Source organism: Diadema antillarum, unplaced genomic scaffold (genome assembly GCF_040938485.1).
Source record: "Diadema antillarum isolate AM-2024a unplaced genomic scaffold, OU_Dant_1.0 scf00000103, whole genome shotgun sequence".
Taxonomy (NCBI): domain Eukaryota; kingdom Metazoa; phylum Echinodermata; class Echinoidea; order Diadematoida; family Diadematidae; genus Diadema; species Diadema antillarum.
Genome location: NW_027270992.1, coordinates 1,796,182 through 1,902,270, shown reverse-complemented (window position 1 = coordinate 1,902,270; position 106,089 = coordinate 1,796,182). Strand labels below are relative to the sequence as shown.

The 106,089-nt window shown below is 38.4% G+C and overlaps 2 protein-coding genes across 2 annotated transcripts; one reads left to right on the top strand and one right to left on the bottom strand.

Moving 5' to 3' along the window:
• Window positions 1–13,066: 13,066 nt before the first annotated feature.
• LOC139719059 (ankyrin repeat domain-containing protein 13C-B-like) lies at window positions 13,067–66,716 on the bottom strand. Its single transcript, XM_071630502.1, has 11 exons — window positions 66,474–66,716; window positions 60,460–60,501; window positions 58,821–58,925; window positions 37,599–37,730; window positions 22,696–22,907; window positions 21,146–21,345; window positions 19,428–19,518; window positions 18,423–18,502; window positions 16,829–16,901; window positions 15,379–15,508; window positions 13,067–14,347 (listed from the first exon to the last, which is right to left on the bottom strand). Exons 1-11 carry the CDS (start codon window positions 66,586–66,588, stop codon window positions 14,214–14,216), a joined length of 1,314 nt encoding a protein of 437 aa, XP_071486603.1. The 5' UTR covers window positions 66,589–66,716; the 3' UTR covers window positions 13,067–14,213.
• Window positions 66,717–68,983: 2,267 nt separating this feature from the next.
• On the top strand, window positions 68,984–88,082 carry LOC139719007 (FGGY carbohydrate kinase domain-containing protein-like). The gene is made up of 13 exons (XM_071630448.1): window positions 68,984–69,148; window positions 70,142–70,250; window positions 70,954–71,105; window positions 71,825–71,913; window positions 73,629–73,756; window positions 74,401–74,529; window positions 78,682–78,785; window positions 79,469–79,638; window positions 80,143–80,299; window positions 80,918–80,992; window positions 81,902–82,022; window positions 86,653–86,744; window positions 87,930–88,082. The coding sequence occupies exons 3-13, from the start codon at window positions 70,977–70,979 to the stop codon at window positions 88,080–88,082; spliced, it is 1,347 nt and encodes a 448-aa protein (XP_071486549.1). The 5' UTR covers window positions 68,984–69,148; window positions 70,142–70,250; window positions 70,954–70,976.
• The last annotated feature ends 18,007 nt before the right edge of the window (window positions 88,083–106,089 follow it).

The window sequence follows — 106,089 nt, the reverse complement described above, 5'->3', positions numbered from 1 at the left end:
CTTTCCAGAGATGACTTTGCTGTTTGCCGGAAACTGTGGGGACGATGTCACTCAGTTGAGGTTCCTTGCGTATACGTCTTTACCTGTGTTTAGTCTTGTGTAGATATGAAGTATGTTTTTTGTTTATTGTATTAGATGTCCTTCTACCTGTAGGTCCAGTTTTGCTAGCAAATGTGGTAGATGTTTTCTGAACCTCTTCCTTTGCTTGTCGTCTGGCTACATGCACCTCCGCTTTGTTCATCATTACACTTTCCTATGTATTGTCCATTTGACATGTACAAGTGTATGGACACTTGTCATAGATGTGCCAAAAAAGACAACAATTGTAGGAAATATGTAGAAGTAAGCACTTGCCTTTCCAACCCCATTATCACTTGTAGTACTTTTTTCAGTTTTGAGTGATCTCAAATAATCAGGTGGCAGGCTAAATAGTACTTGGAACTTCTTTGGATGTATTATGAAAGCCTAGCTGCTTTTAACGTGGTCACTTTACTCGTAGTATAGCTTTACTCATACACTGTAGCTTGGAAAATTGCCATCTTTCAATATAAACACTGTTCTAGTACCGTCTCACGTAGCATTGACGTGAAGAGTCATGCCGCGTGGAAAGAGTAAATAGAGTTTGCAAACAAACATGATACGGAGGCCGTTCTTTTGTAAAAAACTCAATGTTACGAAATTTCTCAGTGAGAGGTTAGTATGATTACTGTCCCACAAATTCAGAAATCTCTTTTCATCAATCTCAATGTATTTACTTTGTTTGTGATGCCTTTTTGACAACAGATAAATAACAGAAATATTTAGATTAATTGTGTACAAATGTTTTTAGCTGTACATAGCCAATGCACTTTGTCTTTTTTCTGTTTTTGGAGATCTCTTTCATTAACAGTTCAAGTTTTTTTGAAACAAATTTAGGGCAGATCTATCTAGTTTGAGCAATTAGTTGTGATTGCTAGACAGTAGACAAAATGTGCACATGTTATTCAGTGAAATATCATTTATAGTTGAAATTTGCACATTTTTCCCCCCACTCACTAAGCTTTGCACTCTTGGTACAATGTTGATGTATGTTATACCTGTACTGCTAAACTCATACACTGGTGTTATGCTAATCAGAAGTAATGTAAATTATGTAAATTCTGTGATCGAAAAGTGGAATAGAATCAAACTTACCTCGGTGTCGTGTCATGGTTATTCCAAAGTGGGGAGTTGGCAGCGCGTAAATGGTTATGTGCCAGGCACAAATGCACAGGAAGAGGTGTGTGCGTCCCCCACTGACTTTTCATGCTGAAGTTGTTGCATTTTCACTTGTAATTTGTGTGTGTTTGTTTGTTTGTTTGTTTGTGTGTGTGTGTGTGTGTGTGTGTGTGTGTGTGTACGTGAGTGATATGTGTCTGTGTCTGTGTGTCTGAATACAAACATATGTATCTGTATGCTTGTATAATTCATTAACTGGGATGGTACATGTATTCTCTAGCACTGCATCATATTTGCCTGTTTAGGCCTTTCTTTTCTCAAGGTATTTGCAAGCTACAATGTAAGCACCAACACCAGCATAATATGTTTTCCACTGAAGGTTGATGAGGATGTTCACCCCCACCCCCCCTTACCCAGTCTGTCCGCCTGTCTGTCTGTCTGTCTGTCTGTCTGTCTCAGTTTCAAATGTCTGCATAGAAAGTTAAGTGTTTGTAAATGAATAACAACAGGAAGCCATTAGGTGAACCATTACCCAACCAGAAAATGGCCCAGTCTTTATCATGAAGCTATATTATCTCATAGTCAATAGAACACCAGTTATGTTGATTTGCAGATTTACAGTACTTAAAACAAAGAATTGTAGCTGTGTATACTACCAAGTCGACATGCTCATTAAGGATTCAATGTGGTCCTGCAATTCTATCATACTTTTGAGCCAAGTCAAGTTGCAAACTACCATCCCACTAGTATGGCACACATTCTTCACTTTAATAAATCCATCGAAACCTTTTTTCCTGGCAACCTGCCCATGTCAGCTACTTGCTGACCCCATAAATGCAGACAAATAAATATGTTTGCATAATAACCTGTTTGTGCTGGCCACCTGTTCAGTGGTCACACAGATAGCTTTGACTATCTTAATTATGACTCTCTAGATTACTCACTCCAAATTGTCAAATGTGGCGTATTAGAGCTATTTCCAAGGCTTGACTAATGTTGAAAAGAAAAGAAAAATTCAATAGACGGCTGCGCGTCCCACTTCTGCATATGTTTCTCTTTCGAGAGGATATGTTTATTAAACTCTCATCTTTGCATCTACAACTTTGTAGATATGTTGACAGATTATATGACAGTGTGATACCAAATTTCTTGCACTTATATGCATTTCATCTCAATCCCGCAGAAAGATTTCTTTGAGAAGCTTCCATTGCTACCACTCGCAAGGGGCACAGACGAATTGTAGGAAGCTGAATATGTTTTGATGATGAGTAAATCACTTTCGACTTTCGAGTTTAATACGATAGTAGATGTGTGATATGAAAATGTTATGTGTGGCTTGTTTTGTTTTTGTTTTTTGTTTTTGTTCTTATGACAACTTTCTTCTGATTGCTGTGCCATACCTGCACCAGTAGTTATACTACACCCACACTGATCCTCAAGACTTTTGTACTTCATACAAATATTAAATGGTTATGAGTGCAATGGTACAAGATTTTGCACGAGGTAAAAGATAAGAGGCGCTCTATTCAACGTGGCAAAGCCGAGTTGAATAGTGCGGCTCATCTTTCACCGAGTGCGAAATCTTGTTCCATTGCACGAGTAAAGACCATGCACTATTTGTTTTATACAACATTGAATGTCAACAGATGTGGTCCCCACTGATTCTTGAATTTAGCACAGAAATGGCAACCATTTTTCGTGAAAGACAAATGAGTAGCCGCACAGTCACAGTCACCATGTAGGTACAATGTATGTACGCGAGGCTGATTGGTTGAAGTTGTTTACAAAAATGAGTGACAAAAGTATACGCTTGTAAGCACGCTTGTAATTTTTGAGTGCGCGCGGCAAATGTTTATTGTGACATCAGAGCCGTGCGATGGTACAAAAATTTCAAGCCAGTCGTGAGTTTAACACAGGAGTCAGTGGAAATGGGTGACGTCAGCCTTGCGCTGTCCATTTTTGCTCAAATAAAATTGCACAGCTGAGAGCCACAGCGTGCGATGGAACTTTTCACTAAATGTCACGTGACAGATGGGCAATCAACCAATCAGATAGCTACGTTCTTTTTAGGTGTTGTATAATGGTTGATGTTCTTCTTCGTGTACCTCATCTTACTACCTCTTTCTAAAGCAAGAACACTAACAACAAAAATATTGTTACCAATTTGCACATTCTCCGATGTAAACTTTTTTGCCAAACTATAGCTCGCATATTCTGACATCTTAAAGTTGTGCAATTTTTGCGATGTTACACCTTTACTCTTTGAGCATTTCCCTTGTGCTTTAATGTTATAATGTTGAGATTTTCTCTCTTTTTTTTTGGGGGGGGGGGACTTGGAGTATTTGTGAGAAATTTAAGATATTGGTGTTACCATGGAGATTGTGATTAGCTGTTTTCTCAGCTGTTCTTGTGGATGTTTTTGTTGGATTATAGTGTAGAGAACAGCTGTCTCGGTGTTAACGATCGGCTGCTAATGAAGTCAGTGTACATACATGCATCTACGTATGAGCTGCTTGGTATGTCTTAACCTCCACTCTTAGCCAGGGACTGCCAGATGCGGCCATTTCTTACATGATTTGGGCATGGCATATTCGGCATTAAACCAGCTGTTGAGATGCTGTATTAAAATGCCATTTGATGAAATTTAAATCAAAAGGGCCCATTGATGTGGTTGAAGTTGAAGACCTTGTGAAAAATTTCTGTCTAATGATTTCCTAACTTAAAACTTTTTCAGCGAAGCTACCAAATGTAGTTACGTACATGCACATGAAGTCAGAATCGTGTGTAATTTCACAGTATTACTTGGAAGCAATCCTAGAATTGCACCAATCTAAATATTCCATGTTTTTTGCGAGCATTTCTCAGAGATTAAGTACTGTTAGTGAACATTGCGTGATTTTAGAATTTTATGTCATGTTATGTTAGATATGTCAATGTGGTGTGATGGACAGCCTTGGGCAGCAGAATTGTAACAGTATCGTCTGTTGTTGGGAAATTGCTTGTCTTTTATGGAGCGACGGATGACTCCACCTTGGAGTGGCGTGTTGTCATGGAGATGAACTGCATTTTTTTTTTTTTGTGGCAGCTGTGTGAAAGTGAAAGTGCCTTAAGATGGTAATGGTAGGGAGGAGTAAAGTCTTGAATTGGACGGAAATTAGCATTTGCTTTCTTTCAATTTTTCCTTCTTTTCTTCTATTTTAGATTTTTAGGAGTCTGTGAGAGTGAGATTGGAAGAATGTGAGAGAGAATGAAAGAAAATGGCAAAAAAAATATATATTTTGTTACGAACAAGAAAGGAATGGATTCTATGTGAAAAGCATGCATGATTCATATTTTGATATTGGTTGGTTGTTTACTCACAGTTAGCTTTGTAAAACAGTTAATGCAATGTGTACTCGATTCTAGGTACTAAATTTTAACACTCACACAAAAAAAAAGGAATGTAAATACATGTAGATGCATTTTGTAGTCATGATTTTTCTTTCTTTTTTCATTGTAGATTATCCCCCCATGAATTTGTTTACTCGTGAGGGGCTAAAATGTACTATTCCTAATGATCGTGTTCCTCATGTCTTTATGCCCCATCCCAAGGGGTGCCAGAGGCATTATTTCAATTGTTTAACACTCAGCTGTTCTGCACCTGGCCAGCAACTAAAGTCATTGAATTCCAGAGTCAAGCATTCCTGTGTGTATGTTAGTTGATGATAATAAGTGTCATGAATTGAAAAAAAAAAATGGAAAAAATAACAACAAACAAGTAATTTAAATTAAGAATTGATATTTGAATGGTTCATTGGACTTTTTAATAGTGACCAGTACATGTTTTGAATGTAGTGAATGACTTTTACATTATTTCTCTTTATCATTCACCAGGTAATATCTAAGGAGGATCTGTAACACATGTATTCGTTTGGCAGAATAGAAGCATTTTGTTGTATCGTCGCTGTATTCTGAGGTGTTTAAAAACAATGTGTCGCAGAGCGATTTGAACGGATGAATTGTGGAATATACATCTACGCTGTACGACCCTATGGCGAAGGGCAACTTGACCAAGTATTACTGATAAATTTGCCAAATTTTTACCCATTTTCCTGTTGGTATTCCATGTAGAGTAGAAGTTCTTTTTTTTTTTTTTTTTTGATTCCTTGAAGATTCATGCAAACGATGTTCCCAATGTGTCGAAATTGAAAATTGCATTAAAGAAATAAAAAGAAAAAAAAAAACAGTGTAGTACAATGTATTCAGTCATTATTAGTAGAGCGGTGTGGTCTTTGCGTCCTTTTTGTCTTAACACAGTATCATGAAATGCCATAGCATCAAGTACAATGCCCTCCCGTTGCAACAAGCACGTTTAAAACAAAATTCTCAAAGCATCAAAGTAAAATTCAGGTCCCAAATTTGTCTATACACTGTATATCTTTATATATACTTTACTGTTCAGCTTACAAAGAAATTTAAATATATGAGAGAAATCTTCCGGTTTCGAGGAATTTGTTATACTGTAACAGGACTTGCCTGTTTAAACATTGCAACAATATAGCAGTGAAATGAGCTACATGATTCACAGGTGGCTGTCAAGTTTCCCTGTTTCTTTCAAGTACAGTGCTCTCCGCATAATCGGGTAGGCTCAGGCAGAGCGTTTCTTACCCAGCTAAGCGGAGTACCCGATTAACAGAAGAACACGTCTCATTCACAATTGACACACACAATGTGTATGTACATGCATTTACACTGCACCAAACACCTACACTGTATGCTTAACATGAGTGCTTGCACGGCACATTTTACATACTTTACACTTGCTCAGTCACGAGCAATAATTTACACTCTTTTTATGGACAAATATGTCTTCAGAAAACTTTGTCGTTTGACTATAGACTCCTAGCCAACACGCAGGCGTTTTCCGAAATGGACACGTCTCTTTGCATGCACTAGTCATGTAGAACGTCGGGTTACTTTTCGAGAAGTGACTGGGGAAAAGCAAAATTATGGAGCTGGTGCATGGCCTGATTTTCGTTGCAAACTTCTCGTATTGTGAATGTTGTTGCCGAGCAAGGGTGGAGCGCAAGTGTGTTCAACTCCTATCTGTCTATGCAGTTGTGAGTGCCAGCTACATGTGTAATGTTCGTTTACGTGTGTCAAGTCGGTACTGGTACATGTGTTTTCATGTTTAATCACTCCCCAAATGATCAGTCTTCTTTGCAAAATTAAGCAGAGAATGCGATTAGCAGTGGAAAATTTGACATTCATGATTTCTTAGTGTTATATCTGCGATAAAATGTGGGTAGATATTAGATAAGGAGAAAATTATTTACCCATTTATGCGGAGAGGCAACCCGATTATCAGGTAATTTCAATGTGCATTGGAACTGATTTTGACATTACTACCCAATTAAACGGAGTATCCGTTTAAGCGATACCCGATTACGCGGATAGTACTGTATCAAAATATCTCTTCAGGTCTTGACAAGAGACTATGAAAGTATCGCTGATATTAAAAGGAATTATTTTTATTCTATTTGATTTTTTTTTTCCATGTAACACACAAGCATCTCCCTTGAATATTGCTCTTTGAAAACTCCCTGGTTTTGATTAAGGAAATGTTTGCAAACTGACATATAGACTTAGAGGCAATTAATAGGACATTGTGTCGATAAATGAAAAGTGACATGAATTCAGCCATGGAATAAAAAAGTTTTTTTTTGACAGTTTTCAGTTACAGTACAATCTTTGAACATGAATGCCAATTAAAACTTGTTTTTAATGTTTTTATAAACATTTCTTTTACAATTCAAAGTCAGGTAAAACAACCACAACAACAGTGCTCTTCGTAGAATTTTGCATTTTATTCCATTTTGGAAAATGATCTGTTTTTTACAATCCATCAGAGGTTTGGGTACTTTGTACAAGCAAGAAAAGAGACTAATTGTTATAAAAGTAAGCTCAATGCCTAGTTTACAAACTTACACTTGTACAGTAAAAACATTCTTATTTTCATACACTTTCATCTTTTAATATTTATATGCATAATATACACACTCATAAAATTCCCACTATACAATATATATGCTTAACTGCAAAAATTGCAAATCTACATGAATGTAACCAGTGTGTAAACTACATTTCAACCTAAATTCCTGTGACTTCTTTTGAGTCGCATTTCAACAGAATATTTGCCGAGATGAACTTTGAATTGGTGTCCCATACAACTGCTGTTCACTCTCCTTTGCTTGTTAAGAAACCACTCAAACAGACGCAAATTCCCACACATGAAATCAGGAGAGTAATTTAACTAGAATGTGTCGGTAGTTGATCGCGTAGTGCATGTACATCTGCGCAAAATTAATCTAAAGAGCCAAGTGGCTTGCTCCACTTCTCTGAATTATCTAGCATATCAAAGAGCTTCAGATAAAGTTGTTCAGTCATAATCGCCAATATTAGTGGGCCATTGTAAAAGAGTATCATATGGGGGGTTTTCCCCGCAAATGCCACTTTCTACATCTTTGTAGGATTAAAGAGATAGAAGGATGTGCATTATCTGTTTATTGTACATGATAAAAACTAAATTTCACCTCATTATCCATTAATGAGACGAGAACAAGGAAATTGATCTCTTTAAAAATGTCATAACAAGCTGACAATAAGAAGGGTGGGGGGGGGGGGGGGGGGGGGGGGGGGAGCGCGCACCCCAGTACTGGCTGGGAATCAAACTAGTTTGAAGTTGGCATTTTTGCTATCAAAATGCAGTGCATGGCTTCACACAACAGCACCAGGAATTTCCAATCCCATGAGGCAATGAAAAGGGACAGCTTTGGGCCACACTATTTTTTTTTCCCCCGATGATGTCTTCTATTCTCATCCTACAACCAAGCCTCTGACTTGGCAACATTTTGACTGGATTACACACTATGTTACCAGGGTTACCGGTTTGAATCAAATGCACCTGTTTAGTCAGTACAAACACAATTAGTTAAACCTTCGACTCACATAACTACTGTAAAACACGATATTTTCGTGGCATGAAATTTTCGCGAATTGGAGCCGCCGGCCTTTTCTCGCAGCATGAAATTTTCGCAAGTTGCTTCTAACATTTCTTGCGTATAGTGTAGACACGAACTTTCACATGCATTTTAATTTAGCGAATCTTGGCTTTCGCGAAATTCGCGAACTTAAAATTCACACGAACATTCCTCGTTTCACAGTATACACTGGCTGAGTGAGCTGCTAGCACCTACAACCAGGAAATGATATCAATACTAACCAGGGCAATATGGTGTTGTAAACTGCCTTGAGTGTTGCGCTGTTTGGTATAAAGTATGATATAAGATTTTATGAAATAAAAAAAAGATGTCTTAGTATCAGATAACAGATGAGACTGTGCACATACTTATTACTTGACTACACTGCAAGTTACATGTATCACAGAAGGTGTACATTGCAAGTTTTGTGGCTAATATTATAAATGGTATACAAATCCAACTGTAAATCGTAATGCAAGTATATTTACTGACATGATATGCGATTCAAAATTGGAGAACATAATAAGGGTAAACTGTCATCGTGAGAGCCAGCGCGTCATATGTCACATCTTTAAAATTTGATCACTTATTGTTCTACAGTGATACATGATACAGACACATCTCCCAATGAGGCAGGTATATTTCCCTTTTTGGGGGAACACAATGTGATTGGATATTTTCATTCTCTTTATCAAGCTGCAGAAATCATGTCACATGACTGTGTGTGACTAATAAATGTCATCAGGCATATTCTACTTAAAGTAACAAGTCATACACTTCAAAATTTCCAAATGATAATGATTATAATTTTTTTTTAAACAAGAACCATTTTGAACTCTCAAGTGCTCAGCATAGGACTGGAAGTATTGTCAGCAACGGACTAGCATATTGTGCACAGATTATGTGAATGAGTTAGACGATATACAGCAAACCAGGTATTAATCATTGTTAAACAAGAAAATGAGAGAAAAAATGAATAAACAACCCCTCACAACCCCATCACACACATATTCCTCAGAAGAAAATAAAAAATACCTTCAGTTCACATGAAATATTCATGTTTTGCGAGAAAACGTGACTGACACTTCTCTCCTTCAGCGACAAATGCCTCTTTTGATCCGTTGGCTCTTTGTTTCCACTATCTACAGCATTATAAATATGAGGTATTTTGGTAATATTGGCTCCTTTTTTCTTTTTTTTTGCCCAGACAACACCCCTGTCTGGGGCTCCATAGCTACATGTACAGTGTAGTTGAACAATGTACCCATAATGCACTACAGACACTCCTGTAAACAGAACACAAACCATAAATGGGGAAGAGTATAAACATACATGAAAAAAAAAACAGAAAAAAAAAACCTACTGTTATGCTGTGCTAGCATAACTGCTGGAAATCTGAATGGAACGGTATGTAATGTTTTATGGAAGCCAAATAAAAACGTGTCGACGAGAACCAGTTTCTGTCAGAATTCACTGCATACACACTGAACGAGCATAAAAAGAAAAATATATACAGTCACCCTTGCCCAAGTCGAATCCAACATGAGCAGAGAAAATCCTTTAACTTACATAAGCTTTGACTTACCAAAGTACACAATAGAACATACGGACGTTTATATCCATCGGAGTAATAGACAATTTTTTTGACTTGCGCAAGGTCGACTTAAGCAAGGTTGACAGTGCATGAAATAAATGAAGAAACTGAGTTAGGTCTGAGAGCAAAATTCATCTGAAATGTGTCACATCCACATAGACACATGTACAAAAGCCATAGCATTATTTCCAGGCCTGTTGAACAACCATGGTAAGGACAAGTTTCATCACTTTCATTGCTGCGAACTATTCTCTGTTTCTCCTTTGTAAACTGAACAGTGCAGAGAGTGTCAAACAAATGAAAAATTAGCAAACCAAAAGTTGAATATCAAAATAGCACCAAACAAGAAACAACGTTTTAAAAAAAAGAAGAAGTAGAACTACAAACCAAATCTGCACATACTGACCACTCTGATGATAGCATATTAGCATGTTGCACAGAATGAATTTTTGCTACTATAAATGGCCATGAACATTATACACACTTGTATATTATCATATATAAAGCAGAGTATTAGAACAGTGACATAGCATTTACATTCATGGGATAGCAGATTTTTTTTTTCTTTAATCACTAGAGTGAACCACGACAACATTTTAGATCATTAGTAACTTATCTGTCAAATTTGTCACACTTTTGTCTCATTCTGAGAAAGAAGAAACATTTGCTCCGTAGGCACAGATTTTAGTCTCTAGAGGGAGACATCCAAGCTATGACTACGTATTTAAACCAGGAAGTTTTTAATCAATTAACAGCAAGTACTGCATACACACCCCTCAAAAACTAACCAATCAAAACAGAGTGCTACATCCATGCTTTCCACAGCTGGCCAATCAGTACAAGGTACTGTGTACATACCCACTGCAACTTATACTCATCACAAACTCTTTTAATAGTCAAAGAACCTAATATTCAAGAAAATAACATGCCAGGGTGGGTTCTTCTTACCAGTCCTAAAAGATCGCAACCACACACATATACTACTGGAAAAGAGGATATTTTCATGGTGTGGATGTTAATGTGCATTTTGCAGGACCAGAAACTAATGTGAAAACACAAGCACACCAGTATTTTTGCTTGTTGTATGAAATACTATCCAATGTTTCGATTTTGCAAAATTAAAAACAAGTGAAATTTATCTTACCTGGCCGAGCACGAAAAATTACTCGCGCAAAAAATTTCCACTTTTACAGTATTTCAAAATGATTACCCAATAATCTGGCACAACAATATTCACTTGAGAAGAAAACATATACAAACAACATAGACTGGAAGCTAACTGAGTCAAAAAAAAAGAAAAGAGCACACACACACACACACACACACACACACCAACAAATGCAAAATACATGTATGGTAATGATTGATCATAGTGTTGTCCACAGATTTTTATCATGGGAACAGGTTTGTGCTTAGTAAACTTGGTGCCTCATAAATTGCAGTTTAGTCCAAGTTGGACATACAATATACCAGCTGGGGGGCCTGAAACAAAAGTGACAACTCTCTCTTCTCTCTCTCTCTCTCTCTCTCTCTCTCTCTCTCTGGGTCTCTCTTTCACACACAGATACACACAAACACATATGGTAAACATGTTCACAAGCCCTCATTTAACTACCAGTGATCCATATGAAATAGGAAATAAAGGTTACAATAAGTACTACTAGTAGCGGAAGCAGAAGTGTCCAATTGTATTTCATTATTTTTAGGCATCATTTACATTTAAATACAAAGAAAGCAGATTTCAAAGCAGTTCATCTCTAATATCCCAATCGTGGAAGAAGAAAATAAAAACATGATTGACAAATGATGTTGGCTTTTCAAATGCATCTTGTTCAGAGGCTTACATATTGGGGCAGAAAATACACCACCACCACCACAAATTTCCTCGCAAATCTCATATAAGAAAGTGTCAAGGCGTAGCGCCGGCTAGACATGATTTTTATATTCTCGCAGTCATGTCTGCCACCAAGAGAGTCCATAACTTGGAGTTTAAGTACCCGAGAGATGTGATACATTTCCTCAACACCAGTGGTAAGATCATATGGTCCTTACTCGTCTTTCACTCTAGTGTCTCGTTCTAGTCTTGAACGTCTTCCAGACTCCAAGAAGTGAAAGTAACAGGGACGACAGACAACACAATGACCCCACACACTTCAGTTAAGAGCACAATACAACAATAAGCAGCTATGCATCAACCACACTGCAGCATTTTAAAAGATGGTTCTTAGTCTGGCTTCAAGGCTGAATGACTTTTCTACACACATGTGCATCCTCCATTTCATTCTTGTTATAAGTGACTATCTACTTGATAGTCCCTTCTAATCGTAGAAATATAACATATCTTCTTTCCTTCAAAATCAGCACAAAAGCATGCGCAACTTGGAAATCAGACTATCGAAGTCTAAATGCAGCCCTCTTTCAGTTTAATTTCATAGAGCAGCATCTTTATTTGTTTAGAGCCATCTGACAAATCTGCTTTAAGCCTTATCAGAGCTAGTTTACGACTACCATGTCAAACCAAACCTGATGAGCCTTGAAGGGAGGCTGTCATTCAGCAAAGTTTGACTCTACCACCCTATGAACCAAATTAATGACCTTACACCAGTCCTTGAACATTGTTGAACAAAAACTTCTGAATACTAAGCATCAAAGCTCTTAAGTATTTTGAGAAGGAAGAAGATGGCTCCTCTTGGGGGAAAAAAAGGGATAAACAAAACCTGTAGCATTCTGCCTGCACAATAGAATGATGTTTATGCATTACTGTTTGCTTCGAGCTCTCTTTCAAAATCTAGGATTTCACAGTAAGAGGAGTAACAAAATGAAATCATCAATACAGTAAGGGAAGACTTCCGACCTCTTCTCTCATGGAATCCCCACCATCAAGCCTCTTTGTCTTGCAGCAGACGGTTTTTCGCTGTCCTGAAGTCCTGAAGATGATCGATTGTCTGATTCGAGGAGAGTGTCCTCACCTTTGCATAGCACTGAAGGGGAATCCAAGAATAGGTCTACCCTAGCTCATAATGCAGTCTCATTCAGCAAAAAGAGGAAGGTACACATCACTGCTCGGTATGCTGCTAAAAAAGACAAATCTAACATGAACTTATAAGGAAATACTTCAGGTGACAAAAACAAACCACATGATGGAAAAAAAAGAGCAAAAAACAAAAGACGCTGAAAATATTTGATCGCGAGTCATATCACAACAGGGTACGCTATACAGTGCACTCCCGTTATAACGAACACGGTTATAACGAAATTCCGGTTACAACGAAGTAAACATTCAGGCCGTAACATAATCCGCTCTATGTGTTTTTATTGTTTTTCTGTTCGGTTATAACGAAATTTCGATACAACGAAGGAAAACTGCCGGTCCCGAGGACTTCGTTATAACGGGAGTCCACTGTACATGTACGGCTGTCCTTCACTGCCGAAGATGACTGTCTTGTGCTTGATTTGAGGTCTATCTCAAACAGACTATCATATGGGCACTGTACACTTCACATCACATATCAATATTGAATCAAGACTTTTCTATAGTGATTAATTTGCGACTGAAAAATCATGGCAATGGAATGAAAAAATATGTTTTACACTTTTCAAGAAACAGAGTCAGAAATTTCCCTCTTGGCCATGATCTATGTTGTCAAATGTATCGTGCAGACAGTGATTTGAATTAGAATCTCTCTCAAAACAAAATGGAGTCCAACTGCATGAAAATTTTGGAGAACTTGCAAAAGCTGTTGAACACCTTTAAACACCAGATATATTGAGTGTCCTTGGAAAAAACTCCTGTCTTAATGAATTTCCACCAGTCATATGCAGCTTTTACAGCCAATATCAGCATATGAATTCAGTGACACTTATCTTACCTATTTATAAACTGAGAGACCTTGTACTTTACTAGTCTTTATACAGCATCCCCATCCTTTCCCTTCTCTATCAGTAAAGACTCTCACAATGTCTTTTGCCAAATGTCCATTCTTAGAAGGAAGCAACTGAAGGTGTAGTGTTAAATGCAGAAAGATTTCTAAAGATTTTACTTTCCATGATCTTGTGTCCACATACTCACAAAGTACTGTTCGAGTACCAACTGTATTCTGATACTACGGAGTCATCATTACGATTTATCTGTCCAACACACATGAGCACAAAACAAGGAAGAAAAGACGTATTAAAAGGAGAAGTCACACTCAAATTGCTCAACAGTACGTGAGCTTTCATAAAGACTAAAACTTCGTAGAGAAATAAAACTGGACTGCCTTGTTAACAAAAGCACAAAATAATGACATAACTGCAACTTCGGAGAAAGACTCAGTTGACTTCCGTGAGTGTTGGCCTGCCCCATACCATGTCCTCGTCAGCAAGCCAGGAAATTCAGGAGGTCGTTTTCGATAATGACGGCGCTAAAGGTCGCGAAATCTGCTGGAGTTCTGGCGATAGTCCGAGGGAATGGTGAAGAGGGTGGGGCTGAGGTTGTCGCGGTACTGGAACGCCTGGAACGTGACGCGAGCCGTGATGGTCGGAAGGACGGGAACGTCTGCGGGGGGAAAGGAGGGAAGGGACAACAGTGAGCTTTTGATTCTCGCAACTAACATAATCTTAACCCGTTGAGGACAAGTCCTGAGTATACTCGGGCATGTGTCTATGGGAAATGTGTGTTGTAGCAAAATCAGTCCGTCCTCAACAGGTTAATCAACATTGAGACGTAGTGCATGTTAATCTAGCCAAGAGTCACATAAGTGCCTCAATCTCGCGACCTCAAGTATATTCGAGATGATTTGGTGTTGAGATGAAACAGGGAATGTCCAACTTGATGTGCACCTTTTACATGCCATAACTTTACATCATTGCACATAAATGTATAAACCTTGTTGAAATAGCTAGAACGAGCCAGTAGCAAGCAGTGTGTGGCCATCACAGCTAGTATTATGGCGACGAACTACTTGTACTACACCAGCATGAACTTTTTATGACCGAGATAACATCACTATTCACAGATCATAAAATCTGCATCCTTCAACCTCAAAGTCCCTCTTCTGTGGCTAAGAATACAATGGACCGACATTCCATACTTCACACATGTATGAAGTCTTCTGTAATGAAACAAACATCATTATGCTACTGTAAAAGTGGACATTTTAGCGTGAGTAATTATTTGCACTCGGCCTGGTAAGATTAATTTTGCGCGGTTTGAATTCCGCAGAATGAAAAATCCAAAGTGGTATAATACATATGTGTACATAGCAAGCAAAAATTTGCAAGCTTTTTCATGTCGCGTAAATGCGCAAACATTTCCACATTGCGAAAAAATTCCACTTTTCCACTACATCTGCTCAAGTTTAGATATCTACACTAGATTGCAAATTTACAAAGACAATTATTTTCCTTTCCAGACACAATAAAAAAATCATAAGTTTCTTTTATTGTCCCAAAAAAATGAAGTATAAACATATTGTATGTACATGTACAGCATGGAAAAAGAAATAATAGCATTTGAATCTACAAAAAAACATTTAGCACTGACAGCTCTGGATTAATATTGTGCATTGACTTCCTTTATAAACTCACCAATTTTAATTGGAAATCCTGGTGGGAGCTTCAGCTCGACGAATTCTCTTAACTTGCTGAAGTGCTTCATGGAGGTCAGTACTTCTAACATGTTGAGGAGGTCTGTCACTTCCATGGGGAAATCTTCACTCTGTGATACAAAGATCAGCATCAAGAATTTAAAGGGATGGGTCAGTTTCGGTTCAGATGGGGATTGCAGTTTCCAACGTGTTTTGATGATCTTTTGAGATAATGAAAAACTTGTTATGAAATATGAAAGAACATATAATTCTAAGAGGAATTAAGAGTTTATTTGATGAAAATTGGTTTTGAAATGGCTGAGATGTCCAAAACAAAGCAATCTTAATAAAAGGTGGGACCCATCTTTTATCAGGATTACTTTATTTTACTTTATTTTTGGATATCTCAGCCACTTCAAAATCAATCTTCATCAAATAAGCTTTTAATACCTCTTAGAATCGTACATTTGTATGTTTTTCAACATTACATGAAGCGGTTTTCAAGTATCTTGCAAAAAGTTTAGAGCTGAATTTTCACCTCAACCAATACTATACCATCCCTTTAAGTCAAAACAATATCTACGTATTATTGAAACAAAATATGTCTCCACAAGGGACTGGAGCATGAGGAGACTCAATGAGTATTGTGAAGGTTGGCCCATCTCGGATATATCTGGCAATTCCCATAACAAATAATGTACAGATTTATACCAAGAAGCACATACACAGCTGAAGAATATCGAATGAAGTTGAAACAGTGGCGGATGCAGGGGGGGGGGGGGGGGAGCGCACCGGGTACGCGACCCCCTTTAATTTTGTTAACACAAAAAAAAATAAAAAGGAAAAAATGGAGAGGGTTACCTCTTAATTTTGTAAAGGCCACCCCCCCCCCCCCCCCCCCCTTATGGAATTCCTGGATCCTCCCCTGTGAAAGTAACCAATGAGCATATGCATCAGTGCCTATATTCCTGACAGGAAATTCTATTCTAGCAGGCCTGTGCTAGTTTTTAAAGTAACCCGGTGGGTAGCAAATGAAGCTCAATCCATTTGGGCTGACCTTCCCGTTACATAGTCTCCCCACTCTTTAGACCCTTTACAAATAGTAAACATTTATTTTTGTTTCTCACTCACTCTGGTATCACCACTGTCACTACAGAGATAACACTTAAACTCTACAATTTTCTTTCTTAGCTGGCATCAGTAACTGTCCGTGGCCCCTTTTTGATTTTGTGCTACAATAATATCATGAAGCAATATTCTTCCTTTTCACATGAGATGATGTAATTGAAACTAGAAATAAGAATGTTTTAATGTTCTAGCTAACTTTTATGACTGCAGTGATGGTGTCACACAAATTCTTGGCACGACTTCTAAACATCTGCGTCACATTACTGACTACAATTGTGCAATGTAGGATGAGCCATCAGATTAGTTTCCATAGTTACACTCACCATGGCAACCGTTGCTTTAAACATCTTCCTCATCTCCTTACTCACTCGCGGTCTTCCCAGTAGCGTTAAGGCTCTGAAATTAGATGAGATGACAATGTACAATGTACACAGTGGTTTATGGATCAATATTTCTCACAGATTTCCTCTAAATCAGGGAATCCCATTATGAATGTATGGGGATCAATCGTATTCATGACTATTAGCATTTCACTTTCAGTAACATGTTTTCAAGAATTGCATGTTACCTTGACGTGTTTGACAACAGTAATAATGGATGATATGAAAGACGTGAATCATATGGGCATCTTTTATGATCTTATTCCGGCCACAGCAATAAACCCATACTATTTCTAACCTTTCGAAATAAAGGGAGGCAATGTGCTCTTACATATTCACTTTCACAATGGCATTTCTGACTTTGGTGATCTAATTACAGGTTTCTTTTTTTAATGAGCACTGACATCACAGTCACTTTCCAAAGCCGATGTTTCAAGGTCTCTATAGAATGCCTCAATAGATGATAAAGTGATATTCATATCACTGTACCTTTCTTTCATGACGCTTGTGCAATCTTGCTCCAGCTCTGAGCCATTTCTTTGATTTGATTGACGTTAGTGAGAAATCCTGTCCTCATTTGAGGGAATATTTCCTTGATGAGTGCTATCCCATAAGGACTTGCAGCAGTATTAACAAACTAATCCAAACGTAACAATCACTAAATTTAATTAAAAAATCTACTGACAAGCAATCATTCACTCTACATTGATAATTCTTCTGTGTTCCATGCTACCTACAAACTGCATTCAAGGACCCAATAACGCTTTATAGATATCGACTTCTGAGGACAGACTAACTTTTATACAGCACATTGTATCTAAATCTTACCTACAAGGACCCACTAATACTTTGACATCAACTTCTGAGGACAGCCTAACTGATATACATAATGCTACCTACATCTTGTATGAGAACCCACTAATTCTTTGACATTAACTTCTGAGGACAGCCTAACTGATATGTATAAATGCTACCTACATTTTGTATGAGAACCCACTAATACTTTGACATCAACTTGTGAGGGCAGCCTAACTGATACAAAATTGTATCTAAATGCTATCTATGAGTACACAATTAATGTTTTGACATCAACTTCTGAGGACAAACTTGACTGATATCTAAATGTTACCAATGAGTATACAATTAATGCTTAGACATCAACTTGACTGAGAACAGACGGACCGATATCTAAATGCTACCCAAAAGGACACACTAATGATCTGACATCAAATTCTGGGGACAAACTGAGTGATATATAAATGATAATTATGAGGACACACTAATGCTTAGACATCAACTTCAGAGGACAGACTGATTGATACCTACAGCTGTAAATGCTTCCGATGAGGACCCACTAATGCTCTAATAGACATCGACTTCTGAGGACAGCCCAACTTATATCTAAATGCTTCCTATGAGTACACACTAATGCCTTGATATCAGCTACCGGGAAAAGACTGACTGATATCTAAATGCTACCTATGAGTAAACACCAATGCTTTGACATCAACTTCTGAGGACAAACTAAAAATCTCACCTCCCCCTCTCAGCTGTGACATACTCCTCCCACGTCATCTGAGACTCGGGAGGCGGAGGTAAGGATGGTCTTCTTTGTGTCTGTCATTATGAGGAGAGAATGGGAGAGATGAAGATTGCATTATGACAAAGATAATAATGATGACATCATATGCTGATAAACATCCAAACACATTTTATTCTTCCCAAGTATTACTACTACTTATTACTAAGTAGTGAAATGTACACTAAAAAAAAAAAAAATAACAGAGCAGCACAACTCGTTAATTAATTTGAATAGATGATTTCATACATGTATACATGTAATACCCCATTTTTACACAAGTTGGGTCCAGGAGTGCTTCTGAAGTGGTTCAACTTATGCCCTTCTGAGTCTGTTCTTTAAAGAGAATCAACGCTCGCTGAGACCACACATGAAGTGGCCAAGAAGGGCATAACTGTCATGATGACCTTTGAGTGCACAGGAACTTCTTACATACAGACTGTACGCACAGTACGGACCACATTTCACTTACAGAATGCTCTAAACATTGGTGACCGTTTATACAGAGTTTAGAACACTTCCAGAGTGCTCCTGAGCCTAGCCTCAAGAGGGGCATAACTTTAGAGCGCTCCACGGCCTGATTGTCTGTTCATACAGAGTTCACAGGGATTCAGGAGTGCTTCTGGAGCTTTCCTGGAGTGCTCTTAATGATGTGTATAAGATGGGGTATATGGGTAAGTATTTTTGAGTGTATGTGTGTGTGTGTGTTAAAGCATCTTCATATTTCATAATCTTACCTCTAGGAATAGTATTATTGATGCATAAACATGGGCACAGGACTGTGCATCTGCTTTCCAAATATTATCATCAACATTTTCATTTTGATAACACATATAACGTCATACATTTATATGTCAAAACATGGGGAAAGTTTTGCACTGAAAGACCCAGAGTCCACATGATCCAGTTTCACACAATCCTCCAGAAATCTTTGTCCAGATATTAGTGACAGGTGTCCGATACCTGAAAGGTGTCCTCCACTGGGGATCCTTTGCTTATACTCTCAACAGCTGCCTTGTTCCTCTGCACGTCTTCATCTGATAAGTGTTCTCTCCTATAAGACCAGGAGAGAAAGATAAAATGCACAAATATAATATTCTCAGTTGTGGAGTAGATGCAAGATGAGAGGGTTATCCCATCATACATACATGTATATTCACAGGTGCAGTTACAAGAGTTGGGAATTATCCACATATCATTCATTCTTGTGCTCATTTCCACTTGACAGATATTCTCTCCCATGAGAGAGAGAGGGAGGGAGAGAGAGAAATACTAGCATATATTCACAGCTGTACATGTGTGTAGCAGGGAGGTGCTAGAGAAGGAGAGACAACTACTGCTCTCCTTTGAAGTCATGCGCGGCACCGCCGAGAAGTTATGCGTTCAACTACAGGTGTCACCCATGTGCTTTGACAAAAGAGAGCATCAATAATCAGGACTAGCGCTCTCACATCTAGAAATACTTGCCCCTACTGTAATTCGCTCTCTCTTTCAATGTGATGACAGCAATGAATTTGTGTACCTTGAATTGGAGCAGCGAATCAAAATGCAGTGTAAAACTGACAATTTTAACAGCAAATAGTTTAAAAGCACGCTGGAACTGAGTACTTTATTTGAAAGATCAGAATATCCCAGATTAAAAAATAGAAAACTAACATGCCGAAATGTGCGCATTATAGAAAACTATTAGTTTTTTAAGAGGGCCTAATTTTCATTTCATTTCGATTTGCGCATTACGAAGAAACTAGAAATACATGTTTATACTATTTAATTCTTTCCTAAACTATTTTAAATCAATTCGAGTATTTCATTTAAAATATTACGGTGAAATAAAGCTTGTTATTCAACAAAAGGTGAAATGCGTTCTTCGTCTCCAAACTTTGTCTTGCAACTAGAGCGGTGCCGAGCATGACTTCAAAGCGTAGTGGAAATCTAGACATCCCATTGTAAGGCCTTGAACCCAAACATGTGTTTGCATGAATTACGAAGAGTTGCCACTCCATCTCTGTAACACCTCCCTGTGTGTAGTTACAAGATTTGGGAATTATCCACATATTATTCTTTCTTCTGCACTTTTCCACTTCATAAATTCTCTCCTCTGAGAGAATAGGGAAGAGAAAGACTAGGAACTCACATCTGTCTGACGCCATACAATTCCATGAATGGAGAAGGAATCCAATGATGCAAGTGTCAAAAATTCAGAATAATTATAATTTCTTTTTTTGATAATTCTTGGTATAGCCATTGCGCAAAAAACTTCTACGCACGCTGTGAGCCCTGTCACAGATGCACTGTGGGATTCCTTGGGAGCATTGCCACTTCTGGTTGGTTTGCGTGTGTCTCAGTTCCCATGCGAATCAATGCAATTTTTGTCTGCTTTTCTTTCTTTGGTCAGAATTAAGCTAAAAAAGAGTTTAAAACTTCTAAATTTTACCGATTTCTTGTCACTAGAGTCATGGTTTACTACTGCGAGGCTTGATGGTCACATGATGGGAAGTGAAGAAATCTTCAACAACAACAAAAAATACCCCTGGATTAAGATGGATTGTGACCTGAATGCATTTGCAGCCAAAATCGGATGCAACTTTGTCCCCTGAGCTATCCGACAATGTATCTAAAATGCTGCTCACCACATGGCACCTAGGTACTGGCGATACCAAGAATTATTTGACAGCACTTGCCTCTTTCTTGACTCGATGGCAACCCCACTGACGTCGTAGAAGTCGGCGAAGAAGCTGCCGACGAGCTCCCGCTTGTCTTCCCGGAAGAGCCAGCCACTCTGGGAACGGTTGAAGGTGATGGGCTTGGTGGAGATGTTGACGGTGACGACGTCGCTGCTCATGAGGATGTCGACCTCCTCCTCCAGCTCAGCCTCGGATTGCTATACATGTATGAGGTTTGTGGGAGGAAGCAGCCACAATAGTTAAAAACAAACAAACAAGAAAAACAAGAAAGCAATTGTCTTTGGTATCAAACTATCCTCAGTTTTCCTAAACTTCTCCTCCAACTCCAAACCCCATAATAATAATGATGATGAATATCATTGTCATCATCATAGTTATCATCATCATCATTATCATCATCATAATTATCATTATTAGCACTATTATTATCATCAATTCTAATGAAAAAGGCAAATCTTTTCATATTTTTACTGTGCAGCATTAAATCTTGATGTACTCAGTATCATAAGCTGCAAATGATTTACTGAACAAATATGCTTGTAATTTTGATATGAAAGTGTTTAAATGACACAGAGTTTCTAATTTGTTAACCACAGTTTCAGCACTACACACGTAGATGCACTTTGTCCAAATGTTCTCTTTGTCTTCATGATGGGGTTTGTGAGAGCAATGTATCTTGGGATCTACAAAGTTTATGGCAATATTTCCAAGAGTGATACCCCTTTTATACTGTGGGTTAGCTCGCTTCAGGCGAGGACCTGAAGCAAGCTAACTTTCAGTATAAAAGGTCGAAAAATATTTAGCCTGAGCTAAAGTTACCCCACTCTTGGGAGGAAGATCAGGTCAGCTTCAGGTCCGAGCTTACATCAGTATAAAAGGTATCTTGAGTTTATAAATTAGCTCGAGCTGAATTCACTGATCTGTGACCAGAAAGTGTGTATGGCATTTCTGGGTTGGCAACATGTACATTTACTGCTGTACTGTTGCCATCGGCGTGCTGTGTATTATGTACTGCATGCACTATAGTGTATTCTTAATCTCATGCTGTCACTTCCCTGTTCGGTAATATAACTCTGTGAACTTTTTGATCTAGCAATTAGTCATGATGAAATCGATTTAACACGTAACATATTCCTAACAGAACTGAACTCGTATTCGTAAGTAAGCATGCAGAAGTGTCACTGAATTTTTGCTCTTGTGGGAAACACAGCAGGCTGATTGGGGGGGGGGGGGGGGGGGCGGGGCAGCGATAGGTCTGGTCTTGCATGTAACCTTGGTTGGTCGAGAATGGCAGTATAAAACGACTTAGCCCGAGCTAAAGTTACCTCACTTTAGAAAGCGAGCTGAAGTCGTGGGCAGTATAAAAGGAGTATTAATGTTTAGCTGCTCATAAATCTAGCTTGGGAGCTTGACCTCGACGTGCTTTGTAGGTGACCACGCTGTGAGCTAGGGAGAAACTTTCATTGAGACAAGATTCGGAAGAGTTTGGCGGTGGGGGATAGCTCAACAAAACAAGAATGATGGAACACGAATCGTTTGCGGCTCACCTCGTAGGATAATCTTTGGTAGATTTTGTTCTCGTTGTCGAGGAACACTAGGGACCTCTCTGGGGTGACGGTGCCGTCAAAGAGGAACGTCAGGTCCCCCTTCTGCCACTTCATCTCCGAGAAGTCCACCAGGGTGGTGTCCACCCGGATCTGCGCCCCTTTCTTGTATATCCGGCAGGTGTCGGAGGGCAGGATGCGGGATACCAGGGGGACTGTGGCATGGTGGAGAAGAATGAAGATGGAGTACATTTTAAATATTTTTCATTTGGTTGTATGCTGTGAGGACATTTAATGCCAAGCACAGCTAAAGGTTATCCGTTTTTTTTTTTTTGCTTTTTTTTTTGCTTTTTCTTTTTTTGGCTTTCTTTGAGGTCTATGTCAACTTGCACTGTATCTGTAGCCAGCCACTTGAGGTTACGGGTGGGATCCATCATATCAATCTCTTCACGGTACATCACCTACGCACATTAAGGAACTCATCCACCCGTACCAACCTACCGGAGTGCGTCGTCTCCATGGACACTGGTTTCTCATCCATATCACACAGGAAACATTTAACCCTCACTTACCCTTACACTTATTACCCCAAAGCATTGTAGACACTGTCTAAAGTCCCTGGTACAGGGAGGGTTAACCGTTTGTGTTCTTTGAGTGCTGATTAGCACAGAAAACCCCATAGCATTGTACACACTGTCTTAAAGTCCCTGGCAACAAAAGACTTAAGGGAGTTTACTAAGTGATCTTTTACCACATGAGGGTCGTCTCTCTGGATCAGGGTACTAGAAGCCAACATGCCCACCGGCTACTGGCTACTAATGCTCTCTGTTGGGCTAGTAAATTGAAAGGGCACTTGCCTATAAAAACAAAAGTTAGAGAGTTCTTGCGCTAATACACATTTGTGCAAGAGGAATATCTATTGCAATGCCCTTTGGACTAACCTCCCTTTCAGTCTTCCGTCACCCACATCCCTCTACTTCTCCACCCCCCCCCCCCCCCCTCCCAAAAACAAAAACAAAATTATCACAATTCTAAGGATTTGGTTGAATACTTCCCTGTTATTGTTGTAATACAAAGGATGGAAAAGCTGGATGGCTATTGAATTTTATCACGATGCTATTACACATCATGGAAAATCACAGAGCAAGCGCATTATTGATAAAGTACATCAAGAGAACAAAGTAGCAACTGCATGTTTGAAATATTTGACCACTAACTCGACCACTCTCTTGCCAAGTCCACATCGAGATGAGAATGTAATCTATTCCAGTAGTTACTGTAAAATATTCTCATGTGAGCAATTTTTCGTGCTCGGCCAGGAAAGAAATTTTTTAAAAATGTTTTTATTCCACAGAATCAAGATCTCACCTACTGGAACATATGGCAAGCAAAGATATTTGCATGCTTTTGTTTTCGCGCAGGTTTTTGGTCACATGAAACGGCTGAAAATTTCAACACCACAAAAATGTCTACTTTTTACATTGTGCTCTTCATGGTAAGATATTGAATAAGGCTGAATAAAACAATAACGCTGAACTTCTATGCTTGAACAGTTGCTCCCTTTAAATTTATTCTATGGGACAGTTTGACCCAGTAAGTCAGATATCCCCTGACTCCCATTCATCATCAATATCCCATCTATCACAAACGGAGAAACTCGGCCTTATAAAAACCATATGAAATGCTCACAATTACTCTCCATGGGGGGAAAAACCCATCTTTTGATGATCTTTTCCATGAAAATCATGCTTGCCAAATTCCAGGCAGACCCCAGTTGCATCTAATATGAGAAATAGGATCATATCCGAAAGTTTGATCTTGTGTGCTATAAGTGCTTGTGATCACTTCAAAGTACAAGGAGGAAAAACAATTAATTTTCATCTAAAAACCACATTTATAAGCATTTATGGCTTTATAAAACCAGCAGGTAGTAGGTCTTGTCAACTGCTGGAATGAAATGAAATGCAATCTCTCACAAACATATTTAATTTGTCTGAAAAAAAAAGAATAAATATGACCCACTTTCATTTTAGTTCACCCCCAGAGTTGCCTCAAACCATGGTCATTGTTGTCTAAACAATACATTGTATTCCACCTGTTGTGTTTAGACTTTGTCCTACACTTATGGCACTTGGCTAAATTAATGAACTGAATTTGAATGGAATGCCGGTGCGAGAAAGAGATGTTTAGCACTTCTGTATTCTCCTCAAAGGTGCCCACAGGTTTGTGTGAAAACAAAAAACAAAGAGGGAACAACAACCTCTTGGTGGGGTAAGACGGTGAACAAAAACAACAAACTGTGCCTTGAAATGATGGTTTATATTAAGGTAAAACAAAGTTAAAGATGGGCAAATATTTCTATGGTAGCTGAAAAACAGCATCAGGTCCTACAAGGAAAAAACACCCATTTTCAAGGAATATAGAGATATATAATCACAAGAAATATTATGACAGAAACTGACTCCTCTGTACCCCATAAATTTAAAACAAGATAATAATCAATGAAAAAAAAACCTCTGTCATCTCTGTCACTTTTTTTTCTTAGCATATATGTCCATAAATCATAAATTTTGGGTGCAGTGGGTCACATCTTCCATTTTAGCACACTTTGTAGATATGCTACAGTCAACCTCGCACAAGTCGAATCTATTTGGACTGAAGAAATAGCTTCGACTTAGACGAAATTCGACATATGAGGGATTAGATTCAATAGCATATGAAGAGGAGAGACTTGAAAAGACCTTAGACTTAGGCGATTATTCGACTTATGCGAGGTCAACTTAAGCAAGGTTGACTGTATTTGCTCCCTTAATCAGCAGAGCATGGTACAACTATGTGTGGGAATACATGCATGACATCTTGCCAAGGATCACCTGGCTTCACAGTGGCATAACTTTGTCTTTCTTCTACCACCTGTCCAAGCTAGGAGAACACAATTGGAATAAAACAAGACCTTAAAATACAATTTAGCAAAAACCAAAAACAACTCACTCATACAGCTGGTGGTTGGACAGGCTTATCAATATCTCTTGTGTCCATAGTGAGCTGTTTACAGACAGCGGGCATTGTTTACTCACAGAGGCTAATTAGGCGACACAGTGTTTACAAATACTTGAAGTGCACCAGAAATAGAAGGATGATAACAAAGATAGCCATAATGAGTCCTGTAATGCAAATTTGCACAATGGATGATATAATGTACAAACACTGTTTGGTTTAAAAAAAAAAACAAAAGAAAAGAAATAATGATCTTGAAGTCTGATATACTGATAGCATTGTATAGGATCTGCCCCAGTGTCTTCTGAACCGTTTGATAGGCAATACAGTGTTAAAGGTTTGCATTGGCTAGGAATGCACTACTAATTTTTGTTTTTCTTGTTTGTTTTCTGTGTGTGTCATGACCTGATGAAGAGGTGCTATTTACACAAATGGGTATAATTTTTGGAAAATACACTAACAATGCCTATACAGTAAAGTATCACTATTATTACTAATGCTATTTACAAAAATACCATCATCATTGTGCTGAAACAGATTGTGATAGTGTAACATGGGTGAAATGGTATAGGGTAACATTTGATAACAATCTGTCACAGCACATATTCCCCCCTCTGCATTAACCCGTCGAGGACAGGCTGATTTTGCTACAACATGCATTTCCCATCTACATTTGCCCAAGTATACTCGGGACTCGTCTTCAACAGCTTAATAATCCCTTGCTTTCACCATTCAACACAAGAGCAAGATTGATGGCAAGATTGATAGAGAACATTAATGTTCATATGGTATAACTGGAGTGTATGGAATAAATGAGATGAACCTCTAGAAGGGCTTGAATTACTGTCATACATTGGGATTCAGCAGTCACAAAATAAAGTTAATATGGACCTCTGACCTCTGTGAAATAACATTTTAAATCCTGAAGTTAAAGTATTTTGTATATATATATGTATTCATGAACTAGCAAAGCTAGCAAAGCATTTGAGAGATCACAGACCTCCACCAAACAGCTCATTTCTACCCATATACACATAATTATGCTAAAGATGGCCCTATATCCCAATGATGGAGAATCCTTTCTTGCATCTGGACCATTAGCTCCCTGCTACTGCACCTCGAATGCACTCAGTGCGAATACGCACACTTCAAATACACACAACTTGAATTCGCTGGTTTGTTTGGCCCTATTCGTCAATGATATTAAAAGAATTCTTAATTTTGTTTGTTTGTGGGTTTTTTTGTGGGTTTTTTTTCTTACAAATCCTGGATCCAGATTGTGATCAGGATCACTACCAAAATTTAATCATCTGTTCCTTATGTCATTATCGACTTTTCCTGAAAATTTCATCCAAATCCCTCTACAACTTTTTTGAGTTCTTTTGCAAACAGACAGACAAACTAATGCCCGCCAAAACATAACCCTCCTTGGGAGGGGGTAATGATCCACTAATAGCATTGGGTGATAATATCACGTCATAGAATAATACAGAACAGTGATTATCAGATTATATGACAATGATGCCAGTCATCTAACACACAGCTCTAGACATGTTTTTTTGGGGTTTTTTTCTGTGCACTTTGCCCCCATACAGATTCTCACATTTTTGCTCTATTCTGATCTTATCTCATTTCATTTAGGCAGTACTCTGCTGTTTCATACCCCCATTCCACAGAAATCTTTTATCATCGGTCACTCATCGGAAGCAAAGTTTGTTGGTTCTGGCTACCCACCGAAGTATATCGACCGCAGTCTGATGAATCCGACTCGGTAGGTCGACTATCAGGTGAGTGTCAGACATGTTGCACATGATCCTCATCGGACAATCTCTTGCCTCATCAGATCACCGTCCGACATGTCTGACACTTACCTGATAGTGGACCAGCACAAGTCGGATTCATGGAACTGCAATCCCATAGGCTTCGGTTGGTGTCCGGAAGCGATAAACTTTGCTTCCGATGAGTGATCGACGAGAGATCGACGAGAGAAAATCTCTGTGGATTGGGGGTATATGTGAACATGAATTCAAAAGACATTCTATCCTAGACTCTTTATAATTGTATTTGAACATACTACGGAAACTTACTTTGTGGGTTCACTGAGACCATTAAGATGGGACTACCACTTCTTATCCAACACCTTAAAGTAGTGGTCAGATGACCTTCACAAGGCCCATTCACACACATTAAAAAAATGCTAATTGAGCTGCGATTACAACAGTATTTGTTTTTTGTTTTGTTTTCTCTGGTTTACACATACACAGACATGAAAAGTTCGCAATCCACATTGCATCAGTTCATGAAGATAAATTGTGACTCAAATCACAGTGGTTTGAGCGGGGTCAACCTGAGCATGTGTAACTCTTGGAGTTTGACCCAACTTTGACCAGAGTGTCCCGAGCGCCTTGCATTATGGGATACAAAAAACTGCCGTGATTTCATACAGCTTTCATTCACACTTAGCACAGCAAAAAAATTTGACTACTCCGGAAAAAGTGCAATCATTTCAGAAACACTGCACTTCTAGTAGTGCACAGATCATGATTTGAATCTCATTAATAAAAAAGTCACAATTATTACATCTGTATGTCCACACACATTTTGACAAAAAGTGTTTTTTTTTACGCAATTCAAATTTTGACCTTCATAATTATGACTGTTGGTGGCTGTGTGAATGGGCCCATGGTGTAACACTACCACTGCATATTCTTTTCCCCCTTCATTTTCCCTTCACTCCCTTCATGCACACTGCCATAATATACTGATTTATATTGGAATGAATACAAAATGAGCAACGTACAATGAGTCCCTAAACATTTCGATTAGTACAAAGGCTAAGCTCACTAAGTTGATAATACAGCAAGTATGATGTAGTGTGCCCTTTTATTTGATCAAAATCACCTTGTTTACGATCAAATTAAGTGGAGGTATTTGATAGGTGCCTGCAAAATGTTCCCTGATTGCTTCAGCCTTGCAGCCATCGTGTGCGGGCGAAGCTTTGATTCCGTCAATCGTTCCACCCGTCTGGGCGGGCCGGCGAAATGCATAACTCAGTTAAATGATACTTTAATTTGCAACTAAAGCGACACAGTGGGAGTCATTTGCATAATTGCTCCCAGTGAAAACAACGGCTCAATATTTCACGATGAATTCGACTCGTCCTATTAAATGAGATTGGTGCGAGTGAAAACGTCCTTGGTGCCAATTGTCAGCCACAGCAAAAAGGAGTCTGCTACGAGGCGCACGGGGATCGATGTGTTATTGTACTTAATCGGTCCCCTATCACCAAAATACGTGTTGTAAATAACATCAAATGACATACCATACAATGTACATGGGCATTTTTAAAAAAAGAAAGAAGACGAAATGTGCACCTAAATGGGTCCTTTTTAAAAACATTTTACGGGTACAGTGCCTCTAGATTGGAAGAAAATTGTCTCAGAATTAGTGCTGTATTTATAAGATATATGACATATTACAACCTTCAAACATTTAATCTACTACAAAAAATACATGAAATAATTTTATGAGTCTGTTTATAAACTGGTTGAAAGCTGAGGATGGGTCATTTGTCATGGGATAAGTCGAATGTGACTCGTTAATGTTGCACTGGAATGTCAATGGTCTTTGCTGATGAATCTTTCATGGTATAGTGGTCTTCTCTTTTCATTTGCACAATTTGCCATTTAACCAGCTCAACCAGGATTTAAGAGGATGATGTATGGAGGACTGCTTTTGAATGTTAAATTATTTGATAGGGGTTAGAGCTGGGGTCAGGGTGAGGGATTTGGGTTAGCTTGAAGGTACTGTGAAGGGATAGCATGACACAATTATAGAATGAACACAAATCCAAATATACAGACATTTAATCCATGGATCTATCTCATATAGTACATTTATCTTTCTACCTACTTTAATATCAACTTTCCAATATCTGCAGATATGTATACTACATAATGTACCTACATGTTGTATAACTCATCAATAATTACATGGATCATGGCATGCACATATTATGTACAACATGTACTGTAAAAGAAGATACATGTACAGTCAAGCTTGTCTATAGCGGCCACCCAAGGGGGACGGAAAAGTGACCGTTGTGGACAGGTGGCCGCTATGGACAGGGTCTTTAACATGACTATCCTATTGGGGGGAATTGAGTTTAGTGGTCATATATATGGCAGGTGGCCACTATAGACAGGTGGTCGCTATGGCAGGTTTGACTGTATTTTGGTGGCGTGAAATTTTTGCCAATTAGAGCCAATGGCCTTTTTCATGGGAGGAATTTTTTTGTGTATTGTCACTGGCATTCAATACACATAGTGTAGACAAGAACTTTGGCTTGCATTTTAAATTTGCATGAGTAAAATGCTGCGAACACTTCTCATTTTTACAGTATGTTGTGTGTGTGTGTGTGTGTGTGTGTGTGTGTGTGTGTGTGTAACAGTATATAGACAAAATTATATGTGAAGTACAATCAATCTAGGGGTCTATATGCAATGCAATGAATGTTCTGTTCACATTGAACTCAGCAACAGAGACAGATGCCAGTAGAGAAGGAAATTAGAGACTGAACGAAAGTGAAAGAGAACAGGGCATTTTAAACAAGGTGTACAGTGTACACACACACACATATAAACATTCAACAGAGTGGAATCAAATCAAAGGGTAAGAAACCACAGATACACATGAAGTACATATTGTAACTGCTTGTATCATGACATCATTGTGTGCTTACATCAAAAATCTACTGGTATTTACACAAAGATGGTTTGTTTTTGCTGAAGCATGTACAATGAAAGTACAGTAGCATCAAAGTGTGAGTATGTTCAGGTATTGCCTTGTGGATTCATGAGCCATTTCTGGAAGTAGAAAGTAGATGGGGGGGGGGGGGGGGGTTGTCACTATTTTCATGATCTTAATAAGCATCCAGTATAGGACAAAATATATAAATTTGCTCTACAAGGTAATTAGAGGTGAATCTGTTTTCTTCCTAAAAATGGGCACCATCTGATGAAATTAAAGCCCAGAGTAATTACTTGGTCTGCTCGGGTGCACCTGTTACTTAATTGAAGTACAAAGTCTGGCACTGTTAGTGACAGTCAATTACAAGTACCCTAAAATGACAAATTCAGTCTCTTTTTAACGCTGCAAATGACTCTGACCTTTACAGCTACATCTCAGTGACAAGAATAGATGTTCAAAAATGATAGATGATTACATTCACTGCGCGTAAACTGTCAACGCAGAAGACGGCTTTTCTCTTTCGTTAATGAAAATACCGACAGACTCGGCTCTGGAATACAGTAGGATGATGTATCGGCACATCATAATAGCTCCAAAAATATACCAAACATTATCACCATGTGAAGAGTTATCACAGCTCTGTTTAAGCTTACACATGCCATCATATATGGCCTGGCAGAGAAAATTAATTTTGGTAGAAATTGGCTCAGTCTCATTTTAATGTACTTTTTTTTTGCATTAAATTTAATGACCTTTTGGCAGCCAACTGATGATGTTATACACTCTGTATGTCAGCTCCTACCTGGCATTCTAAACTCATGACACACAGCCTAATGACGTGGTTGGCTAACAAAAAAGTTGACATATTGTAAGGCATTTCTTGGTACTTTGCCTAATGTGCATAATGCACTTAAGATTGCCTATTAATAACTCATAAATGAGCACTTAGCAAAGGTTATGGACAGACAACAAAACAAAGCATAAAGTGAACATTTAGGAGAAAGTCATAGTGTTATTGTGTATGGTGATACTACAGGACTCAATGCTGTCAGCTCATAAAAGAGATATAGCACATCACATTGCTGCATGTCTGTTTATAGAGTCATCCTCCCTCAAATTAGAGTTTTAAAATATGCTGGCTTTTAACTTGTGAGTTTCACACTAACTGCAAAGTTGCATTCCCTCCCACAGAGCACTAGTTGTGCATCATACCTTTATATTTTTCAAATCATTCATTTATCGCTCAGTGTATGGTTGGTCTACACCACACCATCTCACAACATAATGCAATCGAAGCACTCTGCGCTCACCAACAATTTAATAAGAGATGTTTATAGAGTTGAGTGCTTGGAATGACAGAGGTGGTAGAAGTGGTGAATAGGGGTGGGGGTTGGTTCAGTTGATGAATTTGAGTTCATCAATCGGGCAGTAGAGCTTCCACACAGTCGATCTGGTCCATGAAGCTAAAGCGGGAGTGCAAGCCCCCTCCAAGAGATTATTTCTATTCTAGCTGTCATTGAACCTGGCATGAACTGGGACACCAAGTCTAACTCCCATTCCAGAGCAGATAATATGCCATTTACCATGGATGCCCCCCCCCCCCATGTGTCGCTGGTCATGCAGTTTAAGACATAAATGACAGTGGCATGACAATGGACCTGAAAGGTCAATGCCAGCTTTTGATACTAGGGAGAGCTAGAGATCTTTTCAGTTTGTGTTGCGCCTCCTTGGACTCCTTCCAAGTCTGTCTCATCCCACTTCAAGGGACTTAGGAGCAGTTAGGAATAGGATTAGGATGTGAGATTACAGTGAGGAAAGGGAATAAGGGATTAAGGTCTATGCAGGATTCAAAACAAGATTAAGGGGAGGGTATAGTTTTGGCTGAGATGGGGATTACGGTTTTGACTCTTTGCAAGATAATAAGAAACCACTTTTAAAGGAAATATTAAAGAACATACAATGCTAAAACGAATTACTGAGTTTATTTGATGAAATTTGGTTTTGAAACAGCTGAGATATCCAAAAACAAAGCAAAATGAAGTGGTCCTAATAAAAGGTGAGTCCCACCTTTTAAAGAAGTTTCCAGTTGTATCATTATGAGGATTACCTACCTCTACAACGTACAAATGTACCAGCTAACAAAAGGAATCTTATTCGGGGGGGGGGGGGGTGCAAAAGAGGCACAAAGACTCTTTAAAGGGATGGTATGATTTTGGTTGAGATGGAGATTCAGATTTTAAATTTTTGCAAGATACTTAGAAACCACTCCTATGAAATATTAGAGCATACAATTCTAAGAGGAATTCAAAGTTAATTTGATGAAAATTGGTTTTGAAATGGCTGATATATCCAAGAACAAAGAGGCCCTAATAAAAGGTGGAACCCACCTTTTAATAGGACCACTTTGTTTTACTTTATTTTGGGATATCTCAGCCATTTCAAAACCAATTTTGATCAAATAAAATTTCAATTCCTCTTAGAATTGTATGCTCTTTAATATTTCATATAAATGGTTTCTAATCATCTCGCAAAAATGGAACGTCTGAATCCCATCTCAACCAAAACTATACCATCCCTTTAAGCAAGGCACTATTTGTATCTGCCATATATGATGTCTGAATCTTCAGTCTCTCATTACCGTGAAATGAACTCCTGGAATGCTCTGCTATTAAAACGTCTCAATAGATGCATTGGTCAATTGTCAACGGATGTGTGTCAAGAAATAAGCTCAGTCAATTTCAAGGTCAGAATGCAGGGCGGGAGACCTCTTTTATTTGTTAGTGGTCTCTTCAGCATCTGAACAATTCTGCTAAAGAAAGAAAGGTGGTGACATGCTGTGATGATGAGAAAAAGAATGACATCATGGATGATAGACTTTCTTTGGATAGACTCTCATTCCTTCAGAGATTCTTTTTTTTTTCACAATAGAGGACAGTTACACAAGTAATACATGACTGTCACATGAATGCCTTTAAATAGCATTTTGTCTGTGAACATATCAAATGAGAATTTAAACTATACAGCCATGTGCATAAACACATGAGTCTCAAAACAACAAAGAAAGTGTGCAACACAGCTTTTATTTATTCATCTCATTATCAATCTATAGATTAATTTCTATTATAGATTATCTATTCATCTTTTTATTCATTTTATCTGTGCCTTCATCTCAAGTTTTCTCTAGCAAAATCACTTAATACCAAGATTTGCACAGAATGGTAGTTATATTATAAAGTTTTCTTTTTGAAGGGTTCATACTTTTATACCATGCTCCCAACCACAAATTTTGTCTCAACCTTATCTCTAAGCAAGTTCGTGTGTACAGCATGAAGTAGAAATGAAATGTTATCAGTAAAGTGCATTCGCCAATGGAATAAACTTTCCACATCTGCCCGCTCGCATAGAGACCATGCAAAAAATGATTACATCCCACGCTTTAGCAAGAACATCACTTCCCGCTCTGCCCCGACTTGATATCAACAAGATATCAGCGAGATCGCCAAAATGCGATCAATGTCTGCCACGAATCCCTCCCGCTGAGAAATGAAATGAAATGAGATGAGATGAGATGAAATGAAATAGAATAAAATGAGCTGTTTGAGCTTTGCTGTTGCAAAGCTGCTATGTTTGTGCAGGAGTGATAATGAATGGAATATGCGCGTCGAGAGAATGTGAAATTCAAACATGGTCGAAAAGGAATGTTGTTCATGAACCACTTTAGAGAGATATACAGCAAAAGAGAGAGAGGGAGGTGGAGAGGGAGAGATATGAAGAAAAATCAAAAAGTGAGAAGGCCACAGTCTATAGCACAATGTATTACAGAGTATAGATACATGTACAAGGCATTGCTGCAGTCAAGGGGGAATCAATATTATGGCATTCAAGCAGGGCTCTGTGATTTTTTTTTGTCTCCATTTGCTTGCCTTTCCACAATTTCTACCAATCTTTTCTTCTTTGATCTCATAGCCTCATCTAGAAACATTGCTCTTGGAAATATCCTTCCCTCCTGTACGGGGCACTGTGTGCTGAAAAAATATGCAATACTTGAAACAGTATATTTCCATACAGAAAACACACCAAACATTCCTTACATTCTTTTTTTCTTAATCAGGCCTGATTAATAAGATAATGCTTTATGGGTTTATTACACGATGAACAGCAATAGCTTCAACGACTGCAATAAGTAATCAGAAGTAGAAGCATTATTTGGTTTTATACAAAGATAGGCTCTGAGTTCAGGTCTTTTTTTCCTGTTTTTTTGACAGCCATGGCAAAAACCAACATGAATACGCCGTAAAAGTTGCAGAAATACACAAGAGCCACTACATTTTTACATGTTGCAGTGAAAAGGTGAGCCAAATTAAAAGAAAGAAAGAAAGAGATACATGCAATCAAAAGCTCATTTCAGAAAGAGGGCACATGATTGTGTTTGTGTAATTTTCGCTTCCACCCAATGTCCGTATATTCCCCGCCAACAACTAGGCCGTACCCGACCTTCTGCTCTTGACACGGCGGCCTAGTTGCGCCGAAAATTGATTTCTGCACCCGAGAGTTAATGAGAGCGTCCATGGAGCGTAATCGCTCGAAATGTGATCTCGAATGCTGGTTGGCTGGGATGAAATTCGAGGCATGTTATCCGTGCGGTGACATCAGTATTTTGTCGCACCTACGCAGAGATCTGATACTTTGGAAAGATATTTGCGGGACAAGCACCCAAAATACTAGGTATCCATTTCACAAGGCTCTGTCATCGGCCATTACTGGCAAGTACACGTGTATGAAAAAAAAAAAAAAACCTGCATGTATTTCTTTTAAAGTCATCATACGGCTATAGATTTACCGAAAGAACACAAGAAATACAAATCAAAAAAAGGTGACAGTTCTATCTCAACTATCTTTCGTGTATTCTTTGTATTTTATCTCTTTTTTTTTGGGGGGGGGGGGAGCCTATTTAGACAGGTGGGAGTAATGTTTGAAACTACTAATAGGTCTGAAATATTTGGCCTATTGTGAAGAATACAAACTGAAGGACCTATCTCACTGGGAGAGATATTTGCGCGACTGCCAGCGACTGATCAGTTAATACATTTTACTCATTTGTATTACTAATATGGATAATAACAATGATATAGACGAGTTACTTATAGGATACAACATCACTACCCTCTTTAGAATCAGCATTGGTAAAAGAATGCAATTCTACCTCAGGAAATAAATCATGTATCTCCCTCAAGGTTAGTCCATTTTATGTTGTTATTTCCCTTTTCACAATGTCTATATTTTTGTATTTACCAGTACTGTGTAAACCTTTCATATGCCATATGTTCTTTAAAACCAGGTTTTTTTTTCCCCCTGTGTTTAAATAAATACAAATACAAATACAAGATTAGCAAGGCAGTTAGCTGAAATGTGTGTATTTTAACATGGGTAAAATCAAGCATTGAGCCGCGAGTTAGTCTCCCCTTTTCTGGACTTTTCTCTTCAAAAGAGAATGGAGGCCCAACATCTATTCTGGTAGCCCCAGGCCATCGGGCCACCTCTAATGCCAAGCCTTGTACATAGAATACAAAATCATAAAACAATAATAAAAATCAGACTTTTAGAAGAAAGTCAACAAATTCTAGGGAGTAATATTTCATAACAGTGATACACGCGTACATGCGTGTACCCTTCAATTTTGTCCACAGGTTTTTAACATAATTATACAGACAGTAAACTTAAACATCAAGCGGCATTTCGCAGCATCTCTTTATGAGTTACCAGACATTTGCTATAGATCTGCAAACACACAGGTGACATGAAGTGTGGTATAAATTTGCTGTATAAAATGAAGAAACCAGCTTGGCAGCACTCTACTGACTACAAGATATCTAATATGGTCCATTTGACATTTACAGGATCTATTATTTATACATGAGGAGTGACTATAAAGTGATCAGTCTTTGCAAAAAGGTGTCAAAATGAACAAACAGCAACTCAAATGCTATTTGACACAAATCTCACACGTGAGGTCTGCTGAAAATGTCACATAAGATGTGACACTTTCTGCTGCAGAGGTGTCCATGATGCCAACAAAAATAAAAGCCATCTTCGTTTTTAGATGAGATTCTAGATTCAGACTTTGTGCACAAGCTGCAGATTTTTAGAGGGCATGCCATTCATAATGCAACACGCCAATCCTGAACTTCACAAGGGTGTCTAGAAATGCATGATGCTGATACCTACTGTGTGCATGCATTGATTAAAATGCAACATAATCTTATTTCTAATCTTATTTCTCACTCGATTGCTATGCATGCATCTCAGAGTTAACCTTTTGTCTCGACAATTTTCTTGAGTTTGAATGTTTGTCATGTAGCACATGTACAGTTTCTCTTCTTTTATTTGCCTTATTATTTCATATATTCAGGTATGTTCTACATCGCAATTCACTTATTTTTAGCCAGTAGAAGCTAATTTTCTAGGTATTTTTGTCACGGACAAAGAAATAAAACGAAATGAACAGTTGAGGTAGTATTCCGCTGCCCCTTCCCCCCCACCCCCCACAAAAAAAATAATAACTCAATGTGTCTGAAAGCACCACCTGTGTGTAGAAGTATGTTAATACTTGCTGAGTACTTTGTACTTTAATGCATGAGTCTGAGTTTGACCTATCAATGCTATGTATCATGTTTATCATCATAATTATCAATATTACTGCTATCATTTTAATTTTATCATTTTGCATCATCATCGTCATTTTAGACATTCTTAGCTGTGCATTAAAATAGGCAATATTCTCACTTGCCCAATAGGGTATGAAAGGGCCCGTCTGACAGGCAAGATGGTGATTACTATCACTCGTCTAACAGTGAGTTTTACAGGTTGTAGTTGCCCAGGGCTAGAGGGCAAATGAGTTTAGAGCACCATGATTATCTTTTTATCATCATTATCAGCAACAACAGAAGTAGGAGTAGTAGTGGGACTATTGGTGGTAGAAGTATAGCAGTTTTATAGTTGTCATGGTCACCATTACCACATATCACATTAAACTTTGTATCACTCTGGAATGATTGACAAAACAAAAGTAACATACACATAAAAATATTAGGAGAGGTTCTATACACACACTGACTACCGGTAAACTCTACACGTTTTGCTGGTTTCGTCTCTCCTCTTACCCCAGCTCTGGAAGTCCCAGTGTACCTCCATGTAGAAGTCCCCTAGATCCTGCAAGAGTTGTAGGAGCTGAGGCCTCCTCTCCTCCAGGAGATCCCGTGACTGCTGCTTCAGTTTCCGTAGCAACAGAGATACTGCAGGAGGTGAGATGGAGGTGAGACAGGTACACATAACTTTTTCATACATACAATGTACATGTATATCAAGTAAATGTTATAAAATGGGCTTTAGAATCTCTGTTCAATATCTGATTGGTCAATTGTCATGCATTGATCTTTACTGATCAACACTGAGCTGTGCATCCAGTAAAATCTGAATGCATGGCCATGCATCCGCTAAAATCTGAACGCATGGCTCAAGTCTTGTATAGTGTTGTAGGTGAAACGGATGCATGATGGAGAAAAGGTTGTATTTCATGAATTTATGGGCCCATATTATAGCACAATGATGCAAAGGCCTATTTTGTGGATTCGTGAAAATTGGAAGCTCTTGTTTAACTTTGGAACAGTCTAAAACCCACACGCTGCACTCGTGGGTTTAAACAGTTCCAAAGTTAAACATGCGCATCCAATTCTCACCAATCCATTCTGTCCTGTGCATCATTTGTATGCTGTTACACAGTTTGCATCTATGGCAAGCCAAAAGAAAATGTATCCTGCAAATTTGCTGTGTGTTGGTAATTGTTGGAAAAAACTATTAAACAATGGATTTCTGGCAAAAATTTGTCCACCATGTTATAACAAATGATGCACATATCTTTTCATGCAACAGAAGGGATAGCATGCATGCGGTAACTACGGAATCTAGTCAAACCCACTCAGCTGTGCCTTATGGGTTGAACAATTCCAAGGTGCCTTTCAAATGCAAACAATTCCGACTGACGCAAACAGACACGTGCATTTGTATAATAATAGGTAAGCAGAACAATTGCTTTACTGAGGAACACTTGTTTCAGGGTATATGTTTCTATTCATCTTCTGCACATAGTAAACCTACTGTACAGTTTTGTTTGAATGACTTTTTTACCAGGGAGGTGCCCTGCTTTTACTAATAAAACTGCAAACTACAGTGCATTAGATGTCAACAGACTTGAAATATTGTGATCCCCAACAGATTTAAAGGCACTTGACAATATACAGACCTTCGATGACTCGTGTTTCGAAAATATTGTTGGGTCCTGCCCTTCTAAAAATAGGTCTGTAATGAAATATCATTCTCTTGAGTCATTTTAACCATGGCCTCTAGAGGCAGTCAATATAAGTATAGCATGTGTCATACTTGTTTTAAACTTTCATCCTGTGTTCTTTATCTTTCAACCATGGCTTACTCTATACATTATACATACAGGTATGTACACGAACATAAACACTTATCTCATAGCTGTCTATTGACATCCACTCGTTTTCATGAAGGTGATTTTATAAATTACAACCATAGTTTAAATCTAGTCCATGGGGTAAGATAAGCGTGAAATAAGCCTACTTTTCACATGTGCGTATCAATGCATGGTTATTATCGGATGTCTGTTGGCGTATGTAATCTGTCACGCGAATTTACGCAGAAGAAATTTGCATAAAACCACGGACTTAATCACCTTCGTGAATATGGGCCATAATTATGTCTGCTTTAATAGATACTGCAGTGTGAAGGAGGTGGTGAAGCTGATCTCCTTGGAGTTTGAAAGTATTGAGTTATGACTGCTCTTTGCCGAGTATATCTAAAAAATTCATTCCTGCGGTAACACACACATAGAGAAACTATATAACATAGAGGGAGCACTAACATAAGTGTTATTATCCACATTAATAATGCATCGTTATAGGTACAAAACACTGCAAATATATTATGCAAAATCTGTGGAATACAAATGATTTGGCACTATAATTGTCTGTTTAAAGATTCCATTGAGCCAGGTAATCCATCAGCAGATTCCCTCTTTCTCTTGAATTGCTTTTTTTTTTGAGACATATGAAATAAATTTTACAAGTATATCATGTTACATTGTGCACTTACATTATGCACTGTACTTTCAAAAGCCTAGATGTTCCTCCATATTAAAGGGAACTGTTCCCTAAACATGATGTACAGTATGCGGACTCAGCAAATGCAGAAAGATCTCAGTAAAACTTGATAAAAATAGCCCATTAAAAAGTTTTGAGCACTTAAAGTTTCGATTAATTTCATGTATATACTGTAAAAGTGGTTTCTTTCGCGAACAGAAACTTTTGCGGTTTCCATCGGTGCCGACTTTGTCGCGTGTTTAAATTCGCGGATGGTAATGATAGCGTTGTAACAAGCAACGAGTTCCAAACATTTTCGCGTGATTTTAAATTCGCGGTTCAACCTCACAGCGCGAAAAGCGCGAAAATAAAACCACCGCGAAAGAAACCACTTTTACAGTACCTTGCTCTCTAGTTTGTAGCTGCACAATACTTTGTGGTGCCCCAGTAGCAGAATGATTATGACAGAAACAATACAAAAATTCCCTTTTCTGTGGCATCTTGATCATAATAGCACTTGACCCATTTCTATACTAGAATCCATGGAAAATGGTTATGCATTCAAAGGAAATTTATCTCATCTACAAGTTGTACGAGGATTCAATGCATGTGGCATTAATAGTAGAACACATCTGATAAGTTTGACATACATTTGATGATCCATTCAGTAGTTACAGATTTTTTAAATTTTGGTGCAACCATCTGTGGATAAGAAGCCAACAAAAGTTTGTAATAGTAGTCATAGTAATGGAACAACATAGAGAATATGCACAGAGAATTCAACATATCTATAGCATAATGAAAAAGCACTTGACTGGCTCACTCTAGAAAGCATGGGGATTATATGACCCTTTGTATATAAGTAATAAGTCCAGGAAATCTGTACTTTTCATTTTAGATTGAACTCTAATTTCTGTGGAATTGTTTTTTATCATTCCACTACTATAATACCAGAAATTGTTGTAACCTTCTTATCCAGAATGGAGACTCCACTTGAATTTAATCCCACATCTGAACATTTTGAACGGATGGCCAGATTATTTTGGTATGACTCAACCCTCTGAGCATGCACAGCATATCACACACAAATAAATTCCCAAACATGCAAACAAAATTTCCCCCATCCTCACAGACAAACAAACATTCATCATGCATTATATAAATTTGACTACGAACAAACATTCATCATGCATTTATACATAAACTTGACTATGAATACCACCACTGTCCTCTTTTATTCATTTTTTTTTCAAATGATGCAGGCTGAAATCACTCTCAGTGGTCTATTTACAATCAGCACACAACACAACGGCCACTACCCGCACAAGACGAGTGCCCTTGTGTTTGTACGTACACGACAAGTACCGGTATCTAGGCCTTAGGTTTCTCTTACTCTGTTCTCTATATTGCATCTCTTGCATGTACATGTACCTGATGGAATCAAGCTTTGAGAGATTTTCAAACAACTGCAGGTAGCCTCAGGTGTCCCAGAATAAATAGGGGAGTGTGAAAGGGTGGCTAGTAAAAAGACTCTGAGGCCAAATCATTTCACAATATCAAACACAAAACACTGCAGATAGCAGTGAAACCATGATTTTTTTTCCACACTCATTTCACACAAACGGGACACTTTAAAAGGTATCCAGCAAAATTTCATAATGAAACTTAATATTACAGAAACCATAAACTCCTACAATTATTCAACTTCACATTTCATTTGAAACATAATACAAGAAAACTAAGCTATTAAAGGCAAAACCAGGAATATTATCAACATTATTTTAATACATCACACATGTTTGTAACCTGCTTCAGTTTCTCAACGTTTCACAGCAGGTGCACAGACAGTCCTACAAACAAAACTTATATTTTCTTTGAAATCAGCAGATAAAATTATGCACACCATACTTTCACTGTGATACAAGTGAGTCAGTTAGAACTGGGAATATATAGTATCTTAAAAAGATCTTTACATTTGAAGAATCATGTTGTCTCTTCTTTTATGGATATCAAGCAGGGAATAATTTTCCTGGTATCGCATAGCAATTTGCTATGCATTTTGGTATGACTGCTATACAAAATGTAATTTGCATAGCAGTTTCATTACATAGACGTGTACACCATTTTGTTGAAAATGTATGTTCATCGACAAAAATTGCTTTTCAATTTCGAGATGGAAAATAATTCCCTGTCAAGATTTGTTTCCTGAATACTTGGCACAATCTAACTTTTGTCACCAATTCAGCTTAATACTGTTGTGCTGTTAAAGCCGAAACTTACAATGTAGCTCTGAGAAGCACTAAAAATTCATTTTCCACCATTTGGAATTTGCTTGCAATATATCTGAAGACTCTACCATGAAACCTGTCAGACTGATGTGATTTGCCAGGATAATAAGTTGTTTCTGAGTATTTTGAGATCAAAAGTGTGAAATAATATTAAAGAGTCGATATATACCCAACTTTCATTCCTGATGCACCCTCGCTGTTCAGTAGTGGATAAGTACAAGTTGCAGAACACTTCCAGTCCGTAATGACTGAATCGTGCTCTAGCAGTAGCATTGAATCACATGCAGCACTGTGCTACTATACAAGCTGCATGGAATTCACTCTCAAGCGATGCATACTGCTATGGCCTGATATATTGTAATCGATGTAATCAAATAAACATCACATCGCAACAACGATCATGTACAAGTATGCTGCGAGATTACATTACTTCCGGCATACCTAGTGGGTAGTATTTTAGATTTTCATTGTTACCCAGCTATTGTGTTATCGCTGTATTTTTTCACACATTTCTTATGTATTTGTCTCCATTTTAGAGCAAAATCGACAGTTTCTGCAATTATATGGAAGCTACATGTATGTTTTACCTTTGATCTTGAAAGGCATGATACAGCATTAATGCCCTACTGGCTGTGAGATCAAAATCATGTTGTTATACTAATGATGCACAGGATAGAGTGTGTTAGTGAAGGTGCGGCGCGCTCGAGAGTATTGACAATGGTGCGACATGCACGAGGCGCAGCCGAGTGCATGTTTGCAACCGTTGTCAATACTCGAGAGTGAGCCGCACCTTCACTAACGCCACGAAATAATCCTGTGCATCATTAGTTTTATAAAATGGGTCGAAAACTAACAGCATTATTCACGTACCTTTGTGGGTCAATTACCAGTCAGCTACATGTAGCACTCGCTCAACAGTCAAGATGTCCGAAGATGTTCGTCCCAAACATTTACGCACGTCGCACTCGGAAATCCCGCACACTCACCTAGTACTGTACGTACGTATAAGAGTATACGTACGCCACGTACTGTTATGCACAAGAAAGGCCGCCGGCTGTGTTGTGGCAGCCCGCGGCCCGAACTAGAAGTTGTTTACAGGATTGACAGCGCGTATAGTAGCGCGTGACGCACTTGTAACAACTGATTGAGTGCGCACTGCTAGTGTAAAACATTGTGACGTACGTCAGGCCAGGGAGGTGGAAGAGAGACTCTTCTTAGTGCTTACCTGAAGAAAATAATGCACGCACACGTGACTCATTTCAGCGCTTCCAATTGGCTACATTCTTGAACCCATTTTATAAAATGTATTACACAACCAACTTGCACCAAATTAGGAACATGGTTTTTGTTGTTACATGGCGAACAGAACCACATGATATAGTGCATGGCATTACAAAACAATGCAAGAATATTCCTGCCTTCCATTCTAGGAAAGCACTGTGGGCAAGACAGCAAATTAAGCACGTGGGCAAATAAGCCAGCGTCCCATCGACCTGACAAGGCAGCAGCTGGGTGGTTTGCAGCACCTTGCTATATACGGATCCATTGTAGGTTGACTTTCATTAAGGTATGCTTTCAAACCAATTTCAATTGTAGAAAGAAAATTATTGGCATTTGTCTCTCGTTTTAAAGTCTGAACCAATGCACTGCTGACTCCACCCTTTAAACGAACGCCAACCAGTATTGTCACATTGAATACCCAGGCAGGGCCTGGCAGAGAGAAAACACACTTTGTATTGCCTTTGCATATGTATACGCCAGTGAAAACAAGGCAACACTGCTGTAGTACCACTTTTATCTGACAGCAGTTCAATCATCCTCCATATGTACAAATGCATACTGATCCAAAGCCTGTAGTCACCACCCCTCCCCATTTACTCTTACCATTCTAACAGTACAATAATATTATTATGTATGTACCTACAACGTATTTATCATCTACTTGTAATATCTTTCCTATCACTGATCTTTTGTTACCCAAAGATACAATTTTTTTCTCTCTCATTTTCATTTCTAATTCACTCTGTCCCTCCCTGTCTTTCTACCAATTTCTTTGTCAGTTGCTCTTTTCACATAATGTTAAACTCAACTCATCCACACATCAGTTAATACATGTAGCAATGGCCTGTTTACACAACAGGTACAAACGTGTATGTTGATTTTGATGCACAGTTCTCATGCTTGTATAGCATGTAGGAGATATATAGCCTGTTGTAACGAGCAGGCCTACAAAAGAAGAAAAAAATGTCAATATTGGTTGTTTTTATCTCCCTAAAGTACATGTAAATACATGTATGGCCCTCCATTCCCTTTTTGTTTAGTCAATGTGAATTGTGTTTACATGCTACAAATATTCCATCAAGTTACATTAAATTCATCAACCGCAAACTAATTTGTACATACCAACTGTAGTCACTGTAATAAATCCAAAATTACTGTGTTTACAATTACATCAAGTTTTCAATGTGCTTCATGCTTTTCTTCTCTGTGTGAACGTATCTTCGAGTCCCTGGAAATACGATTATTAGTTGCCGGTTGCCAACAATCTGAAATGGGTATGAACACACCCCGCTCATCTCCGAACAATTACTCCTAATGTAATGATTGATGATCAGCTGGAGCATGCCTGGAAGGGTCTGGGGTAACCTCATGAATCACGGAGGCATTTATGAGGAGATGCAGCCTTTAAACATTCCCTGATCCCTTACCTCATCATTCGGCGGGATCGTGATCAATTATCATCTGTGTGAACGCATCCTTTTGGAAAATTTCGGAGGAGGAGCTTGATGATTGTAAACACTGATTTTCTCGTTAGAGCTCCAACACACGAGTCTATAATCGATGAACCCCAGATAGTTTATAAGACCAGGAGGATGTTAAAGGGATCGTATAGTTTTGGTTGAGACCTAACTTTAGGTTTCTAACATTTTTTGGTGAGAGAATGAAAAACATCTCATGAAATGTGATACAGCATGTAATTTCAAGAGGGATTTAACATTTATTTGTTAAAAAAATTGGTTCTGAAATGGCTGAGATATCCACAACAGAGCAACCCTAATAAAAGATGGGACCCACCTTTTATTAGGATCGCTTTGTTTTACTTTGTTTTTGGATGTCTCAGCCATTCCACTGCCGATTTTCATCTAATAAACTTTGAATTCCTCTTAGAATGGTATGCTCTGTATCATTTCATAAGTGGTTTCTTGGTATCTCGCAAAAAGTTAAAAGCCCAATCCTCACCTCCACCAATACTGTACCATCGCTTTAAAACCGAGAATATTGTCAGCATGGGAAAGTTGAGAAGGAATGTGTTTTCCTAACAGTCACTGGAAGATGAAACCGACAATCAGAATGTGGGGTTATCACACAAGTGAACCAACTTCATGCAAAAGGTCATTTCACATTCTACCTATATCTCTCCTTTATTGACAGGCTCATCGTGTCCAGCCTGATACAGTATAAAATTGCTTTCGTCCAATAATTCATAAGCCATCTTGCGATCCAAGAATATTCTGTACGCTCAGAGCCACGCACTGCAATACAACTGAACCTTCTGCGGTGTGTGGATGGCACATTGAGGTGGACAGTGACACCTTCAATCATCATTAGAGCCCACGCATACTTTCGGTAACATATCGTGAATTAAAATCTTTTAATTTGATTTATGTGGCTGCTAAAGGAAGCAATGGATGCTTGGAAGAAGCCACCATGGACAGACAGCTTTTTAGTTCATTCTGAAGGATAGTGGCAACAAGAGTAAAGTGCCATGCCTAGGGGTACAAGAGCTGCTACCAGGGGACTTGAACCAGAGACCTTGTGATTGAGGGTCTGTGGTCTATTCAGTGAAGCATATTAGGGACTTTTCGGTTGTGTGGATGTGGACGCCTTTCTTGTACAAGAGCGGTTCCAAATTACTGCAGTCCACGCGTTACATCCGCGGTGTTATTGACCATTTCGATTTTCAGCGCACACCGTTCACAACGTACTGTTATGACGTCACAGCCCCGTCCCCTCCAGCGGGCCGACAATTGGTGCGTCAAGCGGTGAACGTCACTCGTGTTCTTAATCTAGGGGGACGTGAAATCCTTGGAAGATGCGTTTGCGAGGATTCTGGCGTTGGATGTGCTGGAGAACCTAAAGCATGCGCAGTTCCTTGAAATGACATCATTACCTCGACATCCACGTCCAGGAGGTGAAATCAAAAAGTCCCTATTAGCTCCTCAAGTGCACTTGTGAGGGCAACAATCCACAAACTTTTGCCCTGAATGACTAACTACATAGATACACCTCCATCCAGTATACGAGCTTTCATTGCATGCACATATTTTTACATGCTGCTGACATATATAGTCCTACTTTGACATGTATGATAATGATGAATATAATGATAATGATGAGGATGATAACTGATGATAATGAAAATAATGAAGATTATAATGATGACTGATGATGATGATGATGATATTAATGCAGAAGTATGATAATGGTGAAGTTCATGACACCAGGGTCCCATTTCATAAAACTTGTTATCAGTAAACAACTGCCACATTTCTATGACAAATTTGCTCTTAGCCAATTAGATGCAAAGATTTCAGTAGCATATTATTTTAACAACTATCGTAACTTTATATTGATAACAAGTTTTAGGAACTGGGGCCCCAGGCCCATTTCATAAAACTTGTTATCAATAACAAGTTAATATAGTTGTTACAAGCTACTAAAATCCTTACATCTAATTTGCTGAGAGCAAATTTGTCATAGAAATGTGGCAGTTGTTACTGATAACAAATTTTACGAAACGGGACTCAGGTGTAGAACAGAATTTAAGTCTATTCATTTAAAGTCGTTTACAATGCTTCCATCTCATATTGTATGTGCGTGCATTTCACTATTATCCTTGCAGTGTAGGTGAATCCTGAATTGTTAAAACATAATTTGGGACAAATATATGGCATACTGTATTATTCGACAATCAAACATGATGGGGGAAAAAAATGTTGTATCATAAACTGTTCTCTTAGATTTTGTCAGACTTCAGTCACATGTTTTATTCTAAACTATTGTGCTTTACTAGCTTTTTGAAAGAAGAATTAACCCAAAAGGGAAAGTAGTTCACAGGAGATGTACTTAAGAAGACTCTAATGATAGCCAGTAAACAATGAGTGAATATAATGATAGATTTTCAGATAAGCTGCATGGACTATGGGCATATTGTCTGATGTTGGTGATTCAGTTTTAATCATCTCATGGTCTCCCAGGGGCATCGCTCTCTAAACTCTCAAAATAACACTCTCCATGGAATTTTAAAGCCTTCTCCTAACACTTAATACTGTACGCATTGGATGAAGAATTTCATTTGAACAGCTCAACTCACATACACCCATACCGTTATTTATGAGCACCCACCCCTGGTATAATAAGATGCAGTGAGCATCTTTGCAACTCTTTAAAAAATTAGTAAATTGACTCTTAACTCACATTACAACATTCTCACATTTCACAGATACAATAGCTCAAAAAAAAAATAACACACTTTCATAACCAAGACTACACCTTGAGGCTTTAATGTATTTGCTCCTTGAATTTCCATATTTTACAGTTACCGCAGTGCATCAAATTGTCAAAACAATCTCTAAGATGAGCGTAAAGGGAAGAACGTTCCTGGGGTAATCTGATGACTTGTCGGTGCTGCTGAGGAAAAAAGCTCCACACTCGAAGACCTCTGCAGCATTAGGTTAAAGGTACCATTTACCTTTGGGAGCAGTGAATTAAAGAAATGTTAGAGATATTACATTTGATGCATACGTCAGTTGTATCATAAAACATCCTACCATATAACATTTTTGCAATAAAGCCTAGAATATAAGGAGATATCACTGTTTTTCTCAATAAACCATAACTGTAGACAGTTTCTTCTAGAAACAATTCTATTTTAACTATTGTTTACATTTTGTATATTTAACAATACTTACACTGATTATACTGAGCACCATTTCTACATTGGTTGTTTCTATCCCTGACTCACATTTTAGAGCTATTTTGGTTTTTGTTTCATCTCCAAACGGTAAACAATGCCTTAAAAGCCATTTTCTGAGGCACGGTTTCTATGGACAATTTAGTCTCTCTCATAAAAACTGAAGAGATGATTTCGGGCTCTTTGATAGAGGTTTCAGAAATGTGGTTACAGATCACAAAATGTCCCATGCAGAATCATTTTGATGAAAAAAAAAACATAATTTCACTTCTTCTTTTTTTCATTTGCACATACCGTGCAATGTAATGTATTAATAGCCAAGTAATGATCATTCTTTGAGATTTCCAAAATAAGCATATCAAATTGATTCAATGCTGCTCACGAGTGCTTGAAGGAAGACAAGAGTGAATATCTTTTATCATTTCTGAATTTCACTTGGTGTGGTGCGTACACACTACCATACAACTGTATCTTCTCTGTGGTGCCAAAACACGACTAGGGTGATATTGGCAAGCATGTCACATAAGTCACAATCTAAAAGTTTACATTAATAAATTCTGACATTGTGGTCCTTAAAAAAAAAGATTGCCAATACAGAAAGAAGAAAAAGAAAATGAAAACAAAAACAAAAACATTTTGAGTTGTGCTTGCTCCACAACAAAACAAAAGGAATTTCATCCACATTTAAATCTTATAAATGGATGTACTTTGTGTACATAAAAAATAATGGTCATCCTTGACCTACTGCTGATTAAATTTTGCAGAAATCAAAAGCATGTACATCCATTAAGTAAAAAAGTTTGAACAAATGCATCTCGCTCTGGACTGAAAATACATTTTGGTTTGTTTGGGTAAAATCTGCGCATACAATATCATCATGGCCTTTCTGAAAGAAAAATGAAGAAATGTACATAAAAGTATATCATCGTGATGTTTTACAACCTCAAATGAAATAGTAGTATACACTGTACAAATAGCTTAGTGAATTCTTAATTGCATTTTGATTAGTTGGATACTACAAGATGTACATATTTACCTTTACAATAAAGAACAGATCTGTATCCAGTATATTGTTTCGAAGTCTAGACACTTTCTGTATATGAATGCTTGAATAATTCACTTAATCTATCATCTCTTTTTCTTTTCTTTTCTTTTTTTTTTGGGGGGGGGGGTTTGATATTTCAACCGATGCAGTGCATCTTAAATGCCTAGGACAATGTGTCTTTGAAAAACCCATGATTGTTGACTTTGTAATTGTGAAAATTTTGACAGAGGGGACATGCTTGTTTCAAGTTCAACTGGTTTGAACAGTAAAGACTGCCAATGCTCGACTGAACAAAGCGAGCCCTGAAAAGCTATGAGGGATTTAGCTGAGGGAACAGGCAGCCATACATCTAGAATAAGCCGCGCATGAGCGATTAGATGTAGCGTGTTAAAGCTCACAAAGCGGACGCTTCATAGCCTCTGAATGCAAATTGAAGGGCTTACACCACGAGCCGACGCGGTAAATTAAATTCATGTTGGAACCCGAGGCAAGAAGCGTGATACTGCATGGAGCATGCATACTGTGATGTGCTTTTTTGCTTTGTGCAGATATCTTGTCATGTACAGTGTAGCATGAGAGCTTTGAAGATGATGGGGTTTTTGTTCTTACAATACTATATGTTTTGTTTTGTTTTTTACTTTCTGGTCTTTTTTGTAGGTTTCAGAAAGTATTCTTTCTTTGATGGACAATACTGATTCTTCAAATTGTCATTCCGATCAGAAGATGTCCTTGCCACCGAAAGAATGCCACACTTGCTCATACGATTCTAAACGAGATGTGTGCATTTATCGAATTAGACTTTCCTTCAAAATGGTTCAGTTTTGGAGTCAGGATGATTTTTCTACCTGAGGTGTTGGGATTTGATGAATTTATGAGATGCAACCAGGAGTTGGTCAAATGAGGCCAATTTGCTGCAATTAAGACACTGAAATACTGTAAAAGTGGAAATTTTCATGCATTTCGCGCAACCAGAAACTAGCGCGAAAATAAAAGCACGCAAATATTTTTGCTTGCCATATGTTCCTGTGCGTGATGTCTTGATTCCGCGGAATTAAAAACACGCGAAACTCTTCTTACCCGGCCAAGCGCAAAAAATTAGTGGCGCAAAAATATCCACTTTTACAGTACATGTACCTCAGTATCATTATTCACCATTCATTAATTCTAACATGCACAATTGTACATAACATATTTTGACTGAAAGGTACTGATTACCATTGGGAGCAGTGAATTAAAAAAACGTTTGAGTTATCATATTTGATGCATGTGTGTAGGTAGTTGTATCACAAAACATCCTACCATATTAAAAAAAGAAAATGAAATAAAGCTTAAAATATTAATAAGGAGATATCACTATATTTCTCAATAAACCATAACTGTATTAACAGTTTATTCTATAAACAATTTTATTATAAGTATTGTTCATATTTTGTATATTCAACAATACTTTATAACTTTGATTATACTGATCAGCATGTTTACATTGGTTGTTTCTATCCCTAACTCACATTTTAGAACTATTTTGAAGCACTAAAGCTGGGTTTTTGTTTCATCTGCGAATGGTATAATGCCTTTAAATTCTTTCAAAAGGCAAGGAGAAATTATGTCCAGAACAGTCTTTGTGTCTGAGAGCCAAACAGTTAATGTTTGTATTGGCAATGTGTACTTCTAGATGTCATTGCATACTCAACCCTTGCTATTCTGTGTAAAGATGGAACCTATGAACTGTTTCGCATTTGCAACTAAGACAGACTCTTTCACCCACCAGCTGCTGCAAAATAATTCCAATCATCAAGATACCATATTTTCTTCTACCTTTCTGTTTTTTTTTCCTGCCACTGTGTTACAAAAGCAAGGATTGAATTCATGGTTGGTGTGCAGTATTGTGGTTCATTTCAGGACATAATCTGATTTCCACCTTGGTACATTTCCCCTGATTGTGTAAGATAAGTGCAGCATTATACAGAAAGACTTTTACGTTACAGATAATTCCATGAACTACAACATGCATTATATGCATCACTCCCTCCCATAGTCCTTCACATGTCAACTCTACCAGCTTCATTTTTGAACATTAAACTGACTTTTTTCTCTCTCCAACTGTCTGCTACAAAAGAGAGAATAAAAGACATTTAAAACCAAATTTATGGGAATGTGCGATGATGCAGTGCATGGACCAGTGTGATGGTTGGTTTCAATGTGCTGTCGGCATTCTGTATTACCAGTACCTTCCCCTCAATGGTACAGGGCGAGCGAGCTTTCACATTCGCTGTCTGACACTGGCTTAAGGTGTTCATTGTTTCAGACACAATGTCGGCACCAATACGCGCAATTTGCTCGTAATGCTTCCAGCCGGCAGTACGGCAGTGGTATCGTATAACAAATGACGTCGCAGACTTGTGACACATTTGTGGCGCTTCCAGAAATAATATTTGAAAACAGCGCTGCGTGAGTCACTGGTTAAGTGGTGAAATTGACACACTGCCCATAGTAGGTATGCATACTGAGTAATGATATGGAATGTTGCCCAAATTTCATGACAAATATGGTGTAGTGTACTAGATGCCCTTGTAGTTGTATAGCAGCAAAATGTGATTCACTACCATATGTACAGCACTATGCATACAAGATAAGATGCCTACATGTACATCCAAGACCTCATTGCATAATATGGCATATAATTCACCTTTCAATAATACACATTTTGTAGATTATCTGTAGAGAGGAGGTGTAAACAGGAAAATTTTAAAGTCATTGTTCCATACATTATAAGTCGATAAAAACTTCTGCCTAAAATCATTTAAAACAATCAAAATAGTTCTTGAAAGAGTGTTTGCATGTTTGCTTTTTTGTGTGTGTTTGATGTGGACTAAACTTTAATTAATACATAGTACATTACCATAGAGCCTTCATTTTAATACACTGTATCATCAAAGACTAAACACATGCTTCAAGGTAACCTCTGGGCTGCTACTTTTAGTCAATAAACCACATCAATTCAATTCAATCCACAATAATGTGCCTTGGAAATGTTTCCATAATTTTGCCCTCTTTATAAACTACTTTAAAACATGATATATTCGCGGCATGAATTTTTCGCAAATTGGAGCCGACGGCCTTTTTCGCCACATGAAATTTTCGCTAATGCATACAGTGTAGACAAGAACTTTCGCGTGCATTTTAATTTCGTGAATCTTGGCGCTCGCAAAATTCGTGAAATTAAAATGCATGCAAACATTCCTTGTTTTACAGTATGCATTGTTTCCATTTATCTGAGTCTCAATTAGACAATGGAGACTGTAGTAGGATTGTTCAGAAGAGGCCTCTTTAGTCCTAGGAAAAGATTGTATTATATGTGGGTTGACTTGCAAAAGAAAATAAAATGAATGAAAGTAGATCATATGCTCCCATTGAAGAAGAACTGAAGAGGTCTGGGAAACCTGGCTTAAAATCTCTCAGCTAAACTTGATAGCATAGCATCATAGCTCTAGCTACAATGATTACCCGGCTTAATTGCAGTGTAGCAGCAGGCATTCTTGAATTCTAATTGGACCAGTACCAATCAGGCAAATTCCAGTGCCCCTTCGCAATGTCTAAACCTTTAAAAGAACAAAGCACACAAGAAATATCAAAAACAGTGTTGTTGTTTTTAGTAAGTACCATATTACAGTACCTGGAAAAGTAAACTGTCTGTTGAGTACGCCATACTCTGTATCGATACGCCATACTTTTTAAATAGCCAGTCTAATTTTAAGTTAATCAGGACTTCCCTACAAGTTTACGAGTGGTTAAATTTGCGTACATGGAGTACAGCAATGAATTGTGGAATGTACACATGTACGGCAAATTTATGCTAGTAAGGAACAGAGTTTTGAATGCTGTGAAAGTCATGAATAGCATGTGACTTGCAAAATTCATGAAAGTAAAAAGCATGTGAAACATATGGCATATATATGGTAATATGAGACTACATTGTATTAGCCAGCTCAGTATGACCCTGCCATTATCTTGAAGCACCTTCTACAATTGTCTTGACCCCTTCAAGTCTAAGAGGTCTAAGTTTGGTACCGTATCTTTAAATTCATACTTTCTACTGTTCATATTGTGTCTCATGAGATAGACTAAAATACATTTAGTATATTCTCTTCGATTTGAATATTTGTTGTTCATATCGTCGCTGGAGTGACAAGACCTTGTATCTGAAATTTTGGTTAAAATGACTTTTTTGGATCAATGGTCAAATAATGGGTTAAGTGATGTCCTGTCCAAATCCCAACTATCTTACTCCAAAAATGAAGCCACTATGGCATGTCAAGGGAATGGCTTTCCCATTCGCTCTGATATCGCTTTGGCTGCCACGTTTTTTGGCTCTCCTGAACATTTGACATTTTGTAGATACGAGGTCTTCTCGCCCCAGTGACGATATAATTGTTTGGTTACAGAATTTTTAAAAGCCTCTTAATGTCTACTTATATTTTAATAATTCTTAAATTGGCAACACATTTGACAAGATTAAAGTTCCTGTTTCTCTCTGCAGATTAATGAATTCAACCAGTTTCATCGGATCTTTCTCCCATACAAGACTTGCAGTGATATTCAGCGTTGCCAATTTCATGACTGAGATGAGAATTTCTGCAGCAAAATTCCCCAGAGAATAGATGATTTAAAGGACAAGTTCACCTTCATAAACATAAGGATTGAGAGAATGTAGCAATATTAGTAGAACACATCATTGAAAGTTTGAGGAAAATCAGACAATCCGTTCAAAAGTTATGAATTTTTGAAGTTTTTGTGCAGTACCCGCTGGATGAGAAGACTACTGCAGTGTATGAATAACTTAGATGTCACATGCGTACAACAATATAAGGAAAATATAAAGAGAATTTCACAAAATTCCATCTTTTGAAAAAAGTACACATTCCCCTGACTCGTTACTGACAGATGTTATGGGTAATATTATTCCCCCTGCCTTTAGAAAGAGGCAAGTCAAGTGCACTTTTATTATGCCAAAAAAGTGAAAATATGTTGAATTTTCTTTTACATTTTCTTTATACTGTTGTACGCATATGACTCACAAGCTGTAGTAGTCTCCTCATCCAGCGGTTCCAACACAAAAATTTTAAAAATTCATAACTTTTGCATCGATTGTGCAATTTTCCTCAAACTTTCACTGATGTGTTCTACTAATATTGTTGCATTTTCTCAATCCTTATGTTTATGAAGGTGAACTTGTCCTTTAAAGAGACCGGAAATATTTAACATGCGACTTGTAGTCCTTATGTCAGGGTAGTGTCACCTTCTATATTAATGCTGTGCAGAACCTGCAATTCCTTCCTATCCACAAGGCCATGGTACTTAAAGAGACTGGAGAGTTCGTCTTTTGTGTTGTACTTCCAGTTTCATTTCAGCCGTCCTTTGTTGTCAATTTGCCAGCCTGCTTTATTATAGGAGCTGTTGCAGATGAACATGTTGTCAGAATGATGTAGAGAACCGGGCTCTTCATTTCCAGCGAGTACTTTTGGAGTTTCTCTTGAGGGATCCAGGAATAGTTTCGATTGAGAAACTACAGGAAGTTGAATTTTATATATTGTGCTTTGCATACTGCAACAGTGCATCGATGGTGGGAATCAATGTGTGGATAATGTAAACATCCATCTATATAGGAAAAACAGCCTAGATACCTTTATGAAGCAGTCATTGTGTTAGTTATTTTTACAGACTAGATAATTACTTTTTTCAGGAAATTCTAACCCCTTCTTGCCATTTTCATACAATTATGAACATATTGTCGTATGCATTTTTTAAATTTTTTTTATGATGCATGGACTTGTGGAAGAACAGCCTGTGGCTGAAACAAGTGACCGTGTGGAAATGAAATAAATGAATGAATGAATGAATGAATGCATGGCATGCACAATGTAAATGTGACATATCCACTACAGACAAGTGGCATTGGTAAGGGGTTCTTATAAAAGAGAGACAGGTATACATACATGTGTAACACAGACCTGAAAAAATACTGAACTGTATACAGTTAACTCTGATATGGACAAAGGTAATCCACTACTGTCTAGATTATGTTGTACGTACATGTAGGCCCTCATCACACACAGGCTATTGGTATGGCCAAAAATGGAGAGCTTTGTTTGTCGAATGTTATTCCTTTTCATGGAGACAAAAATCTACAAACTCAAAACTTTTATACTGGTAAAGCACATCCTGATCAAATTACTGGTTGACAGCGTATGTGTGACCAGGCATTTATATTGCCTAACACATAATTTTGCTTATGACCAGTCATTAACAAAGTATAATGACCGGTCATTAGGATTTTTTTATGTTGCGATGGTGACCAGGTAAGATATAATCTTAATCACGAGTGATGAGGGTGACACGTCAAATGAAAAGGATCTTCTTCATCATTTTATTAAACAAACATGGATCACTTTGTTCAGGCATTTAATAGTATAATTACCCACATTTGGTACCTTCGAAACAGTCCAAACGCCCTTGGTTACTGCCTCAGGCATATAGACTGTTCCAAAGATATTGTATCTTGTGTGGGTAATTCTAACTAAAGCAATCACTCATGTGTTATTATTCATATATATAGCTATGGAGCCACTTTCCAATATATATCAATTATATATCAATACATTGTTTCATCCACCAATCTATCTGTATCATCCCTTCCTAGGTTTATATTCCATCATTTTTCTTCTATCAACAAACCTCTCCACTGCCCTTCTTTCTCTTTCATACACAGCCTGATTCTGGCTATCACTACCTGGTCTGTCTCCCACATTTCTCTTTGATTGTTGCTGTAAAGCCGGGATGCTTCCACGATAAACTTCTCCATCAAATGTTGCAGACAAATGTCAGCAGTTGCAGGCAGAAAACCAAGTCTCCCCCCCCCCTCCCACACCAAATCCATCATTCACCATGTCCCCTTCTTTCTCTTTCTCTCCCCCCTTCATTAGCGGTACACATAAACAAGACAATAATCAATTTGATGAGTTCGTGGGATGGGGACTTTCCAGAAAATCTACGACAACAGCGGTTGCGCATCACCTCCGGGATTTATGCATCCTACCGCTCATGTCGCCGCCCCATAAACCCGGGCATTACGAGCTAAGGATAAAAAAAAGGATAGAAAAAAGGACTTGTCCTGATGCATTATGGGTGATAAATGTCTTCTCGCAGAGAAACTGCCAGCTTGACATTTGAGCGGGATGGTAGGAACTGGAAACTAGCATTTCTGTTCCTGTCTGATATTTCTTCCGTTGTCTTGGTAATATGAGAGAGTACTGTCACAACAAATGGTCAATACACTTTCAATACCTGGGATATAGTCTCCTGTATTCAGATTTCATAATCTCATTCGAAGGCAATTGATTTTGTGCACAAATGAATGCTGTGGTACTGCAAAAGTGGATATTTTCGTGCGACTAATTTTTCGCGCTCAGCGGGGTAAGAAGAGTTTCGCGTGTTTTTAATTCCACAGAATCAAGTCATCAACTGCTGGAACATATGGCAAACAAAAATATTTGCGTGCTTTTATTTTCGCGCTTGTTTTGGGTTGCGCGAAATGTGCGAAAATTTTCACTTTTACAGTATCAACAACAGTACTCTCGGATTTAAACTTTTCACTACCCTTCTTCATGCATGAAATTCAATACAAAGCCAGTATACTTCGTAACCCACTTTGTGGGCATACAAATAATGTAGAAGGTCCATTCTGTTGGGAACTACCACAGTATCAAATCTCATTGCATTTGGTCATTTAGCTAATGCTATTATACACAAAAGAAAATCCCAACAATTTGGCAATTAAGAATTATGGTGATTTTTTGCCACCACGATATACACTGGATGTGCATCTGATTAGGTAATCTGCAGCATGTAAATCATGAAAGACTTATACCTCTGCCACTACTAAAACTCTACAAGTACAAATGAAAGCACATAGAATATGGACTGCTTGCAAGTCAGTGTTTTAAGTGGTATTGTCTATAAATGTTTAAACGAATCAATAAATATTTACTCATGACAGAATACGGAAGCGACAGTCTTATTATAACAAAGCAATCACTTGACAGATATGATCAAACTGGCTACTATATTTGGGCATCTCTCTTTCTAAATAACAGCTGTGTTACCATCACATGTCAGTTACCTTTGATGATTCACTTGTTTTCATATTCCAACCTCAATAACAATGAGAGTTCAAATAGTGTTTGCATTCTGCACGCTGCATCAAAATCACTGGAAAAATATGGTAAGAAAAGACATTAAACGAACAAAATAAAGCTGCCAGAATTTCTTACAAATATCACTTCTGTACTCTAGTGATGCTGAATTTTTAGAAAGCTGTAACCTTCTTTAATACTCCTTGCCAAAGTTTGCTCAAAACTACAATAAATCATTAATAGATTATCTTAAACTTGTATACGACATGTGGGATACTGGTTTCCTTCCACAAAGGCAAGTGCATATCCTGGGACATCGGGCACTATGAGACACACAGAGCTTGAGTTTTTGTTGGTGGATGGGAAACTTGGCACAGTATCAGCAAACGAAACAAGACATGCCAAATCATGCATTGCATCATAGTGCAGAAGTTGATCACACAAAGCCTCTAGAGGTAACATCAAATATGTTGGCACAATGCAATGGTCAGATAATCAATGACGATGATCCCATTTCATACTACTTAATATCAGCGACAACTGCCACATTTTCGTGACAAATTTGCTCTCAGCCAATCAGACGCAAGGATTTCAGTAGCTTGTAACAACTATTGCAACTTGTCACTGATAACAAGTTTTATGATTCAAGGCCCACATCTAGAAAGCTCAGAACATAATAAAGCTTACTGGTCTCATCATTTGAAGCTTTCCCGTATGTACCAAGGTATATAATAACAAATATGTGTACCGTGCTATATTTCCCCAAGAAAAAAAAAATTAACTTAAGATAAAATAAAGCAAAACAAAAGCAAAACTACAGTGCTCACACAGGAACACGTATATCTTTGGTGGGTCTGCATTAAAAGCGATTGCTCAATGCAATCACATGTCCTTTTTTGACATAACTGTGACAGTTGAATCCATTTCATATTTTGAGTACTATACCCCTGTGTCATAATTATCAAACAAGCACAACATTGAAAAAAAAAATGCCACACAACAGTCCAGAAATTCTACCATGGCACATACAGCAGTGACCATCACATCACAGGGAAGATATCAACTTTGCATCATTCCATTTTGACTGCGACACAGACAGAAATGACCACTCCAGCTCACAACAGAGCTCAAGTTATGAAGTCCAAGTCTGAGAAATCTTCATTCCGCAGCTGACCATTAAATGATACAAATGATGCACAGGACAGAGTGGATCGGTGAGAATTGGATTTTCACTGATTCACGAAATGCGCATCATTTGTTTTATAAAATGGGCCCGTAAATTCGTGAAATTCAACCTTTTTCCCCACCATGGGTCTGGTACACCTACATTACTGTACAAGGCTTGAGTCATGCGTTCGGATTTTATGAGATGCATGGCTCATGTGGATCAGTGAAAATCAATGCATGATAATTGACCAATCAGACTGCACAGATTCTAAAGCCCATTCTGCAATACAGTATGTTACATACAGTAAAGACTTAAAAAAAAAAACACCCAAAACAATATTGTATATAACCATCTCCTCTGCAAGTGAAGGAAAACCTAGGTCTATAAAATGGTGGATTACGGACGAACTGTATCCGTAACAGCAACAGCATTGCTTCGACTGGAACCTGCCAGAAAAACGCTGAATTCTACAAGACTCTGTACAGTCTCAGCAACAACAAATGCCTATTACAAAATTGTATATCGAATACCAAATCCATGCTCCCATTTCATGCTCTTACTTGTTTGTCTGTCTCCATAGCTGATGGCTTCAGCCAGGGGGTTCCATCCGTGCACATTTTTCGACTTGACAGGTGCCCCATGGGCTAGCAGTAGGTGCATACATTCTGATTTCAAAAGAAAAGTAAACGATAAGAGCATCAATGACATTAACAGGAAATGTAGTAGCAGTATTTATTTCAGGTATGACTGATCAATAAAAACAAGAATAATGATATGTCATCATCATCATTATCATATCATCATCATCATAATCATAATATTTTACTAAGAATAATGATAGTAATATTGCTAATTGGACAACAAAAAAAAAAAAATGCATTAACTTATATATCAGGTGAAATAAGCAGATGCAACTGTGTTTTAAATTGATTAAAACAAATCAATTCACTGTGAATATGAATCCTACTTAGGGGTAAGAGCCATTTTTAAACACTATTAAAGCTGTTGACAGTAATAGTAATGTACAATGTATGACTTCAACATTTAAGAAAAAAAAAAGATATATGATATGTGGTGGCCCGACATTAATTTTTAGTGGCACCGAGCAACTGGGCCACCCCTAATGTCTAGCCCTGTGGAGGGCTGTGCAGTACTGTGACAAAATAAGAAAGGATAGTCAATTTAATATACTTAGATTAAGTCATGCAAACAAATTTTCATGACTATCACAACTCTCTGTCTCATTTTCAGCGAAGATCTGCTGCCATAAATTGCATATTTATATATGCAATTTATGGATATATATGCATATATTGCAATATATGCATATATTGCAATACCGACGTGTTGGCTCAGTGAGTAGAGCGGTTGCCCTCACAATCGGGAGGTCGTGGGTTCAAACCCCGGCCGCATCATACCAAAAGACGTTAAAAGATGGGAGTTGCTGCTACCTTGTTTGCCGTTCAACAGTTGAAAAGGTTAGAGCAACGTTGATCTGGCGCTGCTCAGTGGCTGCCGGCCCACGATCAATTGGGCAAAATGAATTTCCAGTCTTGGACAATAAAATTTGGAGTTTATATCCAAAACAATTATTATTATTATTATTATATTTTTATGTACAATGTAATAACTAGCACAGACATTCAGATATTCATTCCAAATTATATGCAGTCCCTCTTGCACATTAAATGTCACTGATCAGAATATTAAGGGTTACAGTCTAGGAAAATACGGTTCACACTGCTGTAGAATTTAAATCCCCAGGGAAATCAGGGATTATTTTCACCGGTGTGTTAATCAAAATCTCCTTTCTCAGAAAACACATGTAACAAACTGCATATTTCAAACGTAGTACCTACATTAGAGCACTTGCAACATAAAGTTGATCTATCAACCTCCTTTTTAACCCCTACAGGACATACTCATTTTGCTATAACAAACATGCATTTTCCCATTGACACTTGCCTGAGTGTTCTCCGGACTCGTCTTCAATGGGTTAAAAATCTGGGATGTGACCAAGAAGATTGAGGGGCCAATATCTTTATTTTTGTACATTAAGCATGTACAAATACATGTACACTGTAGGTGTTGTAATACTGTAGTTTGTAAGGATATAGATTCAATATAGTCATATTAACACATCAATTTAATTTCAAAACAGAGTGTACTGTGAGTGCAAGTATGTGTTTTCTCACTTACCCTTATGTCCAAGTATAACAGCAAGATGAAGTGGAGTATTTCCTGCACATAAAAGAGAACATTTTAAACACAACCTCAGTTTGTTTTTGCGGGAGGTTTCTCAACTGTGGTCAAAATATCCAACACGGGCACAATTTCGCCACAAGTGCACCTTTGACTACTACGTACATCTTCCCCCTTCTACATTAATTCATACAGACACAAAAAGCATAACTTGATTTTTAACAAATATTCACACAATCAAATTTTTCATATTGAAGACAGGACACATCTCCTTTTTTTCTCTCTTTCTATTTTGTGCAAAATGTCGAGAAATATCTTTACTTAGAAGTAGGTCTCGTAAACTTTACTTTACTTTAATCCATCGATGCTAGTAGGGCTGGGCCTGTTCATCGATCGATCGGTGGTCATTTGAATCAATTTTTCAATTTCTATGGCAAAGATGGTTAAGTTTAGCCAAAGAAGAAGAAAAATAGCATTAGCAATAGAATTCTCTATCATTCTAATACTCATGCACATGATTATAAATACAGCATAATCCATCACTGTGGAGTGTTATACATGTAGGCCTACATGTACCAGTCTCTTTGTTCATAACCGGCATCACTGATACCAGGGTAGATAATAATTGATTTCTGATGTTGAATTTTGCCATGATTTTAAATGTTAGAGGTGGTTGTGTTGTCAGAGAGAGTGACATGTGTGAATTTGTAGGTCTGGAAATCTGTTAAATTCAGCCTTTTTTTGGAAGCATCATATTTTTCATGATGAAAATCCTGCCTTTTTAATGTGCAAAGGTTTATATAGGTGGATTATTTTTACATCTGGACCCACATGAACTGTGATATTTTAAGGTGAATTTTTTGGTATGTGCTGTGAGGGAATACAAATCTTCACAGAGGTCCCACCTACTTCATCCTGCGTATGGAACTGCATGTCTTCATAGTATGCTGAGCTGCCAACCCAGAGTGAACAAGTGGATCTACACATCAAGTTTAAGTTCCTACCAGCAAGCATCAAGAACAAGATATCATCCCCCATGGCTCTCAGATGTGTTCAAGCAATGTTGATTTTCTTCTCCTGTACCCGGTGGTGATGTATTTTTGCTGCTTCTACCATTCTTTCTTATTATTACTCCAGTGGTGAACCAGATATTGCATAATTTGTACAACATGGAGGTAAAGAGGTCACATCCCCTCTTTTTTGCATTGTTCAGTGCATTTTATGTGCTCCATATGGTGAGCAATGGCTGTTGTAACACCTGTATGCAAGCAACTTCATTCAGAATGTCAAATATTGACAGCTCTTCAGCTATCTACATGACTGTGCACCAAAGACCAAAGATTCTTCATACAAACCTGAGCTTTCTTGCTTTCCGCTCAACATCAATGAGTCATCTTGCCATTCTTCTACTTCTTGGTGGCCAAGTGGAAACAAATCCTGGCCCTTCTACAGTGCAAGAGTATCCATGTACTGTTTGTGGTAACGAGGTATGTGAAACTGATCAAGCAATTCTATGTGATGTCTGTGACCAATGGTGTCACATTACTTGTGTTGGGATCTCTTCACACTCCTATCAACGCCTTGTAAATCAGTCAAAAAGTTTTGCATGGAGCTGTTTCCAGTGTGGCTCCATGAACGTCACGCCATGTATATCATTACAAGGATTTGATCTCTCCGATGAAAATGTGTTCTCCCCCCTGCGTGATCTGGATCAAGATGCAGCTGATGTTTCCAACACCCAGTCTAACTTCCCATTGACTTCCACGCCCAAAGGTAGTCCAAACAGGAAAACCTCCACCCCTAAGCCATGCTTTTCATCCCCAAGACCTTCACGTCCTGCCAAAATCAAGAGAAAGGTCTTGAAAGCGATGGCGTTGAACTGTAACGGTCTTAAGGGGAGCTCAAAAAGAGCTAACTTTCTAGCAGCCATTACACACCATGCACCTGATATCATCTTGGGATGTGAATCTAAGATTAATGAAGATATTTCTTCTTACTCAATCTTCCCCGATGACTACATAGTTTTCCGAAAGGACAGAAACCAGCATGGTGGTGGTGTTTTCATTGCTATCAAAAACTCAATTACAGCCAGTGGATGTCCTCAATTTACTACTAACTGTGAATCCCAATGGTGTTCTATAGAGATGGAAGGTTCAAAACCACTCATCTTTGGTTGCTATTACTGCCCACCAAACAATCGTCCGGCTAGTGTTGATGGCCTTGCTGAGTCCCTGTCCTTACTGATGAGCAGTTGTCGTAAACACCCAAATGTCATCATAGCTGGGGATTTCAACCATCCAGACATAAACTGGGACACGCAGTCTACAACAAATCCTGCTACTGCTGCTACGCATCAGAAGTTATTGGATGTACTACTGAGTAATTCCTTGTTTCAGATGGTGAAAGATGTTACTCGCCCTTCTTCAGGGAACACCCTCGATCTGATAGTCACGTCTAACCCCGCTCTTATTGATGATGTTAAAGTACACCCTGGCATCTCGGACCATCACATCCTGACATTCAACATCTCATCTAGGCCAAAGTACCAATCAAAACCTCCAAGAAAAATCCACCTTTTCAACAAAGTTGACCTTGACGAACTCAAGCAAGCTGCTGCAGAATTTTCAACTCACTTCCTTCAGTCTGACCCTGAAAACAGAGATGTGGAAACAAACTGGACAATCATCGCAAACTTCCTGACGAGATGTCTGACGGAACTCGTGCCATCGAAGATGACCAAAGGTAAGCGACATCTACCATGGATCACCCCAGCAATTAAACGGCAGATGAGAAAGAGGGACCGCCTCTTCAAGAGTGCCCTTCGTCAGAATAGTACAGCCACATGGGGGAAGTTCCGAGAGTTTAGAAATCAAGTGGCAAAAACTGTGCACAAGGCCCACCGTGACTATGTAAATGACATAATCGGGACCAGTCTGGCAGACAACCCCAAAGCTTTTTGGTCATACGTCAAAAGCTGCAGATCTGAGCACATCGGAATACCATCTCTTCGTACTACATCCAAGTTGTGTGCCACAGCTACTGAAAAAGCAGAGGCTTTGAACGATTATTTTCATGAGATGTTTTCAAGTGAAAATACTGAACAGAACCCATCTAAAGGCCACTCTGATTATGCATCGATAGGTCACCTGCACTTTCACAGGACTGGAGTGGAGAAGCAACTAAAGCAATTAAACCCCTCCAAGGCCAGCGGGCCAGACGAGATCCCACCCAGACTCCTGCAGCTTATTGCACATGAGATAGCCCCAGCTCTGTCATTCCTATACCAACAGAGCTACAATGATGGTATAGTTCCATCACAATGGAGACAGGCCCTCGTAGCTCCTGTACACAAGTCTGGTGACAAGAGCGAGACCTCAAACTACCGGCCTATTTCACTAACCTGCATTTGTTGCAAGGTAATGGAACATATTGTCCTTAGCCAAGTTTCAAAGCATCTTGCATCCTGTAACATCCTCTCAGATGCACAGCATGGCTTCCGCCGAGGACTCTCCACCACCACTCAGCTCACATCTACACTACATGACTGGTCCTCCACCATCCAGAAGCGTAGCCAGGTTGATGCTGTTTTCTTGGATTTCCAGAAGGCCTTCGATCGGGTGCCCCATCAACGTCTGTGTACCAAGCTTCGCTATTATGGCATAACGGGGGACACACTAAACTGGATTATGTCATTTCTCACCAACAGACAGCAAGCTGTGGTTGTTGATGGTTCCAAGTCCACATGGAAGAATGTTACGTCTGGAGTGCCCCAAGGCTCAGTACTAGGACCAACTCTTTTTCTCCTCTTCATAAATGACATACAAGATAATATCCAGTCTAATATCCGCCTCTTTGCTGATGACTGTGTCATTTACAGAGAAATAAATGCAATCTCAGACCATCACATACTACAACAAGACCTCCTGCAATTATCCACGTGGTCTTCAACTTGGCTTATGAGCTTCAATGTGAAGAAATGTGCCGTCCTATCTATCACCCGGAAACGTAATCCCTCCGTTTTCCAGCATCATCTCCACAATGTCCATATACCTAAGGCACAGGAATACAAGTACCTGGGAGTGACAATCACTCATGACTTGAGCTGGAACAAACATTGCCAGAACATCAGACACAGAGCAAGCAAGACATTAGGGCTTCTCCGCAGAACATTATCCCCATGCACGAAGGAAGTAAAGGCCAGAGCCTATACCGCACTTGTCCGGCCCCAACTAGAATATGCATCAGAGGCCTGGAACCCACACACAGCTACAATGGTAAACTCTCTTGAGCAGGTGCAGAAAACTGCTGCTCGGTTTGTACATGGAGACTACAGGTATTCAACATCTTCCTCAACGCTGGTCTCGGCTCTTGGTTGGGATAGTCTCCACACACGACGCCTCCTTGCACAGTGCACCCTCTTTCATAAGATACACTACTGTCAACTTCTACGTTTACCACATGTGATTTTCCCAGCTACCTACATAGGAAGGCATGATCATAAGCTCAAGTACATAATCCCAATCGCGACCATAGATGTGTTTAAATTTTCCTTTTTTCCCCGAGCTGTTAGAACCTGGAACCATCTGCCAGGACCTGTGGTCACAATTACCAACCCATTAACATTCAGAGAGGCTGCCCTTCCAGTCATCCGAGTGATGCAGCCTCCTGTTGGGTCACACATGCTCTAAGAAAAGATGCATGTTTTTTTTACTAGCACTATGCACCGTCACTTTTATTGTACATTAGTGACATTTAAAATCATCCTGTTCACCATGTCACCTCTCACTGACGCACGACACTTCTACCATCCCGGGATAGTTTCAAGGAACTGCTGAAAGGGATTACTACTTCAAGGTTCAAGGTACTTTGATTTCGATTTAGTGTCAAGAGATTTTTATGGTTTTCGTTGCCTTTGGTAGCCTCAGTTGTGTCGATGATTCCCTTGTTTCTACCTAAATCCCGCACCAAGGTTAGACCTCCATGCCAACATTTTACCACGCGCAAAAGCATAGGTTTCTACATGTAGCTGGTGGTAGAATTTTGGACAGGGTTCTGGTACAATTATGGGCTGCTTGTTTTAATAACTTTTAATTTGAATTTCTTCCATCATCATTTCATATCATTTGGACAGTTTCTATATGTAGTCATCATCCCACAGCATGCAGACAGATTCTTTTAAGTCTGGAGGTAGATCCTTTTCATGCTCAGTCAAAATCTCTCAGTCTTTACTCTTACACTAACTGCATGAAATTGAATTATCAAAATGACAGCTACATCATTTACACATTTAGGATTTGATTTGAAATGCAGATCTTGAATGAGTGCTCATCACATGCCAGTTCATCAATGCTTTGACCAATGACAGCAAATTCCATGGTCTGATCAGTGATGTTTGTATAAGCTGTTCTTTTTGCGAGGGTTTAATTTTCGCGAATTTCGCAAATCACATTTGGATCGCGAATTTAACAACACGCGAAAATGTCTCAATTCGCTTTGTTAATAATAATAGTGCACTAACGTAAGCATCGGCGTCGATTCGCGAAAACAACATCTCACGAAAATATCTATGACCTCGTCATTTGCGAAAATATTTGTACGCGAAAATAACAGCGTATACAGGAGTGTTAGATATTACTGTCATGTTTGAAATTGGAGTGGAAAGTTATCTCTCCGGTGAGTTGTGGAATAATCAGGCCAGGGATTACAGAACTTCTGAAGACTAACATAGCAGGTCTAGTCTTTAGGACTTTGTATTTGTAATAAAGCCTAATCAGCTGATTGGGATTACAAAATTGCAATTGTGAAACATAAGCTAGTCACATTACAGTGAGCGAGCTGTAGTTGAATTGGGGCATCCCGTCAGAGTTCAGCGGTGCTGCTGAAAATTTCCCCGTATACCTCATGCACACACACACAAGCCTTCACTCGCTCTGAATCTACAGCCAGTCAAGCAGTCAAGTCGAGCCAGTCGAGAGCCGTACAGTGCAATGGAATACCCACGGTTCACTTACCGTGGACGTCTTTCTGTGCGATATCGTATTTGTGAGACCGGAGCACAGCGGAAAGTTGCTTCAAGTCATCGTGAAAGACGCATTTGTGGAGCGGGAACGAGGTGTTGGTGGTCATGGTAGATGGAATACGATCATACTATTCCTTGAAGACGTTGATAAATATTTCAGTCGATATCTACATCCATTTACTTGCGGGAAAAATCTCTCACAACATGAAACCTTATTACGACAACCCCTGTGTTGCTGCCGTTCATGCATCGGATTCTAACCATAGCATTTCGCTGTATACATATGTACTGTATACGTACAGTGCAGTACCTGAGTGTGTATTGCCAATATCGTATTTACATTTGCACCGCGCCTGCGCGTAAACTTAAAAGTGCAGTGAACTCCAGACCTTTAAACCCGTTTTAGGGAAAATCCCACAACACGCACTGACAAGATCACCTCTCATTAATATAAATATCAATGGAATTTAAAAAAAGCCACTGAAAATTTTTGTCTTCCTGGGTTAATTCGGTAGACAAGGCAACCTTTCCATACAAGTTTACGTTAGTCAATCAAGGCTTCAGGGATGTGCTTTTAGGATACTCTTAATTACCTTTTAGAAGATTGATATCCAGGCGGGAGCTTTCTATTAAAGTAATCGTTATATTACCTTCAGTGACGTCATGTGGGGGCAATATGATTCTAGAATTTGACTAGCTGCAGACAGGGCTAGATTGAATTGATGTGTATTATGTAGACCATAATGACATAACAAATATTGTCTCTTGAGTCGTAATAATCGTATGAGTTGACAGTCTTTTGGGATTTATTTTCCCCTCCTCAATATCAGTATCTTCCCTCGCTGCAGGCCTCGGGAAAATGTTATCTGTCGGGAAAAATATAACTCCAGCAGGAATGTTAGGTGTTATAATTACACATCTAAAAATCCTGTTTTTGTATGATACACAAAAGAAAAAATATCAATCAATAAGACCGTGTTGCAATGTTTGAATGTCATGTATATACCTGTAAGGCCCATCAAAATCAGCTCTACCCACATGTTATGTGGGAACAATACCAAATTATCATGGATGATACATGATAATAGTAGAAGTAACAGTAGTAATGATAATGATAACAATAAAGATAATGATAAAGAGTTTGAATGCAAAAAAAAAGATGAATGGCATTTTCAAAGTTTTTTACCAAAGTAAGGTCATCATCGAATTAGAGAAAAATAAATTCTTTTCAAAAATGCCGCTCTCATAATCATTTTTTTTCAATCATTCAACAAGAACTGATTTTGAAAATACTATTAGAATTATCATATGTATTTTAATTGTCTTCTTTGTTTTATTTTGCGGATCTAATCTCAATATCTCAAATTAATAATAGAAATGTGTATATCTGTTTTAAGAATTTAAGCCCTTAAAATGTTCTCATTTGCGAGGATTTATCAGTGTTAACCCTGCCCTTCGAGAGAGCCCTGCTAGTATAGTTACCCTGGATCACCAGGTACCTATTTTACCACCCAGTGAGACATTGTGGGTCAGACTGATATATTATGCAAAAAGAATCATATCTCACCATATCTGATTGTATCACCTACTCTTCTGTAAATAGTCAGAATTCTTTGCTTGAAAATGAGATCGTTAAATCTAGAAATAGCTTTGACATCCTATTCTAAGATGAATTTATGAAATGATTTTTTTAATGAAGATAAGATATTCTGATAGAAAAAATATTACTCACTTAATAAAATTGATACAACCTAATTTGTATACACAAGCAATCTGCTAATACCCTATTTTGTGACAACAGGCATGATTCGATGTTGATGAAATTAAGAGAGAGTGAGAGAGAGAGAGAGGGAGAGAGAGCACAAGAATAGAAGACGGAAGAAGCGAATAAAAAGAAAGACAAGAAGCAGATGAAGAGCGGAGGGATCACAGGGGCAGGACTACTGTATGTAGTGGATAAACTGATATCAAAGATCCTACTAGGATCTTTGCTGATATGGGAAAGCAGAAGAAAGAATGAGAGGATGAGGTAGAGGTGGACGTGGAAATAGATAAGATGAGAACGTCAGTGATGAGAGAGGGTAAGGTGAAAAGGATCTGAAAATAAATATGTTTGCAGAGAGAGACATTTTCCAAAGTTGTGTTGATATTATCATCACTATCATCACCACTACCACCAACACCACCACTACTATACAGCTACTCATCTCTAGAGGGCGCAATATTATTGTGGGCGTATACAATTCACAAACACATACAGCACATGGGGTGGAGCAACACAACGCGAACTGAAAAGAACGATCAAGACCGCGGTGCTTGAATGTGCGTTCATGCCATCTTTTCATTTCGATTCATCATTTTTTTACGTGTCTTCACAGACCATAGCTGATTATAAGCTGTCTCAAAATATCACAAACTATCACGTTGCATGAGAAATCCAGCGCCATCATAATGGATTCAGACAGTGCCAGTGCCAGTAGCAGCGAAAACTCCTCGTACTTCGTCGGGGTGGATGTGGGCACATCGAGCGTCCGAGCCGCGCTAGTGAGCGACCAAGGTGATGTAGTGAGCGTGGCTGTTGAGCCGATTCAGATATGGAATCCTTCGTCTGGATTCTACGAACAGTCATCTCAAGATATCTGGAAAGCATGCTGCACTACAGTCAGGGTATGCCAAAACTCTGCTCAGCCGGAATGCTGGAATGAATTTATGAACATTTACAACAGTTCTAATATCAAATCATGATATCAATTGTGCTACAATAGTACAAGTGAAGAACTTGTTCGCAAAAACCGATAAAATTTAAGTCCATTTTTGAAGATTTTGAAGTACGGTCTCTGTCATAAAGTACAAAAAAATACTTTTTAAATGATATATTGGTCGCTACATATAAAGGTACATTTTTGAAGTTATTATGATCAAAAGAAGCAAAAATTTTCTTATTATTCTCTTTATTTTTTTTGACCTTAAATCGCAAATATCTCCATTTGGCAAATATGGACTTATCGGTTTTTGCAAACAAACTCTTCAAGTGTACGTGCTACTGTAAATTTCTTCTTTCTTTTTCTTATAGGACAGTCCACCAGCTGGCACTGGTGTATTTTTATGAAGCCCCTTAATTTTCATACTGTTTGGCAGGTCTTGTGTGGTGCATGAACAGTGCCATCTAAAAATCTATAACCATGATGACTATGGAATAAAGTAATTATATTAATAACTAACTGATGTTAGACATGCAACTGGCAAATATTAATATTATTTCATGATTTGATAAATCAAATATGTATATGCTGCTTTGCCTTTGGCAATGATGCAAATGGTGTACTGCCCACTGGTATCTACAATAGAAACTAGACACAGTTAGACCTCCTCCACCTCTTTAGCACTTTACCGCAGCCCAAGTGCGAAGTGGTACATTAATCCCCCTTTGATTATTGATCCGACTATGTAGGTCAATTGAATTATTTCATCAAAGACCATACAGAGTGAGACAGGTATGTCTGACTGCATCTGCCCTACCCTCATATCTCTGATGACTATAAAACTAAGCAATATGTACAGTATATGAATAGGATTTTTTGGGGAAAATGACTATCTATCCTCGGGTTGATGCTTTTGTCACAGAAATGACAATTCTATTGTGCTTCTTTTCATTTACAGGCTGTAACATCTAAACACAAGGACCTGGTGAAGGGGATTGGTTTTGATGCCACATGCTCCCTTGTTGTACTCGACAAAGCCGACCAACCACTGTCAGTCAGCCAATCAGGTAGCAGTGACAAGAATTTGAAGAGACACAACAACAACAACAACAACAACAACAACAAGAAATGTTATGCTTTGATTTTTCAATTGAGTATTGAATATGAAGACATTTTGCTATTCTGTGTACATGATGTAGAAAATACATTTTCAAGTGATTGCAGATTAATCTGATTGTTACAGACTAGTATTTCTGGCATCAACACTTTCATGCTATGGATTCATTTTGACATCAAGTGAAACAGGAATTTACAAGGAATGTGTTGTCAGTAACACAAATATTCAAAATGTTCTGTGAGCATATTTGTGTGTGTGGTTTTTTTGTTCAATGTGTGATACAATCATATGATCACAATAGAATTAAAGTGTAATGCTGAATGTGCTGTCCTATTGTGTATGCCATTTTATTCATCAGCAATTCATTTTGTGACTGAGACCATTCCAAATTTATGTCATAAAAAGCAAGATATAATATTGTAATGAGGGAGGTTTCTCAGTAAATTTTACCCCAAGTTAACAAATGTTGAACCTGACAGATAAACCTTGTTCTGAAAGTTTAGTTCATACCCCTTAGTCACGATTGGCATAATCCAGACTTAATGCACCCTGAATGTCATTTTTGTATGTTTCTCCCCTGCTCCTCTCTCCCTCTGCCTTCCTCTCAATCCTCCATGGTTTGTGTTCTCTTTGGTGTAATATTAATCATCCAGGAGACTGCGAAAGGAATGTTATCATGTGGATGGACCACCGCGCTGCATGTCAGGCAAGACGGATAAATGAGAAGGGGCACCAGTCTCTAAGGTTTACAGGTGGAGAGATCTCACTTGAGATGGAACCACCAAAGTTACTTTGGCTGAAAGAGGTTTGTACACCATGCAGCGAGCATGACAGAACAGAAGGCTGTCATTTGTTGTTGTTGTTTTTTGAAATCCACAAGATGTTAAGAGGCAAGTCAGTTTCACCTATGGTTGTCTTTTTGAGCTGATTTTGACATTTGCTCGCTTGCTTTACAGTGACAGTAGATGTCATATACCAGGCATATGACAGCACAGTTAAATAAATGACATTAAAAAAAAAATGTGGTATATGAGATTACAAAGGGTGAAGCTTTAGCAATATAGTACACTGCCTGCAGAATTGTTGCCACTGATTGACAAATTGCAGAATTGGATTGCAGAAATGGATGCATGCAGAAATGTTTGACTATGTTTGAGTTTTTGATGTTTAAAGAAGAAAAAGACCTTTCCTTGAGCAGTGCAGTGAGAAAGAAAAAAAAATGTTTGCTTTTAATTTTATATTTGTCTTATTTTAAGTTTACCTTGAATTTCAGATTCACCCTAGCAGATATAATATGTAGTCTTTGTTAGTTCTCAGTTTTTGGCAATAGTGCAGCTACCACCATGCCCGGCCACCAATACAGTGCACTGAAACTATTAGGCACACCCATGTTTTGTTTGTTTGTTCATTTGTTTGTTTGTTGTTGTTTTTTTGACAGCTGTTACTAGCTCATGTGTCATTCATAATGTTTCTCTTCCACCCATGCCACTTTCTCTCCCCCCCCCCCCCCCAACCCTGATGCAGAACCTTAAAGAGGCATGTTGGGAGAAAGCTGGATCCTTTCTTGATCTGGCGGACTTTTTGACATGGAGGGCAACAGGATCCAAGTCAAGGTACATTGTACAGGAATTTAGTCTAATTTTCCACTGGGATATTTATTATTCTGCATCAAACATATATTCATCTAAACACATAATACATCATAATATTTCAAATAAAATACTTTGAAAAACAGAAAATGAAATATCGTGGCTCAGACCAGACACCATTTTTTCTGAAACACTTGCAACTTATTATTATTTCTTGCAATAATTGTTTCCTTATAGTATTCCCATATACTATCTAAAATCTTAGTCGTAGTCTCAATCTTAGTCTAAAATGCTTGAACTGTGATGTTATATAATTTGCCAGTTGTTTGTCCACTACATAAATGCACAAATTGGCACTGTGTGATGAAGGGCTGTCTCCGAGCTTGTTACAGCATCGAATGGATAGCACCCACAGCTCTACAGTGCAGTGTTTACCCTTATGAATATCCCATACTCCTTTATGTACATAAATAAGTACAGATTATACCACATATACAGTGTAGAGACCATGGAATAGTTGGAAATTTCAAGAAAGCTAGTCCTCCCCTTAGATGCTGTGGACATAGCACAAATGTAGTGCACCATAGCACCTGAGCTGATGCATTTAAGTCTTCTTTCAAATACTGTTGTTATGACATGAGATAATTCATGCAATTGTAATAAATGGCACATCAAAGTCCCTTGATGGTAGCTTGATGATCAAGTTGATCACTTCCCCTGCCTTGAAGACTGATTATTTTTTATTAGGATTTTTAGGTGATGCAGGGAGTCAATAGAGGTTCTACAACACAAAATTTACAGTTTGTCAGTATCAAAAACCTGCAACGTGATAGAAAAAAAGAGAAGAAAAGAAATCAAGCTGCTCTTATACTCTGCAGCTGTGATGATTGTTTACGTTTGGTCTCTGGACATACTAAAAAAATATGTTGGGTGATGTCTGTGAAACTTTTCGATAATTCTGACAGTAAGACTTTTTAACACTCCACCCTGTTGGAATGTTAGGTTTTCACACTTTATACCAAAGAAAAATGCAATTATTTGAGCTGAGCTCTTAGGTCAAAATCATATGACGTGTTTGTGAATCTGCTGGCATTTTCTTTCCTCCACATGTCATCCATCTGTATTGTCCTGAAACTGAACCCTGAAAATGCACCACCATGCTTTATTTACCTTCCACAGACTTTCACTGTTCATACAATTCTACCAAATGCATTGGTCGCTTCTGTGCTCAATGGTATTATGTGATGCAAATGTGATGCAAATAATTTCTCAATTATTGTACAAACATACATTTTCACATTTTGATTTGATTTGACTTGATTTGATTTGATTTGATTTGATTTGATTTGTTCTCTGTATGCCAGTTTTTTCAAATACATCAACTTTCTGCAATTTCATTAACATAGTACAAAATAATGGTAGTATACTTTCAACAATTATCATCATTTTCATCAATTATTCAATACATCTGTAATATAATTACATGAGTTACATCTTAATATGCATACAGAACAATTGCCAAGAATAAGCACAAAGTTTGACTGTTTGGCAACCGATAACGAATAACATTACACATGCATTTTAATTTCACAAATTTCGTGAGAGCCAAGATTTGTGAAATTGAGATGCACACGAAAGTTCTTGTCTACACAACATGCAATTAAATACCAGTGGCAATTTGCAAAAATTTCATGCTGTGAAGAAGGCAGTGGGCTCCAATTATCTTGCTTACTTTCCAGGTCACTCTGTACTTTGGTGTGTAAGTGGCTGTTCCAAGCTAATGAGGATGGCATGAGAGAGTGGGAGAAGTCCTTCTTCACTGCCTTTGGCTTGGAGGAGCTGTTAGAGGAAGATTGTCAAAAGATAGGTAAGCTCAATCGTCTTCAGAATCCCTGCACATGAAAGTCTTGTCCTGTTCGATTTGCTGTTGCTGGAATGATTGTTAGCAGAAGTGGGCATTGTCACTACTGAAAAAGTCATGACTACTTTTGCATGATGAAATTTTTGCAATGAGTGGCTCAAATATTTACAGGCTCTTAAATTTGTGCTGCACAATTGGCTACACGTATATTTTCTACCAATTCTCACATGAAAATAAAAAATTGTCTTGACATTTCCATGCAGGAAATGTGATACACATTTAAATACTACTTTACTGCACAACTTCATACTGTTTTGCACCATAGATTTAATGATGATAATCTTGGGACCTAAAATTTTATGTTGGTGTAATGAAATAATTTAATCATGTTCAGAGTAACAGGAGCGCCTTGTATTTTTCCTCGGGACTCAATTGGGTAGCATAACAGAAATCACAGTTACTAATAGATCAATTCAATATTATATTTTTCTTACCAGTTTCTACACAACACGTATTGGTTTTAAGTTTAGTCATTCAGTGAAATAAATCCATTGCATTATAATTGCAAGATGAAACATTAGTTCTTTAAGCCATAGGCTATTTTATATATATTGACAGGGAGGCATTTTCCCCCCTGTACTTGTCTCTAGGCAACCGCATCCAGTACCCTGGAGAGCCTGTTGGGAGTGGTCTAACGGCTGAGGCTGCGAGGGAACTTGGTCTCTCAGAGGGCCTGCCTGTTGGGACTGGAATCATTGATGCCTATGCTGGTGGAATAGGTAATTTCATTTCATTTCATTTATTTATTGTCCGTGAAATGGAAACTCTTCATGAATCAAGTGGCATACGCAATTACACATACATAGAGCACTCATTTCAAAATGAAACACAAAAGATAGCTAGAGAAGCACTGAGAGCACAGACCTCCGCCAAGTAGCTCATTTCCACCACTGATCTTGTATTTCCATAGAGATCAGTGATTTCCACCCATACATGATTATGCATGCTGAAAATCGCCTGATTTCCCAATATAGAAACCTTTTGTTATGTCATCAATGCCAGCTGCATGACACGCCTCGCCCTGGACCAGAAAGTAGAGCACGCACTTTAGTGCACATATGAAAACTTTAAAAACATGCAGCTTCAACTCCCAATTTCATTGGCCCTACCAGCCAAAATATTGAAAATCCTTCATAAAATCCATAAAAATTCCTGGATCACTACCAAAATTCAATCTTCTGTTACCTGTCTTACTCAACCTTCCCTATAAGTTTTATCCAAATCCGGTAACAACTTTTTGAGTTATTTTGCACATGGACAAACAAACAAGCAAACCAGCAAACCAACGGTAATGAAAACATACCCTCCTCCCGTGGCGGAGGTAATCAAACACCCAGAATGACACAAGATGAGGGAGATGTGATTCTACAGTGTTTGAGATGGTCAGAAACTCCTTCCCGTATTCAGTCCACATGTTGATCGTTTTAAGAACGGTTCAGTTTATTGGGCCATGAACTCAGAATTGAGCACAGCACAATGCTGAAGAAGTTTTAATACTATGGTTTCAGAATTGCAGATATCGGGACAGAGGCATTGTGTTATACTATGTGAATCACCAGGTTTTTTTTCACTGCTTATTTTATTCTGAACTTAAAATAAAAACTCTGAATGAAAAAGGAATTTAATTTTTGCTCACCAAGCAGCTATGGGTTTGTAGGTTGAAGCATTGATGTGTAAGAAGGTGCTAATAGAAAACGTGATAGTTTATTTCTATTTTTATTTTTATTGAATGAAAGATATGTAATAAACTTAACCCAGTGAGGACGAGTCCCGAGTATACTCGGGACTGTGTCTGTGGAAAATGCGTGTTGTAGCAATATCAGCTCGTCCTCAATGGGTTAAAGAAGCACTCTCCTCAATATCTCTACCTTGAATAGTAATTTTCAGATCAGAATTCTGATTTAATGTTGATAAACATATCACATATCTTTTTATGCCTCCGCCACGTAGTGGTGCCGGAGGCATTATGTTTTCGGGTTGTCCGTCCGTCCGTCTGTACGTCCGTACGTCCGTACGTACAAATTGTACGTCCGTACGTACGTCCGTCCGCTTTCGTTTACGCGATAACTTGAGTAATATTTACTGGAATTTTACCAAACTTGGTCCAAGTATGAAGTATGATGGGGCAATGATTTGATTAGATTTTAGGTTAAATCGGCAAAAGGTCAAAGGTCAAAGGTCAAGGTCAAATCATGAAATTTATCCGTTTACGCGATAACTCAAGACTGTATGGAGCAAATTTTACCAAACTTTGTTGGAGGATGATGTATGATGGGACAATTACTTGATTAGTTTTTCAGTGAAATCGGACAGAGGTCAAAGGTCAAAGATCAAGGTCAAATCCTAAAATTTATCTGTTTACGTGATAACTCAAAACTGGATAAAGCAGCTTTCACCAAACTTGGTCCAAGGATGATGTATGATGGGACAATTAGTTGAGTAGATTTTAGTGACATTGACAAGAGGTCAAAGGTCAAAAGGTCAAGGTCAAATGCTAAAAATGTTGCTATTTCCCCCATATCTATGCAATGCCCGCAGTTATTTTCTTGAAACTTAGTGTAGACATGTACTACTGCATAAAGATTCTCCAGAGAGAGTTTCATGTCGTAAGGTCAAAGGTCAAAAGGTCAAAGGTTAGGTGAAAATGTTGCAATATCACATTTCTCACAAATGGTTCAATGTACATGTATCTTCATGGAACTTGGTACATATGCATGTACTGACTGGCAGGGATTATCTAGGGAATTTAGGGGTCATGGGTCAATAGTCAGGGGTCAAAGGTCAAGGTCAACTCCTCAAAATGTTACTATTTCCCTCATATATGCAATAATTGCATTATTAGTTTTAAAATTTAATATATGTACATGTATTACTTAATGGAGATTCTCTTGGAAGTTTCCAGCCAGAAGGTCAAAGGTCAAAGGTTAAGGGTCACAGGTTAGGTTTAAATGAAAAAAAAAGATATATTTTGTACTGTAATTACACTCTTTCTTCATACCTTGAAAATTATACTCAATGCATAAACTTATAATAAGGTCGGTCAGAAGTCAAGTAAAAATTTTCAATTTCCCAAATATGTGTACCTGTACTCTTAAATAGACAATTATAGCAAACCCAGTTCGTGGAAAGTGAACATTCAAGATATTTCTGATAAACCTGTTGTTTCGATATTTTGCCAGTTATGTGAAACTGTCATCACACATTGTGAAGACATTGTACTATACACCTATTGGGAGAATCATGCATTATGGTGGAGGCATCAGTCGCCGTAGCGACATTTCTAGTTCTATATAAGCTCATCTTGGTTGAGGGCTCATATTAATATATTGAATGTTAAGCATCATAGTCTGTTCCTACAGTGCCCTTATATACTGTTAGTAGCAGCTGTCCACTCACTGTCATTCCTCATATTTTGCTGTCCTTCATTTCAGAAGGAATGTTTAGACAGAGAGTTCAGTTTTCTGAAAGAAGCCCAGTGCCTATTAACCCTTTATAGGTCCAGGCACTTAGCTTAAAGGATAAGTCCACCTTCATATACATAAGGATTGAGAGAATGCAGCAATATTAGTATAACACATCAGTGAAAGTTTGAGGAAAATCGGACAATCCGTTCAAAGTTATGAATTTTTGAAGTATCTGCGCAGTCACTGCTGGATGAGAAGACTACTACAGTGTATGATGTCACATGCGTACAACTATATAAGGAAAATAAAAAGAGAATTTCACAAAACTTTGCTTTTTGAATAAACTGCACATTTCTTCAACTTGTTACTGACGTATGTTAAGGGTTATATTATTCCCCCTGCCTTCTGAAAGAGAGAAGTCGAGTGTTCTTTTGTTATGCGAGAAAAATGGAAATATGTTGAATTTTCTTTATTCTTTCTTTATCTCGTTGTACACATGTGACATCACAAGCTATAGTAGTCTTTTCATCCAGCCATGACTGAGCAGAAACTTCAAAAATTCATAACTTTTGAACGGATTGTCCTATTTTCATCAAACTCTCACTGATGTGTTCTACTAATATTGCTGCATTCACTCAACCCACATGTCTATGAAGGTGAACTTGTCCTTTAACTTTCCAAGGTTTTCCGTCAGCATTTAGTACAGTAACCCATCTAAAGTTGATATACATCTAGTTGTGAAGTTATCAAGCCTACTCTGGTATATCGCTGTGGCCTAGTCCAACATGGAGGCTATGCTGACACAATTGGGATTTAGGGGATGAGTTTCATATCTATTCATTGACAGTTCTTTTCTGGACATCTGTGACAACTGGCAAAGGGTGCGTTCGGGCACTCTAAAGCAAACCGTACTGAACTGAACTAAAACGTACCGCGCCGTACTGCGCCAGTTTTGGAGCGTTCAAGCGCTCTGTTGAAAAAGCGTACCTCATGAGCTATTTTTAGAAGAGGTAAAGCATTTTGTAGCAAAAGGGTCATTCACCTGGCGTGCTTGAACTGCTTACAGCTGTCCCGAACAAAGAGAATGATGTCTTTGCATTGTGACGTATGCGCATGATATGCGCATGCTTTACAGCGAACTTTTGGTACGCTTTAGGTACGCTATTGGAGTACATTGGGAAGTGGTCCACTTTGGGTTTAGTACAGTACGGTATGGTACACTTTAGGAGCATTCGAGCGCTCCTCTGGCGCGGGTACGGTACGGTACGGTTCGCTGTAGGAGAGCGCTCGAACGCACCCAAAGAGAAGCACACCAGCATGCATGCCAGTCTGTGAGCCTGTGTAAAGTCTGTGTTAAGTCTATACACCTCATCCTAAATGCTCAAAGTGATAGTATATTTGTGTGATTTATTTCTGCCTTGATGTTTTGCCTATCTTTACTCTTGACCTAAATGATGCGTCTAATAGGACTGCTTGGGGCTGACCTGTCAGGCTTTGACCTGCCCTCCGAGAGTCAACCTTTGACCTCCAGACTCGCCCTCATCTGTGGAACTTCCACCTGCCATATGAGTGTAAGACAATGTATCCTCCCATGATATGTGATATAAAGGCTGTTACAGAGATCACGGTTATAATGAAATTTTATTACAACAAAGTAAAAATTCAGGTCCTGAAATTATTATCTTTGAAGTATGTGGTACAAATTCTCTTTGGTTATAATGAAATTTTTGATATAATGAAAGAAAACTGCTGGTCCCTTGGACTTTCTATAATGGAGGGTCCCCTGTGTAATTTGTGAAGGACAAAAAAAAAAGGCCACATTTCTTTGAAATCTTATTCTGGATGCTGCTGGTGTGCACAATATGTGTCCAGCAGACTTTTATGTGTGTATGTGTGTATGTGTGTCTGTCTGTCGGTCTGTCCCTGTTCATGCATGTTTGTGTGTACAGTCAAACCTGTATTAGCGACCACCTGTCATTGCATAGCGGCCACCTGCTGTATACGACCGCTAAAAACTATTCCCTCCAAGAGAAAAAGCATGTTATAAAGAACCTGTCTATAGCGGCCACCTGTCTTAATACTAGCCACTCTTTTTGTCTCCCTTGGGTGGCCACTATAGACAGGTTTGACTGTAAATGTGTGTTCTAAAAGAAATGCAATCAAGAAAACATACATGTTGTGACAAATACAGTGTGTAAATGTACTGCCTCATTCAGAAATTAGACCCTTCATGTATTATTTCCACCACATTTAGCTGAGTGAGAAGGCAACTTTTGTGCCTGGAGTCTGGGGTCCATACTACAGTGCCATGGTGCCAGGGCTGTGGGGGAACGAAGGAGGGGAGAGCTGCACGGGAAAACTCATCGACCACATCATCAGGACCCATCCAGCCTACCAGGAACTGCAGCAGCTGAGTGAAAAAAAGTAACATTTCTACATTAATCATCGTTTGATATGCATGTTTCTATGGGTGCTGTTCATTATTCCGAAGGTTCGCTATTCAGTAGCAAACTCGCAAACAGTGTAGAGTACCAATGTGTGACATCATATAGCCTTTCATTGCCATGGAAACTGGTTATAAGCAACCTTACCTGGCTCCAAGTGTTTATGTATGCACGTGGTTCAAGCCTGAGCTTTAACAAAAGACTGTGACATCATCACTTTGGTATTCTGTTGCATCAGGTAACGCAAATGTGTTGTGCATTGCATCCAGAATTGAAAATCGCAATATTTTCTCCTCCAAACAGATATTACCTATCTCTCATTCCATCATTGCAGTTCTTAATTGTGAATTCAACCAATCACAAAATTATATGGGAAGTCCCGATTAGCAAAATGTTATACTTGCTAAATATACAGCATATACAGTACTCATCTTGATCATTATGTCACGTCCAGCTGAAATTTTCTCTCATATTGCTTGGTCAGGGGCTGTACTACCTATTCCTGGTTAGATGACCATTTGCTGACCGTGGCCAGAGAGAGTGGGCTCTCGTCTCCAGCCACACTGACCAAGGACTTGCATGTCTGCCCCTATTTTTACGGCAACCGGTCACCTCTGGCGGATCCCTCACTGAAAGGCATGGTCAGTTGCAGTGACCTTTGGACATTTTTATGTTGAATGCTTGATTACTATAATTGTACACATTTACGTACAGTACCAACAGGTACACAATTGTACCTGGATTGACCACTTCAGCACAAGCTCTGAATACAAAAACAGTCAGTATTGACAGCCAAGTGACTGACCTTGTCATAGGCTGAGCATAATATTATTCCTCTTTTTTTTTTCACAGTCATCTACAGTTGTACAAGGAGGTAAGATATAATGTGTAAATAAAGGCAAAGTTTTGAGAAACAATGCTTAACAACTGAAAAACCTAATGAAATACTTTCCAACTGAACTAAAATCCTAAAATGAGAAAGGACTAGATTTGGAAAAAAAAAGACACTCAACAACTTGCAGTTCCACCAATATATATTCATGTTACTGTCTTGTAAATTTTATCAATTTTTATCTTTTCAAGTCTCTTTCACAAGGGTCCATTCCATTCAGTGATTAGTACAATATTCAGTGTGTGTTGTAGAAGAATCTCTAATGCCGTAAGTGTGTTCCCGAGACTATAGGGTCCTAATGTTGATGGAAGGAATGGTGATTTCATATTATGATCTTGCCCTTTGTTTCTTTCTTCTGGTTTAATAGATCTGTGGACTGACTCTTTCATCTTCACTCAATGACTTGGCACTACTGTATTTAGCAACTCTTCAGGCATTGGCTGTAAGTTTGATCTTTTTAGCTGAGTTTAATGTTAAATTGCAACTGATTGACAAATTGCCCTACATCGGCGTAGATAAGTACTGAATTGATCAGTGTTTTAGTAGTGGCCATGATAAAAAAATAATGGGCATGCGTACTCGAGCAGGATTCGAACCTATGACCTCCTGATCTCCAGAAACTCCAGGCGTCATCTCCACTAGACCACCGAGCTTTCGTCCGATGGCAAGTGTTGGTTCTAATCCTTGTAGCATGCAGCGGGTACTGCTCAATTATTTACGATGATGTAGGGCAATTTGTCAATCAGTTGCAATGAAAACATCTCGATGGAAGAATTTCATGAATTTGAAAAATTAAGCACTACACCTGTATAGGCCTATCGTTTACTTTTTATGTTTCAGCATCTCCTACATTATAATGCAAGGATTAAATTGAATCACAAAATGCGATTACAGCAGTTTTAACCTCCCTCATGATTTAGAGAGAGTTTTATCTCGACTTAGGATCGTATCAGGACAAAATATATATCAAAGGAACAATATGTGCATGTGGTGTATCTACCACCACCCTATTTATCAATGTCACTACATCAGTTTAGCCTTCAGTCAATCATTTTCTTCTCATTTGTCATGTATTTCTTTATTTTCAGATTGCTTCAACATCATCTCTGACGTGCATTTTAAAACAATACAAAACAAATCAAAGATTGTTTTATAAGGAGATGATATAAATCAGGTTTCAGTAGTGTGTAAAACAGTTATATTCTTGCCGTATGGCCTTTGGAATTACCCGTTTAATGGATTCACCTTTTTGATCTGGTCCATTTTATCCACTGTAATACATGTAAGTGAAACAAGATTGTAGATCATAGTGAAGCATATCATACTGATTTTTTTTTCTTTCTTTTGACAGCATGGAACTAAATCGATCATCCAACAAATGGAGTCATGCGGTTATAACATATCCATTCTGTTTGCCTGTGGGGGTCTGTGCAAGAGTGACATCTTTCTGCAGACACACGCAGACATCACAGGTAAGTCTTCCAGTTGACGAGCATTTACTCCAAAGACAAAGCCATGGGGAAGGAAAGCTGTGGGGGTTGATAGAATGATTTTTACCTTCACCAAGGAGGTTACAAGTGATCATCAGCATTGGTTTGTCTGTTTGCAAAATAGCTCAAAATAGTTGTAAGTGGATTCGAATGAAACTTGCATGAAAAGTTGATAATGATTCAAGGAACAGATGACTGAATTTTGGTTGTGATCGGGGAATTTTTATGATTTTTTGAAGGATTTAAAAACTGTTGGCATATAAGGTCAATGAGCTTAGGAGTTCTCGCTGCACATATTTGAGGTTTACATGCGGGCACTAAAAAACAAAAAACAACTTCCAAACCAAGATTTTGACAGCGACATTATATGATTAACGAAAGACATTGGAATATGCCTTCCCTAGGCTGAGCATACATTATTTCCATGTTTCCGTGACATTAATATGATTAACAAAAGACATTGTAGGGAATCATACAAGTTATGCTTGGTTTAGGGGAAGGTGCATTCCAATATCTTATCATATGCTGTATCCTAGTAATTTGAATCAAAATAGAAACATTATAAAATATATGACACATATTTACATATTCTTTTGGCCACATATATGATGTTATTGGTATCATGAATCAATACAAATCAGCATGTATTTGCATTCCTTAGTTCCCTTAACCCTATTCTAACTGGGCTATTTGAGACCAAGATTTTACTGAGGGGGGGGGGGGGGGTCAATTGACCCCCCCCCCCTTCAGATCTCGGCCACCAATAGCGCAATCACCGCAAAATTTTGCCTGAAGATAGAGCTGGATGTCAACTACAAGATTATATGGTCATACATTTGAAAAATATTGCTTTTCTATTTTTAATAAATTAATTATGCAAATTTGTGCATGAAATCATATTTTCACCTATAACTCCATTAAAAAGACTGGAGGATTGCTAAATTTTTGTGTCAGAATTCCTCATGATACATCAAACAATTTTCGTGTAAAAAAATAGCACAATCGAAATCAATTTCTTTTGTTTTTTATTGTTTTGTTAATTTCTTATGTATTTTATTGTTTTTTGGACCTTTTGTTTTCTTTTCTTTTTTTGCCAAAATTTGTTGCAGGCACTTTTTCAGGCTTATCTACACTAGAATTGATTAATTTCAATGGCTAAAAGTTGAAATAATCTAATTTATATCAATTTAACCAAAAAACATTATTTGCATTGGATTTGCACACGATATCATGAATTTGAGCTGTTTTTTGGTTGACATGTATATGCAAAACATTACGTAACTTCAAAACGGTGTACCCGGACGTCGCAAATTTGGTCTCAAAATATGCGGGAGACTTCAATTAAAAAAGTCGTGAAACGACGTGGCAAAATCTTTGCCTGTTGCGAAATCGTGGCCTGAAACGTCGAGGGGGGGGGGGTCGATTTGACCCCCCCCCCCCCCCCCCCCCAGTTAAAATAGGGTTAACTTACATTATATTGCAAACATTTTGTTACTCTTTTGAATTTGTTTTTGTTTGGGGTTTCTTTTTTTTTTCTTGGTTTTTTTGGTCAATGTCACCTTTTTGTAATGAGTGAAATGTCCTAGAGGTGTTGGTTGTTTTTGTTGAGATTCGAAAACTGTCAAACTCATAACATTTTTTTTTTTCAGCGTGGGCTTATGATCAGGAACATGGGAGGTCATTGATTTCCCAACACCTGGCAGATCCCTAGAGGTGTTTGACATGTGGTAAAATATTGTGAGAGTCCAGCTAAAGAAAACAACAGGGGTGTTAGCAGATGGTAATTTAGTAGTCTTTGTCATGCGGTTATACCGGAAGTTGGCAGTAAGTTAATGCTTCAAGGGACTGTTCAACATCTTGATGTTCCAATTTCAGAAATTGTCAAACATTGCTGACTGAGCTGCATGGTCATGGTTAAACATTTGAAAGAAAAAAACACTCCCGCATCTAAAAGTTTAGAGAACCATGCTGTCCCTATCAAGAAATATATGAACAAATATCGCCATACAAATTAACCAGTTATGAATTGTTAACCTGTTGAAGACAAGTCCCAAGTATACTTGGGCAGGTGTCTATGGGAAATGCATGTTATAGCAAAATTAGCATGTCCGCTACGGAATAATACTTGAACACTAATACATGTACATCTGGGAAAGAAGAAAATACTGTACGAGCTTAGATTTTCGCGAACATATATTTTTCATGAATTGCTACTTGTCAGACATTTTTAGGAGTTGTTAATTTCACAGTGGTGAGGGTATAGTAATCGCTTCTTTATCTTTCACAAAATAAATGAGAATGAGCAACAAGGAACAACACAAATAATGATTATTCTTACTCAATGATTCCAGCTATGTAAACAAGTAGCGTGTTCTGCATGCAAAGTACTGTGTACTACCTTGTTGTTTTACCCCAGCAGATGTTGCCATGTTGTGGCCAACACAGCATGCGTGACCTACATCGGTCGCTAGTTGCGTGCAAACAAGCGCTGATATGGCTTGATTTTGTTATTTTTCTTTTCATGCATTGTTGCTTTCACATGTTGTTGCTTTTTTTTTTGTTTTTTTTTGTTTTTTTTTTTGTATGAGCACATTGTTACATGTATTCCCGTAGTTCGAAGGAGATTTGTAAAATGTGCAAAAATAAAATCACTGCAAACATCTCAGCTCGTACAGTATGGTACATGTAAATCTGGTATCTCACAGATTTCCTCTTATTTTTAAGCATCTGGAGTTTGTTTCAAACGTTAGGTTTGTCATAGCATCATATTTACATGATAACAGAGACTTGGGGTAATGTGTATGACCATAGCGCTCAGATTTTCCAAACTGGAAGCACTAAAGCGGTGCCTTAAAAGAAGGACTTTCGACAATTTACAATGCATGCCTTGAAGGAAGATACTGTACAATGCGTACCTTGACCTCATCTGCTAGAACTGCATAACAGATATAAAGACAAATGTATTTTCCATATGACTTGTGGATGCTAGCTGGACCTGGGGGGCTGGGGGGGGGGGGGAGTAATTGCCCCAAGGGGGTGATTGCCCTGATACGCCAAACACTTTAGCCATTTGAATAGTGACTGTTACTTGGTGGTAAGAAAAAACAAAGAGAAGAACAAAATAAAGGCGAGAGAATTGAGCCACTTTCAGATGACTGGGTTGGGAAATGAAGGCACCATTCATCTGATATTCTATGCTATTCAGACATATTAAGAGATCTGTTTTACTTTGCAAGGCTTTGGTACGAATGTTGTAGCAAAGTAAGTGAACAGAAGCTGCACCTCAATGATGAAAAAGCATGTAGGCCTGTGTGCAATAGCGCCCTCATGTGTTGTGCAAGCAGGATTCTTGTGTAAGCTGCAATTCAGTGCTTGGTGGGAGTGGTTGTTGTGATTTTTTGTTGCTCTGTCCTTTTTCGTGTAAGAGAAGGACAAAACACCTTATGAACAATCATTCCTGTTGATGGTCGTAGATTTGTTTGTTCGTTTGTTTGTTTGTTTGTTTTATTTTTTAACAGATCAGCTGCTTAAATGCTCACAAAGTATTTGGTCCCAGCATTCTCAATTTATAGCCGTTGTGTCCTCTAATGTGAAGAGAACATGCCTTCTGAATATTAGAATGATAATATCCCTGTGTGTATGATTTTCCTTATCAGTCAAGTTTACAGAAGTTCCTGACAATGTGTGAATCATGTTAGAACTCAATTTATGCATAGTTTATATGAATATTATAGAATTTGCCAATTGCGGTCTTTCAATCAATTCTAATGTTGTGTAAAAACCTCCAAAACATGTGAAGCAATCTGCTGTATTGTTTCTTTTTTTTTTAACCTGTTGAAGACAAGTTCCGAGTATACTTGGGCGAATGTCTATGGGAAATGCTTGTTGGAGCAAAATCACACCATCCTCAGCTGGTTAAAGGACAAGTTCACCTTCATAAACATAAGGATCGAGAACATGCAACAATATTAGTAGAACACATCAGTGAAAGTTTGAGGAAAATTGGACAATCGATGCAAAAGTTATGAATTTTTTAAATTTTTGTGTTGGAACCGCTGGATGAGGAGACTACTACAGCTTGTGAGTCATATGCATACAACAGTATAAAGAAAATGTAAAAGAAAATTCAACATATTTTCACTTTTTTCGCATAATAAAAGAGCACTTGACTTGCCTCTTTCTAAGGGCAGGGGGAATAATATTACCCATAACATTTGTCGGTAACGATTCAGGGGAATGTGTACTTTTTTCAAAAGATGGAATTTTGTGAAATTCTCTTTATATTTTCCTTATATTGTTGTACGCATGTGACATCTAAGTTGTGCATACACTGCAGTAGTCTTCTCATCCAGCGGGTACTGTACAAAAACTTCAAAAATTCATAACTTTTGAACGGATTGTCTGATTTTCCTCAAACTTTCAATGATGCGTTCTACTAATATTGCTACATTCTCTCAATCCTTATGTTTATGAAGGTGAACTTGTCCTTTAATCATCATCATTATACCTGTTGCTATTGTTGTTGTTTTTGCTATATATGTTCCTATGACAATGCCATCCTGGTATAATCTGCCATTATCATATCAATCTGTGCTGTCCATGACCATTTCAGGTTTGCCTATAGTCCTGCCAAAAGAGCCAGAGTCGGTGCTGATAGGAGCAGCCATTTTGGGGGCTTGTGCCTCTGGCAAGTTTGACCTTCAGGTAAGAATGGCAACTTCCCAGTCACAGCGAGTTAGTAATTGTAATGAGTGCAGGCAGTGGCTCTCAACGAAGCTTGGAATCGACGATTCTCGTGGATTTTCCTCAAGAAAAACTGCACAACATGGTTTCAGAGCATTTTTGTGTCCTGTTCATTGCTTCGTTGTTTGCATCCATCATGCTTATATAGTATCCTGGAGATAGATAGATAGATTGATAGATAGATAGATAGATAGATAGATAGATAGACAGATAGATTGATACATGTAGGTAGGTGCAGTAGATAAATAAATAGAAAGATAGATACATACACACATACATACATAAGTACAAAGATAGATAGATAGACAGACAGACAGATACATTAGATACACATGTAGATCGATAGATAGATAGGTAGATGCAGTAGATCAATAAATAGAAAGATAGATACATACACACATACATAAGTACAAAGATAGATAGATAGATAGATAGATAGATAGGTAGATACACATATACATACAAAGATAGACAGATACAACAGTAGATAAGCACAATCATGCACACACAGTAGATTTATGTTACATATGCCCGAGGGATTTTTGAGGTTTTGGCTGAGACTCCATTAATAGTGTGCACTAGTGGCCATTTGGATGTGGGAATAGAGTCTATAGATTCAAGATAACATTGTTCAGAACTTGATGAAGGGCTGCCTTTTCTCTCCATATGTGTGTGTATTATTGTTATTTGTTTTAATGCATTAAACCAGCAAAATATGTATACGAAAAGTATTACAGCTTCTGCTTTTGATATAATCATTTGATTGATCTTTTATGTACATACATCAAGATTGGTTTCTCACCTTTATTAGTGTATGGATTTGTAGAAGGACAGAATAAATTTGAAGACAGGCCCTGTGTTAACTGCTTCAACTTATTAAAACGTATTCAGGAATGATGGGTCACTGATGAATGGAAAAGCTAGGCCATCTTGCATGAAAAAAACAACAAGATTGTAAAATTGTATGCAAGAGCTTGCCACGAATGTTCCATATTTGTGGTTGTTTGGCAGAATGATGCACTATGCTGAGATACATATTTGTATTCATTTCACTAAAATGATATGAGTGTATAAATCAGAATGCACCTCAAAACCTGTTGCATTTGTAGTCGCTCTCTTCAATCTCAATATTTTTGGCTCTTGTAGGGTGCCATGCGCCGCATGGGATGCGTTGGCAGGGTTGTCCAACCCGACGAGCAGCAGAGGCCATACTACAGCAGAAAGCATGCCGTGTTCTCGAAGCTGGTGGACCATCAGAGGGAGTATCGGCGGATCATGGAAGAGCCAGTAACAGCCTGAGCAGAATTAAAAAAAAACACTCAGCCCCCCTTGGAACCACCCAGGTGAGCTGTGTGCTTTGTTGTATGCTTTGCATGTGGCTACCCAAGCAAGACGCCATTTTCATTGTTTCTGATCGTAAAAGCTGCCATCCCTCATACTAATATGCAAAGAAAGAAGGAATTTGTCCCCCAGCACAATAGCTGAATACAATGTGACTTTGTGAGGTTTAGTTACATTTTCAATTTTGATTTGATTTTTTTGTTCCTTTCTCCCTCTTTCCCTTGGAGGTTTTTCATTGCCAGCAGGTTATGGCAACAACCCTTTCAGAGATCTGTTTATGACCTGAATGTTCTTTGTGATATGCCCCAATCATAGAGATACAAAAGGGATTTTATTTACTAGCAGTGAGTCCTCGAAATATTTGACACACAGGGGCCCGTTGCATAAAAGTTACAATTATGGTAACTTTGCCATCCAATGGTAACTACCATGGTAACAATACTCAACAGCCAATCAAAATCAAGAATTCCATGGAAGTTACCATTGGATGGCAAAGTTACCATAAGTGTAACTTTTTTGCAATGGGCCCCAGATCTTGTATATTTCAGGATTCATTACCCACGCCGATGAAAATCGGCAGGGGGTTATGTAAAGGGTTCCGTATGTTTGTTTGTTTGTTTGTTTGTTTGTTTGTTTGTTTGTTTGTTTTTTTTTGTTTGTTTGTTTGTTTGTTTGTTTGTTTGTTTGTGTACAAGATATAGTGACCACTCCGAAAATTTCCCGTTTCTCACTTTGCGATTTTCCGCTACCATACGAAAACATAAACTCCCAAACGATCCGACTTCGCTGCTCAAATGTTCGTAAGAATTCCGAAATTTACGTTTAGGCCTATTTGAGGGACTATGTCCTTCTAGATTTATGAAAGTTCGTTCTCCGTCATCACAAACTGGCCCGTATTTTGATGATTTTTCAAATTAACATTGATTGTTTTTTTCGTTGGAGGAGCATTTTGCTCGGTCGCAGTCACACTGCACGATATGCGTGCTCAATATCAATGCGTGTGCAAGGCCGCTGAAAATGCATCGCGCTCTACACTGTTGGTGCAAAATTGCACCGGGGACGTTGCGGCGCTCGTTGGTGGCCGAATACTGGTGCAGTAGACATTTGCATTCAACCCTTGCATTGAATAATTCCCGTAGACACTAATCATAGGGGTAATTGCCTAGGGGGTACGTAAATTTTGTTTTTCTTTTTTGCTTTTGTGGATACCATCAAAGATCGTACACTCATACGACCTTTGATATTTGATGATTTTTCAAATTAACATTGATTGTTTTTTTCGTTGGAGGAGCATTTTGCTCGGTCGCAGTCACACTGCACGATATGCGTGCTCAATGTCAATGCGTGTGCAAGGCCGCTGAAAATGCATCGCGCTCTACACTGTTGGTGCAAAATTGCACCGGGGACGTTGCGGCGCTCGTTGGTGGCCGAATACTGGTGCAGTAGACATTTGCATTCAACCCTTGCATTGAATAATTCCCGTAGACACTAATCATAGGGGTAATTGCCTAGGGGGTACGTAAATTTTGTTTTTCTTTTTTGCTTTTGTGGATACCATCAAAGATCGTACACTCATACGACCTTTGATATTTGATGATTTTTCAAATTAACATTGATTGTTTTTTTCGTTGGAGGAGCATTTTGCTCGGTCGCAGTCACACTGCACGATATGCGTGCTCAATGTCAATGCGTGTGCAAGGCCGCTGAAAATGCATCGCGCTCTACACTGTTGGTGCAAAATTGCACCGGGGACGTTGCGGCGCTCGTTAGTGGCCGAATACTGGTGCAGTAGACATTTGCATTCAACCCTTGCATTGAATAATTCCCGTAGACACTAATCATAGGGGTAATTGCCTAGGGGGTACGTAAATTTTGTTTTTCTTTTTTGCTTTTGTGGATACCATCAAAGATCGTACACTCATACGACCTTTGATATCATCACACTCTCGGCTTGCTATAATCAAAATATCCCGCAAGAAAACGGCGTATTTCTCGATTTTTAGCGCTTTTTCCGCGACCCGTCGCGTAGACAATACTCTTAAAACTGGACTTAATTCGCGCGCGCTTGGAAAAGTTCCGATTCTGCACTTTTGACGGTGGAATTTGGGATTTTCGATGGATTTTTGGAGGAGACTTAAGGACTTTCCTGTACGTGAATGAGTGTTAATACCGTATGTGTAATGATGTGATTTGCGTGTGATGTGACTGTAGAACCAAAGATCGTACACTTCAGTGTACGATCTTTGGTAGAACTCACTGGCTGGTGATAAAGCACACTGGCAATTAAGTGGCCGAATTCTGGTAGATGACCGAATGCACATTATGTTTACCCCGACTTTGTACTTAGGCGTGGGTCTGCCGCCTTTGACGGCCCCTCTCTAGTTATTACCTCCGCCAAGGAGGTTATGTTTTTGCCAGTGTTTGTTTGTTTGTTTGTTTGTTTGTTTGTTTGTTTGTCTGTCTGTCTGTCTGTCTGTCTGTCTGTCTGTCTGTCGGTGGGCAAAATAGCTCGAAAAGTTGTGAACGGATTTGGATGAAACATACAGGAAAGGTTGATGATGACACAAGGAACAGATGATTCAATTTTGAAAGTGATAGGGGAATTTTTATAAATTTTTGAAGGATTTTTTTTTTTACATTTTGGCAGGAAGGGTCAGTGAAGGTGGGGGTTCAAGCTGCGTGTATTTGAGGTTTGCCTTTGTGTACTAATGTGTATGCTCTGCTCGGGTGAGGTGCTGCGCAACTGGAAGTTGGTGACAAAACAAAATGCTCCTACATTTGTATATCAGGAAACTAAGAGATTTTCATTATGCTTACGTACCATGAGTGGAAGATCTCTTTGGAATAACATGATCAGTTGGCAGAAATGAGCTACTTGGTGGAGGTCTATGCTCTCAGAGTGCTATTCTAGTTTTCTTTTTGAATCTAGTACTGGTACATACATGTATGTACATCAGATGTCAGTGAATGCTCACAAAGAGCAGAGAAATCTTCCAGCCACATACTTCCTAGAATGATGTAGATGTCTCTTCAAACATTGTATAAACTCTGTCACACTCACTGGAAACTAAGCAATACTGAAAAAGCTGTTATTTCCATGAAGGTGTAATTTTTGCAAATTTCGCAATTCACTCTTGGACCGTGACTTTAACAGCATGCAAGAATGTCTCAATCAGATAGCCATTGGTGCACTTATGCCTGGATATCAAAATTGTGAAAACTACAGCTCGCAAAAATTTCTGCGACCTCCTTGTTTGTTATTAAGAATACCTGTACACGAAAATAGCAGCTTATGCAGTGTGAGATATGCACGGTATCCTCAAAGTGGCAACCTTGAATGGGTTATGTGAATGTGGCGTGTTTTGCCATGTGTCTGTCACCTGTTGCAGCATGCGTTCAAAAGTCATCCAGGCATGGTGATTTGTTGTGTCTGCAGACCTTGAGAAGATGGCTGGAATCTAAGCAGATGTCTCCCGCTTATCTTTTGTAGCAACTGTTAACCCTATTGGGGGGGGGGGGGGGGCATTTTGGCCCCCCCTCAACGTTTTGCATGATTATTCTGCAACGCGTGATGCTCTCACCACAACATTTTATGACTTTTTTTCTTTCAAGTATCGCGCAACTTTTGAGACCAAATTTGTAACTCCCGGGCATAACGTTTTGAAACTACGCCCTTTTGAAAAAAAATTTGTCGACCCAAAAATTGCTCAAAAACATGATTTTGTGTACAAGTCCAATGTAAATTGAGTTTTTGCAATTGATACATATAAAAATAAATATTTTTACTTTCAATGGCTGATAATGATTTATTTTAGCCCGATTATGTAAACAATAAAATACATAAGAAATAATTATGAAACCGAATTTTTGCTTCAACATTATTGTTGAGGATATTGAAAAGAATATGTTTACCAAAAATTAGAAGTCTTGGAGCTTTATTTTTTGATTTTTTGATGCAAAAAAAAAAAAAAATTGCATAAATTAGCATAAGTTAATTAATATAAAATACATAGATTAAAATTTGAAAAATATAACTATAAGGTCTTGTAGATTACATCGGCCTCTACCTTAGTGCAAATTTTCGCAAGGATCACGCGATCCACGACCGAGATCTGAAGGGGGGGGGGGGGGCAAAAAGGTCCCTCAAAAAACCTGGTGAGATTAGGGTTAACTCTTTATGTGCCACATTCGCACGTTCGACTCAATCGACGGCGTGCCAACTTCACATATTCTGCTCAAACCCACAAACCCGCCCAAACCGATCGATAAATCGCCAAATACCGCAGTGCAATGAAAGCTTCTCTAGCGCTTCCGTTTGTCTCACATATAGCTTGCATTTTATATGGTGGTTAACTACCAAGTGGTGTTCCCTAGTGGACTAGCGTATAAATTCTAATTACTGTCATTGTTATGCATGCAAAAGTCACGCCTTTACAGTAGTGTAGCTACTGGTCATTTGAAAGAAAACAATCATTGATTTGTCATACAATTTACATCAAAACAAAGCTTGGCATTTTCTCTACAACTTTGCTCACTATATGTCCAGTTTGACAGAAATCTATAAAAGTTACATAAATTTGAAGAACAGAATTTTTTTTTCTCAAAGCATGACTATGTTGGTGTCTCATAACATGTGGCACACAGGAGGTTTTCACCTTGGCACTAAAAGAGTTAAAGCAAATAGTCTGACCATCAAGACACTTTACAATGACAGCCACTATTGCTGTCTAACCTCAGCAAAAATAGAGTGTACTATAATCAGCGGACAGTGCTGTGGTGCAAATAAGATATATGGCAGCAACCACGGATACAATCTTTATTTTTTCTTTGAAAAGTGATAGAGGGCTGTTCAAAAGCAGACAAACTCTTTCCAATGTCAATTTTTATTGAGAGATGTTGTACCACATTTATGTGGATATAACGGAAAGTAATATTTAACATGGTGCATGGCACTTAGAAATACATGTTGCACAATCATTCACCATTACAAAGACATACTTCTTATTTATAGGGACCACTTGATATGGGAGTGGGAAATGGTGGCATTCTTAAAGGGACTGTACAGTACTGGTTGAGGTGGGGATTCATGTTTTGAACATTCCTAAGTGAGATAATGAGAAACCTCTTATGAAATATGAAAAAGGAAAAAGCATGTAATTTTAAGAATGAATCAACAATTACACTGTATTTGATGAAAATTGGTTTTCAAATGGCCGAGAAATCCAAAAAAGTGGCAATAATAAAAGGCGACAGGCCACGCCTTTTATTACAATATCTTTGTTTCACCTTGTTTTTGGATATCTCGGCCATTTCAATACCGAATTTCATCAAATAAACTTATGATACCCCTTAGAATTGCATGCTCTTTGACATCTCATAGAGTGGTTTCTGAATAGCTCGCAAAACGTTAAAAGCTAAATCCCCACCTCGACCAGAACTGTACACATCCTTTAAACTCTTAATGTGCCAGGTTTGCGCACCCAACTCAGTCAACGGCTTCCCAGGTTTGCATATTTTGCTCAAATGTGCAATCCTACCAAAACTTATTGATGAATGTGTGCCACTTTCGCATGGAATATTTGTTTGCATTTTTAAAAATTGATTGGGTGAATTTGCTGTCATAATACTGACCAATTACCATGATGGTCAAAATTCTGTTAACAACAGTAATACTCAGCTTCTTATATATAATATATTGCAAAAGTGGATATTTTTGCATAAGTAAATTTTGCAGGGCTCCTATAGTGAATTGCAAACCCCTGAAACAGCAAACTGGGTGATTTGGCTGAAAAAAAAAGAAATCTGACATTTGCTCAAAAAGTTGAAAGTTTGGTATCTGAGCTAATTCCTTACAGAATTTCAAAATATGGACGTGTTTTAAAATGCGAGGTATCACTTTTCTTTTTCCAAATGAAGCATTTATGTGTTGCGTTTTGAATGGACTTGTTGCTGTTTTTCCACCTTCAGTCTCGCTTGGTGGTTAAGTCTTTATTTCATCTACTCGCATCATTTCCTTTGCTATGAATGGAATTTGTTTTTTTGTAAGTTTGAGACAAACTCAGGCAGAATGGGTGTAAACAATATGTCGTACTGTGCACGCAATGACAGTAAACAAACCTTGACTCTATTTTGTAATGTCTACCGTTACTTTGTGCTGTCGGCAGCATGTTTTCCAAGGTCTAGGCGTTCCATTCTTAGAGCTGACTCAATAATATGTTATTCCATGTTGTCCTTTCACGATCTGTTGAAATCTGAGATCTGTTGTCTGATCTATAACGTTTGAGAGGCCTGAAACTAACGCATTCTGATTTTGTACATCCACATGTTCATTGTACATAAAAAGAATGAGAAGTTCAGGGTGAAATTTAGATTACAAAGGCCGGAATTCTGAAAACATGGTTTAAACCGCGGACAATTTGTATGGATCTCCTAGTGTCACATGGCCTATTTCATTACGAAATCAGTCATTTCGTCGATGAAATGACTGATTTTGTAACAAAATTACCCATGCGACACTTGGCGCTCCATACATATTGTCCATGGTTTAGACCATGGTTTCAATTATACCATCTTTGTGAATTTGGGCCTATAAAGAGTCAATCAATGTGGGACTGTAGGATTAGAACCTAAGAGTGCTTTGCTTCTTCACTTCAATGAATAGAACACAATAGGTACAATGTATGCCTGTTCACAAACACACCCACAATTAGTGGTTCTGATAATGAATCTTTGCAACACAATGCGGAAATCATTCATTCTTGTGTGCACACACACACACAAACACACCCACACACAAATGTAAAATCTTGCGATATGTATCACAATGTGAAAATTGACCTGGATTGATTTTTTTTAAAGCGCTTGCTTTTGTGTGTAATCGATCGATTTTTGTATCTTGATGCAGAAACCGATATATATACATAACAGCTGTGTGAATGTGACTATTGCATAAAAAGATGCATACGACAATGCTATCACAATGTGTGTTCATCATGTATGCGTAATGTGTGCATGCCAATGAAAGATATGGTTATGTCATCCTTCAATATAGCTAATTAACCTGTTGAGGACTAGTCCCGTGTGTACTCGGGCAAGTGTCTATGGAAAATGGGTGTTGTAGCAAAATCTGCCGGTCCTCAATGGGTTAAACTGTATTTCTGTCAAATTATTCTTAGATGAGGGTCATCTCCTTCTCATACACTTTTCAGTGATTGCTTGATTTTGATTTTATGCAAACTTTTTTTCCCCCAAAAAGTCTTCCTTGTGCACTTTTGTCACTTTTGTTATGTTACATGATTTTACAATTACTTTTCCCTTTTCCACACATTTTTATACAGTCCATTTTGGACTTCCAGGTACATGATTATGCAGAAGGGAAATGAAAGAAGAATGAGCTATCCTTAGAACAGATTTGTATCCAAGATGCCAACTATTATTTTTCATAATATTTTGTACCATCTTTTGTCAGAAATACTACAAGCATGATTGAAAATGTTGTTTTTCCAAAATTTGATATGTACCAGAGACTCCAACTCTCCCGTTTTCGACGGGAGATCTCCCGCCGAAAACCCATTTTTGCAAAATCTCCCGTTCTCCCGTTTGAGATTTAATTTCTCCCGCCGAAAACCCATTTTTGCAAAATCTCCCGTTCTCCCGTTTGAGATTTAATTTCTCCCGCCCTGGCTCTTTGTCTCCCGTTGGAAAGGATTTCTTGCTTATTTCTATCGTATGTTGAAAAAAATAAGCCTTAGATAGCACCAGAGAGCATTGTAGAACCCTAGGAACTTCGCACACATGAATTTGGAGTCTCCCTTTTGCTAGGGGTTTCAGGCGGGAGAATCTCCAGATCAGAAGGTGCTTTGGGTTAGAGTCTCTGATGTACACATGAACAGATTTGTTTCCAAGATGCCAACTATTATTTTTCATATAATTTTATACCATCTTTTGTCAGAAATACTACAAGCATGATTGAAAATGTTGTTTTTTCCAAAATTTTATATGTATACATGAACAGATTTGTATCCAAGATGCCAACTATTATTTTTTATAATATTTTTGTACCATCTTTTGTCAGAAATACTACAAGCATGATTGAAAATGTTGTTTTTCCAAAATTTTATATGTACACATGAACAGATTTGTATCCAAGATGCCAACTATTATTTTTTATAATACAGTATTCATCGCATAATCGGGCATCTGATAATCGGGATCCTCGCTTAAATGATATACGCTTCCCAGAAACATTTCCAACGCACGTTATTTTCACTGGATAATCGGGCGGGGACCTCTGATAAACGGGACAATTTTTCTTCAAGCGATCTTTGATTTTGTTAATATTTTACACAAAAATCTACCAATATACCACAACAATATTTCAAAGATTCCGTATCAGTTGTCGTTTACAACAAACTTACAAAGCAAGCTTCGAATTGGTGTGTTTTGACCTCCGTCCATCCAGTACATGTACATGCATAGCCACGAAAGCGCCGTGTATAAGTATCCATGCCATTGCAAAGCACATGCCTTCGCGAACATTCTTCTCCCCTACATAAGCAAAGCCATGTGCTCGCTTGCAATTCCTACTCGACTCACATCCAATAAAAAACATGCCTCGCTCATACAGCCCAGGCTGTGTGCGTTGTTTAATCTCAGTCATACACTCTGAGGGCAAAGTCCATTGTTATCGCGCGCCTTCGTATCTTGTTATCTACTGTCTTTGGTTTCAACTTTCAATACAGCTGTACACTGTGATCTGTGTGTACGTCACAATCTTCCTCAGTTGTGACTGGGCAAAAGTAACGTGATTGAAATGAGGGCTATGAACAGTTACGTATTCAGTGAAATGGGGGAGAGAGTGGGAGGGAGAGCGTGAAAGATGAGAAGGGTTCAATGTATGTGCGAATACGTAACGTTTTATGAATCTAGACTATGAGCTGACATTGATTACGTGTACAATTGTACACTACACGCGTGTTTGACAGAAGAATCGAACCCGGTTGCGATTACTCTACATCATTGCGAGAATGCAGGGAGAGCTGGAGGGTCGCGCCGAGGGGTAGCGTGTTGTGTATTCATGTACATGTACATGTACAGTACGTCAGTATGCATGTGTGTGTGTGTGTGTGTGTGTGTGTGTGTGTGTGTGTGTGTGCACTACATGTACATGTCGTATGCCGTTAGTGTGTGGTGAGTACTCATCGCGAAATCGGGCACCTCGCTTAAAGGGGCCGTGTTTGCTACTCCCAACCTGTCCCGATTATGCGATGAATACTGTATTTTTGTACCATCTTTTGTCAGAAATACTACAAGCATGATTGAAAATGTTGTTTTTCCCAAATTTGATATGTATACATGAACAGATTTGTATCCAAGATGCCAACTATTATTTTTTATAATATTTTATACCATCTTTTGTCAGAAATACTACAAGCATGATTGAAAATGTTGTTTTTCCAAAATTTGATTTGTACACATGAACAGATTTGTATCCAAGATGCCAACTATTATTTTTTATAATAGTTTATACCATCTTTTGTCAGAAATACTACAAGCATGATTGAAAATGTTGTTTTTCCAAAATTTTATATGTACACATGCACACACATATTTATGCATATTGCAGGAGAGGAAGAAATATGTTGTTTTTTTAAACTGAAAATGCTTGTTTTAAACCCTCAAAATATTGCAGTGCTGTTCTCAAGGTTGGCATCCCTACAATATTCATATTTGCTCTGTACGACATGCACGTTTTAAGGTTTGGCCATAATGTTCATGTTCATAATGCGTTAAGAGCAGATTGTCACGCAAAGACCTTGAAGCTGATCTGATGATGATAGTGCATATGAACCCTAGCTGTCATTGAATAGTTTCAAAACAAACAGTTAGCGTTTGCTGCCAAATGGCATTACTCTGGCACGCACAAAGCGCAGAATGAGCGGCAGCGAGGGCACCTTGGAATGACCTTGAGGAGAACATAGGCGCATCACTCGTTGTCGTACTGGAATGGCGGCAGACTACCCTGGAAATAGGAATGAAAAGTGAGAAATGAAGATGGCATTCCACACCATTGACAAGGCATTGAGAAAGACAATATTGACCTCTCGAAGCAATGCCGTTACTAGCTGAGTGCTTCGAGGACACCTCGTTTGCCGATGTCTTCTGCTGTCATTGAATTACTGCCCACTAATTAAGGTTGTTTGTTGTCACTGTCGATGTGAAAACAGCGTCGCCCACGATTGAGTTCAGCTAGGGGCCACTTATGTAATTCTATCCTTCAAAAGGACTTATGGCATTTCAGAGACTTTCTAATAACTAATTTGCACTTATGCAGAATAAATATGATTGTTCTTGCTGTCATTATTACTGTTGATATTGAATCTCTACACCTCAAATGGTTTCTGATAGTCACTTCAGTAATCCTGAAAATACAAAATACATGTACATTGTATGTCTGAAGAGGAAGTGATCCCGCAAAAAAAAAAAAAAAAAAATGAAAATATGATTTGAACATTAGCCGAAAAATCAGTAGGACCCACCATACATCAGTGAACTTCTGAGCAGTAGTATGTTGAAGGTGCAGAGACTAAGTTGAAAAAGGTGATTAAAGAGAATATATTTCAGACAGATCTACCTCCAAAGAACACAGTGAAATAAATCAAATGCCATGAGTCATCTGCTTTGAGGGAATCAGTTTGATGACATGATTTATTATATATGTTTCTTTGCTAGCACATCTCAATAGTTCTGGGCTGCATGAACTGTCATCAACTTCAAATTTTCTGGCAGGACATATATTTCCTTCACACCTCCTGCTCAGGTATGCTTCGGGAAAATCATGCTACACCAAGATTTTGGAAATCGCCCGTTGGGGGGGGGGGGTGTACTCTTTTTTTTTTCAAAATGCTCCTGATAGTTGCAAAATTCATAATTCATCCTTAAACTGGCAACAAATTTTGGAAGAATTTAGTAGATGTTTTGTTTCAAATTATTAAGATTTTTTTTTCTTCTGAATTTGTGTCAATTTAGTGAAGTTAACCAATTCCATCTGACCTTTCTCCAGTATTAAGATATGCAGTAAAATTCAGAGTTGCCAATTTGATGAGTGTGTGATCGTGATGATTTCTGTAGCAAAATTATCACAGGATGTATTTGGTTATGCCAGAAGCAATGATGGCATGTCATGATCACTTGCCACATGCTCAAGATGCATGTTGCATATTAGCTCTGTGTACCGTACCACAAATTTTGCAGGGGGAAAAAACCCACCTACAGTGTATATTGAATGTCTTAGTACCAAGTACTTCATTTTTCTCCGAGAATCACCGAGAATAGTGTTTATCTGAGTGAAGCTTTTGCAAGAACAGCTCTCAGTGGAAGCAGTTTTCTAATTTTACATGTACGTCAAATTCTTCTTTTTTTTTCCCTTTCTTAGGCGTGACAGATTTAATATAGCGAGCGTTCGGCCGCGTGGGGAATGCTCGCGTTCCTCCTTTTGTTAGGGGACGCCCCTATTCCTCCTGCGTGCAGAATGGGGGGTTTAATCCCTCTATTCATCAGCCTAATGAGGGCGTTCCTTGGACGCAACAGAACGGGCTTGCTCACAAGTCGCATTCATGGCGTTCCTCTCCGCTTTAGGAACGCAAGGATTATCCCAACCACGTGCTTTCCGCGCACAGCTTCACCTTTGAAAAGAACAATTTGCGCCGGCAAGTGCACAATTCACGGTGGACGCCAGAATTCCACATCGTTCTTGCAAGTTAAAATAAATCGCGTGGCAAAAACGAGTGAGAGAAATCGCGCACTTCAGACAGTAAACGATTGCGACTCCACATGCTCGCATACGCTACGGAGTAACATTGCACGAGTTCGCAAAATTCTCACGACTCGCAGTTTCCAAGCGTCATGAACAGGATTGGTATTCCAAAAGTTTTGCCAAAGTTTTGCGATTATTCACAAGCAATAATTCACAAGCGAGAAGTTGCATTCTGGTTTACTTTTCGATGACATTAGTCAAGGCTCGACACTTACGGGGCCACCAAAAACGCGCGTCGGGCCGCCGAAATTTCAGAAATGAAGATTTTGGTACGATCGGGCCACCAAAAAAGTCGGATGTTTGCCTTTACTTTCGAAAATGAACAGCGGTAACAATCGGCTCCGTAAGATGCTAAAATAGATGTCAGATGTTTACTCTTAATTTTGGAAATGAATAACGGTAATATTCGACTCCGTATGATACTAAAATAAATGTCGGATGTTTGCTTATACTTTGGGAAATTAATAACGGTAAGAGTCAGCTCCGTACGGTGCTTAAATTAATGTCAGATAATTGATTTTGCCTTCGGAAATGAATAAGGATAACATTCGGCTCCGGAAGATGGTGAAATAATTGTCGAATGTTTGCTTTGACGTTCAGAAATGAATAATAATGATATTCAACTCTGTATGATGATAAAATAAATTTCTGATGTTTGCTTTTATGTTCGAAAGTAAATAGCAATAACATTCAGCTCCGGAAGATGCTAAAATAAATGTCGAATGTTTCCTTTGACGTTCGGAAATGAATCAGAGTAATATTCAATTCCGTATGGTGATTAAATAAATGTCGGATATTTGCTTTACTTTCGAAAGTAAATAGCAATCACATTCGGCTCCAGAAGATGCCAGAATAAATGTCAGATAATTGCTTTTACTTTTGGAAGTGAATAGCAGTAACATTCTGCTCAATACCATGCTAAAACAAATGTCGGATTTGTTATTCCACACTGCTCGATTGATAAAAAAAAACTGTTACGATTCGCTTAAGTTTGTTATTATGCTGAAGGTTCGCTTTTCTTTTTTATATAAGTTTCGAAATTTCGGACGTTATATAGCTGATACGAAAACGAAGTTTCTTACCACGAATATGATAATTTCTTTACAGATAAACGACCCACCTTTTTTTCCATTTTCGGATGAATGAACCATCTGAATATTTTTTTTTCCCGGAATGATGAATATCGTGCAAAGAAGTAAACGATGTCACGTTCAGAAATAAACCCATATATTCCCGTCACAGGAAAAGATTCGGCGTTTTTAATTTTCTTTTAGCCAAAAATGACATAAGTTTCGTACCATGCACGTAATTCATTCTCACATTTACGAACCTTCGGAATAATGCCACAAATGGTATTAACGAGCCCTAATACAATTTTGGATTAACACATTACATAAGGCATATCAAATTTGCGTGTTTTGCGGGTTCAGCAAAAAGAACCATCGGATTTACGAACCTTATTCTTCTTTCGGAATAATGAACATAAGGCAAAGGAAATAACGATGCCATAATAGGAATTCAAATTATTTTCTTGCCTCAAAGATTTTCCATACTTATTTTCCGAACTACTAACCCCCAATGCCAGACTAAAAATCCGAAAATTAAATAAGCTCTGCTTTCTGATGTTTTGTTAATCCCAGAAATTAAAAGGAACAAGTTGTGTTATTCGTTTTCAGAGTAACGTAATTAATTTAATATCCCGATAAATGCACCCTTAGAATCACAAAATTCGTGCGGTTTCGGATTAATGAATCGTATTTATTTTTCACATTAACGAATATCAATACGGCAGAGGGAATTTTCGAGAATATTATAGCGAATCTTATTTAACTTTCGCATTACAAGAACCTTACAGGTGCAACGAACATCAAAATATAAGAACGATGTCAAACTAAAAATTGAAACTGTATAGTTGCTTCAAGAATTTTACCTCCCGTCTATATTGCTTTTCCGATCTAAATCTAAAAATGAAATAAAACAAAACAAAACAAAACACGATGAAACGCGCTATTATTGCCGAACATAGAATACATCCCCATAGGTGGAACAAAATAACAACAGTAAAAGATGCAGAGAGAGAATGATGGGCGGGAGAATGGTCTAGGAGGTCGAAGATCTTTTGTGTGTGTGTATGTGTGTGGAATTGAATATTACATGTACATGTTGTGCACAGAAATCTGTCAAAGTCTGTCAAAGTGTGTCAGAGTCACGAGAAATCAAGTTTTAGTTATGCCTATAGATATAAATGTGGATTCTACAGACTCTAAAGCTACGTTTACACCATGTTCCCGGCGGCCACGTTGTATTTGCCTGAGATGCAGTGCGCTGTGGGTATACTAATGCAGTTGAGACATTCTCCTGTTCCCCCCCCCCCCCCCCCCACCTTCGCATTCTAAGTCTTGTTCGGATCGTTCCAGTCCTCGCCCCGGCGAACTTCTATAGCTATCACACGCTGTTCTCACGGCGTCTGATCAGGCTATAGACTATCAATATTTTCCGTCCCGTCCCGCTGCGGACCGCCTCCAAGTTTTGTTAGGGTCTATTACGTGCCGTCGTGTTTCATTGCATTCATCCCATTTTATCAAGGCATACAAAATCCCTCATTAGCACCGGGACTGCCGTGGCAATTTTTTTTAAACAGTTTAAGAATGTGACACGGCATCCACGGCAATCACGGCCTGTCACATTTGCCTATCTCGTCTCACAGCGTTGTTTCACGTCCGTCCCATTTTGTCCGTGATGGCCTGAAATGTGACTGCCGTGGTTGCCGTGAACATGTGTAAACGCGGCTTTTAGCTTTACATAATCCAATTCCACATCCCTTTAAACCTTAAATACGAATATTTGTACGCTATTGTCAGTAGTTCACTTTCTAAAAAGCAAAAACAAACGAACAACCAAACAAACGAACGAACAAGTAAACAAACAAAACCATGACAATCTCTTAAAATTCAGGTTCTGTTTCCGTTCAAGCTCACAACCTGATTCTTTCCCTAAACGAAACAATACAGCAGTCGTTCTTTATAGCGACGCACGACGGCGTTTACGCTCCTCCTCTGTCACTTCATAAGGCGAAAGCATTCTATATGAGGAGTCAAAGAAAATCATCCAATTATAAGACGGTATCTATCATCGACCAATACGGCAGCCTGATGTGAACTTCGGTGTGTTTGTGTCCGTGCCGCAAAATGAATACGTCGGTGCGCTTTTGTGTGTCGGGTGCATCTTTAGCAAGGAGCTACAAGTTTTGTTGCTTGTAGCTCCATGGCTGTTATTGCTGCCCCAAAACAAGGGAAGCAGAAGAAAAAGGGCATACCTGCTATTAAGAAAAGCCTCTTTTAAACGAGGATGTTTCTTGCTGCTATTCCCTTCCGATTGTAAAAACTAAAGAGGGTGCTTTATAAGCAATTATGAATACCTGAATTGAAAGGACCAGAGGATACCCATTCTGTAGGCGACGTAAAAAGCATAGGAAAGCCGATCATGGTAATTGCATGTACAACAGTACTATAAACCATCAAAATTAATGTATTATACACACGAATGTAACATTGATACATATCTTTCTCATAATCTGTCACTTTGAAACACTGCATAAAATATGAAGTACCACTGACTTGGTTACTCAACTCAGCATGACATTAAAGCTGTCTAGTATCACATTATTGTGTTACGGGGGGGGGGGCATTTAATAAATCTGTTTGTACAGTTACGAACAACTTACGAGCGACTGGTGATCAGTTCTGATGTGCTATACTTATCAGAATTTCCATAATTCAGCACAAGAACTTATCATCAGTCACTCGTAAGTCGTTCGTATCTTTACGAACAGCTTTATGACCCCCCCCCCTTCACTGCGTTTCAAGCAGTGGAATATAATTATATCCTAACAAAATATAATAAGATTAAGGCATTTCGTTTTCTAGTTCACGAACTTTCGGAATAACTTTTTTATTTTGTGTGTGTGTGTTCTTGAATATTCATCAAAACGAACTTAATTGCATTCTATGTGATTAACGAAATTTTGGAATAATTAATTGCAGACAGAGATGAAAATGACCGTTACTGTTTCTTGCATATTTCTCAGTTTTTATGTTCACAACGATGTTCCTCGCTTTGTGATTACGTTTGGTCCATCCATCGCGTTTCCCGCAAGCTTGAAAAAGGAGCTAAAATTCACGCAAGGAGACGGGTTTTCTTCCACGAGAGACAAATCATTTGTAGAAGATGCACCGTCCTTCCCGCCTGTTATAAAGATAACCTATCATACACTATATACGGCTAGCACTGTATGCAGTACTGAAGAAATTTTTCCTGGTGAGAGTCGGTAGACTTATCCGTTCCAAGCGCGGGTAAATTAGTATAACTTCTCTCAGGACATTAGGTTTTACCCAGAACTTTACGGAATCCGCATATCGTCTTGCTGACCTATAAGAAAATAAGCCCAAACATTACATTTTGCCAGTTAACAAATAGCCAGGTTAATTATTGTTGCACAAGTTGTCATTATAATACGCTTTGCAAAAAGTAGGCTTACTTTAAATCTTCACTGATGAGCTCTAAACAGCCCATTACATAACCAGGGAAGAGGGATAATTACATTCATAGTTTAAATGAGTTTTCTTAACCCGTTCCTCCCATAATTCTCCAAGAGCCTGAAATGCTCAAAAGCGAGATTCTCTTTGCAGGTCGACTTGAGAATGGACAGGTTGGTATTCCTCCTGTGCGGAAACAGTCAAGCTGTAGGCCTATTATGACAGTATCCCCTTTCCATGGTCAACTACAATACCATGTGCCATCAAACAATGAAAGTATCGATCGGGCACCAGGTATAGGTATGAATAGACATTGCGCTAATGGGCTCACAAACTCTTTTGTTGTACACAAGAATATTGTCACTGGAGGCAAGTATCTACTGAGCTGAGCCTCTATCGCTGTGTACATCTTAATTCGAGTTTTATTGCGAAAGAAGCACATATACGCGAAGTTAGTAACGGCAATGCACAAAACACAAAAATCTTGAGAGCTTTTGAAAGAGCGGGATCCGAAACATGGACCCGTTTCTAGACACTGTACGTTTTAAATTTGATATGAAAAAAACAAACGCATATTCCCCAAAGTACATGCAAATTTGCGATTTAAATTGAAGTGCGTTGCTGTGAAGATATGCGTGTGAATTCGTATGATTCTGTCGAGATAATTTTTCAGTGCCGACTGAGTTGAAAGAGGATGTGTGATTTTCCTTCCCTAAGTCGCCATATTTTTATTTGTTTTGCTTACATTTCTATTGCCATACTCTGAAAATGAATTGTTCTCGCGCTCCGATTCGCAACATTACCGCTCTGTGATGTACGGCGCGGGCCAGTCTGAAATAAAAACAAGAAAAATTTTTAATCCGGAAACGACATCTTTCGGATTACTAACCTTCGTAAAGATAAACATCTTTCCATCGTCGAACTTATTTAACTTTGGACTGAGATTTAAACCTTCGGAATAGCGAACTACAGTAACAATAATTTGCTACTATTTTTTTCATCGACATTTCGTGAAGCACGATGCGTTTCGGTAGTTTGAAACGTGTTAATGTTGCGATGTCTTTCCCCTGCTAGTGCAGACTAAGTTCAATCATGGCGAAAGTTCCGTTACGAAATAAAAAATGATTCAAGTCTTTTCAACAATAACACGCATCGGTTTATAGTTTTTATGCGTTTAAACGCAGTTTTTAGTTTCGTACAAAAACCGCAAGTCTTTTCTGCAACGCTCTTGCGTTTTAGATACAGCGTTGCTTGTGATTTGATGGACTTGCATTTGACTATTAGAATTAGTGTTTAAACGCAATTGAGTTTAAGTTTCTTACAATTTTCTAGTGTCGGATGATTATGAAATGCAAGTCTTTTCAGCGTTCCGTGTTTGATGGACTTGCATTTGATTTTGGGGGTTGCGTTTAATTCTTAATTTTGCGTAAGAAGTAAAAAATAATGCAGGTCTTTTCAACAATAACTCACTTCCGTAGATGTTTAGAGATGCGTTTAAACGCAGTTTCTTATAATTTCGTACAAAAAGTATGTCTTTTCTGCAATGCTCTTGCGTTTAAATACAGCGTCGCGTGTGATTTGATGGACTTGCATTGGATTTTTAGAATCGCGTTGA

What these genes read in the sequence shown, in the direction of transcription:
- LOC139719059 (XM_071630502.1), bottom strand. Translation starts at nt 66,588, where the DNA reads ATGACCACCAACACCTCGTTCCCGCTCCACAAATGCGTCTTTCACGAT. An exon ending in CTGGGACTTCCAGAGCTGGG is followed by an intron (nt 22,908 to 37,598) that starts GTAAGAGGAGAG and finishes ACCATGCCACAG; the next exon opens with TCCCCCTGGTATCCCGCATC. An exon ending in AGGATTTCCAATTAAAATTG is followed by an intron (nt 14,348 to 15,378) that starts GTGAGTTTATAA and finishes TTCCCCCCGCAG; the next exon opens with ACGTTCCCGTCCTTCCGACC.
- LOC139719007 (XM_071630448.1), top strand. Translation starts at nt 70,977, where the DNA reads ATGTGGATGGACCACCGCGCTGCATGTCAGGCAAGACGGATAAATGAG. An exon ending in TGCCTATGCTGGTGGAATAG is followed by an intron (nt 74,530 to 78,681) that starts GTAATTTCATTT and finishes TGCGTCTAATAG; the next exon opens with GACTGCTTGGGGCTGACCTG. An exon ending in CAGCAGCTGAGTGAAAAAAA is followed by an intron (nt 79,639 to 80,142) that starts GTAACATTTCTA and finishes TTGCTTGGTCAG; the next exon opens with GGGCTGTACTACCTATTCCT.